At 47.5% G+C, this 144179-nt stretch overlaps 1 long non-coding RNA gene across 1 annotated transcript; it reads left to right on the top strand.

Annotated features, from left to right (window-relative positions):
- The first annotated feature begins 79739 nt into the window (after window positions 1-79739).
- Window positions 79740-128728, top strand: LOC146833812 (uncharacterized). Its single transcript, XR_014960620.1, has 5 exons — window positions 79740-79803; window positions 79890-79974; window positions 115647-115847; window positions 125988-126048; window positions 126822-128728. It is a non-coding gene; the product is annotated as an uncharacterized LOC146833812 (long non-coding RNA).
- The last annotated feature ends 15451 nt before the right edge of the window (window positions 128729-144179 follow it).

Here is a 144179-nt window from a genome sequence, read left to right as displayed (position 1 = left end):
CTTTAGAGTACTGCACTATAGACCACGACTGATTAGAAGATACAAATTGTCATTCTACTTAGTCACTTGAGATCGACTGTAGTCCGATCACGCTGCACAGGATCGTCGGCTAAGTAACTACCCCTGACACTCTGTCGTTATAAGTATCACGACGGACTGACTCCGTCCTCCCACCACCCCTGGCCGAAAATTGAGAGTATACAGTGAGTACACCTGTGTACCTTTTTACTTCACTTATGCGCACCACCCTCCATGCATGCATTGTATGCCTATGGCTGGCCTAATCGCTGGTTATGCCTCTCTTCCCCCTCCCCCTTTTTCTGTTGTTTCTCCCCTCTCCCACAAGTCTATCCTCATCCCAGTACCAGTTCCTATATCAATCACCCCCTACCGTTTCTAGCAACTAGTGCTAAACGGTAGTGCACTCACCTTACACGTTCTAATTGGTCCTGACGAAGTGCCATTGACCCCTTCTGGTGCAGCTGGGGCACGAAACATGTTGACCACACCCACACTTGACTAGCCCTCACGGAACATCACTCCTAAATAGGGCTTTTACATAATTTTAATAAGGCTGGAGCTACCTCAGCAATAAAATACTTAAATCAAGTAGGACGGCTCTATACCTTTTTTATATACCTCACTCCTTGTGCACTACCCTGCCCTCACACCCACACGCACCCATACGGCTTCTTCAAAAGATCCCCGATAAAGAGCCCCGGTTTCGGGAGCCCGTCAGGCATTGCAGCGCCGGCCTGACGAGGGGCAAATGCCCAAATGATGAAGCATGACATCCCTTGGGGTGTGTGAGGGCATTACGAAGAAAGACCTGTTCTTCCCTACTTCTCCCCTCTCCCTAATCAGCTACTCCTAGGAACTGCTCATTCTCTTCCCAGTACTCCATTGGTGCCTTCTGAGCAGGACCTCAAAAAACTTGGCTCCGTGTCCCTCCCTGAATAAAAAAAAAAAAAAAAAAAAAAACATGAACTAGTTGAGACACTATTATCGCTACTACAAATTAAAAAGGGCATACACACGCTTCACAACCTGATTCTTCAGCAACCCAAGTTCTCACACCCAGAACTAGCACCCAGAACATTCCTCCACAGCATACACCCGAAAATCACCCAACAACCACACATAAGCTCACTGAAACATGAGCTACCTAGATGGAGAACAGTGCCCTACACAGATGTTTCATCCCGGCCGATCCAGAGGATAAACACTCTGTCAGCCAAAGATTTAAGCACCCTGCTCCATTCCTACGAACTACTGGTTCCCCTACTTAATAGTGAACATACAGCTAACTCACAAAAACATTCCCTAATCCACTCCATCTCCCCTGATATCCATCGAGCCACAAGACACAACTCTAAAGGTATAGTTGTAAACAACCTCATGAGAGTCCCCCTCATACCTGAATCCAACACTACACACATCAAATCACAACTAAAATGCATACTTCTAAACTGCAGGTCGGCATCAAGACATGCAACGGATATAGCTGACCTCATCCTTACCAATGAACCAGACATACTAATTTTGACTGAAACATGGCTAAATGAATCGTCTACGCACATTCTAGACATACTGGTACCCCAAAACTATGGCATCACTAGACTAGACAGAATGGACAGGCCAGGTGGTGGTATCGCTTGCATACATCGAAGCAATATAACAGTGAACCGATGTCACTCACCATCATTATTATCTTCCTGCGAATACCTATACCTAGTGATACACTAGTAATTACAAGCCCACATGCTCACTACATACATTCTACCACCCTCCAGGAGATAACCTCACCTTCATCGAACACCTAATGGCTTTTCTAGGTACAAAGGATGACCTCTAGAATACTCAAATATTCCTGGGTGACTTCAATCTCCATTGGGATGATCTGATGACCCAGGGGTCAATAGCCTCTAAGCTTTCCTCACAGACCTTAACCTCACCCAAATCTGTACCAGTCCCACACATGATAAAGGCGCAATCCTCAATCTGGTTATCTCCAAAGCTGACTCTACTGTGCTAGAATCGATCCTCCCGTGCAACTGGTCTGACCACCACATCATTACATTCAACATCAATGAATCAACTAAAGTACCCGCTACACAACACACGAGAACGAAAATTTGGAAGCAAGATATGAAATATATCAGTTCCAACATACTCTCAAGCTCCATCCCTAACAGCTTGCTCCCCCTGAAGGATCATCCGATGTTCATAGCCTGACCAATCACTACTTCCACTCCATGAACACGTTTCCAGACAAAGTAGCTCTCCTTCAACTGAAAAGAATCACCAAAAAAGACTCAAAACCGTGGTATGATGGCAGGTTAAATGAAGACAGAAGATCCCTCAGATTAATCGAACGACGGTTGAGATCTATCCCATCCGCTGACCACCTCAAGGCTCTGGGAACCACGAGAAACGCCTATTTGAGAAAGGTCAGACGATCTAAAGCTGACTTCTTCAGCACTCAATTAAACCTAGCTAAGAACCAACCCAAAATACTATTCGAATTAATCAAAGCGCAAACTAAAGATGCACCCCCACTCCACCAGGATAATCCAGACATAAGACCCAATTGCGAGGATTTTGCCGCATTCTTTACTAGGAAGACGGAAAGCATAAAGACGGACATGCTCAACGACTTAATAACCCTCACGGACACTCAAACAGTCCTTCCAATTACCACACCACTAGCCCCAACCTCCAGTTCTTCAAAATTTGACCTCAAACACAACGCATCATGGTCCTCCTTCAACCTTTACAGTGAAGAATCCATACAAAAAATTCTGATGGCCTTGAATCCCTCCAACCACTTCACAGACCCTCTCCCCGCAAACTACCTAAAAGACTTAATACCATTTGTACTGCCCTGTGGACCAAGATCATAAACATATCCCTCAGTCAAGGAACCATCCCAGATATCCTTAAAGCAGGACAGGTATCCCCTATCTTAAAGAAGCCATCGGCTGACCCATCGGACTTAAACAACTATCGCCCACATCCAACATCCCCACTCTGGCCATACTCCTAGAAAAATTTGTTCATACACAGTTGGGCAACCATATAGTCCATTTCAACCTGCTCAACCAATACCAATCTGGCTTCCGGGCAGGTCACAGTACAGAATCAGCCATGACACTCATAATGGACGACGCACTAAAAATCCTTGACCAAAACGAAACTTGTTTACTAATCTTGCTTGACCTATCTTCGGCCTTTGACACAGTCAAACACGACAACTTGCTAGACCTCCTGAAACACAGAATGGGTTTTTCGGCTCTGTACTTACCTGGTTCACCTCCTTCCTCCAAAACAGATCACAAAGATTCAAGGTCAACAATTCCTTATCCAATCCCGTGCCAGTAACTCTAGGAGTACAGCAAGGATCATGCCTCTCACCCACTCTTTTCAATCTCTATATGGAACCACTCAGCGAACTCCTCAGCGCATCTTAGGTCCACTATCACATGTACGCAGATGATACGCAACTCTACATAAAGATCCATTCACTTGAGGACATCAAATCTGTCAATTCAACGCTGGAAAAAACTCAATCCTGGCTGGCAGAAAACCATCTGAAACTAAACACCCTCAAAACTGAATTCCTCCTAATCGCCCCCCCAACCATTCTTCCATCATTCACGTCTGGCTGAATCACCTAACAGCACTCAAAGGTCAACCACTCAAGCCTTAGTAATCCCAAGAGTAGAATATGGATGTGTCGCCCTTTGCGGTCTTCCCAGATCAACAACGGCCCCGCTAAGAACCACAATCAACACAGCGGCTAGACTAATCACAGGCTGCAAAAGAAACTCTCATTTCTCCCCGGACCTTAGAGTTCTCAATTGGCTACCATTCGAGGCGAGAATTAATCTAAAAATCGCACAAGGCCCTACATCACAATACCCCAAGTTATCTATCACAAAAACTGTCACTCTCATGTGGTAACAGATCCACCAGGAGCTCCAAGAATCTTCTTTTGAAACCGCAAAGATTCGCCAAGAAAAAAACATATAACTGATCCTTCTCAGGAATGGCCCCTAGGATCTGGAATGCCCTACCCCCAGAAACGAGACAGAGCCCCTCTACTGCCTTTTTCAAAAAAGAAGTGAAATCGATTCTCATGGCTAAGTTTACGTGAAATATTTTATTTCCATATTTTTAGTGACTGCTTTGTATTGGATCTCTCGCAACAAGACTTGAACTATATTCTCAGGGATATTATGTTTCTAAAAAGTTTGTATATAACCTTGTAATGTATATATATATTTTTTTTTGTCTAGTGGTAGCTACTTCTATGTATTAGACTCAATCATAGATTCTCTACTATATTTGTATCTGCTCCTGACATCTTGCTTGTAAAGCGCTCTGATACCCGCAAGGTTCTTGTTCGCGCTATATAAAACTCTCAAAATAAATAAATAAATAAATAAGGGAACAATTATGATGTCTTACAGACTGCTACCGGTAGGCCATCCGTGTGGGTCCGCCCGACATCCAGGGCAGCGGTCAAACTGCCTGGCAGTTGGAACGATGCCGGCGGGAGGAAAAGACCACCGCCTCTGACAGGACCAGAGATCCCGTTGGGGCAGCGGTTGGGCAGGTAATCCCTAATTATGATTATGACTTTTCATGGCAGTCCTATAGCCCTATAGGCCCACCCTGCAGCACACAGCAAGGACTCTTTCACCTCGAACACCTCAAATACAGTTTCGCCCGCTCATCTCATTGAACTCCTGCGACTGACTTAGTCAGCCCGAACCCCCTATGTAGCCATACACGGTATCCCAGTGTCTCCTCCCATGTTGACCTTGTTATACCGACTGCTATCACCCGTAACTTGATAAGTTGAAACATTGCATGGTTAGCATCAAAGAACGATGAGCCTTTCTGGCAAAATTATGTTAAGAACTTTAATGTGATTAGTTTGCAAGAGACATACATCTCCACGAGCTGTTTTTTTGGAAGGGTATAAAACGTTTTCTATCCCGATGTCGAATCCAGGTCAAGTCGGTCTAAGGGTGGTCTGGTTATATTTGTGCCCCTGAGATTAAAAGGAACTATCAAGGATCTTGCGATGGAGGTCCCCCACCTTACAATCAATTTTATTTTCCTGTGAGGGCATTTCTAAAATGTTGTTGTTTAATTGTTATAATGCTAAGCAATCCCCTCAAGACTTGCATAATTTGCCCATTTTGGAGTCCTTCCTAAATGATCTTGAGGGAACTAAATGAGCTTCAACGCATGTTATCCTGGCAGGGGACTTTAACTGTCATTTGTGTGAGATCCCCACTGCACTTTCCAATAGTAGCAAAGATGTTTGCTCATGAAGGGCCTCCGCATGTAACACACATCCCAAGGGAACCTTTCAAACTCTATCCTATACTTCCAAGATCTAACCTCCTTGTTGGAAAAATTGGTTCATTCTGTCTCGTCAAAAGTTAATCCAACCTTCACAGGCATCATGTGTGCCTCATATATTGTTTTTGTTTTTGTTTCATCCCCTATTTATCCTGTGATCTAAGAGGTTAGCATAGATTGTAGTCACTTTAGTGATCACAACCCCATATGCCTATTGTTTGGTTGGGGATTGTAGAGGGGGGAAATGCTCACAGGGTTGGTGGATCATGGGAACCAACAAGTCATGGTAGGAGGCTCAGGTGGAATCTGGTACCAACTGAGCATTTTAGTCAGAATCTGTTGTCTAGTTCTGTAAGTGAGTTTTCGATCTGTCTAAACAATGCTTCATATCCAAATGAGGTCCTAGAGGCCTTTGCTATGTTGGCGTTATCTCAAACACCTTACCGTCCAGATAGTCACTAAGCCCTTCCATGGTCCCAAATGGTTTAATAAAGGCTGTTCGCAATCTTCCAGAGATTCAAGAAGGGCACTTAAAGCCAACCTTAGAGACCCCACCCTTATTATGACCTGTCAGAAGAGATACAAGGTTGAAATAAAGAGGCAGAAGAATGGTTTAAGGGTTGCCGCCTGGGCCAATTTGTTGCATCCATGTTGTCTCAAGAATATATCAAAATTCCGGGGGATCATCAACCAACCAGGTTATGTTCCTGATGATGCCCCCTCACTTTCACACCACTGAGTAGTGGAGGATTGGGTCTCCTATTGTGAAGAGGTATATAATGGTGTAATGGGATCTGGAAGCCCTGGGGTTAAGCAGACACTGGATGGAACATTGAATCTTGGATTTTTTCTCCTGAGGAAGGTAATCGCCAAATTGACACAGAAATAAAGCACTGGAGCCGACCTCTACCTGAATGATACTGACTTGTGGACCCAGATTTTAACTCATACATCAAACACTGCTGTCAAGAGCCCCCCCCATCTCCTGTAATAATTCCATCTTTGTCACGATCTTTAAAAAAAGGTGACAGGGACAACCCTAAACGCCATTTAGAGAGATACGTTCCTTAGTGGGAACGCATGCATACATGTCAAAATCTCTGGGGGGCCAGAGACGACCTCTTAGGTCCCACTAAGAGGGTGGGGTCCAATTTAATTTCAGTGTCTAGAGATACTTCAAGAATGGAGCGAAAGAGTTCAGTCACAAATTAAATAATGTCTGACCCCTCCACCCCCGATGGAACATACCTAATACGCATATTACTGCGTTGTGATCTTTTCTCCAAATATTCCGCATGAGCCTGTAGGTCTAGATGTTGGTCTTGAAGGTGGAGGAATTCTTGTGGGAGTTGCTCAATTTCTTTCTTGACCCGATTCATGGTCTATGAGTGTCGAGACTCCATCTCCCAGGCTGCCCATGTCTCGTCTGACCTCCTTGAGGTCACTAGAAAGTTATTTTTTAATGGTTTGAAGGTCAGCTCCCAAGGAGGCAAACAACACTTCAAGAAAGGAGCGTGTGATCGGAGTATCAGGTCATCCAGAGGCCAGCATCTCATCCGCCCTTAAGGACGGAGCAGCATCCCCTGTCTGGGGTCCAGAAGATTTGATTAGCATGTCTTTTAACATACGTTCTCTCTTCTCCCGTCCCGGTGCCATAATAGTGGTTGCCTGTTATATCCCTGTATCACAGCGGAGTCCAACTCCTAAAATTCACCACTTGGAGTGTCATTAAGAGCAAACAGTAGGGTCAGAGGTAGGTCACAAAGACTAAGTAGCTGTGTGGGCGTGAGGCCCAGTGATGGAGGAGACTCTCCCTGACCTCCGCAGGTGATTGCCAGTGAGAGATCACGATTAGCATAAAGAACAAGGGTGATGTGCCTATGCTTATTTGTATCCCCCAAAGCAGAGGTGTTGCCAGAATACGTTCCAGAGTCGCTAAAACCACAGCTTCAGCCAGTAATGTTTCAACGGTCAAAAATGGGATGCAGTGGCTGCAGCGGGTCTACAAAACAGCCACTGTTATAATCCCCAGCCCTCCACCCTGTTAGCAATGTTCAAGAAGGCCAGTCAATGCAAGGGTGAGGAGATACTTATCTGAGATTAATGGAGGATCCAGATGGTGTGGAAAACATGTAATATTTTACTTGGAATAAGCTGCAGCCATTTTGGCTGTGATGTCCATTTAAGTTTCCTTCGTAATTCTTTTGTTTTTTCACTCTGCTTGTGCTATCTATTTTTGTTGACTTCCTGATTCAGCTAAAAGCAATGTACGTGCTGAGAGTTTGTAGCTGTCAGTACACCTGTTAACTGTCAATCATTTACTGCTGCCATAAGCACTCCTGCTCCCCCTCCCACTTTGCTGACCAAGTGGTTATTCATCTGCCCTTTTTTGCTGGAAACTATTTCCAAAACTTGCTCTTCCTATTTCTGTTCATGTGCTTACACTGCACAAAACCTGTACAAAAGGGCACTGGTTTGTGAAGCCAGTGTACTACCACCTCCAGCACTTGAGAGTGCTGTGTGGACATGGTCCCACTCATGAGTGATTAATAAACTTGTTATTTATTCCTACTCCAGTGCTGATCTCTACTTTGTTGTTTTTTGAACCCATGGACAAAAGGGTGACCCTGCACCAGTGTACCCCTAAAAAGGTATATTTCTACAATGGCAGCAAAAGTTGTGTAAGGCGTGCAGCCGGCGGTCCCCAGAGTGCAACTGTCATGGGGGCCTGAATATGCCCTGCACTCCAGTGTTTAAAGAGGGCCTCACCCTAGGGGCATGCTTCTCTTGTGCCTTCACGTTCAAGCGCTCCGGAGCTCCCGGTGCCAGCTCATCCAAGGAGAGGCGCCGTAGAGACAGCCAACGCCCAGCTCCTGAATACGTCTGGGGTCACCTCAGGGGGCCCGACCTCCTTCCGGCCCGAACACCACCTCCTCGGCTGGTCGCTGTGCTGTGGTCCCAGGAGAGCAAGCTTGATATGGGTGCGGTTGCTGGGCGTCGTCAAGGCTTTAGGTCAAAGCAATGCTCCAGCTGGGATAGGCATACTGCAATGATCCGAAACTTCTCAGGGCTCCCCCAGTAAGCAATCAATGGGAGGTCAGACTGTCCAGGCCCTAGTGCGTCTAAGCCGCCGTCTTGCAAGGACGGGGCTTCGATTCCCCCAAAGGTAGCTCTGCGTATCTCAGGCAGGTCGGTCTTTAGAAAAGCACCCCGCTGACGCCCAGGGGGGAACCAGATCCGCAGTTGTCTGAATTTGATTCTCAAACCCCGGCTACAAAGCTTCATATGAGAAGGCCCTGCGGTGGGGAATGGAGGGACCGAGAAGCTCATCTCATCCGCCCGCCATCTTGGACGCACACCACCAGGATTATTTTAAACATGAGGGTTGGCCGGGACATAGTCTATTTCTTGAGGAATCTTCATGCCCACACAACAGCGCCCGTTAGGTACACCAATGATGTGAGCTGTACACGCAGATTTAAAATCAACAGGGGGTTCGGACAAGGGTGTTCAGTTCAATACATTTTATTCAGCCGTTAAAAAAACCAGACATAAAAGTACAAATTAATAAAGAAAATAAAACAGAGCGCAAGAACAATCCATTGAATCCTCATAATGCACTAAACCGAATTTTTCTAGTACATGACGCTTATTCTCTAATTTCTAGCTTTCAGGATAAAAAAAACAAATACAATTCATGATCAGAAATATATCTAATACATAGCACTCCTCCAGTTCATAGCTTTCAAAATGAAAAGAGCACCGTTAAAACATACCTGATGGTCATTCAGTACAAGCAAGAACTTGAGGGCTTCTTTATGAGTTCTAATATTCTGTGCAACAAACAATGGTTTCAAATAGTAGCGCCTTAGCTGGGAGTTTTCAAAACAGCATAAAGTGGAATGTGCTTTGTTTACTAATACTCTCATATGGACAAGGGGTCTTGTATAAGGAGCAGGACCTCACGATAGGGAATGCAGATAAATAGTGTATAATTCCAACTCTTAGCTTCGATAAGACAAAATGGTGCGGAGTACTGGTAACATGAGTTAAATTGGGGTGTATTCTTGCGCCTTTCCTGTTCACTTTATACATTAACGATCTTAAACAGGCTCTATCGAACGCCAAGGCAGATTGCCCGCAAGTTGGAGGCTGGTCGCTCCCTGTTCTGCTATACACGGAAGATGCCGTGTTAATGGCAAAAAATGCAAGGGGAATCTAAACCCTTCTTAATAATTTTGAGGGATTTATGGACCAGCTAGATTTAAGTATTAACATTAGTAAGTCACGTGTGATGGTGGTAGCCCCAGATCCACACAAATTCAAACCTTTAAGGTGGGGGTGCAGGTTTTCCCGTATTTGGGTGTCATGTTCGGCTCAGGGATGCACTGGACCCCTCTGTTAAATTGGAAAAGGGCTGATTTAGTAAAGACCAATGCAACGCTCTGGTGCTTTGCAGCTAGACTGGGAAGGAAGCCAATCAGTGCCTCAGTGCAGGTTTAAATGGCAAAATGTGTTTTGGAGGCCTCCTCCAGGTGTGACATTTGGGGATACGCTGAGCAAGATGCTCTACAGGTTATAGAAAACAAGTTTTTGAGGTGACTCCTCAGTGTTCCACACTGTACCCCATCTTACATAATTTATGAAGAACTAGGGGCCAAGTACCTCACAGATACTATAGTGTTGTGCGCACTATTAGTTAAATACATGGATTAAGGATGGACCCCATTTTAAACAACGCAAATATGATGGATAGCTTGTCTCTTGATTGCGCTCATCGCATCTCGTGGTTGCGCTATATTAAGGGCACGTGTCAGAGTTTAGGTAGGGCATAACTCTTTAATATCCCAGAGGGCATTGTTAAGGCTGACCATACCTGCGCTAGGGAGATTTTTTTTAAATGAGTTATCTGGACAGAGAGCAGGTGGCTTTACAAAAGCCCTCAGGAGAGGATACTTGCTGTTGAAATCCACTCAATCCATGGAGCCGTACCTCACTACGTTTACTTCTAATCATGACCGGTTTCTGCTTACAAGTTCAAGGCTAAACATTCTGCCTCAGCTGCTTGCATTTCCCTGAGGTTGGCAGGTTGCTCACCTTCTAGCTCCCTTTGGATGCGACCAGGATTTCCTGCATGACACAATGCACTCTCTCATGTTTTGAAAAATTTTCAAAGTACCTAGAAAAGTTTATATTGTACCCCGTTTAAAAACTCATCAGTTTAACCTTGTTGTTTTTATAACTGCTTACTGCTGACTCAATTTTTAATATTGCTAGTTTTTTAGGTTTAAATCTTTTTATTAGTTTTAACACGAACAAATTGTCATGGACAGCATCAGCAGCTTCGCCTACAACCCTGCGGGCCGGCTCTTTACTGTGGCAGAGGAGCGGCTTACTCATACTCCTATCCAGCCCCGTGGGAAATCAGTGTTAACACAGCATGTCGCCTACAACCCCTCAGGGCCGGCCGCGTATCCTGCAAAAGAGGAGCACTGTGGGCTACGATTAGTGTATCGAATATTCTGTGCGATCAGACCCGCTAGGTTCCCCTCGTCAAGGCGCTCTAATGTGGCCGGCAGGGTCCTAGTCCCTGCAGCGGGCTCTGTGGCTAAGACTGGTCCAGCAGGACTGCTATCTGCCATGACATTCAGAAAATCAAAAGAACAAAATCCAATCCCGTCTCAACACCCCCCTCCCTCTCCCCGTCTCGCCCTCCACCACCCCCACTACCCCCCCCCCCTCCCCAGTCCAGTGCGTGCTTCCAGTAAGTCCCGCTCGGTTGCGGTGCCCCGCCTGGGGACCCCGTCCCGCCCCAACATCACGCCCCCTCAGGGGGCGTTGTTCTCATGTGTAGTAAGCCTCAGGAGGCGAAGGTACCTGGGCAGGTGAGCTCTCTGAATTCTATGACCAGAAGGGACCGGAATGGCTGCCAGAGGTCATTAAACGTCTCCGTGTCCCCTGTCACTGTCAATGAGAGCTTCTCCATGCCCAAGACATGCCATAGTCTGTGCAGCCAGCCCATGATCGTAGGGGGGGTGGGAGAGCGCCAGTGCAGTAAGATGTTCTGAATGGCAGATCCCAATGCTATGGCGATCTGTCTGCCTCTGCGGGATTTCAGGGGGTACATCAGGTTATTGGGGAGGCCCAGCACTATGTAAGCTGGGAGGCGCGGTAACTCAGTCTTAAAGTGGGAGTCAACCTCGTCGAGCACCTCCTTCCAGTAAGCCCCCAGTAAGGGGCATTCCCACAGGATATGCGTCAATGTACCCACCCGCCCACAGCCCCTCCAACAGGTGTCTTCCTTACTATTGTCCATGGCGTGTATACGTGCTGGGGTGTAATACCAATATGTGGAGACCTTGGTAAAGGTTTCCGTAAGTCCCGTATGATACGCCAAGTGCCTAGCTCTGTAAGCTATCTGTCCCCATTCCTCGTGGCTCAGGGTCCTTCCTAGCTCCCCCTCCCATCTTTCCCGCCCTGGGTTGTAAAAGTGCGAGGGGGGCACCTGGAGGAATTGGTACAGGTCACTGATGAGTTTGGTGTCGGATGTGCGCGTTAACAGCCAGCGTTCATAAGGGAGGAATCGTCTATCCGCTGTCTCGCGCACCTGTGGGTGCAGCGCCCAGTGGCGAATTTGCCAATACCGCATTCTCTCGGTTTGCGGCAATGCGTAGTCCCGTCGGAGGTCTGTAAAGGAGATAATCCCTTCTGCCTTGTACATATGGCACAGGGCTCTACATCCCGCCTCTCTCCAGCGGTTGAGTGCGCCTTTCTCCATCCCCGGTGCAAACTCCGGGTTGTCCGCCAGAGGTGTCAGCGGAGAGGGGAATGTGGTCAACCCATGCACGAGATTCGTAGCGTCCCAGACCTGGAGATGCACTCTAGTGATAAAGGAGGCATATAAGTTGGCAGGGCGGTGCGCCCTCCGAAGGAAAGGTATCTCCTGCAGAGGACGCCCCGCCACCGCCTGGTCTTGGAAAAGCCAGTGTTTATCCGACTCCCATCTGCTCCACTCCACCAGGTGTCGCAGCTGTGCCGCGTGAAAATATTTGCGGAGGTCTGGGATGCCGAGCCCCCCGCCTCCGGTGCCAGCAATGAGAGTGCTCTCCGCATTCTTGGCTTCTTGCCCTGCCAAATGAAGCGTCCCAGATCCGACTGCATCTGTCGGAGCCATCCTGCTGGTGGGCGTAGCGGGAGCGCCCTAAATACATAGAGGACCTGCGGTAAAATTGTCATCTTGACCGCCGCCACCCTTCTGAGCAGCGACAGGGTGCCGCGATCCCAGCGTGCCAACTCATCCCTGACTTTCCGGCCCAAAGCCGTGTAGTTGGCAGAGACGACTGTGGGCAACGTTGGAGCCAAAAGGACTCCCAGATAGGGCACCGGTTCCCGGGACCAGACTATAGGGACTCGGTGTTGCAAAAGGGCTCTGGTCGCCGGCGCCAAGGAGAGATCCAAGGCCACCGACTTGCCCATATTCATTTTAAATCCTGCCACCTCTGCAAAGGAGGTCAGTTCTTCAATGCACGCTGGTAGAGCCGAGAGCGGGTCGTCGATGGAGAGTATCACATCATCAGCACATAGGCTAACCGCATGGCTGAAGCCACCGAACTTCACTCCTTTCACCGCCAGGTTATCTCGGATCCGCTGGGCGAAGGGTTCCATATATAATGCAAAGAGTAATGGTGACAGCGGGCACCCCTGTCTCGTGCCTCTTTCAATGTCGAAGCTCTTCGAACTGTACCCATTAACTCTTACTGTGGCCGATGGGGACCTGTAGCAATTAAAAATCATGTGGCGAAATTTGTCCCCTACTCCCACCCTCGCTAACACCTGTTCTAGGTACGGCCAATGTACACGGTCAAACGCCTTTTCGGCGTCCACCAAAAGCAACATCCTCTCTCCCCGGATACGCGATGCTTTCTCAATGAGGTGAAGGATTCTTTTGGTGTTATCGACCGTTTGTCTCCCAGGGATGAATCCCGCCTGATCCGGGTCGATAAGCCCCGGCAAAAGGGGGGCGAGACGCGCTGCTAAGATCTCCGTGTATAGTTTGAGATCGATATTGAGGAGAGATATTGGGCGATAGGAGCCGCAGTGTGATCTGTCTTTACCCGGCTTGGGGATCACCGCAAGGGACGCTCGTAAGAGGTCTGGCGGGATGGCTCCCGGTGTCGCAAAGGTGTTAAACAAACGCGTGAGGATGGGCGCCAGCAGTGTACAGAACGTTTTATAGAAAAGTGGCGTAAAGCCGTCCGGTCCCGGGGATTTACCATGTTTAAGGCGGGCAATTGCGGATATCACTTCCTCCGTTTTAATGTCCCGCTCAAGAGCCTCCGTTTGGGAGGGCGTCAGGGACGGAAGGGAGACCGAGTCCAAATACCTCCGAGTTGCGAGAGCATCCGGGATGTCGCCAGCTTCGAAGCTCGCATAGTACCTGCGGAAACGCTCCGCAATGCCAGCGTCGTCCGTGAGCGTGGATCCTGAAGGGTCGGTGATCGCCTTCACCGTGTGTTTCTGGCGAGTGACCCTGAGCTCACTCGCTAGTAGTCTGCCACATTTATCTCCCCCTGTATAATAGGCATGTTTGAGGCGCAGTGCCGCGTATTCCGCGCGGTCCATATCTAAGGCTGTCAGGAGTTTTCTCGCTCCTTGAAGTTGCCGCCATATTCTAGGGGCCCCTGTCCGGCTATGCATGTGCTCCAATTCGCGGACCTTCTGCGTGAGCTCCTCCCGCTTCCTTCTCCTGTTGGCGTTGTCCGCCGAGGAAATCGCGATAAATTCCCCCCGGAGCACCGCTTTCAGCGCAGCCCACTGAGTCGCTCGTGTCGTGTCTGAGTTCTCGTTATGGGACAGGTACTCCCTGACCGCCGTCGTCACCTGTGTGACCACATCGCGTCTGCCGAGATCCGTGGGGGTCTGGAGGTCGGCGGGAAACTGAGGGTAGCTGACACCGGGGCATGATCCGAAACTGAGATCACTCCTATGTCCGCGGCCGTAGCCAGCTCACGCACCGGCCCTGAGACCAAGAGGTGGTCCAGTCTTGCGTACATCTTGTGTGCGTGCGAGTAGAACGAGTAGCTCCGTTCCATGGGGTGCATGTGACGCCAGAGGTCCCCGATATCCATCTCCGCCATCATAGCCCTACATCCCGCTGAGAACTCTCCCGTCTGCGGTGACCGGTGGGCGGATCTATCGGCCGCACGGTCAAAAACCATGTTAAGGTCGCCCCCTAAGATTACATGCCTGTCCTGTGCCGTCGCTGTCTCCTCCAGAGCTGAGCGGAGGAACCTTTCTTGCCGATCGTTCGGGCTATAAATGGACCCGATCGCCAACGTGAGACCAGCCACCCGGATTCTGTAGACCAGGAGCCTGCCCTTCAATTCCGCATGTTTATGGAGCACCTCCCCTCTAAAGTGCCGGGCTACGAGGATCGCCACCCCCGCGGTTTTAGTGTTGTTGGAGGAAAAAAATTGTGTAGGGAATGCGGAGGATCGTAGCCTAAAGCAGTCCCGGGGTAAGAGGTGGGTCTCCTGGAGCAGACAGATATCAGCTCCGGTGTTTTCTAGAAGGGACAGAACAGCACGCCGTTTTATCGGATTGATTAGGCCCTTGACATTAAGCGTGACAATTTTAAAAGGTGTCTGCGGCATGTCATCGATACCGCCGTGCCTCCTGAGAATGGACAGATTGTAGCATGTACGCCACTATGATAACGGCCTCCCCGGCCACGCACTGGACTGCCCCCCCCCATCCCTGGTTCCCCCCGCCCCCACCCCGTTCACCCCGAAGTCCCCCCTCCCCTCTCCCCTTCCCCCAAACGTCCCTCAATACTCCCTGATACCCCAACCGCCCCTTCCCCAACAACATGTCAGCAGCTCCACTCTCCTCACCCCCAAGTCCTGGAATATCAATGTCCAAGTCCGGCTCCCAGGGAAGCAGGTCTTCGGTATAGTATATCAGTGGACGTCAGGCCCCTACCCCTTCCTCACCCGCCTACCCCCCGCCCCATCCCCCAAACCTGCATTTCGAGAAAGGCTGTGTTGAACTCCCCCCGGAGCTGCCTCAGGCAGTCAATGCGACGTCACTGACACCTGTGTTTCCGGCCACCTCCATTACTGCTTCGTCCGTGCCGGCTCTGATGCCGGGCGAGTCCGGTCGTATGGACCGTCCACGGGGCCCGCGCCCCGACACTCTCCGCCATCCATCCTCCCGGGATCGACCCTGCCGCTGCTCGGCCATCTCGTCGTCTGGTGCGGCAATACCCGGGACTCCGCAAGTCTCCCGCAGGGAACGTAGTTGGTGCATAGTACCGTTCCAGCAGAAGATGAGCCTAAAAGGATGTCTCCAGGTATAGGGTGTGCCTTGTGCTCTTAGGAAATCCGTGGCTATCTTGAACGTTTTTCGCTTCTGCAGCGTGATGGCTGACAGGTCTTGGTAGAGGGCCACTTGATGGCTTCGGAAAGTCAGGGGCTGCCTCTTCCGCGCCTCTGTCATGATGCGTTCCTTGAGCGAGAAATCCGGGAGGAAAGCCAAAATGTCCGGGGGTGGCGCCGACGCTCTGCGTTGGGGTCCCACTCTGTGCGCTCTGTCAATCCGGATAGGGAACCCTTCCGCCTCTCCCAATACTTCTCGGAACAGGGCCTGCAGATAGCCCGCGACGTCCGTCCCTTCGGCTGTGGACGGCAGCCCCCGGAAGCTTATGTTGTTCCGCCGAGACCTGTTTTCAAGGTCCTCAGCGTGTGCTTGGAGATCAATCTGCTGGTCTCTGAGGCGCAACACTTCTTGTTGCAGACGTTCGAGCTCCTCGTCTCTTCTGTGGTTGGCGTCTTCCACCGCGACTACCCGGTCTCCCAGGCCCTCCACCTCCCGGCGCAGCTCCCGCACCTCACCAGCCACCTCATTCTTCAGGGTCTGGAAGTCCTCCCTGAGGGTGCTGAAGAGTGACTCCATAAAGGACCTGGTGATGGGGGGTTCTCCGCTTCCTGCTTCCTGTGCCCCTCCGGAGGACCCGGGAGACTGCTGCCCCCGATCTGCTCGTTGTTGGTGTCGTCCTAGTAGCTCGGGGAGGGTGCGTTCCCCCTTCTTCCCTCCTCTACTGCCGGCCATGTTCGCTGTGGCCCAGTGTCGCCCGGCCTCTCACCCCTCGGATCCGCTTCCCGCCGTCGCCGCCTCTGCGGCGTCCCTCAGTCTCCGCTCTGCCCAGACTCCGACTCCTGCGCTCGGTTCCGTCACCCCTCCGGGGTGAAAGGCTACTCTGGTTCTCGCTAGAGGCTGTGTCCGGCCTCGTCCCGGGTCTCCCACTGAGTCTCCCCGGGTCCCGCCCGCTGCTCTCCTTGCTGGGTTGTCGCGTCTTTGCAATGGCGTCGCCAGCAGCCTGAGGAACCCCCCCGCTGAGGGTCGCTCCCGGGGATCCGTCGGTGCCCCCCGTACCTGGGGTGAGTCCGCTGTCTCCCGGGTGGGCAAGGGCGTCCCCCACGGCCGTGTTGTCTCCGGCTCCTCAGCGGAGCCCTCAGCGCTGGTGCCTGCGCTGGCCGCGGCGGCTCCCGGCCGTTCTGGGCCCTCGGGGGAGGCCACCCACTCCGCCGCCTCCTGTAGCTGCCGGCGGAGGAGGGGAGCCACCGCCGGACCGGATACTACTCTCTGTTATCTCCAGGTGTCAGTCCATCCTCCGGTTCGACCCCCTGCAAGGGTCCGAGGTCGCCGCTACTCGCCTTCTCGCCCCACCACGGGCCTGGGCACTCGCGTGATTCCGCCGCCAGACGCAGCCTCTTCCAGCCCGGCTCGAAGCTCCACCCCCTCTCGGCTCCTCAGCTCCGGCCGTGTGCCGTCCGTCTCTGGGCTGCCGTGGGCGTTGGAAGTCTCTCACCGGCTCGCTCTTGGGGTCCCCTGCCCCCGCTGCTGATGTTCTCTTGAACCGGGGGGAGATCCAGCTAAAGAACTGAGGCTGGGGGTTCAACGGAGCGGGAGCCGGCAGGAAAGGCGTCCGCTCACCCCGCCATCTTGGCCACGCCCCCATATTGCTAGTTTTTTGAAGGTTGCATTGCGACTTAGGATTTCGATGGGTGATTTAACATACTGATGGAAATTAGGTAGGCTCGGGGAGCCATTTGGTCTGTCAGGTTATTTTTAATGTTTTATATATTTTTAATGATCAGGTATGTGTTTTTATATATACTGAATTGTTTTTGATTGTGATGCTTTGATGGGTTTTTCATGTTAACCGAATACAATGTATTTGATTTGATATGATGTTGTGTCACGTTTTTTAGATGTATTATTAATGTATGATTATGTTTTTGCTAAAATGTGTGATGTTATTTATGTTTTATTGATTAAGGGGGCGATTACGATGTCGGTTGGAAAGCCTCTGACCTCTAGTCATAAGCTTTCCAACCGTGGTCGGAGGCTTTCTAATGACACGGTCGGTTTGCAGTCCGACCGCCGAATTACGATGTCAAATGTCGGAGCGTGAACCGGTCAGTCATTCCGATGCATTTCTGTGAGAAAGTGGCTCTGTATATACTGTTCCCAAATAGGTACAGTGTGCACAGAGTCCAGAGTCCCAGGAGGTTTGGCAGAGGCTAAAGTTAGATATAACCTTACTCTCTAAAGTGGTAGCTTGGTCGAGCAGTAAGGCAGTATCAAAGGACAGTGTAAAGCATTTGTTGTACACACTCAGTCAGCAAATGGTCTCACACACTCAAGAACTGAACTCTAGGCCAATGGTTTTGTATCAAAATATATAGTTGTTTTATTTTAGAACCAACAATAGGTATCAAAATATACTTTCTCAGAATGAGATGCTTTAGATACATACTTTTCAATAGGCAATAGACTTGAATGCAATAGATACAGTTGTTGCAATAGGCAACACAATTTCAAACACAACTTTACATTGAGCTCAATGGGAATTTCTAGTTAAATGCAATTGATTACTTTTTGGATTACTTTTCTTACCACAGGGCTGGATCCTAGATTCAGTCCTGGGACATCTCCTGTAAACAGTTGAGTAAAAACGTTTTGGTTACAGTTGTAATTTTTAAGGAATATTATTGTATTTTAAAAGTTGACAGAAACTTTTTCACGTAGAATCACCAATGTTATCCTATGGAAGGAAATTCACTTAGCAGGTAAGTGGGCGGGGTTATTGTTACTTTTTCTAACTCAGTGTTGGATCCTGGATCCAGCACTGGGGCATCTCCCGTAAACAGTTGAAAGAATGTGTTTTTGTTATACAGGCCATTTTTAATGAATATTTGTAAGTTTGCAAAATCGACACAGAAGAATTTCTGGCAAAAACCAGGCAATGTTATCCTATGGAGGAAAATCAAGTTAGCGCTAAGTACGGTTGTAATTACTTTGCAGGGTCAGTGCTGGGCACCACGATCCAGCCCTGGGATCTCTCCTGATAGCAGATGAGTATTTTCATTTTCGTCACTCGGTTGATTTTAGGTGAATATTTTAAAGTTTAGAAACTCCACACAGAAGAATTTCCAGGTGAAACCAGTCAATGTTACCCTATGGAAGAAAAGTGAGTTATCGGCTTTTGGGTAAGTACTCGACTGGCAGAGTTAAGGTTCTGGGCATAGACTCAGGGGTCTCCCAGGGTCAGGTAAGTACAGTTGTTACACCCTCAGCGGCACAGGGGCAGCCGGGTGCAGAGTGACTTAGGCCCAATGTTATCCTATGGGAGGCAGGGGACCTTTGGTTGGTGGCTGCTGGCTAGCAGGCCACGCGGCTGTGAGAGCTGGGCTCCTGGTCACTTGCTCAGGGCAAATGGGGAAGTAGATTAGAGGAGAAGTTGCCCTGCCAGGGGCACTCTGGCGGCTGGGTGCAGGGTGCTTTTGAGCCGTCGGGCGCTCAATGGATTTCAATGGAGAAGCTCAAGAACGAACAAAGGCTGCAAGCTCGGGGACGAAGATTCTTCAGGTGCTGCCACCCCTTCGAGAGGTAAGTTGGGTAGTTGGAGGATAGGTAGGCACCCAGGAGTTGGGCACAGGGGGCCGCAGGGCGCCGAGTGCAGGGGTGACTATTGACGTCGGGAAATCTTACCCTCTGCTGGTTGCAGTTGGAGGGGTCCCTGGTTCTGAGGCTGCAGGCGTTGTCAGTAGCATCGAGGTGGGTCCTTGGGTGCTGGGTTCGGGGTCACAGTCGCCGCGGGGACGTCCTCGTGGTCTTTGTTCACTCCAGAACAGGCCAGGCTTGGCGGGTGCAGAGTGTGCAGAGTTTGCGGTTCCTGGCTGATGCCAGGGGTCAGTTACTTGCTTTGAGCAGTACCACTGCTCTCGTGGGAGTCCCAGGTAGTTAGAGTCACAAGGCAGTCAGGTTCTTCGGGGTTTTTGAGGTTGCTGAACACTGGAGATGCCAGGGATTAGCAGGAGCAGGTTCGAGGGTCGACAGCCCGGTAGGGCTGGGGCCAAATCAGTTGGCGTCTTCCACTTGTTAGCAGCTGCAAGGCAGGTCTTCTTGTTCCTTGTTCTTCTTTCTTGTTTCGGAATCTGGATCTGAGGAAGGAAGGTTCAGGGTGCCCCTAAATACTACATTTAGGGGCGTTACAGGTAGGTAAAGGGCAGGGACCAATGGGTCCCCTCCCTGCGGTGGGTACACCCCCTATCCTGTCACTCTCCTGTGGGGGGGCAGTAACCTAGTCCTGATTGGGCAGGGCTTCCCATCTTCAAGATGGCGAGAGCCCGGAGATGTTCTTCACCTCGCCTCCCCCACCTGAGGGGTGGGGTTGGCAGAGGCTGGCACACGCCCTTTCCTTCCTTGGGGTTTCCGGCCAGTCTTCCCACCAGAGTGGGGGTCAGAACCGGTAGGGCCCAGTTGCTGAGTACAGCAAGTGGCCTGGAGAAGCTCACAAAGGCGGCATGCCTTTGAAGCTTCCCCTGCCCATCCTGGGGGAGGAGACCTAGCACCTCGCCTAGGATGTGCATTGTTGCAGGCCCAGGAGAGCGGATGGCTCTCTACCCAGGGGTCCAGCAACATGTCTGCTGTGTGGCAGCCTAGGCAGCCCATCAGACAAGACGTGGATTATAGGTTAGGATCAGGGGGCATCTTTAAGATGCCCTCTGTCGTGCATTGTACATTACATCCCACACTGGCATCAGTGCGGGTTTAATGTGCTGAGAAGTTTGATACCAAACTTCTCAGTCTTCAGCGTAGCCATCATGGTGCTGTGGAGTTCGTGCTGACGATCTCCCAGCACCATATACTCTTAAATAGCAGCAAAGCACTTACAGTGCCCAGGAATGGACCTGGGTACTGTAGGGGCACAGGGCTCATTCACCTGTACCCACTCCACTGGCATAGGGCACCCAGCTAGAGGGGTGGCTGATGTATGCCAGGGCAGTGTGTGTTGTGGGCATGGCACACAGGGCTGTGTGCCATGTCGACTCTCTGTTTTGTTCTGCACCCAGACACTCAGCCTGCAAGGGCAGTGTGTGTGTGTCAGGGTACAGGGCCTCTAAGGGCGGCACAATAAGTGCTGCAGCCCTTAGGGGCCTTCTCTGGTTACAAGGCCTAGTGTACCATTTACCAGGAGCTGACATGTGGCCAGAGATGCCAATTGGGTTTAGGCTTCAACACAGTTTTAGGGAAGGAACATAGGCACTGGGTACCTGATTGGCAGGAGCCCAGGGCACACTCAGTCAAGGAACAATAGCAATTCAGCAAAAAGTGGGGGCATACCATGCAAGAAAGATGGCACTTTCTCACAGTTTCTGACCGGTTCTCGGAGTCTTCCGACCGGTCAGAACCGCACCGTAATCCCCAATGGACGGTATTTCCGCCGTCGGGATTATGATGTTGGTTTCCTACATCCTTTTCGTGCCAGCCTTTCCGATGTGGAAAGGCTGTCAGAAAGCGACTTCGGGGGGCCCCTAGCATTCCCTATGGTTGTTGGCCAAGGGGGTACCTAGGGTGCTCCCCTGTAAATCCATGCACTGTGCGGCAGGCTTCATGGGGGGACTGACACAGGGTGCAGGGTTTTACACACACACCCTTTCTTTATGGGAGCCTGTATTACGGCCGGTTTATGGCCATAACACAAGCTCCCATAGAGCTATGTGAGTATCCAACCGAACAGTGTTTGGTCGTATTGTAATCTGGCAGTCCGAACCGCTGACCGGAGGTCGGTCGGTCCAGAGACCGAGAAGGTGTCGGTTGGATGCAACTCCATCCGACATCATAATAAGCCCCTAAGTGTTATCTATGTTTTTTTGGGACTGTAATGTATTGTAGGGTGGTTGTTTAACATATCTTTTACAGGTTTGTGTTTACAAACAATTTAAATGGGAAGTTGTAGTTTACAATTTTTTTAAGGAAGTCTGTTTTGGTTTATTGAGTCCCTTGCTCATTGCACCATCAGGATTCAGGCAAGCCGGGCCGACGAAGGCTGTGATGCCAGAAACCGGTCCCCGGAAGCTTGTTTCCTTCCCAGTATAAGAATTGGCTTGGTAGTTTGGTTTGCCCTGTTCCCATCATGCACTGGGACAGGTACAGACTAATTTGCATGTAGCCAGGTTCTGAGCTGGGATGGTGCAGTGAGCTAAAAAACAGTGATGGATTAAAACCATGATCTCTTGACTTGGTAAGAGTATTCTGCATCATTCAGAAACTCTGTCCATCACCACCCCCTTTTTCCCAAATCGATTTTATCCACACTCAGTGTGGGAGGGTATGCTCAGACGTGAGTCCCTTGCTCATTGCACCATCAGGATTCAGGCAAGCCGGGCCGACGAAGGCTGTGATGCCAGAAACCGGTCCCCGGAAGCTTGTTTCCTTCCCAGTATAAGAATTGGCTTGTTAGTTTGGTTTGCCCTGTTCCCATCATGCACTGGGACAGGTACAGACTAATTTGCATGTAGCCAGGTTCTGAGCTGGGATGGTGCAGTGAGCTAAAAAACGGTGATGGATTAAAACCATGATCTCTTGACTTGGTAAGAGTATTCTGCATCATTCAGAAACTCTGTCCATCACCACCCCCTTTTACCCAAATCGATTTTATCCACACTCAGTGTGGGAGGGTATGCTCAGACGTGAGTCCATTGCTCATTGCACCATCAGGATTCAGGCAAGCCGGGCCGACGAAGGCTGTGATGCCAGAAACCGGTCCCCGGAAGCTTGTTTCCTTCCCAGTATAAGAATTGGCTTGGTAGTTTGGTTTGCCCTGTTCCCATCATGCACTGGGACAGGTACAGACTAATTTGCATGTAGCCAGGTTCTGAGCTGGGATGGTGCAGTGAGCTAAAAAACGGTGATGGATTAAAACCATGATCTCTTGACTTGGTAAGAGTATTCTGCATCATTCAGAAACTCTGTCCATCACCACCCCCTTTTTCCCAAATTGGTTTATTATAAATCCATTGTTTTTGCGTAGATTTTCTTAGTTTTGGGTTTTTTGGAGCGGTTCTTTTTCAAAAATATGTTTTCTTTTTTTTTATGCAATCAACAGACTTTGGATTGCTTCGAGGGATTTCGACTGAATTGTTAATATTTTTGCATTTGTTTGGGGCCTTTTTGCATTTGTTGTCTTCATTTTTTGTTGGCTAACTATTTTTGGCTATGTAGATTTGGCAAGAGATCTGCAGCTATAGAATAGTAAGCTTTATATAACTTTTTTGTTGTGGGTGGGAAATGTTATATTTCATTTTTTATGTTATGTTTATGTTTTTATATGTGGTATTGTTTGCATTATGTGTTGTATTTAGTTGATGTTATAGACTGAATTTGTTTTTAAGTTGGTAAATTATATATATTTTTTATTATTAATACTAATATTTTTATTATATCTGTGATTAATACATTTTTCTATTTTATATATTTTTTCACTGATGAAATAAAATATTTATATTATCATTAAAAATATATCTATGTTTGGTTTGTTGTGTTAGAGTATATTGTAGTTTTTTTAGGTTTTTGGTAGGTTAATATTTATCTTAGACGATAGATTTGACTATTACTTCTAAGTAGTCTACTACTTTGTTATTCATGAAAATTTGTACTTAACTTTGTAGCATGGTGTACATTTTTTTACTTTGTTAAGTTTAAGGCCAATTTCGGTAACAGATTGTTCTATTCTCAGTTCTTGGTAGCCTTTCTGTTTTTTGTAATGCTTAAATAAATTTGTATAATGTAGGTTGAGTTCTGCCTGGTGTGGATTGGGAGGCATTATGTAATCTTTTCACTGTGTTGTTTGTTTTGGCTTCTTGAGCCTTGGGTGCTGTCATGGACATTTTGCTTGGCGTCTGTGTCCTGACCTATAGATTCTGCCAACCCATGTATCTTTGAAATAGTCCATTAGGGGAACTAAGTTTGTCTTCATTTTCTTGGTAGAAAGGGTTTTCTATGAGTAAGTTATAGTGGTTGATTCCCTCTGTGACAGGGCCATAGGCTGGGGCGATCATTTTTTTTACTTCAAAGGTGAATTGGTTGTTAGTGGCATATTCTACACTTAGGCCCTCATTTATGGGGTTTTGGTGTAGGGCAGCGCAGCAAGCCAGCATGTTACCCTGCCATATGCCAAAGTGAAAGGGCAGGAATACATCGTCTTTATGCAATACATTGCATTCCTGTCCTTTCCCCCCAGCGCTGGAGCCATTTTGGCAGGCTAGGACCAACGCAGGCACCCTTGCACCGTGGTGCAAGGGTGCATGTGTTGTTGGCAGGATTGTTTTTGTGCAGAAAGGGGCATCTTCCTGCACAGAAACAATCCTAATAGGTACTTTCCTCTTTCTATGCATGCTGCAAAATGCAGCACACATAAAAAGAGGAAAAACATTACTGCCTCACCTCAGGAGGCATAAAATGTTGGCACTTCCCCATGTTTACATGCTCTTGTAATCCTGAGGAAGTATCAAAATCCATGGGTGTTACGTGGAAAAACCCACCGCAAAGCCCATGGAACGCCTCCCAAGTGCAGAGTAAGGCAACGCAGCGATTTGCGCTGCCTTGCCTTACCCTTTATCTATGAGGTCATTCAAAGCCACGCATAGTGTCTTTGCATGGCTAATAGATAAGAATTTGTGATTTGCGCCACCAGAGCTTTCCAAAAAGTGATGCTCTGACAGTGCAGAAGGCTCATAAAAAATCACCTTAATGTAGCTTTTTGGAGGTGTCGCCATACACTTTGATTAAAGTGATAGTAACAGCCTTGTATGGCTGTGTGGGGATATATTTCTAGTATTGTTTCAATCATAGCTTGTTCAAAGTCTATGATTATTTTCTGGGGTAGTAGTTATTAATTTGTTGTTTTATATAGTTTAGTTTATAGTAGCTACTGCTTTGTTTATTAGGGAGTAACTCATATATGAAAGGGACATTGGTATTTTGATATCTCAGTTAATGGTTTGGGACACACTTTGAAGGTCCCATCCATCATCCAGGTTTGATATTGGGTACGTGTCATTATGTTGTTTGCAGTGAAGGATATTAGCATTCGTTTTTCATTATTTTATTGTCATGCAAAAGAAGGGTTCCTCTTTAAGTGTAATTGTTAAATTGTCTGGTATGTCTATGTCCTGGTATCTTCTAGGAGCAGGTGGAGTGTCACTGGTATTTTTTTAGTGCATGTAATGAGACATTTTAAGGTGAGGATATATGGTTGTTGGCCAGTTATGTGTTCAGGTACTTTGGGTAGTATATCTTTCAGGATTTTGGTTGTGGGTTCCTGAGAACTAGTGCTTGCCTCTCTTATGTCTTGTAAAATTTCTTTCACTTCTATTTCTGTAACATTTGGGGGTGGTTGTGCTCTTTAATATTAATGACAACATTTTATTTTGTAGTTACCCTTCCATAGCATACATTAGAATACTATTTAGTACATTTCTAGTTTATAGTTTCTGTCAATGCACTTTCTTGGCTGTAGGTGTAGCTCATTTGACTTAATAATTGCATTCCTTTTCATGGAGTGATAAATGTGTCACCTTCTGTCATTATATCTGTAAGTAGTTTAATCATATAAACCTATATTATAGTTACATTTAGCGTGTTAGTTATTAATATATTTCAAAATGCAATTTTGTTGAGATGTTTTTACATAATTTTGCAGCTTTTCTTTTCAGCTCGTTTCAACGTGGAGCAGATGTTTTGTTTTCTGTTGAAAGAGGAAAAAAAGTTAGGTAAGTTAAATTGGTAATTGTTTGCTAGTCTGTCAAGGTTTAGGGAATTAGGTTTGTTTTTGGGCGCTATTTTGGTGACTTTATAATTTATTATTTTTGTATACTTACTTTATTTTATAGATTGGTGCTTTGTTAAAGTTGAGATTTTGCAGCAGCTTGTTGGTTTGGAAGCTGCTTTATTTTCTATAAGGTAGTCTGTGTAAAACAGTAACAGTTACAAAGTGTGTTACTTTTTACTTCTTAATTAACAATATTTTAGTTAGGTAATATTTAATTTTTAGTTTAAATATAAATAGTACTTATATCACAACAATCTGAAGGGCAACCAGACCAACTTTTAGTGAGGTAAAGGCAAAGTTGCCAAACATAGACAAGGTGACTGACGCTGGATCCGGAAACGGTTTACGCGGGCGATAAGAACTATAGCTACCTAATTACACTTATACGCGACAACTTTTAATTGCACAGCTCTTCACTGAAGATTCTCAGCGTCCACGATTGTGGGTCTTACCCGTGCAGAGGGAATCAAGCTGCATAGCTCTGGATTCATCTAAATGATACTGCACTAGGAATACTGATTAAATTGAAGAGCATGCTTGCTTAGATGCCCTGAAGAAGCCCGTATACGGGCAAAACGCGTTGGCTCTATCCACATTCTACAAAGAATATGAAATAAAGGATCAAATATCTAAGGATAGTTGCTTTCCTTGTTTGTCTATGTTTGACAACTTTGCCGGTACCTCACTAAAAGTTGGTCTAGTTGCCTCTTAGATCTTTGTGATTGATGTTAATTATGTTTGGTTCCAATTGGTGGTGAACTGTTTCTTGAGGTGGGCAACTGTACCTTTGTTGTATCACTTGACAACATTAGCAACATGTGATTGTGCGACAAACGGGTACCCTAGTCACCATTGTTTGTTTAATCTCATAAATATTACTTACTTGGATATGTAGTTGTAGAGATGTTTATTTTCTTCTATAATTGTTTGTAGCGAGAATCCGGCAGGTGTTTCCTCTTCTTGGAGTGTTTGTAGTTTTTGGATTAATTATTTGCTTTGATTAGTGTGCATTTTATATTGCTTGTTTAATTCAATGAGTTGTTTGATTGGTTAAAGTTGTTTATAGTTTTTTTTTGTTGGTTGGTATAGTATAATTAGAATTTTTTCAGTTAAACGTTTGTTTCATAAACACTAATTTGTTTTCTTTTAGAAGTATAATGCATATATATAATTGCATTTATTCAAATATGAATTTGTTTTGATATATTTTATATTGTTATTTGTATTCAGATGTTTGTAGTTACTATAATTTATATATATATTTGTAATATATTTTAATTTAATTATAAATGTTTTTGATAAGGTCACAATTTTTTAAAGTAATTGGTCAATGTAAAAATAGGGGTTTTGGTATTTTTTATTGGATTTGTTATTTTGACAATCATTTTGTAGTCAATATTGTGGTAATCGATATTTTTGACATGGTATATGTTTATTTATAGATAACAATATTTGTATTTCTGATATTTTTGTTATCAATATATGTAAAAATCTATATTTTTGTTAACAATATTTGTGTGCTCGATATTAGTGATTTTTATAGTTATGTATACAGAGATGATGTATTTGTTTTCGGTATTTAATTCCTGATATTTGTGGTTCTCGATATTCATTGGATCGATATTATGTAACTGATCCGTTTTTTTCTGTGTCGGGTGGACATGTGGACCAGAGCAGCTCCAACATAGGGGCTATTCAAAGATACGGTTAAGCTGAGAAAGAGGTCTAGCTTGTTTCTTTGAGCCAAAGCACAAGCCAAGCCTTCATGACATTCAGCATGTATATGATAAAGGAAATGCCCAGTAAAACATTACATTTTCATATTAAAAACAAATTATTTATTAAACGCCATTGAATGTCACTGAACGCCAATGTTAAACTACAAGTTAGATTTTTTTATATGGTACGTATCTTGTGATTGAGTTGCTACAAGGTGATTTCAGATTTCGTGCTAAATTTAAATGAGGCTCAATGAAGTTAAGTCTTTTGCACAAGATCACACAATGTGATACATTGGGGAAGCTGAGATTTGTATTCAACCGCAGGGTGGTTATCTGCATTTCTTTGCCTCAGGGCCATCAGACAATGCTTTGTGCTGGGCAGTGCCTGAGACAGAAAAATATGTTTTAAAAAAGCTTTCTGTTCTGGTAGCCTGCCTTCTTTTGACTATTGCACAAGTTCATTTGGTTGGAATTTAGGAGTGAGTGGTAATATGATCCCAGACCGGGAAGGGTTTGAAAGTACTAGCAGAACTGTATAGGGTGCCCAGCATTGCATAAGTCGGTGTGTATTTGTAAAGCGCTGTATTTTGTAATCGTGGAGCACTGTGTGTATTTGTAAGCTGTGTATTCTGTAATGGCAGAGCAATGTAGAGACCCATAGCCCTTGCTGGGTTCAAGTGCATTGGCTGAGTGGTATAGTTGGCCTAAGCCTTAATAGATCGGTTGAAGTGAAGTGAGGGAGTAGCATTTAGATTCCAACTTTAAGAGTTGTAAGGTGCACTGAGAGAGCAAGGTGGATGTGTTACGTTTAGTGCAAACTTACTCTGGCAGAGTAGTAGGGTGGTCTCTGTTCTAAAGCATATGAGGTGCATTTGTCGAGCTGTGTGCTTTTCCCTACATTTAATGGATTGAGATACATTTGCAGAGCAATAAAGTACTATCAGCACTATATGGGGTAAGACCCTTTATGAAAGCAGTGTGTAGTCCCTAAAATTGGATGAGCTCAGATGCATTGGTAATGCAATGTAATACTGTCATCCCGGATGTTTTATGGTTCTCTTTCAAACAAGTGCTGGGGCAGGATGGGTTCAGGTACACTCACTGCTATAACAGTGCAGTGGTTCATTCTAGCCTTGGCATCTACTTTTAAAGTAGTGCAATGATAAGTGCATGGGTTTGTTTGTGGGATGAGCACAGGATGGGGTGAAATGAGGTTCAATGACTAGGCACTGGCTTAGTTCGTAACATGAACAAATATAATAGTAATTCTATGCTGGGTTCCTTACTTTGTGACACACAGAATGCATTTTAAAACATTGAATGGGATTAAGGTATCAGCTACCAAAAACCCTGTGTACTCATGTTAGGTCCACCCACTACCAAAATGAAATACTTATAATGAGGATTAATGGACATGCTGGTGAGATCAGTGTGCGTTTTTGTCATAAATTACCAAAAAGAAATAAAGTGCATGCTGCAAATCACAGGCAGAGTGTAACTGTTGAACATATTTAACACTGCGAAATATAGGTCACAGTCACAAAAATGAGGAAGGTCATATGGTTTCTGTATTTCTTTTCAGACGATGTGTCTAAGCACCCTACTGCTCCTCATGCAGAGTTAAAGTTGCAATAATAACATATTAACATTGGTTTGCCTCAATATTGCCATCTTATAGTACCTAAGTATATCTCAGCAAAATTACTTAGTGGAAACCCTTTGTAACTGGTCAACACGAATTTCCACTGGTGAAAATAAAACAATTTGCCCAAGATCACATTGTGGTCAAGTGGAGAAACCAGAATTGGAATTTGGATCACCTTGAGACACTGTCAGGTTGTGCAGTGCACTATACAAATGTCCTAAACTTAGAAAATTGACAGATAGCCTCTACTGAGTGGCATTCCTAGAAGACGATGTGAGGGGCTTACCATCCTAGGTCCGTCAGGTAACAGCCAAAGGCAGGTGGGGACAGGAAGGGAGAGTGTGTATGTGAGTGTATAATCTGTGATTCCTATGAAACAGAAATGCTAATTAAACTAGCTCTTGACTCTGCACCCGGCACAGTCTATTGGCGTTGTGGCACTTTAAAGTAGTTTCTTTGCTTTGGAGTATAAGTTCATTGTATGAACTATGTAATAAAATGCCTCTGGTTCAACGTCACAGAACATGTGCTACAAGGAGATTTGAAAACATTGCGAAATATTTTTTTTGCTGCAAAAAACAGACTACAAGCCAGGCATGCATCAGGGAGTGGATTTTCTATTTTACAATTACACATAAGCATTTGCTTTCACAAACAGGTTGAAGCACAGGCTGCTCAGACGAATAAGCAACCTGTAGACACAGCAGTCAAGCACAGCATGTAGATAATTTATTTTGCCAGTCTTCCAATATCTCTGGTGGAGCGGCAGGATGTAGCAGGATATTCTCCTGCCCTTAGCCATATCGGCTTTCAACGAAGTGACCGTGTCTCTATAAATTTTTCTTTTATACGAGACCTTGTTAGTAATTGGCCCCCGCAAAAAGGCCTTGAACGCGTCCCATACAAAACCGGAGGAAGCAGAGCCAGTATTGTTATCAAAAAAATACTGTGTTTCGGTTCTTAAAAAAGAGATATCGTCTGGAACATTAAGGAATGAGCGGTCGAATGACCAAGTTCTGGCTGTGGTTTCCGACAGCCCAACAAATTCAAGGCATAGAGCAGCATGGTCAGAGAGATGAAAGGGGAGATAATAAACCTTTTGTACCAGTTTAACTAGTTCCTGACTGACCAATGCTAAGTCTATCCTCGACTGGTGTTGATATTTATAATTACGAAATGAGACGCCCTGTTTTAGACCAGACTTAAGTCTCCATATGTCCACATATCCAAACTCCTTCATTTTATCAAGTAAAAAAGACCTAGTTTTAGATGGAGATATAGGTCGGTTAGATGAAGATTTATCGAGAAGAGGGTCCAAGACCACATTGAAATCTCCAGCCAAGATAATCGGTTCTGGATAAAGAAGCAGATGGGAGAACACAGTACCTAGAACTGATGGGTCATCCTGGTTAGGCCCATAGTAACCTACTATGGTAACTCGGACCCCAGCTATAATTACCGAAACAATAAGCCACCTCCCACTAGAATAAGCAAGTTTGTCAACTAGCCTTGCTTTTAATGATTTTTAAAAAATAATTACAACCCCTCTAGTATTAGAGTTTTGTGTGGTAGATACGCAGAAATCAACCCATCTATTTTTTTTAACTAAAGAAAGAATCTCTTTTTCTGTAAGATGGGTTTCTTGTAATATAAATACTTGGCATCAAAATCTCGAAGATACTGCATAATCTTCCATTTTCTTGGACTAGAGCGCAAGCCATTAATGTTCCATGAAAGAACTCTAAACTTATCCATAGAGGCAAATTCCACTCCCCAACCAAGTGTTCGCCTCATGGCCACAAAAAGAAAAACCTCTACCTCTGCTGACAATACTACCTCTCCCCTGCAAAACTATGATTCTCCATACCCAAAAACGATAACAGTAGGCAAAAAAAGAGGACTTTTAAAAATGTTTTACTTGCACCCGCACCTTGTGCCCCCCCAAACCTCCCCCCACCCCATGGGAAACCCTTGCTTTATCTATCTGGGTGAACCAGTAGATAGCACTCTAACTGAGCTCCTGTCCTATCCTAACCTATCTTTGCTGATATATTTACACCCTCAAGGTGTGAGGAAAAAGAAGAAGAAGAGTAGAAAATAGGAAAAGCAAATGTATTATAAATCCTGCAGTGTACAAAAGAGATTTTTTTTTTTCCTATTCTTTCCCTTCCTTTTCCTTTTTTTTTTTTTTTTTTTAGCTTTCCCTATAACAATAAATGGACCCACTTTTACAAAAACCATACTCTGCTCTGCTCTTAACTTGAGCCCCCCTATCTTTATTCTTATCTCTACTCTTCCCCAGAGAAATTAGGAGTTCATCAGCCGCCTGCACAGATCGAATATTGTGCATAGTATTATTATGCATGACCTTCAGGGCGGCTGGGAATACTAGTTGAGCCACCGCACCAAGGCTCCTGAATGCCTCCAACCTCCTCCCAAACTCCCACTGCTTATCCAGAGTGGCCCTTGAGAGGTCTGATCTAACCTGAAAGTTGAACCCCTTCCCACTCAATGACTTCTGCTTTAGGGCCAAACTCAGGATAGATTCCTACAGAGTATAAGTGCGGCAGTTCCCCAATATTTTTCTTGGTTTTTCCCTTTGAGGGTTCCTCCTAAAGGGGTCTCTGTGGATACGCTGGATGACAAGAGATAGATCCTCGACCGACTGATCCAATCTCAGAGATTCTTTTAGCAATTGGGTGATATATTGCTTAATATCTGACCCCTCGCTACCTTCCGGAATATTGAGAATACGGAGGTTATTGCGGCGTGCATTATTCTCCAAAGACTCCATCCTCTCAGCCAACATCAGATCCTCCCTTTTAAGCTTACCAATATCTAATTTGGCATCATCCAAATGCAAAGACATGACTGTCATATTATCCTCCAATCTTTCCGTTCTTGTAGCGAGGCTGACTAGTTTACTATCTAGAGACTCGCAGAAATTCCGAATTACAGATTGGATAGATGTCGAGGCCTCAAAGCCTTTTTTGATGTCTGCTGATAAAGATGAAAACATCGACTGGAGGTATGAGGCTAGAGATGGATCGACCCCGCCAGCCGAGTACGTATCTGAGGCAGAAGCTGTGCCCCCTCGACCATCTTCCTGTGGTAAATCGATACTATGTGATGACCCTAATAACGAAGACACAGGACTATTCATCGTTGGTAAAAGCTTCATAGCCAAATGCTTTGGGGACGACAAGGAGGTCAAAGGCTCTGTAGAGCATGGAAGGTCTATTTGATTCTGTAGTAAGGTAGCTGTCGGGATGACACTCGTGAATCCATCGAATTTAACCCATCATTAGTATTTTGGAGCAAGATACTGGACGAGATATTGGACGAGAGGGCTGACGGTTGTCCCGAAGCACTGAGACTCACAGCAGGGGGAGTGGAACTTTGGGTGGGAAGGACGAAAAGAGTACCGATATTATCCTCAGCCTCAGCATCCTCCTCTATATTTGTATCTGTCTTTTCAACCAGGAACAGTGAGGTGCTTGTTTTAACCGGAACAGGCCCTGAAGGAATAGTCAGGTCTGTACCTGCAGTTAATACTGAAGACTCAAGATAGTTCTGTGATGCCCTCGTGAAAGAAGTACTTTCAAGTAGTTGCTGGTCAGGAAGACACAGGACTTGTGGAATAGCCTTAAAGTAGGACCGCAAGGACGGCGTTATCCTAGACTCTATACTCGTAGCTGTATTCTTAGCTGTATTCTTAGCTGCCTTGATATTTTTAACGGTCTTAGGGTTTTTTGCTGTTTTACTAGTAAAAGCGCGTTTCGCATTAACCTCACCCGAAAGATATGAGGAGACTCTTGTCTTAAAGAGGGTCCCTTGAGTACCTTGAGTTGTCTGAGAGGTCTGATTCAAATTTGATGACACCTCTGAACTCAATTGCATCAGACCCCCCTCAATCGATTCAACAGTCACTCCAGTAGTTTTAACCTTTCTATTTAAAGCACCTTTCCCCGCTCCCCTGACCCCCCGCTTCAGGTTTACAGGGGAAATACTAGCTTTAACGATGTCTTGCGGGGGAGGCAGCAACCCGAAAACAGGGCTAATGTCAGGGGCCTCTAAACAAACAGGCACAAATCCCACTGATTCCTCTGGGCCCCTCGACCTGCCCAAACCCCCTTGCAATGACTCTGCTATCTCAGAAATCTCCCCCGAGACTTTACACACCTCAATACATCTCTTGTGGGTTTAGCCCTCTCTTTCTCCTCCTCCACACCCCCCCCTATCCCTCCTACCAAGCTCAGAGGCGACATCTGTGTGGAATTCCTCCCTGCGAGGCCCCTGGAGAAGGCTACGGGCCCTCCTTCCTCGGCGGAGCTCCAGCGCAGCCAGACCCCACAGCTGCAAGCCGAGTGCGGCCTGCCCCGGGACTCGACAGTCAACCAGCAGCCCTGGCCTCTCCCCCGCAGCATCCGACTCGAGACCGGAGGGAGGAGCAAACGTAGCGGCAGCAACTCCGCGGGGATCAGCCCGCGGATCAACAGCTCCGGCGGCAACGATGATGGCGATGGGTCCTGGGCCAAAAGGACGCCTCCTGCACACGCACACCGAACACCAAGGTATTATCAAAAAGGCGGTGTCATCCACAGACCCGCAACACAGACACGCGTCCTCGCGTCAGTCCCGTTGCCAACGCTCATCCGCACGAACAGGAGCTCAGGCTAGAGTGCTGCGACAGCTCACCTAGCTGCCGCCATGTTTCGCTACATTAAAGGGGGAACTGGGCTCCATCTTGAATTTACGAGTTCTTCAGAGATGGGAGGCCAGTAAGATGGCCCATTTTGAATATGGAGAAAGTGCAGGAAAGCTTTTGGCTTGGAAAGCGAAAACGGATCGTATTAGAAATAATATAGATCAAATTTCGGTAGAAGGTACGGTCCATTCAGCGGATATAGAAATGAGAAATGCCTTTCGTGATTATTTTGAGAACATATATCACGAGGATAAGAGCATTGATGCACAACAAGTTGAGGACTGGCTGAATGGAGTATCTCTTCCCTCTCTTTCTTCTGTTCAGAAAATCGCCTTGGATAGACCTATTACAAAAGAAGAGGTAACTGGAGCTATCTTAGGTAGTAAGAAGGGTAAGGCATCAGGTCCTGATGGCCTCCCTTCGGAGGTTTATCAGGTTTTATTACCAGCAATAGTTCCCTTCTTAACGCAGTTGTTCAATCAGATTTTCTTGGAGGGGGTGTACCCTCCTGAATCCTGGAATGATGCCTCTATTACGTTGATATTAAAGCCTGGTAAACAGGCTGATAGTTGTGGGTCATACAGACCAATTTCCATCCTAAACTCAGATTATAAGCTTTTTACATCTGTCCTGGCCAAAAGACTGGGGGAGGTGGCACCCTGTATTTTACATCAGGACCAGCGAGGTTTTGTGAAGGGCCGCCAGCTCTTTGAGCTGACTTATGATCTGATGGGTGCTATCGACATGGCGACCGCGGATTCCTTGCCTTTGGCTGTCATCATGTTGGATGCCTTCGACAGGGCCTTCGACAGGGTGAATTGGACATTCCTGTCGGGGGTCTTGGTGAAGTTTAACATTGGGGAGGCTTTCTGTGGAGCGGTCGGTTTGCTGTATCGGAATCCTACAGCTTTCTTGTTGGTCAATGGGGAATTGTCAGATCCCTTTAATATAACCCGGGGTACCAGGCAGGGCTGCCCACTCTCCCCTCTCCTATTCGATTTATACATTGAGCCCTTTGCCCAACGATTGAGGGGTGATGTTGATATCAAGCCTTTTATCTATAGGGGATGGGAGAGGAAGGTAGCCCTGTATGCGGACGACATTCTCATCTTTTCCTCCGACCTGAGTACAGCACTACCTGCGGTCATTGCACAGGCCAATGACTATGGTGGGATGTCAGGATACCAGATTAATGCATCTAAAACAGAGATGATGACATGGAATGAGGCTGAGCCAGTGGCAGGGGTCCAGCCAAACTGTTCCATGCGGTATCTCGGACTTACCATCGTTAGGGACATAGATAAAATCGTACTGCTGAACCAGGATATGGTCATGAGAGGTTGTAGAAAGCTTATGAGGTCGTGGTCTTCGCTCTCCCTTTCCATCTTGGGTAGAGCTAATTTGGTAAAAATGTTTATTTTACCCAAAATTTCTTTTTTGTTTAACAATATCCCGTTGTATTTTGAACCTTCTACTCTACAAAAGTTGCAAGGCCTTATCAGTTCTTTTATTTGGAACAAGCATATACCTCGGATAGCATGCAAAAAGTTTAGGCGCCGTAGAGAAAAGGGGGGACTAGCAGCACCCGATTTATAACTATATGCTTGGGCTTTCCAACTTTCCCATGCTAGGATGCTGCTTAAGATGCCGATTAACGTGGGTATAGGAAGCATGTTTGCTACATTATTGAGAGGAGGGGGTGTAGACCAGCAGGGATTTTTGTTTAAATTTGGGGATCCTAAGTTTTTTGAAAAGATTAAGTTGAAGATTTTGTTGGGTTTTATAAAAACATGGGTCAAACTAAGAGGTGCAATAAAGGTGGGCTATTTTTCAGGTAGGTCACCATTATGGAACTCTCCCGGTTCCCCGGCTTGGCTTCTTGATAGTTTGGCAGCACCTTTGAGAGAGGCTGGTCTGGAAATTTGGGGAGATCTCTTTTTTGATGGAGTTTTGCTAACTTGGGACCACATACTAGCTAGAGTGGGGTCGGGTCTCTCTAAATTCAAATATTTACAGATGGCAAGCTGGGCCCGTACTCAGAGCTCTGCCAAGGGTAGATTTCAAATAGGTGGTGAGAGCAGTATAGTGACCCTGATGATAGACAGACCTCCTGCACCTAAAGAGATTTCGTTCTGGTATAACTTGTTACTAGATGAGGTTGACGGGGAGTTTGCCTTACCTGAGACATTGTGGAGTTCCTCTTTCCCCGGGAAAGACCTTGAGAACATTTGGTATTCCTCCTTTAAAATCTTGTGGGATACAGTGAAGCCATCGTGGTTGCGTAGGAATCACCTCTTTACGCTGAACAGGGCTTATTATTCTCCACAGTGGTTATCCAAATTCTCTACTGAATCCACTGTGGCATGCCCTAAATGCGGATTGTTAGAAGCCTCTGATCTACATATGTTCCATGAATGCCCATTGGTGTTACCTTATTGGGACGCTATCAGCTCTTTGTTGACAACATCTGTGGGGCATCAAATTGCAATCAACGCGTTGCTTGTAATTTTTGGAACATCATTGGAAGTTCAAGGTCCTGTTAAAAAACTCTTGTTTTATTGTATCCTACTTGCAAGAAGAGAGATCTGCAGGAAATGCCACCCACCTTGCTAGGCTGGCGTTCATCAGTACTGCGAACGTCAAAAATGGACCTAGTAAGACCTGGTAACCCTGAAAAACGAGATTTTTGGCACCTTTTGAATTGGTCCTAGGTAGTTTTTTTGGGTTTTTTTTTCCCCACCGTCCGATGATTAACGCTGCTTGGTCTGCTCCCCCTCCTAGATATAGACATACCCAGAGCACGGTTTCCATAATCAATCCTGGGTATCCAATAGCAGCAACATTGCCCCTATATGAATCAATATCTCGCAGTGTATCCTCTGGAGAGTTTTCGAATAACACTGAGTGCTGTCCTTGCCTGTGATAGCGCTACCAGTTTACCTGTGACAGTGTACTTCACCTTTCTCTTCTCTCCTAGAGTTTCTATGCGACTTTCCAAGGGCAAAATGAGGACAATTTAAAAAAAAAAAAAAAAGCACAGCATGGCCTTTGATTGGGCGGTCGATAAAGAGAGTTTGCGCGCTGAACAGGTTACGTCACTGTTCTAATTAAGAGAAATGTTAATATTCTCCAAATATTGTAAACAAGCCTTTAGATGTAAATTACCAACAGCAGCGTGGTAGTCTGGAGGGCAAGGGGGGTGGCATCTCACATAACGTACATGGGGTACCCCCTCCCCTTCTTCAGACACACTTCCTCCCTGAAGCCATACTTTTATAGGAAGTCAAGCTATAGCCAAATCTCATGATTCAACCTCTTTCCCTCCTGTGGAGGCCCACCGGCTTCCTTGCTATCAGTAAAATGCGGCTGCTTAGACAAACCTCATATTATGTTGAAATTAAAATATGTGGCAGTCCTGCGCTCGTCGGACTTAACTGAAAAAGTACCATCACCCGATGAGCGCATCTCCCGGCAGCGCCATATTGAAGTGGGTTATACTCCTGTGTAGGGATGAAGCAGACAAACAAACACCGTGTGTGGCTGGTGTTTGAATATGCGGCACTCGTAGTATCTGATTGAAACAGTGAAATCAACTGACGCTTTCGTCAACCGGCAGCGCAGTGTTAAGGTGAATTATTCTCCTGTGTAAAGGTGCAGCGGTCACGCGCTCGTCTTGTCTACTAAGAGAATTAAAGTTACTTGACATGCATGTACCCTGGCCCCCATATTGGCACAGGTAATATAACAGCCGCACTGCGCCCATTCCCGGAACTGTACCATACCTGTGTATCTGTATTACTACACACAGCCAACAGTCATTGTTTTTGTGGTGGTTGTTGGCTGCAGTTTTATTACTCATTACATACGTCATATTTGTACAATTCCCCTGGACACCTTCTCGGGTCGGGGTCATAAATCATTATCATACATTATCACAACTGGTTATCACTCAATGTCATTTGGACATCATAAATCATGGGTCATAAATCATTGGGTACCATAGATCATTCTGTCACAAATCTGTCATCATTTTGTTGTCATAAATCGCTCTGCCTGATCATCATAAATCAGCCGCCATAAATCATGGTCGTAAATCATCGGGGTGTCATAAATCATTCTGTCACAAATCTGTCATCATTTTGTTGTCATAAATCATTCTGCATGGGCATCATAAATCATCAGCCAGAAATCATCGGCTGGCCATAAATCACTGGTTTGTCTTTTGCTCACTTGCATATCCTAGGGTCGTAAATCACCCTGACAGCTTATCGATTGTTCTTTGTTGTTTTTGCGTGTGGGGGGGCAGCCTTTTCCCAGAGCCAGGCCACAACTCGCTACCTTGCTAGTCTCTCCTGCGCCCTGCCGTCTGGCGGGGGCTGGGCTGCAAGTGCCGTCTCCGTTTGCTACCCCGATTTTTTGTCAGGCGTACTCACCCAGCCGTGAGGCATCCCAGAGTGAGTGGCCCTCCTTCTACACACCGCCCTGTCGGTATGTTTCCATAACTAAACCAATACACCAATTGTTTCCGCCACACAGCCAGGAAGGCTTCCGTCTTCCTGCAGCTCCCCCTACCCTGTGTCGTCTCTTTGCGCCTCCGTTGCTCTTTGTGGGCCTGCCCATGCTGTTGTGCCACTCGAGCGCTAGGATACCCACCTCTAGCTGTGTCTCCAGGAGGCTGACGTCTGGTAAGATCTGACGGCAATCTTCCCCACAAACGCCATGGTGTGCTCTGCTCCGCCCTTGCCCTCATGTAGTGGCATGCTTGTGTCCTGTTCGGAGTCTTATGGCACTGTATCCTCTCGCCATGGGCCACACATGAAATCAAACAAAATTGGGAGATAGTCAGATACCACTTGTGGCGATGCGATACACATAACTACCATAAATACCATCCTCTCCCTCACTCGTTCTTTTGGCAGGCTCCCCCCGGTAAGCACCTCTGCGAAACCAGTACCCAGGTTGTCCCCCTGGACCGTGTTATTACCAGAAAGTTGCCTTTATCATGCTCAACTGGTTTACCGCTAACCCTTCCTTCTTCCAAACTTTTGTATTGGACCTTTTTATCTTAGGCTTCGTAAGCGCGCCCCACTCATATGCACTATTTTCCAAATATTATCCTTGTAACACTCTTGGGAGTGCATTTGTGCAACTTTTAATTTCCTGTGCACAACTTAATTGCGTTTTTTTATTGTAGAACTTTCTGTCACATTGGACCTTTTTCTTTACATACTACTCCCTCAATTCTACGTGCTTCTTATTTTAGGAGGATGGAACCGGAGTTGGCACTGCCGGGGGTGCAGGGAACATAACCTACGTGTTTGTAGAGTGCACTTATGCCCCGGGGGATGCTAGTACTGAATCGCAGCTGTTAATTGTTACCCAACTCCCTGGTCCTGATTTTTCATATTGCTGTATTTCCTTACTACGTTTACCACAAATCAGCAACACCGTGGACTGGTCGCCCTGGGACCTGATCCAGGCATCTGCCTTCTTGTTAGCTACAGGTCTTGGAAACTGGTCTGGGTTGTTTTAGTACATTTTAGTACTGTCATGTTAGACATTTTCGTTTACATACCACCCCGCTAAACTGAACATGTTACTTACTTTGGAAGGATGAGATCACGAGTTGGCGCAACCGGGGGTCGCAGGGAACATAACCCCCCAACTATTTGTAAAATGCATGTTCACCCCATCTAGGCACTGGCTAACAGGTGTTTCTTGTCACCCGACTCAATGGTACTGATTTATTTATGTATTTATTTATTTTTGAGGATCAGTCCGCATATTTACCTGCAAAAATGTCCAGCTCCCTGATGTAAAAGGTGAGCTGCCCAGGGGGAGCGTCGCCTTATATCCCCCTCCACCTTTCCCTCTTCCCTTTGTTCTTGGGGAGGGGGGAGGAGAGGTGCTCGGGCGCTTTTTGCAGCACAGCAATTTCCGGCAGCGCTGACCAGCTCAAACCGGATCCGTTCCTTGTGGGCTCGGGCGGCCGTTATGGCACCGGCCCTCGAGGCCCCCTTCGGGGGCGGCCTCTGCTAAATACGCCCGTGAAGAGAAATGTGAGGCCTGCGACTCCCATGGTGAAATTGAAAGGCAACTGCAACAACAGGGGAAGGAGGGAGTGGGAACGAAGATATAATAACATATGGGGCGGAAGCTGTGGAGCTTCAAGAGGAAGTGAAAACACGAGCGCTGTAGTGCCATTATCGGCAACTTCCCCCCACCCCTGGTCTGAGCATGCAAGAATGAATAAATACACAAGGCAACTTTTGTTCTGGGAAAATATTGCTGCAGGTTTATTCCATACAAGAGTATGCAATATGTGGGTTATCTTACGGGCGATCCAAGGACAGGCAGCTGTACCAACCTATGCTGCTCCCGCCCGCCTGGTGAGCCAGCACTGTTGGACACCCAGTCAGTGCTACCTTTGATGATCCTCTTCCAGATCATGTGACATGTTGGTCTCTCCTACTCACGCCCTTTTCAGGGCGGAGCATAGCATAGCAAGCTCCCGGTTGGTCAGACCCCCAACCGCCCGAAGGACTAACGGGGCGCCAACACGGTTTTCCAGGAACCTCCCATGAGGCTCCTGGGATTTGGCTCTGGCACCCCTAATGTGCCACGCAGAGGTACCCTTCTGTACCCCTTTGCTTTCAGATCACCCTGTAACTCCGCCACAGCTCTGGAGGTGGCCACCGTCCCCGCCAGAGCCCCCCACCAAACAACTATGGTCTTACCTGCAACCTCTCATCTGTAGCGCCTCTTGCAAATCTAAAAGGAAGAGGTCTATCCCTACTGGCGATAAGTGAACCCCATCAGCCTCAAAGTATCCTTTCACTTTTTCTTGAATCATCTCATGTCTGATGAAACCCAGACCCCTCTGGTCTGTGAACTTACACATTGAACTGTTAACCCGCTTCCGGGAATGCTCAACAGCCTCCTCAGACGTAGCCCCCTGCAAATCTAGAAGAAAGGTATCCATCACTACCGGGGATAAATGAACCCCATCTATCTCATGATGGCCCTTGATGATAGCCTGGATCAGCAGGAGTCTGATGAAACCAAAACCCCTTTGGCCTGTGACTTGTGCAATAACTATTCACCCTTCTGCAGGAAAGTTCCACTGCCTCACATGACTCCACCCGTGCCAGTTCTGGGCAGGACGATTTCAGACACTATAGCTCACATTGCCCCATCCATTTGCTGATCTCACCTAGCTGCCGCCCTTCTAGCAAAATGTGTGCCTGTACAGCTGTGTCTCCCATCTCTGGGACAGAATCCCACTTGTTAGGAGACCGCTCCTTCACCCGCCTGCCTATTTTGGGTATTAGGGCGAGAAAGATTATACTTAACATTTGCACAGTCCCTTTGCTTGCTAAATCATGACGCAGAGGAATGTTCATAACTAGGCGAATGTGACAATGAGCAAGGCTGTCCTCCAGCACTTGCCCTGCATCCCTTATTCCTTATGGGAATTTTGCCCGCTCAGCTCCCTCTGTGGTGAAACCCCTAGGCATACCCTCTTAGAGAATCTGTCTGATTTGCACAGTCCGCACTGTCTGCAATATGGTGCCTAACATTCAGGATTGACTATGTCCTACTTTACCCCGTCCTAGAATATTCCCAAATAGGGGGTGGGGGGGTACCCACTGCCCACCCGGAGCCTCCCCAGAGGTGGAACATTACCTGCTCTGTAAGATTTTGGTTTTGTTGAACACTGGGCGTGCCAAATGTTCTTTTGACATAGTACCTATTGTGCTTGACACCTTATTACCCCATTTATTGGGACGGCAGCACACTCAGCGGGGCTAATATAGCTGGCGGGGCATTTGAGCTTAACTGCAACAACATGCCCCTACCCTTGATTCTGGGGTGCACTTACTGCGCCCCATTCCAGACGATTGCACAGACCCTTTTGATTGCTAAACCCTGGTGAACCTTAATGGTGTCAAATCTGGTTTGAAACAATGTATGTATTGAGCCCACTATGGGCGACACATCACCCTATCGTGCAGTGACAACTTACGCAGTGCACCTCGCTTGCTTGACTACTGTTGTATCACACATTCACAGTACCAGCTATCCAACTCTAACCCTGGATGCTTAAACCTACTGAAGTGTCTGAATCCCAGGTTCCCAGCTTCATGTTTGGCTGCGGTACACCTTCAGTGGATCCACTGGGAGATACGACAAACCGCATTGGTCATGAGAGCCTTTAGAAGCACACCATTTTCACCTGGGCGTACCTCTAAATGAGACTGGCTCCACACAGCTGTAACGCCAGACACACACATATATTAAACCCATTTACTGTTTTTTTGCCACTTGACACCCTTCTGGTTGGTGATCCAGAACCTCCTACCCAGCTTAAGTTGACCGTCTAGTATTGTCGCCACCCCACCCGTGTCCCTTGACATACTTAGTCTCTGCTCTCAGATAGTGGTAAACATAGGAAGAGGCATGACAAATGCATGCCATGGACAAATGAGGAGAAAGAATAGCAGAGCAATGATAGAGCCAGCATATGGGAAGTTTATAGGCGGACTAAAGTCTCCAAAGTAGATACAGCATGTCTCCTCAAGACAGCGCATGAGCTGTGTACAGCCAAGACTTAAAAAATACGGATCTAGGAATGGGTTTGAATATGTTCATGCATTTTTAATTATAGATCCCCGTATCATGGGGACACCCATAAAGTACAAGAAGGCAATATAGCCTTGATGATAACACCATTAACCCAAGCACGTCTATAATAAAGGTGAGTACACATATCCTTGGAACAAGTTAAGCCAGAGTAATTGTAGGAAAGTGCCCCTTTTTGCATAGTTACCCCCACTTTTGCCTGACATCTGATGCAACCTGACTTGAAGTGCGTTGAGTCCCTGCCAATCAGGTTCCCAGGACCTGTGTTCTTCCCCAAAACTGTACCTTTGTACCCAGAATTGTCACATCCATGGCCACAGGTAAGCCCCTTGTAAAAGGTACCATGGGTATCAAGGGCACAGTGCCCATGGAAGGCCTCTAAGGGCTGCAGCACCTGCTGTGCCACCCTTAGGGGCCCTGTACCTTAACTTCCATACACTGCTACTGCAGGCTGCGTGTTTTGGTGCAGAGGAAAGTGAAGAGTCTACATGGCACACATCCCTGTGTGCCATGCCTCGAACCCACTGCCTGAGGCCTAGATAAGTCACCCCTCTAGCAGGGTGCACTAGCCCCCAGGTGAGGGCACAGTAGCATGAGCCCTGTGCACCGACAGTGTCTAAGCCCATTCTTAGACACTGTAAGTGTAGTAAAGCCATAAAGAGTATATGGTCTGGGAGTTGGTCATTACGAATGCCAAAACTCCATAATGACTTTACTAGAAACTGGGAAGTTTGGTAGCAAACTTCTCAGCACCAGTTAACACCCATATGATGTTTACTGACACACAACAGGCCACTATACAGATGTATCTGCCTACTGTTTGACCCTGTGTCTATCCACTTTTATCAGTAGAGTTGGCATCTCATGTGTGACTACTGAGGCCCCAATTACGAGTCTGGCAGTCTACAGACCACCAGACTCACAGGGCTTGGCGGTCTCCTGACCGCCCTATTATGTTATGGGCGGTGGGACTGCCACAACCCCGCCGCAACCGCCGATCCCTGGTGGTGTTGCCGTGGTCAGGAGACCATAGGAGTACTATGCAGGACCGTAGCAGTCCTGCCAAGCCCATTATAAGTTTCCTCTCCACCACGTTTATTATGGCGGTTCTACCGCCATGAAAACCGTGGTGGAGAGTAAACAAAGGCGGCCCTTTAAGGCCCCCGAGTGCCTCACATCCTGTGAATACAAACATGGGGGCACAACATGGGTATCCCTGTGTGCATGGACACCAGTTCCTGCACGGCATGGACTTTTCAGTCCATGCTGTGCAGGAACAGTTTTTGGCGTTCCCATTGCGGTGCCAATTTTCAGGGCACTGCTGTGGGAACATCAAAAACAAAGCTCGCCAGACAAGAGGAAGCTCCTGGTCAGGCAGGCAGTCTGACCACGGCTTTGGCGGTGAGGCAGCGGCGGGGCGGACCCGGGGCACATCGCCAAAGTCCTAATCGGGCCCTGAATGGTGGTGTGAAATGGAACGCTCTCCCACTCACTAACCTCTCATTGACAAAGATACTTCCTCTTTCCCCCTTAATGAGTACCATTGAGTTGGGTATCAATAAGCCATAGAAGTCAGTTAGAGGTAGCAGCTGCAACCCCTGGCTTGCACTGTGGGACCACTGGCACAGCCCTTTCAACCTCTGGCCTTAGAAAACCTAGGGGTAGCATATTAGATATAGAATAAAAACAGATTTTGTAGTTCTGTTTATGTTAGCACCGGGAAATTTTCACACTAATACAAATCCCCGGAAGCAACACAACTTTGCTGCTCAAGTCAAAAGGCAGTGTATGTATTGTCTCTTTCTCCTCAGAAGGGGTGGAGAAGCCGATGGGGACATAGGGTGGGAGAAGTCTGTTCTGAAATGTGTTTTATGAAAACAGGTCCTCTTGTGCTCATTAAAATAATTCTTTGAAACTGTTTATGAAAACAGGTCCTCTTGTGCTCATTAAAATAATTCTTTGAAACTGTTTCTGACCCCTGCTGGGTGAGAAACAGCGACAGGATCACTAGCAGAAAAACACTAAGGGCCTGATTACGAGTTTGGCGGCCCTGGAGCGGGCCGCCACTCCAGCGCCCCGCTCCAGGGCAGTCAAATTTGACTGTTGGCCGCCTGCCAGATCATGAGTAATCTCATTATCCAGCAGACGATCCCTTGGCGTTCCGACAATGGTGCCTATTAAAAAGGCACCACAATGGGAAATCCAAACCCTGTTCCTGCAAGGCATGCCGTGCAGGAAGGGGGTGTCTGCACACAGGGGGGCACAACATGTGCCCCGCCCTCCACAGGCACACCATGATCCTGAGGAAACAGGGGACCCTATAGGGCCCCCTTTGTTTCCTGTCCGCCACAGTTTTCATGGCGGCCTCACCGCCATGCAAGCTGTGGCAGTGAGAAAACTCTTCATATGCTAAACAGTGCCACAGCAGCACTGCCAGCATATTAGAGCCTCTCACCGCCGCGCTGTGCCACTGCCATGGGATCCATAATCCCTGGCGGTAACAGCGGGCCTGTGGCGGTCCCACTGCCGTACTTGTAATACGGCGGGTGGACCTCCACCATGGGTTTGGCTGTCCAATGGATCGCCACACTCATAATCAGGCCCTACGTAGGGATGCTTTTCATGTTTACCTGTATTTATCATGATATATATATCATAGTGTAAATCAAAATAAGAACGCAGCATTTTTTGGCCCAGTAAACATTTAACTTGTAAAGTCATGCACACAGAAGGCATGAGAACATTGCTTCCAAGTCCCTTTCTAAATCTGCTACTGCTTGGTTCTTCAAGTGGTGCAGGTGCATTAATTGCAAAATTGTAACCACCTAGGAAGACTGTGACAGTGGGCATGTGCTGCTATCTTCAAGCGGTCGTGTAACCCAGTATAATGAGGGACGGCCAAACAGACAAAAGGCTTTACTGTGTCTCTGTACAGCCCTGCCAGAGAGAGCTATATAAGGGATAACGTGGAAGAAGTCGTGCTCCAGTCTGCCGAGTGCCTTCTCAGTGTGCCCACAACTACTGATTAGTGAGAGAATGACCACTGCTTTCAACTGAAACCCAGGTAAATGAAGGGTCATGCTAGGAAGGGTCCATCTCAGGTCTATAAAACACTAGCAGTCGTTAGCCATCTGTGGCCTGGAACCTTTGTGGTTTAATCCTGTATGGACTCAATTACAGCTACACACTTGGAGCATGCCAGGGAGACTGCCTTTGTTTCTTTCTTGGGCTTCTAAATCTATGTAACTGATTTCACACTTTCTTGGTGAGGAACTCGGGCATTGCCACAGGGTTAGAGTGCATTACAGGAGTGAGTTGCACTGGTGGAGAAGGACGCTATACTAGAGGGGATCTTTAAGAAGAGAGAGATGCTTTAGAAATGGATACTTTAGAGAAAAGGGACAGGGCCAGCCTGGCCAGCCTGGCCTAGAAGGCAGTTTAGCAGTGCCAGATGGACTGGTCTGACAGGTCAGTGTGTGGGCTTGTAATTTTGATGTTTGTGGGCTGTTTTATGATCTGAAGGGTCGGTTTCTGTGTTGGTTTTAACCACTGCCTTCAACAACGACAAATGCATGCAGTCTCCCATATCTTACATACCACTTATAAAGCAAGTCTTTACAAGTTCAAAACTGCCCTGATTTGAAAATATGGGTCACTTTTTTAGCTATCTGATTCACTAATGGAGGCCATTTTTATTTTGGTGCCTAAGCCTATTTTCAGTCCCAGTCCTACGTTGAAGTGGGGTGGTTCAGGGGGAGTGAGGTGCTTCTGAGAAGAGGAGTACTTTAAAAGGAGGTGTGCTATATAGGGAAAGGGTGGTATACATGATAGATGTGTTCCACCAGAGTAGGTGCTTTACAGCAGAAAGGTTCTTTAGACGACAGCCGTCCTTTGCCAGAGAGAGATGGTCCAACAGGGTGGGATCTTTACTGGTTAGATGTGGTATGAAGAGGCCCTCTGCACTGAAGTAGGTAATGTCATAAAGGAAACATGTTTAAAAAAGTGGATTGTTTATCTGAAAGGCTTGCTTTGAAGGTGGCTAGCGCTTTAGCTGGGAGAATTGCACTGTAGGGAAAGATAGTGTTTTGAAGATATGCTTTAATGAGGAAGCATGGTTTAAATGACTGTGAGTTGCTCTAAATGAAATAAATAATGTAAAACATAAGTGTTAATATTTCACAGCACTACGAATGAACGCTTAACCCCAACAACCAAACACATACATTCAGTGTGTCGTAATCCACTTGTAACAATGCTAACAGACAGCAAACATGTTATTTGCTTACTTTTTCCTTCCCCTTCTTCTAAAGTGATCACATACATCCTCCATTCACCCCTTCACTATTTAGGGGCCGATTCCGATCCGGGTCGGAAAGCACTCTGACCGAGCCGGATCCGGAGTGTTTTCCGACCGAGCCGGAGTCCTGCAGTCCGGCCAACCGAGTACGATGCGGCCGTATGCTGTCGGACTCGGTTCGGTCGGACTCCCATAGAAGTCAATGGAAGCCGGTCGTACGACGCGTACATGGGCTCCCATTGACTGAATGGGTACGTCGCGGACAAGTGCGCCCCCTACAGTGAGTACGCGTCGGTGCCATCTGCACCGTACATGCCTGTATTGGGGAGACCCATGGGTCTCCCCCTGTGTCCGAGTCGTAGGGCTGCGGGTGACAGGGGGTCCGACGCGGACCCCCAAAGGCAACCACACAGACGATTTGCGAGCCGGACACTCCGGCTCGCACAGGCTGTCCAACGCGTGCATCGTACTGGCTCGGTCGTGAATCGCATCCATTGCACGCCACGGTTAGCTCACGACCGAGACGTACGGAGCGGTTTGGACCCGGAAATGAGTCGTCGGTGAATTTCATGTAGTTCGCATCGTACTTGCTCGCTCGTACAGCTGTACGAGTAGGGCGGATAACACGCGTACGGCGCGTAGTTTTTCCTGCCAGATCACGTTCGGTGCCCTTCCAACCTGGATAGGAATTGGCCCCTTAGTGTAGGGTCTTCAAACTTGATTCTCTATAGTGTGTTCTGTACTCTTCTACCCTTAAAATATTGACTGCATAATGTTCTGATTTGAAATCTGAGGACTGTCTGTAGAAAGGATGTGGGTGACTAGGCTCCTTATAGCAAATGCTGTCTTAAAAAAATATTTTTACCTTTCATTCAGAAGTTTGACCTTTTAATAAGGCAGCATAAAGGAACACCATTTCACACCCACTTTGCAGAGCCTATTGGAAAACCAAAGCCAGCATGCTTGTGCAGACTGCATGGTGGACAAATCCTGGGAACAGCCTATGTGAAGGCTTGAGCTGACCAAGTATCATTGGCAGAAAAAAAGACTGACCATGTGACACTGAGTAGTTAGTGTTTGCCACTTACAGACACCTTGCAGCTCATCCATTGGTCAGTGGTATATAGCAACCAAAACTGAATGCTTCACAATGCATCGCTCAGATTCATAGTTCCTCACCCACAGTGAGCACTATGCAAAAACCATTGATTTGTATGGGGGGACTAAAATTCAGTGCACACAACTGTCTCAGTAAACTGAGCAAAATATGTCCCCTTCCTCATTTCTTCCACCTCAGTTACCAATGGATATTTCTATGTGGTCACTATTGTTCATTCTGCCACCAACTACCTATATACAGAAGTGTTTCTCTCCATGTTTGGGCTAAAGCTTAGTACTCTTCCTAGGAGCTGGATTCAGACCACTGACCATGGTAGTGTTGCTCCTCGACTCACTAAACTGGCATTGGAAGCTCTCCTTTCAAAACATTTGTTGTAAAATGCAGTGTGTTGGCACTTTTTTCTCAATAATTTCTCTGGGTGGTGAATCTTGTCGATCCTTCTTCACTCTAACATTCCACAGAACAGGAGGGCTAGGTTTGATCCTAGTGCCCAGACCCATGGCCCCAGACTAACTACATTATTCATTCATTTGTGTCTGGTGGTCCACAATATTTGTCACATTTAAACATAAATACCAGGCACACACCTCAGAGCTTTTGCCAGGACAAACACCGCTATCAAGTGCACCCATGTCATTTGATACCTTCAGACAGTCATAGATGTTTACCCACAGCACTTTGCATTCTGCTGCTCCTAAGGTTAGTCTTACCACTGTGAGTGTGTACTTAAATTAACAGTATGCAAAATGATATTGGAGAAAAAGCCAGGACGGTGGCGGCCCCACATGATGTGGAGGTATGTGGCACTTGTGCACATTCAGACCTGAATCTGTTTTGTGGAGGCTTGCCATGTGGATCGCTTCCTGTGCTGAACCTTATTTGTGAGGTAGGTTGTGCTGCTTCCGCTACTGTACCAGTTTTGCTTGACGGAGGCATGCAGTGCTGCAACTTGTGCTGTACCTATTGTGTGAGGTAGGCTTTGCTGCTATCTGCACTGTAGCTGTATTGTGCAAGAGAGGCTTTTACTGCTGCTTGCAATGCTGTACCTGTTTTATGACGTAGGGCTGCTCTAATGTAACTGCTTTTGTGACGTAGGCTTGACCTCCTGCTTTTGCTGCTGTGCCTGTTTTGTGTAGGGTATCTGCTCTGCTGCTGTGCATATTGTACCTGTATTTGTTGAGTAAGATCTTGACTTCTGTTGGCCATGTTGCCATTAGAACTGCAGGTGCAGGAGGTGCTGCAGCACCCCCATAAAACCTAAATAGTGTAAAAGTATAAGGAACAATAAAGGGACAATCTATATATGTTAGCAATGTCACCTGGCAGCATTTGTTGTGTTTTCAAAGGGAGACTGACACATATCCCTGTGCCTTTAGTGATGTGGTGTTATTAACCAGCACTCCCACTCTGAAAATTGTTCCAGCACCACAACTTGTTGTCCCAGCACCACTGGTTTGCCCCTGCGTTTTGAGAGAGAGCCTGGCACTGATGCTTTCTAGGCTGTACCAGCTTATGTAAAAATGGCTTTCGCAGTTTCTACCCAAGCTGTATCTTTCCCACCTCAGGAAAGCTGGCACTGAAGGGCAATGTCTGGTATTGAGAAACATTCATTGGGTATGTTTGCACATCTGAAGCTGTAACCAGACATTTGATCGTTAATCCTGACCATCTGTGAATTCATTTGTGCATGTCTTCTAATCGTGCCTTTCAGTTTCGATTTGGGTTTAGGATAATTGTGGAGGATTTTACATCTGAACATTGCTATGTTATTGATTTACCCCAGCACCTCTTGGCAGCTCCTCGTGTAATGATCAAGTGTCAACTTAAGTACTCCTTTGTCTGTTTAAGTTTTCTTTTTTATTATTACATTTTCAAATGATCTAGCAGGTATTTAAAAGTTGTGTCCGTTATGTAACTTTCTGTGTTGCCTTCACAGACAAATGGCATGTAATGTCATCAGGGTCAAACAATGTGTGATGTCATACTCTGTGACGTCATCAGGGTCAGAGGGCATGTGACATCACTTCCTCTACCCCTGGCATCTTGCTGAATTGACATCTATGCAATAAGCATCTGTTATTTGTTAGCAAGATCCCTCACGGGGTGAAAGTGTGCACTGCAAAATATTTTCCTAACTAATACAATCATTATTACACTGTTCCATGAACAAATGGGTGACTGGGTTTTAGGTTTTACCAGAGAACAGACCATCCCTTTGACAAACGTTCTAACCTAATGCCAATCAACATCTACGAACCAGGTGAAGTGTGACTTTTCTGTAATATGGCAGCACTTGCTTTTTAATAAGTGTTTTACTAAACATAGAGTATTCACTGCTTCCTTTGTGAATCCATATAATAGGCTATTAAAGGTACAACCAGACCCCCATTGGAAGTGAATTTCCCCACATTCAACATTATTGTACTATTTAGGAAACAATGCCTCAGCAAAATGTGGTAATACCGCTTCGCTGCACTGGAGTTTCATGCCTGTATGCACCAGCAAATCACTGGAGTCAACTACACGACACAAATTACTGAAATACATAAGGGAATAACTGTATTCCTACATTTAATGCTTCATTTGCTGTAATACCATGATTACCGGCTGTCGTAACCCAGTTTCCAAACAGTGGTATTATCGCAATGAGTCTGATGTTCTCTAAATGAGAGCCTCAGGCTGTATCATATACAGTGAACGCCGGAAGTTCTAAGTCAAGACACTGTTTGTGCCACATTTTGGCAGCTGCAGCTCGTGCAGGTAAGAGTGGTGGGGTCGGGTGGGGGATTTCAACAGACGACGACGAGGGATTATTAAATAATTTCCCCTCATCGTCTGTCGAAATCCCTCGCTAACCCGGCTCCATCCCTCTTGCCTGCACGGACCACGGCTGCATTTTGGGATGGTTGGTCGCTTGAATTAGGCACTGTCCCGGTCCCCAAGACTGTGGTCAAGAACCTTGACATTTGTCTGGACCAGAAACTCACGATGAAAGAGCAAGTTACAACTACCGTGGATTCTTGCTTTCATATGTTAAGCCTCTTACGCAAGGTATTTCCCTTTCTCCCCCTTACCGTATGCGAAACACTCATCCAAGCACTGGCGATAAGCCGCCTGGACTACAGCAATGTCCTTCTGATTGCGGCATGCGAGGTAGTTCAAAACACCGCTACTCATTTTTTCATAAACTCACACCAGCCAGAACAGCTTCTTTCCCGCTATTACATCTGCTTTGACTCCCGATACTTAAGCGGGTTAGATTTAAGATATGTTGTATTGCGCATAAAGCACTAAACGGTAAAGGTCCTGGCTATCTAGCAGGAAAACACATTCCTTACCAGCCACACAGACCCCTCCGCTCAGGAGCAAAATCCCTGCTTCTTGTCCCTCGCTTCAAGAAATCTCGCATGGGTAGGAAGGCTTTTTTCCACCAAACCCCCTATTGATAGAATCAACTCCCAATTCATCTCCGGAAATGTCCAGAATATGTTTCATTTAGAAAGCTTCTGTAATAAGTGGAAATATGAATGATGAAATGTCCGTTCTGGTTGGTAACTTCAAGTATGTTTATTGAAGATTGAAGTTACAGGTATGAAAGTATATAAATAGCAAGCCCCACCAGGAGCAGCCTGTACGCTGCTCAGCCCATAGACCAACTGACTCAAACCATTCCAACATTCTAACTCCAACATTCCAACATACACACATCCTGGCTGAGCAGCATATTACAACATCTCCCTTCTTAACAATGAAAAGGGAGAAACTCTAAAAAGGTATAACAAAAAGTCACAGTAAAAGACTTAAGCGAAAACATGGCAAGATATGAAAATTGAAAGAAAACGCCAAGAGAAAATAGTAAGTGGGAAGAAACAATAAGGATCACAGGAGGCACGAAAGACGACTCAACCACCCATCTCCCTTTCTACCATGAAAACAACCGATACACACCCACAACCAAAACAATGAGAAAATAGTGAGTGGGAGGGAACAATAAGGATCACAGGAGGCACGAAAGACGACTCAACCACCCATCTCCCTTTCTCCCATGAAACAACAACCGATACACACCCACAACAAAACAATAAGTGACTCAAGTACAAAGATCATGAAAGCTGGCCGGGCCGACACGAAGGAAGTACAAGAGTACAATCAAGAACATGAAGAAGAAAACAAGGAGCAAAACGCACAACGTGACGCAATAAAACAATTTGCGAGTACAGATGTGGAATGACCACAATAAAAAGATGTGGGGACACCACATAACACAGCAGAACGTGTGCATAAGATGTGGATATACCACATAAATAGATATGGGGACACACCACATGAAATAGATGTGGGGACACACCACATAAACAGTCAAACAAATGAATAAGATGTGGAGGTACCACATTAAATAAAGTAAATGCAATCTCTAAAAATGTGCACGAAATGTGGTAGTACCACATGAAACAAGACAAAACATTTTTAAATATGTGCACGAGATGCAACAAGGCAATTTGTAAAAACGTGAACAAGATGTGGTAGTACCACATAAACAGGGTAAAAACAATTTGTAAAAATGTGCACTAGATGTGGTAGTACCACTCGAAATAAGGCAAAAGCAATTTATAAGAATGTGCACAAGATGTGGTAGTACCACATACAACAAAGTAAATGCAATATGAAAACAAATGTGCACGAGATGTGGTAGTACCACATACAACAAAGTAAATGCAATATGAAAAACAAATGTGCACGAGATGTGGTGGTACCACATGAAACAACAAAATATATCGAAATCCTTACTTTAAATAAGACTGTCAGTACTTATTATAAACATAACTGTAAAGATATCATGAAGTACTTATTTTAAATTTGACTGTCAACATATATCGTGAAGTACTTATGTAAAAAAAAACACATAAAGGTATCATGAATGACAAGTACACAGCACACTACTTTGATGGTGACATCTACGAAGGAGAAAACTGATGCCGATGCAGGCAAGGAAATAAACATTTTCTAGAAACTTCAGGCGGAGTGAGTTCCACGAAGAGAAGTTGAATTAATGGGAACATTTTCTAGAAACTTCAGGCGGAGTGAGTTCCACGAAGAGAAGTTGAATTAATGGATCGGAAGGAACTCTTGAAGACCTCCATTTTCAGTGTCTAAATCGCATGGATTTATACTTTCCTTGTTGAGATGCAGAGATGAAAGAATAACCGCTAGGTGGCACTGTTGATAAAGTGAAAGTACAGTACCTCGAGAAAAGAACCAGCATATCGAAGTAGTGTTGAATGTTCCGTTTTTAAAATGAAAATGAGACAGTACCTGTTGTAAATCCATGAAAGCGCTCCAATGACCTTAAGCAAAACCGATATGAAGTTATAAAACGTCAAAAAACCCATGGAAAGCTTGGCTGGCAAAGACGAGTGGCTGGCAATGATAATAGTGTGCTGGAAGCTGCTCGTGAACTGAAGGCACCAACGCTAAAATGGCGGCACGCCGACGTGAGGAATACCGGGTGGCTCAAGGAATCACCGTGCATCAAAGCGTGACTGAGTGCTAAGACGAGTGACAGGCACACGTCATAGAAGAAGATGAGGAGAGCTCCCAAGTGTGCCGGACACAGGTAAGGCTGCACGCGCTATGTTGATCTTGTCAGTGGGCGGCTCGTGCCCATTTAAAAATGAACAGCAACGGTTTAACTGCCATCATGGGAGCACACACTGGGCAAAACGAAAACACAAAATACTCACAATATGTGTTCCGTGAATGTCATTGTCATTCGAGCACATCAGCCTCTCTGAAATACTGTTGCTCCAATCATCACACACGCCAGCCTCGTACCTCATTTTGAATTCCATATTAGTCACGGATACTTTTCCGGTCAAATAGAGAATAAATTCTGTGCACAGTCCGCATTACATTAATCTTGACAAGCTGGTAACTAGGGAAGCTCTGTGTGCGAAGCGCGACAGAAACAACCCTCGTATCTCGTAGTTACAGGCACACAACGTTTCTACTAACATCCAGTAGATGGCAGCAAATATCAAACTACTGTTCCGTAGACAGCTGTTTAAATTGCCGATGTGCGAAATTGACGAAACAGATGGCTCTTGAGCTTGTCAAATGGCCTCTTGTCATGTGGCAGGCAGCAGGAACTGTCACTTTTAAACTGGGCCAACGATGTCGGAGGAATGGCTGCCAGTAGAAAGGAACACCAAGCAGGGACTTGCACTCTCGCGTTGTGGGCGACCGGTGGGAGGTCACTGGTGGGGCTCTCGGTGCAAGTAAGCTTAAGCTGCTTTTTTTTTTTGAGGATTTCCTTTATCTCGAAGTTTCTTGATCTTGAAGTTACTTGAGGGATGAAGAGCAAGGTCTTTCCAAACGTCGTCAATTGTGGGGAATAGAAATAACCCCACTCCTGGTACCAATTGTAATAAGTGGAAATATGAATGATGAAATGTCCGTTCTGGTTGGTAACTTCAAGTATGTTTATTGAAGATTGAAGTTACAGGTATGAAAGTATATAAATAGCAAGCCCCACCAGGAGCAGCCTGTACGCTGCTCAGCCCATTCCAACATTCTAACTCCAACATTCCAACATACACACATCCTGGCTGAGCAGCATATTACAGCTTCCTAAAACTGAGCTTTTCTAAATTGCCCGCATCTGATCTGCTCTGACTGTTTCTCCTCCTCAGCGCAGAGATACCCTTCTGGGGGTGATTCGGGCGCTTTACAAGTACATTTTTAAAAAATTGAAAAAATAAAAGTAGTTGACGAGCTGAAGCAGCGCTATTGTACCACCTTGGACAGTGGTAAATAATGCAGGACAAAAACACCGCGATTCAAAAAACAACAGAACACATGACAGCACAAAAGAATACCACACAACAAATGTGCTCAGTTGGTCTTGTTACACATGACCTCCTCCAGAGTCCTGTTTTCATATTATGGTGGTAAAAGGTGTTTGGAGCAAGCTCGGCCTTAATTTACCACCAAGGCCACAAAGTAGCGCCAGTGAAAAATGTGTTGTGCTCTGCAGCTAGTGCCAACACAGCTGCTCCAAGCCTCGCTGTGCAGAGGCTGTGGGCATGAAGAACCTTGACACTTGCGGTTGAAAAGCAAATACACTAGAAGGAATTCTGTTATCAGGAAGAATTTACAAAGTAGCTGTGCCCTGCTGGTTACAGAATCTGCGCACTTTGAAAACAAATATTCGACGCTTGTGACGGAGCGGTTCCGTCACGTGCGTCGGTTGCGCGGTGCGCATGACGGAACCGCTCCGTCATGGCCCCGCCCGCGCACGGAATCTTCAGCGCGGCGCGGAAATCCGCGCCGCGCTGAAGGGGTTAACTCAGAGGAGTGTTTCAGTTTTCACTACACAACGCTTTTGGGATTTGGATTATTCACAGAATGCATTGAGCCTTAAAAATATAAAGTGCGACACAAAAAATATGGCGTGTCTGTATTAATTGAGGAAGAAACAATAGGAGAAAGAGAAGATATTTGTGTCGCTGCCTAGAAAATGCTGACACTGTCACCACGTGGTTTCTCAACTCCTTAAGGGGAGATTCCAAGGGGGGACCCAGGGGGTGCAGGGCGCGAGCCAGGTCTCCCCCTGGGTGGCTTCGCACAATGGAGCGGCCACCCAGGTGCCAGGGTAGAGGGTTGATTAGGGGCGCGAGGCGCGCCGAAGGTAATAAGTAGAGGGAGGCAGGGGCGGGAAAATCACTGGGCCCTCGGGAGCGGGGAGGAGGGGCTGGTTTACTCTTTTTGTTGCATCGCGCTTCCCGTAGTTTTGCGCAGGCGTCATGGCGTCACAGGAGGCGGTGCGGGAGGCGTTACGGGTGCTGCACGAAGCTGGCAGGAGTGACCTGTTGCAGCCCGGCGTTGCTGGCCAGGCATGGGTGGGCTTGGACCTCGCACCCCGTAAGGCCAGGAGGGGCGTCGCTCGAGCGGTGGCGGCCTGTCTGTCCCCGGGGCCCGACGCGGTGGAGGAGGTCGCAATGTGTCCGGTGGGGGCGCCGGAACCGGCCCAGTTCGTGGACCATGAGGCGCAGGCAGGCCCGTCGGAGGAGGCGGCCGAAGAGGCGCAGGTATGTGCTCCTGCACGGCTGGTTGTGGGCCCCAGGCGGACAACAGTGGGAGGAAGGAGGGGGCGGTCCCTCTCGAAGGCCGGGCTGCGTGGGAGGAGAGCAGGTTGCAGGGCCGGTTGTCCGGCTGGGCGTGCCAGGAGTGAGGGGCGGGGGAAGAGTATGGAGGTTTTGCAGGTCCCTGGGCCGGTTCAGAGGCAAGCCACCACCCCAGTTACAGGGTCCGTTGATTTGTCTTGGCATAACAGCCCACAGCTGGTGCAATTGAACGGGCAGACGTTTCTGTTGAGCCCTGCGATGACACTGCCTGGTGTTTTTCCCCCGGAGGTGCCTAAAGACTGCCCCTTAAGGAGGAGTTCCGTGGTTGTGTCACCCAGGAGGGTGTCGGGGGCCATGGGCACAGGGGTGACGGGTCCAGTTCAAGTGAGTGAAGGCGCGTTGGGGCGGCAGAGTGCGCCGGAGGGGCCGGTTTTTGTGTCATCGACTGCCAGTTCTCCTGAGCTAATTGGCTCTTCCCCCTTGTTACCACTGGTGAATCTACTGGCCAGGCAGCTTTTCAGGGCACGAGCTCCACGTTAGGGCGCGCAGCACAGTTTTCCAACTTAGAGGGGTTTCCCGTTAGAGGGTTACAGGCGCCACGAGATGGACAGTGGATCTGGGTGCACGGGGCCGAGGCCTCGGGCGTTGGGAGGGGTGGCAGTTTGGAGGGTCAGGGGTTTACGTCGATTGGAAAGGAACGTATTGGTTTGAGCGGCTTCCAGGAAGATATGCCGGTTTTAGCCACACGGTTTGCGGCCGGCAAGCGCACACGGCGGATGGAGCACGCTGTGGCTCTGTCTGGGGGGCCTACTGAGGGGGGGCGATCTGGAGCGGATTGCCTTTCCCAGCGGGGGCACCCCTCCACTAGGGGGACTGTTCAGCAGCGTTTGGGGTTTGGGAGAGGGGGTTTTTTGGAGGGGATGGGGGACAATGGGGCACCTGTTGGTGATTTTGGTGTCTTGGGACAATGGGATTTGGACAGTGATGAATTGGAGGAAGGGGAATTGAGGGACGGGGATGGGGCTTGTGGGGCACACCAGGGGAAACCTGTGAGGGGGAAGAGGGGTTTTGTGGGGCAACCAAATGTGCTTAGTTTTTTGCAGACGTCTAGTGCGGACAATGCAACGGACCAGGCTCTGGAAGCTACCAGTCGCACGCAAGCAGCATGGCCCGTCAACACTCTTCGACCAGCTCCTTTGCCTTCAGGTACTACGGGGTGGTGGTCGGTTTGGCAACAAGGGGGTCAACCACCAAAAGCGACCAGGTCTATTGGTACTGGGGGAGATACTTTGGGGGACAAGACAGTGTCTGAGCAGCAAGGTTCCTCCTTGGGTGTGGGGAAGGGGGGGGGTTGCCCCCGTCCCTGGGTCTCAGCCTCTTCTGGATCAAGGTAAAGGGGCCCCGGAGGTAGTGGAGGAAGATAAAAATATCCACAAAAAATTGCCGTATATGGGGATTGCCATGCCGTTGGGCTCACATCTATCTGACAAGACAAAAAACAGGATTTGGAGACATGAGTTTGTGGATGTTTTTAAATTGTTGCACCGTGACATTCAGGCAAAGGAGGGCTCCAAGGAGGAGGAGTGGGAGCTGGCGAGGCGTCCCAGGGTGCCTAAGAATATTGAGAACTGGTCGTCTGCTTTCCTGATATATGCCAGTGTATATTGTGAAAAATACCCAGATAGGGCGGTAGCGATTTTCAAATACATGGATATTATTCGGAAGGCTCAGAGTTACTTTGGGGGTTTTGCGTGGCTGTCCTATGACGAGGAGTTTAGAGCCCGTCTGAGTGTGTCTCAGGACAGACCTTGGGGTGATGTGGATTCCGAACTGTGGCTTCAATGGATGGCGTCTTCTCAGCCGCCTGCTACTACGCACACGGCTAGTGGTTTACCTATATCCTATCGGCCCTTTCCCGCTCGTCCCGCCCAGCCTGGGGCGGGGTTTGGAGGCAGAGGTCAGACCCCTATTTTTGGAGCCTGTAGGAATTTCAACAGGGGTTTCTGCAATAGGCAGTTTTGCCGATATAAACATGAGTGTTCCCAGTGTGGTGGAAGGCATCCCCTCACGCAATGCTTCGCCGGCCAGAGGTTCAGTGACATGGGTAGGGGACAGAGGGGAAGGGGCAATGCTGTCCAGTTTGCAGGAAAGGGGTCCTACTCCGGTTAATGTGGAGGTTCTGGGGCAATGGTTGCAGGAGTATCCTGACGTTGAGGCCGCCAGTAGGCTTTTTTGGGGTTTCAAGGAAGGCTTCAAGATAGGTTACCAGGGGCCTAGACTGGGTAGGTGGTCTGATAATTTGAAGTCAGCTAAGGAGTTGCCACAGGTGGTTCAGCTGAAGTTGCAGGGTGAAGTAGAAGCCGGAAGAGTTGTTGGTCCTTTTTCCAGCTGTCCCATGCCCAATTTGATTGTATCTCCACTGGGGGTGGTCCCTAAAAAGAAAGCAGGGGAATTCCGTATGATACACCACCTGTCATGGCCTGAGGGCTCCTCCATTAATGATTTCATCTCGCCCGACGATGCCTGTGTGTCATACGCTTCTGTGGATGATGCCTTGCGTTTGGTTAGATCGGCAGGGAGGGAGGCGCAATTGGCCAAGAGTGATATCCAATCTGCTTTTAGGCTGTTACCCATTCATCCTTCTGATTTTGAACTTTTGGGAATGCAGCTGCAGGGAGCCTTTTATGTAGATCGAATGCTTCCTATGGGCTGCTCTATCTCTTGTGCCCTCTTTGAGCTTTTCAGCTCATTTCTGCAGTGGCGATTCACTCAGGTTACTGGACATGCCCTCATTTGTCATTATTTAGATGATTTTCTTTTCATTGGAGTTCAGGGTACAGGTCAGTGCCAGGGGGCTCTGCGGGCTTTTCAGACGTTGGCGCAGGAGCTGGGTGTGCCATTGGCCCCGGATAAGACAGAGGGTCCCAACACGACGATGGTTTTTCTGGGTATTGAAATAGACACCATTGCAATGGTAGCAAGGTTACCAGCGGAGAAAGTTCAAGAAATCACTGCATTTTTGTCCTCTGTGATTGACGAGCGCAAGTTGGAGCTCAGGAAGGTGCAGAAGCTGTTGGGTTATCTAAACTTTGCATGCAGGGTGGTCCGGGCTGGGAGGACATTTTGCAGGAGGTTGGGCATGGCTATGTCTGGGGCTTTTCTTCCTCACCACAGAGTGCGTATTTCAGCGGCTACGAGGGCTGATCTGGCTATATGGTTGACATTTCTAGCAGAGTTTAATGGGGTGTCTTTGTTTTTTGCGGACGAAGACATGATTTGGCAAGTGCAGATCTACTCGGATGCCTCTGGTGCGCATGGATTTGGTGTATTTTGGGAGGGCCGCTGGTGCGCTGAGAGTTGGCCACGGCATTGGATGTCGCAAGGGCGCAGTATTGCTTTTCTTGAGTTTTTTCCATTTTTGGTTGCTCTATATGTCTGGGGCGATGAGTTTCAGAATCGTTCAGTGCTTTTCCACGTTGACAATTTAACGGTGGTTCAGTTGATTAACCAGCAGAAAGCCAGGGATTTGAGAGTTTTACACTTGCTGCGCGCTTTTATGCTCAAATGTTTACAGCTCAATGTTGTGTTTAAGGCGCGTCATATCCCGGGTGTGCATAACAGTATAGCAGACTCTCTGTCTCGTTTACAGTGGGCGAGATTTCGCAGGCTGGCTCCTGGGGCGGAACACACCAAGACGCCAATCCCGCAGTGTGTCTGGGAGTGGGGGGATTGAGACTTGCCGCTTTTGTGGAAAACTCCATAGCGGCTTCTACACGACGGAGTTATCAGCAGGCGTGGAGAGAGTTCTTGAGCTATGGTAAACTGTGTGCTGAGAATAGGGGGAGTTGGACCGATGCTCAGTTGGTGCTAGGTTTTGTGTTACACTTGATTGACAAAGGCCTCTCGCATACTACTATTTCTGGCAAGTTGGCGGGGCTTTCTTTTTACGGGCAATTGTGGTGGGGGAGGGATTTGGTTCAGGGGGTTTTGGTGAAAAGGGTCCTCAAAGGCTTAAGCAGGGTGCAGGCGGGGACGAAACAGTTACGCAGGGCGATAACTTATGATTTGCTGCAAGGAATGCTGTGGCAGTTACCTTTGGTATGTTACGATGAGTCTGAGTGCAGGCTGTTTAGATTATGTTTCTTATGGTTGTTTTTTGGGGCTTTCCGAGCCTCTGAACTGCTTGGGCTGCGTCATAGGCCAGGTATCCGCAGTGATGAGGTATTTATTGAGGGGCACAGGTTGAGCCTGTGGTTGAGAATGTCAAAGACGGATCAGCTGGGCAGGGGTAAATGGGTTTTCTTAAACAGAAGTGAGGATGGTTTGTGCTGCCCGGTAGGGGAATGGGAAAGTTTCAAGACTTCTAGTGGTTTGGCCATGGGGCTTGTGTTTTGCCACGCCTCGGGGCAGCCTATGTTGGTGGCTCAGTTGCTGGCGGTCATGAGGAAGGTACTTCTTCTTTTAGGGGAAAACCCTTTATGTTTTGGGACACACTCTTTCCGGATCGGGGCGGCTACAGAGGCGGCCAGGTTGGGGTGGTCCTGGGCAGACATACGCCGTATTGGGAGGTGGAAGTCCAAATGTTGTGAGAAATATGTGCGGAAAGTCTCTGCATAGCTTCTCGTTTTTTCTTTGGTTAATCATTGTTTTTCTGTCTAGGTCTGGCTCCGGGGCCCGTAAGTTTGAAAAAATCGACATGGATAGTAGGACACTCCTTCGTTAAATGGGCTGCAGTCTATGCCGAACAGCAGATGTGTGGGCGTTCCCTTGGACTGTGCAGTGCCAACCACGAGGTGGTATGGAAAGGAAAAGGGGGAATGCGTTGGGGGGGTTTGTTTCCGGTGCTGGCCACGATGTGCTCTGGAAGGGGACCGCCACATTTGCTCATTCTTCATTTGGGTGAAAATGACCTCGTTGATTTGTCAGGGCTGTCATTAATAAAGTTGATGAAACATGATTTGGAAGTCCTCCGGGCTACCTGGGAGAGCACTCAGTTGATCTGGACGGAGTTCATTACAAGGTTGCACTGGAGAGGAGCACGGCATCATGCAGCAATGGAAAAAGCGAGACGAAAGGTTAATCGCACTATGAGACATTTTTGTGAGGGTCATGGGGTGCAGGTCCTAGCTCACCCCAACATTAAATGCACGGAAGGGTATATGTTTCGTGAGGATGGGGTACATTTATCTACAATGGGGCAAGCATATTACCTGCTGGAGTTGCGGGATTTGATTGCAAAAATTTGGAAGGAACAAATATGGTGCGCTTGAAAAGGGTTTGTGCACGACCACTAAGTTGCGGGGTGGGGCAGGAAAACTCTGTGGGTTTTCCTGGGTGGCGGGGTTTTTGCTGGGGGGGTGGGCAGCCTTGAGCGGGTTAGCCTATCCTCCAACGGGGGAGGGGGGGGAGCAGTCACGTGATCAGGAAATGAGAAGTAGGGGAAAATGCACACAGGGGTCGGGATTCTGTTTAGGGGTAGGGTTTTTACATTGGGGGTTAGGTTTGGGGTGATTTGAGGACAAACTGTGGAAAGTTATTGCATTGCAAAAATTATGATTTGGCACCTGTGTTAATAAAGTGGCCTTTTTTGCTAACAAGTAAGTGGTGGTTGGTGATTTATTGTGCGAGGGGGGACCCAGGGGGTGCAGGGCGCGAGCCAGGTCTCCCCCTGGGTGGCTTCGCACAATGGAGCGGCCACCCAGGTGCCAGGGTAGAGGGTTGATTAGGGGCGCGAGGCGCGCCGAAGGTAATAAGTAGAGGGAGGCAGGGGCGGGAAAATCACTGGGCCCTCGGGAGCGGGGAGGAGGGGCTGGTTTACTCTTTTTGTCCCACCCACCCACCCTCTGGTTTATTAGCATTGTTTTTCTTCACCAATTTTTCCTGGTGTTGGCATTACACCGACGTTCTTTTTCCTTTTGCCACGATAAGACAGGTTTTTCTTGTGTTTTGTTTTTACGGCTGTATAGTGTCCTGGGTAGGCGGGGTTTTTGCTGGGGGGGTGGGCAGCCTTGAGCGGGTTAGCCTATCCTCCAACGGGGGAGGGGGGGGAGCAGTCACGTGATCAGGAAATGAGAAGTAGGGGAAAATGCACACAGGGGTCGGGATTCTGTTTAGGGGTAGGGTTTTTACATTGGGGGTTAGGTTTGGGGTGATTTGAGGACAAACTGTGGAAAGTTATTGCATTGCAAAAATTATGATTTGGCACCTGTCTTAATAAAGTGGCCTTTTTTGCTAACAAGTAAGTGGTGGTTGGTGATTTATTGTGCGAGAGCGCCTGGTAAATGTTGATGTTGAATGTAGGAGTGAAAATATGACTGGAAAACAGGACGCAATTTAGGTTAAAAAAATGTGGAGAGCAAAAGTGATAAGACTGTTTACGCATGTTAAGGGGTAACCAGATCTCAACAGGACCCCACTTTTCCATTCGTGAACTTTGCTTTTAAATGTTAGTGCATTCTGGGAGTTGCATGCAGTCTTGGTTCGTTTTAACTGAGCCCACTGGACCAACAGACCTGATAACAATGATATGTACCAATGTAAAAGCGAAGTCCAGGAGTGGGAAAGTGGTGCGCTTGTTGACTTGGAGTCATCTGGCGTCCAACGGAGGCTATTCCTCATTCAAGATGTGAAAACCCATAATGGCCTGGTAAAGGTATCCTCCACAGGTATTTCAGTACATATTTACAGCCCAAACACGGCGAAACAAAATAAATAAGCATTGGCATAGCCAATAGGTCTCGCCTTTTGGACCATATAAGTCTTTAGCCATGCAGCACATTATCCCGGGTGCTGTGCCGCCAGGGATTGAAGAGCTGGCACTGGCAAACCTGCATATTTTAAGGCAACCCTTTGAAGTTTTTTTGTCTTGAAAAAGGGCATGAGTGGACATGTCCTGGCACTTCCTGGGTGTTGGGTCTGAGAGTTGCTGGTCTCCACTAGTTGGCACCAAGCCGGAAGAGCTATGCATTTTTAGTCATACAAAAACAATTTTAGGGAAACCGCTTATCTCTTTCAGCATTGGCATTTATGTAGCGCTCACTTATCTGTGAAGTGCCAGAGCACCACCTTATGCCACAACTGTTCAATACTGCATGCTCATTAAGGGAAAACGTTGCATTCTGAAGTGGTCAATACAGAAGAAAATGGATGTGCAGCCTTAACAAAGACAGCGAAGCAGTTGCAAGTTCACAATTTCGTGGGATGTTCTATTTTTATATAACACGAACGTTGGTTAATTTGTCATGGGTAATAGCATCACATTATTTTGATGATTTCTTAAGGGTATCTCATTTCTCAGGTGTCTTGTAAAGACTTGGCCATTATTTGGTGCATCTCAAGTTGCTGGGAGTGGAAATGGGGGATGGGAGGAGGATGCGCAGGGAGGACCCAACAGGCTGGCTGGCTGTCGGCAAGCCGAAGGGAGAGAGTTCTGCGACTGAACCGAGCTCCCCACTGAAATAAATGCACTCGCCTTCAAGTCCCTAATGTCACATTCAGAGCTTCAGACTTTGGAACTGGGGAACCGCTTTCGAGTCTCAGCGTCAGCGATCCCGGGGCCTAAGGGTTAATCAGGGGGGGCTCCTCCGCTAAGGCAGAGGAGCATCGCCCCACAGCTCCATGAGCAGATCGTTTTTCATTTTATTTTACCGTCGTTGCTCAGCTGGTTAGGGGCAGGGCTGGGCTGTCACAGAGAAGCAGGGGGAGGAGTGGTGAGCATTCTCCTAAGCGTCCTTTGGCATGTTCTCCACTGGGCTATAATGCACAGCCTGGGTGGAGAACATGTACAGACTCCTAGTCCCCATCTGAACACCGAACCACGACGCTCAGACCGATCACAATGCTGCTATCAGCAGCGTTCTGATTGGCTATGGGAGTCTGGGAGCCTGGGTGCTTCCTGTTCCTGCTTCCTGCCCCTGGAGTCCTGGAAGCGGGCAAAGGGGACAGAGAGGTGGCATCTGGCAGGCAGGTAAATGAGTAAAACAAAAATAAAAATCATTCCTCCTCCCGAGACCTGCCCCACTGCCGCCGTTAAGTAGCAGCCGCCACTGGGTGTTTGTCCAGAATCACCGAATGTTAAGCCAAGGAACCCAAAGAAAAGCCATGCCTCGTCTCGGTTAAAAAAAGTCAGAAAATGTATCGGTGGAAGTAAAACAAGCATTTACAATGCAATGGTCTGGGCATTGGTAAAGGTAGAGCTATTGGCATTGCTCATGACATTATTTTTGTGTATGTTTTTGTTTTTAAAACATGTAGAGAAACGGCATTGTTGTTTACAATGTCAATAGCTTAATCAGTGTGTGTGTAGGTGGCTCTGTGTGTGGGTGCAAATGCAATAGGTCTCGCATTTGAGAGTGATTAAGCTATTGACATTGTAAATAACAATGCCATTTCTTTAACCCCTTCCCCGCTCATGACGGAACCGCTCCGTCATGAGCTACGGTTGCCGTGTGCTCATGACGGAGCGGTTCCGTCATGCCACGACCGTTGGCGGCCGCTCCGCCCACGCGGCGCTGTTTCCCCACCTGTGCGGGGGGACAACGCAACTGGGCGGAGTCATGACGGAACCACTCCGTCATGAGCACAGCTCAACCGTGGCTCATGACGGAGTGGCTCTGTCATGAGCACAGCGCCACCGCGCTGCCCCCCCCCGCACCCCCTAGCGCTGCGGCGGAATTCCCGCCGCAACGAAGGGGTTAAATGTTTTAAAAACAAAAACATAAACAAAAATAATGTCATGAGCAATGCCAATTTTTCAGCGATTTCCAAGCACTGTACAGAACATGTCACTATTACAAAACGTTATGCTACAGAGTGTATCCAGCTCTGAAAGAAGGAAGGTTGTCAGCCCTGCCGAGAATTAGACGTGTGCACTGCAGATGAAGTCGATATCAGCAGCGCGTGTTTCTCGCTCGGCCACCCTGTGAATCTTGGCTGCAGTCCGACATGGTGAAGGGATAAATACCCATCCCTCCATCTTCCCACTAGTCTAGCGCCCTCCCTAGTCTGTACTTAGCACACACAACGCTCCGCAGGTTGGATTGTCCTGTATGGCGGGAGCGCCCACGCAGGCACACGCTGAAGGACCTTTACATAGACGAACGGTATTGGTTAATGCGCCCTCAGTGGCCTGCATTCTGAACTGTCGAGGTCTGGGTTGCTCAAAGGGCCGAAGAACGCATTCTCCAGGCTAGCAGCGTGTTTTTTTTAAATTTTATTTGGACCGGAAAGTCATAACGTTTTGTGAAGTGGGCGTTCCTAGATGCGACTTGAGCGTGCTTTTGCGTTGTGTTCTAAAGTCGTCCATAAAAATGCATAGTAAATGGTACAGAGCACGCACCCGTGGCTGCTTCTCTGAAACTGTATTATCCCCGCTCAGTTAAAGAGGGGCAGACACTGTGCTAAGCTTGGAGAAAGCATTTGTGTTATTTTGACATTCCGTCCTTTTTATGGCGCTGATTTGTCAGCGGTCGATGCAAAGGCAGGCCGGTGTTGACTCTGTGTGAAGGATGTTTGCCTGCGGGGCTGGAGGTGGAGACCGAGCGGGCGCTGGGGGCTGAAGCCCCTTGCAAGGCCTGGTGCTGTGGAATAAGGCACTGTCTCACTGCGCGACGCCGTCTCTTGTGCTGCGCAAGTGTGTTACAATTGGGTGCAGTCTCGTGCCCCCCTCCGCCCCGTTTGCCATGTGCATGGCTTGTTGCCGTTGGCAACTATCTGTGCAGCTTCTGATAAGGGTCCGCCTGCTTGCAGGGGGTATGTAATGAAAGGTCGGTGCGCCGTGGGAGTGTTCATTGGGAGGGTGGGAAGCAATCCCGTCACTACACTTTAATAAATAGTTCTCATCTCTTTTGGGGAGAGGTGGAGGGGCGCCGGAGGGGCCGGTTTCCACAGCTTCAAAGGAAGATATCCATGTATTAAACACTTCCAGGTGTCTGCCTTCAGCCAGGCCGCCCTCTTAGTGACAGTGTCGCACCCTGCCGCCAGGTCTCGGTGCGGGACCGACGGCAAGCCAGTGATGGGTATACCAAGACCAGAGACCCAGGAGCCTTTGATGTAAGGCGAGCTTCCTTGCATCACGTGCTCTCTTTTCAATTGGCCCTCACTCACCGTTGGACTTAACGTGATGGGAACATACTTGAACTAGAATTATGAAAACTGTCACACGGTGTTCAGATATAGAAAGTATCTAAGTTAACCCCATGGTCTGCCATGTATTTTCTCTGTTGTGCGACGTATTAATAGAAGAAACCCACTTATGTAAAGCACTCTGATACCGGTTTCCGCAGCTTCAAAGGAAGATATCCATGTATTAAACACTTCCAGGTGTCTGCCTTCAGCCAGGCCACCCTCTTAGTGACAGTGTCGCACCCTGCCGCCAGGTCTCGGTGCGGGACCGACGGCAAGCCAGTGATGGGTATACCAAGACCAGAGACCCAGGAGCCTTTGATGTAAGGCGAGCTTCCTTGCATCACGCGCTCTCTTTTCAATTGGCCCTCACTCACCGTTGGACTTAACGTGATGGGAACATACTTGAACTAGAATTATGAAAACTGTCACACGGTGTTCAGATATAGAAAGTATCTAAGTTAACCCCATGGTCTGCCATGTATTTTCTCTGTTGTGCGACGTATTAATAGAAGAAACCCACTTATGTAAAGCGCTCTGATACCTCCGGGTCAGCCAGCGCTATATAAAACTCAATAAACAAACACTATCGGTGATTTCAATACAAATCGGACTCGATGTAAACACAGCGCTATATAAAACTCAATAAACAAACACTATCGGTGATTTCAATACAAATCAGACTCGATGTAAACAAAAAACATGCAATACATGCTAGGAGCATTATTCTAACAAGGCAGAGCAAAAGGCACACCACCGCCTTTCTCCGAGGCAGAGCAGAAATGCCTCGGAGAAAGGCAGCGGCATTTTCGGATTCGGGGGCGTGTTTGTCTTTTCTCTCCTCCAGCCATTGACTGGAGGAGAGAATGAGACTTCTTGCAAAAAACACGCCCCCCGATCCGAAAAGGACGGGCCTAATCGGAGTGACTGACCTCTTCTCCAGTGGCTGGCCAGCATTCAAGAGGCAGCCAATGGAGAACAGGGGAGAAGAGGGGCGGGTTCAAGCCCCTCTTCTCCAAGTCATTAAATCTCGCGAGCGAGACTGCGCAAGCGCAGCCTTCGCTAGCCGAGACCTAAAAATGTAGGGCTGACCTTTTAGAGAGGGCCATTTTCCAACAAGGCCTTACCCACAACGATACACTCAAGTGGATTTGTGTAGGTAGGAATACATCACACAACATCAGGCTATGGTTTTATGTTCCAGATAATGCTTTGGATAGTGCTATGGTCTCCGCAGAGTTTTCAGCCAATATGTAAAAAACTTTCAACACCCTCAGTTGGATTTTTTGCTTATGGTGCCTGAGCCAATGTCACTGTTTTTCAAATCCGGCGGAATTCCTGCCGCGGCGAAGGGGTTAAAGAATAGAGAGAAGAACCGGACAAGGGTGCTTGCTGTCCCTGATGCTCTTTGCATTACCCGAGGAGCCACTAGCAAGCTGCATTCACGGAGAAGTGGCTGTGCATAGGAGGCAGCCTACATGTGTTGCCTTTTTAGGGCGATGATATTCCATGCATATTTAGGTAATGCCTTTTCTGCCCTAGACTCCATGATGGGTGAGCTGTAAGAGGTTGGCAGCATGTCTGTCCTATTGGCGAATAAAGATAAATCATGCTTCTTCCTTTTTCAAAATAGCGATGTCCAGACACCAAGGTGGAATTATAGAAAGCGCGCATTGCCCCTGTCTGCGCCGTGGCACATCTTTCACAAGGTACACAGGGCGCAGACCATAGGCAGTGAGTGTGCTCTATTCAATACCCTGCCCCCAGGGAAGCGGCTAACTTGTGCATTAGTGAAAGGCAGAGAGGCAAGGTGAAGCAGGGAGACTGCAGTGGCAGCTGGCATCTACCGAGGGGGAGCGGTCGGACCGGCTCACAACATTTAATTGAAAAGACTTACCTTACGACGTCTTTGGCTCCGGAGCTCTCCTTTCTCCGACGCCCTAATGAACTGGATGCCGGAACTCCCTTAACCAATCCTGGAGCTGCTCTCATGCTGTGAGAGCAGCGCCAGGACTCGTTGGAGTGTGCCTCGCTCAGCACTCCAGAGCGCTCTGGAGGCCTGCACTTACTCATACCCGGCAACCTTAAGACAGCTGGGTTAGAGGTTTCAAATTCCGCATGTCTAGCTGGCCGTCCAAGACAGCCGGCCAAAGGGACAGGCGCACTTTAAAAGTGCATAGCCAGCCCACCCTCCTCCCTGCTGCTGTCACTCAGCAGGGGCCCGCCCCCGAAGCTCCGTTAGGGACGGGGATGAAACATAAAATGGTTATAAATTACCCTTTTATTTTGTATCTTGGGTGCTTTTGGGGGGAATTTAAGTGGGGGTCGCATCCTCTGCTGCAACGGAGGAGCCGCCCCTGGGACACAGAGCTTCCCATGCAGGTAGGTGCATTGAGTGAAATTACCTGCCTGAAGGGTGGTATCTGGAGGGTTCATGGGACCTCATTTATCCCCTTCACAGGGCTGCCCTGAGGAGGGTGTATGAGGGCATACCGACTGTGTGCAACTACTTTGTGGCACACCGTCAGTGCAACTCCTGATGGCCTCTGCACCCTCGACCATAATACGGAGCGGCACAGAGGCAAAGTATTTCCTTCATTTGCATTCCTCCTTAGGTAGCACCAGTGCTATATGTACACTGGTGCTATCTGTATTACAGAAGAGGGCACACAAGCATCTGTGGTCAATTCTGTAATAACAGGGTGCCAGGGGCAGAAAGAGGGTGCACATGCCTGGAGCTTCCATAGGTTACTTTATGTAGTGCATTACCAACCACTGCCTTAAAAGGGGAAATCACAACCTTTAGATTGGAGGGAGGTTCCAGGTTTTCCAGCTGTTGCAGGAGAGAGTAACATATCTAAAGCAACAGCTGCAGTTCCTGACTGTATATCCTTCTTGTACTGGCTCCTCTGTCGGTAATGGGCAGGATAACCCTTTCCAAAAAGAGTGTGCTGACTCAACTCTGCTGTAGTATTTGGCTAATATACGAGTGGTTATATCAGTGTGGATGTTTATAGATCTCTAATCCTTGATGATATGGGGCATCAGCAGACGTAGAATTTTGCGGAATTACAGCCACCAATAAATGAGGGGGATCCTAATATTCTGAACTTTGAAGCTTATCAGCTGACTGCTCAGCTGCATTGGGTTTGCTGACTGGTTGAACCCTGGCACGTCCAATGAAACACATTGTGACTTGGGAATATATTGGGATGTGTAACATTAGCCAAACCTATTTTATTTTTGTTTATATCTTTTTATTGGCATTTTCTTATATTCATACAACATGAACAGTGTAGTGACACCATGTTCTGTGACAGCATATAGGCAATGCAGTTCAGAGTATAAACCATTGTACTAGTAAGATAGTTGACGAATGCAAAGCTGCTAATAGGTACTGAAGGAGTAACATCACAATAATCGTACTGGCATTAAGAAGACATTGCAATATGTTGCACGCTTACAATTAGGGCATGGTGCATTACGTACTTAAACTGTGGGCGTAGGGTACAACAAAATGAGGACAAAGTAATCAAATGAGGGATTAGGTAGTCGCCTGAGACCTGTTGCCAAGTGTGCTGGAAAGGGAGAGTCCTGCTAGAGCCCAGTGGTGACCGCTCTGTGATTTAGGATCCTAAACTCTGTGAGTGGGACCTGCTCTTCATAAACTTTCGCCAAACCTATATTTTGGGAGACATGCTTCAGTAGCATAGGTCTGAACCAATGTATGTGTTGAATTTACCAATGCTTTGTCTTCTCAAACTCCTATTAATAGCTAAATTAGATAATGTTTAAATATAGAGACAAGCTGGGCTGAAATGCATAGTGGACTTCTATGAAAATAATTGGCTCCAGGATTTTGATGTTGTGCGATTACAACATGATAAACCAGCAAGCCTTTTCTGTTGCTAGTGGCAAGACCTTACAAGGCAGTGACTTCACTATGTTGTAACATTTGAAGGGAGTTCTGACTGATGAAGAAGGGAAGACCTCTATCAGACACCAAGGTGGGGCATCTAGAGCCACACGGTTTATCTTGATCCAGTATAACCATCTGCATGTGTACATGATACTTCATGAAATATCAAACAACTGTCTTGGATGTGGACTTGCAGCTGCTGAGTCCATCCACAGGATTTTTGAATGTCGCTCCTTTAGACATTACTGGGAAACACTGATACATGGAACAGTGACCCTCACAGGCATCTATATTAACAATACTCCAGAGAGAAACATATTAGGGCTAATGACCAGATCTAAAAAGAGAAGCTGAGCACTGGTGTGGTGTTTTTACTTGGAAAGAGACAGATAGCCACGACCTGTCGATCTCCATTACCACCAAAAATCATGACCCAAAGTCAATTGATGAATCAATTCACAAAATGGACAGAAAATTAAGCTCTCTGGGGTCAACATAAATCAAAGGTGGATGTGCAGAGATTTCTTAGAAGGATGTCGTGCTACCTCAGCTCACATCCTAATGGGATATAACCTCCTCAGCCCCCTCCCACCCCCCCCAGGGAGCAGAGGTGTTGCGGGAAGACATGCTCTTATCTTAAACTACTCAGTAGCATGTCAGAATATCATTGAGTTAGGGAATCCTAACTTTACTACTACTAAATGCATTTTGTGAATACCGAAAGTCGTAAAGTTAGGATTTTGTCTCAGATTACTTTTGTGACTCAGGCCCTCTATTTCTGATTTTTACCCCGTTAGCAATAAGTATATATCTTGCTGAGCCACCAGGTGCGTGCAGAGACTGGCTTGATTAAAATGCAATCGAATGTGTTTCCAATGTCATCATGCAAAGTAACTGTAATGAGCCCATTAAACTGATTAATAGAGACATTACGCCATTGTTGTTAATACACTGATGATTTGTATAATAAATAATTTGTACTAAGCACTTCGCGTGCAGTGGATTTAAAAAAAAGAAAAAGAAACTTGCAGATGTGAAACAAGCAACAGAACACAGCTATCTGGAAGCAGTGAGGCCAGGCAGGTTCAATCAGAAATATAGCTTTCTGAGAAAGGGTAAGTGTTATATGGGGGTTCCGGCTCTGCGCTGCATGCAATTTTGAACCAAGTCCCTAACTGTGCCTGGAGCAGGTGGCACGTCCTGATTATCATTATCTTCTCGCAGCCCTATTCATAATACAGGTTTTTTACTCAGTTCTGGAAAACTGTAATACGGCAGGATGAAGGAGTTATAACCATATTACGGCTATACGGCGGTACGTAGTGACATATATGCAGACAGCCAATAAGAGGTCACCATTTTTTTCACACTGATGGGGGACCTTTTTTTTTGCTGCCAAAATGGTACATTTTGCGTTCATCGTGCTCCTCGACTGATTTTGCGATTATTTTGCGAATCGTGAAATGTTAGAGGGTCTGTTTAGTAAACAGGGTAGCACCCGTACGGTGCGCCCAATTACTTGCATTCCCTAAGTATAACTAACCCATTCATGAACTGGAGTAGCATTAGGTACTTTTTGTAGGAAAGTGCCTCTTTTTGCATGGTTGCCTCCACTTTTTGCATAATGTTGATGTACTTTGACTGAGTGTGCCCTGGGTTCCAGCCAGCCATGTACCCAAGGCTTATGTTCTGTCCCTAAACTGTACTGTTGCAAAACCCAACTGGCAACTCTCTGGCCACATATAATTCCCTTGTAAAAGGTACTAAAGGTACCAAGGGCACTGTGACCAGGGAAGACCTCTAAGGGCTGCAGCACTCACTGTGTCACCCTTAGAGGCCTTGTACCTTTACACATACACACTGCCATTGCAGGCTGCGTGTTTTGGTGCAAGACAAAGCGAAAAGTCGACATGGCACACATCCCTTTGTGCCATGCCTCCAACCCACTGCCCTCGCGTAGGTAAGCCACCCCTCTAGCTGGGTGCATTATATCAGTGGTGAGGGTACAGGTACATGAGCCCTGTACCAGTATCTAAGTCAATTCTGAGACATTGTAAGTGCAGTAATGCCATAGAGAGTTATGACCTCCACAGCACCATAATGGCTTTACTGAAAAATGGGAAGTTTGATGCCAGTGTGGGATTTAATGAAAATTCACTTAGAGGGCATCCTAGAGATGCCCCATGAAAAACAACCTAATTCTAGTGTCCTGGCTGAGTGGGTGCTCACCAGCTGCCACCACCAGACACGTTTCTAAACCCCTGGGTCGAGAGACTGCCACTCTCAGGGTCCTATAACAAAGCACATCCTGAGACAAGGAGCCAAGCCTCCTCCCAAAGGATGGGCAGGGTCCACAAAGGGGAAGCTTCAAAGGCCTGCTGCCTTTGTGAGCTTACCAAAATTTGGCTCCCACAGGTTCTGACCACCACTTTGGGCTGGAGAATTGACTGGAAAACCAAGTTAGGATGAGAGGTGTGCCCACCTTTGCCAACTGCACCCCTCAGGTGGGGGAGGCGAGGTGAAGCACAACTCTCAGTCCCCACCATCTTGCAGATGGGGAGACCTAGCCAACCAGAGTGAGGCTTCTGCCCCCCACCCACTGGAGGGTGGCCTACTAGGGGGTGTACCCACCCCCAGGAAGGGACCATTTGATACCGACCCATACCTAACTGTAAGGCCCCAAAATTTAGTATTCAGGGGCAACCCTGAACCTTGCCCCCTCAGACAAGAAGAAACCAGAAGACGAAGTATTGAACAGCCGTTCTGCCAAAAAAGAGGAGAACACCAACTGACTTGGCCCCAGCCCTATCAGCCTGTCCCAACCTCGAACCTGCTCCAGCGAAATCCCAGTGTGTCCTGAAGCCAGCTGCCCCAAAGAACCTGAAGGACCTGCCCTGCCTTCCCAAACCAGACTTTGTCTCCTGTGAGCACCGGATTTGCTTACCAACAGACTCTGGCTCCCGCCAAATCTGTGAGTATGCCCCACTCAGCACCCGATGCCCACAGCCCAAGTTCGAGTGGCTCAACACCACGAGGAGGTCTACCCTGCGATCCTGAACTGGGATCTGGTGATCCCTGACCTGCCTCAAGTCTCCGATCGACGTCTGTAGCCCCGTTCTGGAGGATCGCCCCGACCGCAACCTGAGCAGGTAAGAAAAACCCAACGCCTAAAGACACCCGTGCACATGACGTCCCACGGCCTTGGGTGGCCCAATCGATAGTGTCCCAGCATCCCCAGGCATCCCAACTTACCTCTCCAACTAGTGGTCTCCTACAGAAGATCTTCGTCCCCGTGCCTGCAGTGTTTGTTGCAGCCGGAGAATCGCCATTGAAATCAACAGGGCACCCGACGCCAAAACAGCAACTCGCACCCACCCGCCCCTGTACAGCTGCGGGTGCACTGTGTGTGCTAACTCAGATTCACCTTTGCCCTGAGCCTTACACCATGAGCTTTGCTCCCACAACCGTGTGGGCTGCTCCTGAGCAGCCACCAACTGGAGGCCCCCTATCCCTCATTGGATAACATTGAGCCTCAGCTGTCTGCACCTGGCTACCCTAGTGCCTCTGATGGTGCTTTGAGGGTGTATCCTCGACCCTGGTGGAACCCTAGTTCTAACCCAAGAAACCCAACTCCCACAACTAAGTACTTACTCGTAAACTGATAACTTCATTTCCTCCCATGAGATTGCATTAAACTGCAAGTTGGTTTGTATAAAAACCCTAAGAAACTGCATATGTGTAAAAATTGAATTACTTACCTTTTGTCTAGGAAATGTCTCAGTGTGATATCTAGGCATATCACGTTGATTAGCAAAAGTAACTTAAAAAGTAATCCAAGAAGTAACATGCACAGTAAACTATAAAGCAATTGAAATGTAATTTTGAACTGTTGACTTACCTGTAAATCAATCAATTGCAAATGAATCTGCATTCCAATTGTATTGAACTGCATTATACCTGCAAAAGTATTATTTCACTTACCTGCACCAGGCCTGGCTTGGTTTTAGGAATAAAATACCTAAATAATATTTCTTATGCAAACAAATTGGTCTGAGTTCAGTCTTTGAGTGTGTGACATCATTTCTTGCCTGAGTGTGTACAATAAATGCTCAACACTACCCTCTGATAAAGCCTTACTGCTTGCCCACACTATCACAAATAGAGAGTAAGGTATTATCTACTTTTACCTCTTCTTACCTTTAGGGTTCCACTGGAGTCTGTGCACACTATACCTTACCTTGGTATAGTATATACAGAGCCAGCTTCCTACACTTTTGCTCTGATTTGTTAAAAAAATTACACTTCAACCATAGTCTTCTCAATACTAATGCTTAGTCCTTAATTTTGTGTAAACAATTTGCTTAAGTGGTCCCCACATCCCCTCTCAGCACCCGTCTTTAGCTGTATTAAGGTTCCCCGCACACATAGGCAACGAGTTGTGTAGTACTGAGATGAGGACTATTGAAGTGTACTTTTTTTTTTAACAAATAAGGGCAAAAGTTCCTAAGGCTACTGCAGTACATGATAATAAGTTAATTGTACTTAGCACATGCAAGTAATTGGGCACACCATAGTGGTGCCACCATGTTTACTAAACTCTTCCTCTTTTTCCTGTTTCCTTCAAAGTCTTGGGCTAAAGGAAGCCAAAGACTCTTTCTGAAAAAACAATTCGGTTGAAGACACTTAAGTAAGTGACTTAAATGTCCAAAACAGATCAACAGTATGGGACCAGTTGAACTTAGAAAAGGTCCTGACGAAGGCCCAGAACCCTTTTGGGCATTAGAGGCTGAAACATGTTGACCAATCTTGGTGATGTTGTGTATAGTTAAGACTAACCCTGGGTGGAGTTCATTAAGTTGCGTTACGCGAAACTCCGCGAAGTGAAAAAAAACATCCGCCGAACTACGCAGAGCTCCGCAAGCGGCAGAGTGCGATAAAAAAATACCGTTCACAGTGATTATCAGTGCCGGATGCTTGTCCGCAATGTGCAATCATCGCGAACGGCACAGTGCAAGCGGGCGCTGATTCACTTCCTGCTGCTTGAGTAGATTTTTACTCGAGCGGCAGCTTTCTCAACGCGAACGGACAGTTTCTCAACACGAGTGGTCACAAGCATATGCAACCACTCGCAATGAGAAACCTAACCCCCCCCTCTTGCGTAGAGAAATCTCGCCGGGAGGTTTATTTTCCACGCTCGCACTCGCCAGGATGTGGATTTTCCTCTCTCACCAACATGAGTTTTTCGGAACTCCGCGAGCTCCGCGTAATGATGAGTGCGGAAAACTCTGCAACCAGAGCGGAGTTCACTGCCCAAGCTTAGTTAGCACGCCCAAACACATCACCACTTCATTTTTAACCTTATCCCTGTATACTCCACCCATATTAAAGCTACTTTTCAGGATACAGAAGGTAATTTTAGACACCACCAGATGGATCCCACCAGTACTTTCTCTCGAAAGGAGACGGTAATCACTTACGAAAGCAAGTACCTAGATGTGAAACCCAATGATGACGCCACCCAACGATACACCACAGTGGTGATTACTTACACCACCAATGGCAGAGATTGGTTGAGGGTTTTGCTCAACACTGAGAATACCTAGACCCCAAGAGACCAGTAGCACTCACTCCCCTTTGATTATGGACGTTATAAGTGTGGAAGTAGAGTGCACCCTACAAAAAGTCTCTACCTCCCCCCTGATTTGTATGTTTGAAGAAACTAACCAGAAACGTGGAATAACTATAACACACTACAAAGATAACCCAAATGACATGTATCACAATGGCTTAATACATCTGAAGTTATGCAAGCAAGAATCCCTGAGTTTAAATAACAGCCATATCTGCAGAATGAGGTTAAAAAAGTTATATCTGGAGGGCAGCGTGATGGAGTGTCAGGGCCAAATTAATTACTTACACCACCAACTGCAGAGATTGGTTTCTTCAAACACCAGTACTTCAGGATTTTTAATTTGTCCGTTTCATTTGTTGTAATTGTTTTCTCCGGTTCTTCGGAAAGTGCTTAACTGACAAACATTTCCTCCTGGTACACAAGCCATGCTTCTTCAGGCACGTTTGAGTCGTTTATTACGTTAACTGGTCTATCAAGCACATTGATAGTCTCCGAGAAGGTCCTGGAGTTGACCTGCTTTGAGCTGTGTATTAACTTTGCCCAAAATGCATCTTTCTAGCTTGGTGTGGAACTTTTTGTGTTGTGTTTTCACTGTTTGAAGTGTTGCACACATACTTACACATTGCCTCCTAAGTTAAGCCTGACTGCTGTATGCCAAGCTACCAGAGGGAGAGCACAGGTTAATTTAGGGTGTGTATCTGACTTACCCTGATTAGGATTGTGGTCCTGTGATAAAGTTTGCATGTGTGAGAGGGTTCTCTGTTACAATTGTGTGTGCAAATGTAATTAAATTATCTTTCTACCTGTGACTAATACATTGTAACAAGATAGATGTGCACCTCAACTTGATCATATATAATGAGGGAAGGTCAAACAGCTGAAGTATGTCATAAGATAATAAATATGCATCAATGGTCACCCTCTCACACATGCAAACTTTATCATAACACCACAATCCTAGTCAGGGTAAGTCAGAAACCCACCTTAAATTAGGATCACTCACAGAATATAGAATGCCAAAATATCGACCTGCCAAAATATTGTGGACAAAATATAGCATGACAAAATATCGAATTCCTATCTACAAACAGGTAAGTACAAAAATATCGAATCCAAAATATCGTTGTAAATAATATAGTTTCTTAAAATATCTAATTTTTTAAATGTCTTAAAAGTAATGTAAAATTAATGAAATAATAAATATAATTAACTAAAACATACTTAAAAATACTTAAATAACCTTAAAATGAATAAATAAATAATGTAAGTTATAAAAAAATAATCATATATTTTTATTTTTTAATACATATATATATATATATATATATATATATATATATATATATATATATATATATATATATATATATATATATATATATATATATATATATATTAACTTAATATTAATAAAATTATTCAATATTTTTAGCGTAGGATAGCGGGAGGGTAAAATTTACTATTACCACTCCAGAGAGTGCAACAGTAAGGAAAGTGTTGGATAGCGTAGGGGTAAAAATTACTATTCCCACTCCAGTGAGTGCAACAGTAGGGAAAGCATTGGATACCATAGGGGTAAAAATTACTATTCCCACTCCAGTGAGTGTAACAGTAGGGAAAGCGTTGGATAGCGTAGAGGCAAAAATTACTATTCCCACTCCAGTGAGTGCAACAGTAAGGAAAGTAATGATTTAATATTTGAATTTTTTTTAAAATATCAATACCAATAAAAAATTAATTAAAATGAATTTCCAATTCCAAAATATTTAATAATTAATTAATTATAAATACCAATAAATATTATTTATTACACATTAATTACCTATTAATAATTAATTAACAACCAATTAATTTTCAATACCAAAAATGTAACAAGTAATAAAAAAATTACCAATTAATCATTAGTTAACAATACATTAATTATCAATACACAAAAATAATTTCAGTAATTACTTAATTACAATTAAATTACTTCCCACCCTATTCCCCTATAAACCCGCAACCCGCTCCAAATAATAAATTAATACAATTAACATAATTATCAATTTATCAATTAATAAAAATTAATTACCAATTAATAATTAATTAACAATACATTATCAAAACAAATAAATTAAAGTACATATTTACTTAATTACAATTAAAATACTTCCCACCCTATTCCCCTATAAACCCACAACCCGCTACAGAACTAAAACGCAAAATTAAATTAAAAATAATTAATAATTCCTAAAAATTTATATTTAATTTACTATAATTAAATTACTTTCCACCCTATTCCCCTATAAACCCACAACCCGCTACGGAATTAAATTACGCAAAAATTAAATAACATAAAATTCATTACTTTAAAAAAATTTTTTTTTTTTAAGTCCTCATCTCACCATTAGCATCTGCAAAACAAACATAAAGTCCATTCCGACCTAGGCACCCCGGGCTACTGGTACTGCATTAGCTTTGGGCCAAGCCAGGCCAGCTTTTTGTACGAGGCTTGGTGTAATCATTGGACTAAGAAAACATTAGACCAACCTCATTTCGATACCCCAAGATAGAAATGGTGACCAGATATTTTGTTTGTTATCATTCAAATGTCTCTGGTCTAAGCGAGCCATACCAAATGCAGCACCCAACCAGTTCTCATACAACGGGGGCCTAGAGTCTTTCCAGAGTTTACAGATCTCCCTCCGGCTCTTCCAGATGTGCTTTGGTACTCTTTCGCCTTTCAGTTTAAAAATATACGCTCTTTGCTCAATAGTACGGTTAAAACCAACTGGGGGAAGATTTTGAGCGTGATGGCCAGCTCCGGGGGGGGGGGGGGGGGTTGGATTTCTCTATAAGTTCGGGGCACCAAGGTTCTTTAAGAAGTTTCGTCTAAAATGTTTAAGAACAGCATTAAATGTATGGTATAGAGTAAGAGTAAGATGGGGGATCAGTTATTATTCTGATTTTGCTCCCATCTGGGATTCTCCCGGGTTACCGCTATGCCTCTAAGGTAGTCTTGCATCACCTATTAAGAAGGCAGGAATTACGATTTGGTCTGACCTTATGTCATCTGACGGAGTTCTCCCCTGGGAGGTTTTAAGATCAAAAATAGGCAGTTCCTTCTCTAAATTCATTCAAATACCTGCAATTGTGCTTATGGTTCATAGCCGAGAAGGAACTTATAAGTGGCAACTGGGAAATTGAATACCGTCTTCAAAATACAAAGCCTATAAATAAAGGAGGTCGGACACTGGTACAGGAGTCTGCTGGATGCTGATGATGTAGATATCCCTCCATCTCACTTCATTTGGAACTCATCCGTTTTGGGCAATATAGCCATTAATCTGTATGTCTTATCCCTTCAAATCTTATACAAGTATGTCAAGCCAGCCTCTCTTAAAAAAAATCATTTTTTTGTTATCAATAGACTCTACTATACCCCCAAGAAAATAGCGAGATTTGCCCCTTGCTCCTCCCCGAAGTGCCCAAGATGTGAGTTTGCTGAGGCGGACAATATACATATATTCTTTGAATGTGCCTCCTTAAGAGGATTTTGGAACAACGTGGAGCGTGCCCTAGAAGTCATTTTTAGAATTAAGCTTAAACTGAACCTAGAATTAGTCTTTTTAGGCATGGACAATGAATTCACAAATTATCTTTCGAGTGCACAAATGGGTTTATTCTTGTGTCTGATTTTAAAAATTCAATATTATTAAAAATTCGATATATTTTAATGCCTATATTATGTACTTCGATATTTTGACAGTCGATATTACTTACCTGCATTTCGATATTTTCAACCACTTTATTATGTCCATTCGATATTCTGTCCATTCTATATATTTTTTTCGATATTTTGTCTACTTACCCCTAAACTAACCTCTGCTCACCCCCTGGTTGCTTGGCGAAGAGCAGTTCAGGCTTAACTTGAGAGGCAATGTGTAAAGTATTTCTGCAACAACTAAAACAGCAAAACTGTGAAAACACCACACAAAAGAAAAGACCTCTTTGATGTTTATGCCTCGAATATTATGGAATCAGAATTACGGTAGCAATCTACATTTACCCATAATCGGGTGGCTAGAATGATCAGAATTATGACGGCTATGATAGTACTTTACTACGTGTTGATCGTGTATTTGTTAGCGGCTTTAGTTTTCAAATTATTAATCTTACGAGGTGCGGTTTGTATACTTCAACTCCTCTTAAAAATGTCGCCCGTAGAGGTATCTCTGGGGTTAGTTACCTCTTTGATGTTTATACCTCGCATAAACGGAAGCAGAATCATGGCGGCGGCACACGTTTACCTGTAATCGGGTGGCGGGAGCTGTGAGAGGTATGTCGGTACGAAAGTTTTTTTAACGCTTTGACCTTTGGATTTGTTAGCGGTTTCAGTGTGTAATGCTTCAACTTTATTTGTAGGTCTCCGTACTTCAGGGATTCTTGGCGGAATATAATTTGTTTGGAACTCGAATTTTGATACTGCTTGGGATTAGCCATCCAAGGGGTAAGAATATGGATTGAAAATAAATTTGTTGGCAATATTGACGGAACTTGGTCAGACCATAGAGTTAACTAATTAAAACCCATTTTTTTAGGTTGTGGTGATTACAGGCCTGATATCCCTTTGGTTGGTTAGAAACGTATGTTGGAATTGATAACGGAAATTGGAGTGGCTGATTTAAATGGACATTTAATCAAGGTTAGAAGAGGTATTCACGAACTAGTGGCATTATCACCGCAACAGTTTAGTGTAATAATATTATTACAATGCTGATATGACTACATTACATTTTAGGGTCATATACCAGCATTTATATTTATTTGTTGATACTGAAAGAAGAAATACAAGATACTGTGAGGTAAGATTCAACGGGACTCGGTTGTTTTCTTAAACGTCAAACGTATGGATTAGCCTATGCCTCATGTGTTACGCAGTTAATAATTGTTCATGATTTGTATTATTACAGGCATTTTGACTATATCAAGAAGAAAGGTACAGACTCAATCACATTTTGGTTAGATGCACTGAGCATGATATTCACTAGGGTTGGTGAGATAATTAATATCAGGCAACAAGCTAAAATGTCACTAATTCAAATTGGGTTAATTTGTGAATGAGAATTTGTAATATATTAAGGAAATTGTTCCTAGTTATTATTTTAGTTAAATAAATTATATAAATTATTTTGGAATAAATGTTAATACATGCATATTCACGAAGCACATGTATACTGATGGCCCGTTTCATTAAGCACAACTGATTCCTCTGCACTAGATTGCAATTTGGGCTTACATATGTTTTATATCGGTTATATAAAAAAATTATTATTATATATTCCAACTCTGACATTTGTATTGCTTCCAGCCCTGAGGAAGTTGTATGGGTTAATCCCTTTAAACGACGAAACGCGTTGGGAGTGAAAGTCTTTTTTTAGAATAAAAGAACACAAATCTACATTGAATATTCTTTCATTTTTTTTTTTTAAACTGTTTTTATTGCAGAAACACAGGAGAACCGTCGTACATGCAGAGCGGTCCTGCACCGCTAGCGCTAGTGCAGGTCCTTGCTAGGCCAAAAGGCTTCGATACACAGCTTATTAGCCCACATCCCTGAGGCCGGGCAGCGGTAACATGTGGGACAATTTACACAACCTGCGCCACCCCAATAGTGTTGTTTGTGTCCTCAGAGGATGTCCACATTCCGCTTTGAAGTTTTCTTGACGCCCCCTGTCCCTCCACCCCGTCCTAACCCCACCCCAAGCCCTATTCCCCACCTCCCACCATCCCCTCCCAACAGTGCTTCCGACTACGACCGGACCCGGCCCGAGGATGCTGTTCTGGGTATGTATCAGAAGTACATGACTGTCTACTGTATGTGTGTGGCCGGCTCTGCTCGGGGGCTATCCCCCCTGTCCACTTCTTCCCCAACCGCACTGTCGCGCAGGGCCTGCACTAACACCTCCCACGCCGCAGCCGCCTCTTGCGCCCTCTCATCCTCCCTGCGGCTCGCCAGCTGGTACCTGAGTGTGCTTTCACACGCCGCCCATTTCTGCAGCTCCTTGAGCCATCTCTTATGCGTAGGCCCCACCTTCGATTTCCAGAGTCTCGTCACTTCCCTTTTCGCCAAAAGGAGACCCATATCTATGAAACTGCTTGTGGTCTTATTCTTGGGCGTGTGTGGGAACCAGTGCAGAACGCAGACCGCTTTGCTAAATTGCAAATCCCTGATTGAATATTCTTTCATTTTGATTTATTGTTACATCAACAAGAGTAATTGATTGAATCAATCCAGGATTGAGCCTTTGGGGATTTGGGTGTTATTCCCCGTGGTTGATAGCACCGCAGGAAATTGTTAGTAATATCAATATAATTTGTGGAATCTTGTTGGAGCGCTAGATCGCCTTTTACACCCATTTAGTACATCACCACACAAAAGTAATCTACACCAGGTTAGAAGAATAGAGCTTGATTTAATAAACAAATTAAGACCAAAACAAGTTATGAATTTTTAAAGAATACCTGCAAATATAACACTTAAAAGCATGAAGCGTCAAATGGGGACTTCTGGTTGCGCTTCACTGGGGTAAATCCAAAAGTTCAGGCCGACCGCAATGGAGCGACCATCAGATGCAGGGACCAACCCTGTACTGCTGAAAAAGTACCTTAGGATGGAGGATGCGTAAATGTCGATGTCCCGATGCGAGGCGCAGAAGAGGCGATGTATCGGCATTGAGCACTTCAGATGCAGGCGATGCGTCGATTCCAATCTGCACAGTTGTAGCTGAATAGTCGGCGAACCCTTTACAATGAAGGCAATGCATTGTCGGTGAACCACGCATCCAACGATGAGATGTCATTTTCCTCAGCAGCAGTCCTTTGGCGTAGAGGAGAGATGCGTTGTTTCAAACCGATGCAACGATGGCGATGCTTGATTTTGCAGAAAACACATTTCCAATGCACCACTTGGCAGGGCTCCCAGTTAGCAGAGTTCAGGCAAGGAGGGCAGCAGGTAGCTGGGCAGGCACAGGGGAGAGGATGTGGTCCGTCGGCTTAAACTGCCGACTTTGGTGCCGGAAACCAGGGTTCGAGCCTCGAGGTCGCGTCCACATCCTGTGATTCTGGGCAAATCACTTAATCTCCCCGTGCCTGAATGTGTAATGTAAATACGGTGCTCATGTAAAGCGCTCCAATACCTTCGGGTCGAGTTCGCGTTCTATAAATATGCATAGTGGCAGTCCTTTCAGCAGCACAAAAGTCCTTCTCTGCTCTCTTTAGGGCAAGAGTTTATTAAGACTAGTACGGCCAGTGTAAGGAGCTGGCTCTTTATGTGATATATCAACAATCTGATATATAGGTGTCGATTCCGATCCTGTAAAACCCGGGTACGAATGGCCGTACGGAGCGTTTTCTCCGTCCGACTCGTACCCGGGAAAAACACCTTACAAACTCGCAAGTACGATACGCACAGAACTACCATTTCCGTACGAGTCGTAAAAAACACCGACCGGCCCAAAAATACATACAAATTTGATTCTGGACGGCGCATACGCGATGTCCGGACGAAGTCAGGCAGCGTTCTACGGACCAGCAAGTACGATTCGTGCCGACGTCACTCCGCACGCAGCATTTTTTACGGGAGCCAAAAACTGCCGGGAAATCGAGGACGACACGAACAAGGAGCCTCGGTACGCGACAGACAGCGATGGACCCCAACCTACGCGTCATCCCGGCCCTCATAGCCTACCACCTCGTGTACAGAAACCGACGCAGACGCCGCAGAAGGTCAGAACAACCCCCAGGGGCAAAGGGGGTGTGTGTGTGTGTGTGCAAGGGGAAGGAAACACAACCCACACCCCACAAATTACCAAAACATCCTGCACATTAATTACCTCCATGGTCCGGTCACTTCGGGGGGCGTGTCCACCAATCCCACGTCCCGCCACAACGGAAGTCAACGTGGACGCGTACCCGTCACCACCACAATGGTGGTACGGGACGTCCCCACGCCCCTCAGAGCGTGGGTACGGGCCGTACCACGCCTACCCCTACGTCACACCAACAATGGAGGTACGGCCCGTACCCACGTCCCAAAGGCATGGATACGGGCCGCACCCCGAAAGTTGGGGTGACGTAGGGGTACGGGCCGTACCCAGGCCATCAGCGCATGGGTACGGCACATACCACGCCTACCCCAACGTCACACCAACAATGGCGGTACGGCCTGTACCCACGTCCCAAAGGCATGGGTACGGGCCTCACCCCCAAAGTTGGGGTGCCGTAGGGGTACGGGCCGTACCCAGGGCATCAGCGCGTGGGTATGGCTCGTACCACGACAGTGGACAGATACATAGGGGTGTGTGCCTATCACTCCCAGCAGTGCCCAGACATATGAGGGGTGTGTGCCCATCACTCCCAGCAGTGCCCAGACATATGATGGGTGTGTGCCTATCACTCCCAGCAGTGCCCAGACATATGAGGGGTGGATGCCCAGGACTCCCAGCAGTGCCCAGACAAATGAGGGGTGGGTGTAGAGGACCTCCAGCAGTGGACAGAGACATGGGGGTGTGTACATCACCCTCCGATGAGCAAAACTCCATGGGTGCATGAAGGCATCCACAAAGTGCGACAATGTGGAGAGTGCCATGACAACACATCACTGACAGCAGTGTCCCACTCCCATGAGGATGGATGTCCTTCCCCCACTGCATGACACACCACATGTGGGTGTGATGACAAATTACACATGCATACCCACCCCTGGCGGAGGCAGCACAACACACACACTGAGATCATGCAACAAGACTGTATCCTCATGTCCAACACCACTAAACTAAGAGAGCCTAAGGGAACACACACTGTCACCCACATTCCAGGACTGATAGGAATGTACAGGTGCCGGGGCAGCCAACAAGTTCTTGCCTTCCATGGAAGGAAAAGGGTGGAGTACACACAGATACAATGCCCACAATTGTCAGTCAGGTGCCCAAACACCCTGCAGAACACGTAACACATGTGTGTGAGGCAGTGAGTACACACATGCATAGTGCGTAAAAGGGAAAATGTCCACATGTAGTCATGTCAATATACTCCATACACAAGTACAGTGTCCAGCAAGGATGCCACAAACGATGCAGGTGGAGACATTGCAGAGCATGCATGGCCAAAGTCGAAGGGATGTGTCACACCCCAAGGAAATGTTGACACAGCTCAGCACAACAATTGGGAAACACCCTGCAGGGAAGATGTCAGGTGCCACAGAGGAAGGAACACACCTTGGGACAATGTCACCATGCAGTAAGAGCTAACATGACCTACGAATATATGCAGACACCTTGTGACGGCATGCAGATACCAGGGTCCACCCCATGAGCAGCACACTACAACATTTCCCAGACACCCAACACATTATCACCACCCCAACTCAGGGAGCAGCAGCACCAACAGCAATACCAGAAAAGCAATAGTGTGCAAACGAAAAACAAAAAACCACATTCAGCATTTCGAAGAAAATTAGCTACAGTACACTATACACCAAGCCCATAGGCCACGCCAGATGCGAAGTCCTGGGGGGGGACACGTTGGGACGCGTCTCCCCTAGCTTGCCTGCACAGTTCACTGTACCATATCATCCACAGAAGGGGGGGAATCATGTGGGGGGAAGAACCAGGCACCGCAGGGACAGGAGGGGCACGGGTAGGTGTTGTGGGTGCAAGGACGGACGAATCCACCACAGGGGGTGGGGCAGCACCAAAGGAGGAGGTCAGTATGGCACTGCACACGGCCGCAAGCTCTACCAGTGTCTCCCCTGCACCCGAAGGAACCACAGGCCCCAACGAGGGGGGGGGTCGGAGGGATGGGTCACAGCGCAACTGGGGGAGCGTGTGGACGGGGGGGGGACTCAACTACCCTGCCCGGGGAATCCCCCAAACGCTTGCGGGGTGGTGTCACACTGGGGCTGAGGGACAGACTGGCATGAAGGACTCACTGTCCGACTGTTGGGCAGGAGAGCCAAGGGGAGTGGTTTTGGAGGTAGTGGGTCGTGAGAACTGCGGACTCCTACTGTGACAGCGTGGCTGCTGTTTGCCCCCCGACCCAGTGGCTGTGCCTTCTCCCCCCTGTGTGCGCGTGACAGGAGGTGTGCGCTTGGCCTTCCCTGGTGGTGTGCTGCCTGTGTCTGGTGGGGTGCGTGCATGGGGACGTCTGGGTGTGTATGGGACAGGCATGGGAGTGGGAAGTGCGGATGGTGCCGGGGTAGGGGGGGGACGGAGCGCTGCAGGAGACCCACTGCTGCCGTCAGTGACGAGTCCATGGACCTCAGCAACATCCGTTGGTCAGACATCGCTGATGACATGCCCTCCATGTACGACACCATCCGTGTCAGCAGTCTGGTGTGGCCATGGAGGACACGCAGCAGCGATGACTGACCAACCTGCAACTGGCGCTGAATGTCCACAGACTCTGCATTGACGGCAGCAGGGGAGACAGGGGCAGGGAGTGCGGTTCCTGGCACGGAGGGGACATGTTTGGTGTACCACAAACTCCCCTCAGAACCCAGAACCCCTTAACCGACTAGCTCAGTGTCCCATTCGTTAGCCGAGGTTGAGCTCGGCGGTCCCAATGTATAGACAACCCAGAACAAGCGACTGACAATATTCTCAGCAATGGTGGGAATCAGACATACCTGTTCGTCATCATTCTCAGATCAGTCCACAACAGAATAGACAAAGACACGGTAAAGTTGAAAGAGTTTATTCAATGAACCTCGCGTCCGAAGATGCAGTACTGTGGCTAACATAAGCAGACAAATGGTTAAGTTCAGAAGCACCAGCATTGTTGCAATATCATAGACAATGAAAGGAGCAATCATAAGAAAATGACAGTGGAAACAGCAACCTTCCTGTCGCCAGTAAACCAATAGTAGTATCATTCGACTAAAAGAAGGTCCCTAGGCTTGAATGGGGAACCCTCCACTGTACAGATCAGCTCAGTGGAATCACATCACAGGATCATCTAGTCTCGTCTTCTGCGAAAGTTCTCCATCACAATGAAACTAAAATGTGCTGCACTGCAATATGGCAAGCACTCGTCTATCAGGTATCTGCAGCTGCGTGCATGTAATGGCTAAATAGTGGGACGATCAACCTGCACACAACAACATGCACCGTCTAGTCACCCAGACTGTTTGTGTACACAATGTACAGTACAAGCTCGCTGCTCACTGTGAAGGATGTCAAACAACAGACAGTTCTCATGTGAAGCAAACTTGAGTAGGCATTTTTCAATTAATAACACACAACTACAGTGTCATGTGCAAAAGCAGCAAAATTGGCAAGATGGCTTACTAACAACTAACGCGGTGGTGCTAACTTAGCATTGTACATAGGGAGATAGGAATCATCACTATACCCCCCCTTGTTCGTACCACTAACCACTAGGGGCGCAAATTCCAGAACGCAGAGTTCAAGTTTGATAGAACGGGACCAAGGGCATGAACTGGAAGTCCATAGAAGGGAAGCGAAAAAGTCAGGAAGAGAAATTTCAATAATGAACGATGTTGCAGGGAAATTAACCATGTAAAGGGGCAAAAAATACAACATCAATGGATGCACCGTGAAATGAGCAGGGCTAAAGTCAATCTATCAAGGTATAAGCACAATAAGTTGCAACAGCTTCCAAGAGGAAATCATTTGAACGTTCCGCAAAATTATCTGCCATCCAGTTCAGCAGGGGGAAAGAACACACGTGTTCCTCAACAATCGGGGCATCCAGCACCATTTGTGGACAACAGGTGGGGACATCAAGATAACTTCTGGATAAGAATTCAGTTGCAGACGTTCCGATGTCCCAATTCCCTAGGACTCCATGTGCTGCAGCACAGGCCATAATCCTGACGCCAGAACAGTCCAACTCATGAGCCACTAAGGGGCTCATCAGTCGATCATAATCCGTGTCAGGAGACACCGAGTTGGACAGGCACAAATCCAGAGCCCATTCGAATGGACAATCTAGGCAATGAAAGACAGGTTGCACGCAGGTAAAGAAGGGAAACCGGAAGGACAATCCATAGGCACTGCTTAAGGTCGCCAGCGGCAGAGTGCCGTAGAATTCAAGCATCTGTTTCCGAAGATGGAGCAGCCGGTGCATGCTGTCTTGTAACACAAGTTGTGAAGCCACAGCATAGTACGCAGATCAATAATAGCACCCCAGCTATGAGGGCGAGAAGCAACGGGAGACCTCCGAAGACGCTAGAAAAAATCGAATGATGAAATGCGGGGATCACACCAAACAGAGTTTGGAAGGAGGTCACGAGGCCGGAGCCCACAATTTAGAAAAAAACATCCAGGCCACTTGTTGACGAGGCATGAAAGATAATCTGAATCCGAGTACCAAAATGTAGTGGGAGATCAGTGTTCAAAAGCGCTTGCACCTCTGTGCGCGTGTCAGCTACGTGAAGGACAAATGTTTCTCAGGATGAAGTCAACACGACTTGTTTTTGAGACAATAGAGCCCTTATTCTGCTCATCTTGTTGAACTCTGCTTTCAAGGTTGGAATGGAAGGCCAGATGGATACATCGAGCCGGCCATGCGGGGGTGGGAAAAGGACGTAATTACAGAAAACCACTCGTAGTGATACAGTCACGATGTGAGGAATTCCCGGAAGCATCCCACAGCAAGCTTCATCATTGAATAGCACATAATTATCGTTAGCAAGCAGCGTACAAGACGGGGTCATAATTGGCACACAAATCCCTATCAGAATACAAGCTAAATCATGAGCGTGCATATGACAAGCACCATGCAATTGAATGTGCCTACACACCACAGAATGATCCGGAGTGGAAGTGCACCCTTCACCTTTTAAACACACCCCCTTGCCGTCTCTCACGCACCTGTTGTCGCCTAGCACAGACACAAGGGACCCGAGCAAGTGGGAGGGCGGTGATGGGAATGGAGGGTGCGGCGAGAGATGGAGTGCTGCTTTCAGCTCTGGGAGCAGTCTCCGTCCCCTCTGGGAGCTCTGCCTCGGACCCGTCAGCGTCATAGTCGGTGTTGGGACTGGACAGGTCCTCCGCCTGACTCCCCTCGGCCTCCGTGCCACTTGCTGCGCCAGACTCCCCAGCACTGGTGGCCCCGGTGCTGGATCCCTCCCCCATGTCCGTGCCAGTGTCTCCCTCGGTTTCCCCCGACGATGCTGTGGGCAAGGTGAAGACACAGGAAATGATCAGACACCTGTATACATATGACACATGAGTCCAAACTACATAGGACACAGCGCATAGCATGAACAGCAACATGAGTAACATCTACAATACTACGCACATATGTAGGCCCTGCACCACACAGTTGGTTTACCCACCATGCCACTCGGAAACAATGGGGAGCATGACACAACAGCAAATTACTTGATATCAATTTTTACAGAGGAGCTACTCTCTGGGGACAGTCGAGAAATGCATCACTGGCATGGCACAGTCACCTACACCCGCAACTGTCCCCTGATGCCAGGGACACGGATAATGACACCTGACATGTAACTACCAGCGTTGCACGATGTGACTATGTCATGTGTGTGTCATGTGTTCCCATAAGCTTGCTGTAGTTGTTCCGTGACATGCATCTGCAGTTGCTGCATCCAACATGTGTCTGCGTGTTGATGGGCATGGCACACTATTACGCACACCAGGCCACATGTGGAATCAGACGTAACGGGTGTATGTATGCATCGCACATGGACTTGCGAGACAAGGACATGTCTGCGTAGTCTCAATGTATGCCTAACCGAGCCTGATTGCCGTAAAGGACATGTGACCTGTGCCTCTAGTGTTCCGCAACCTGTCTGTATGATAAAACATGCTTCTTCTGCACATATGTGGATGTCTGTCACTCCTGTAATGCGTCTGCCTGTTCACTTACACTGGCCCACAGCTACTTTCATGGCATGTCATGTTGACCTTGAGCACCCACGTTTGTAGCTGACTCTTGGTAGGGGTATCACCTGGCTGGCATACGTGTCCTGGATGCATTGCATAGAACAGACTCTGTATGTAGCATATGTGTATTAGCTGTTGAACATGTGCTCAGTTCATTGACATTGGTGTAGTGCTGTACTCAATCTTCGTTATTCCTTCCAAATTTATGCAGGGCACCGCCTCTCACCCGACCAATGCCAGACTTGGCTGCCATGAGGAAACGTGACTGTATACGCCGCTACCGCTTCTCCCAACCGTTGATTGACAACTTAACCGCAAGGCTGGCACCACACCTCCAACCGCTACACAGGTATCCTACTGCACTGACACCCAAGATGAAGGTGATGGCAGCCCTACATTTCTTTGCTACGGGTACGTTTCAATTGACCATAGCTGATGTAGGTGGCATGTCCCAGACCATGTTCAGCCGTGTCCTGCATGATGTGTTAGAGGCCATGTTGGTACACCTGGATGAATTTATACATTTTCCAACTCGTGAGCAGTTGACAGGTGTCAAGGGTGAGTTCTATGCCCTGGGAGGGATGCCCCATGTCATTGGGGCCATTGATGGGACACATGTGGCTTTGGTACCACCACAGGCACAGGAGGTAGCCTTCTGTAAACGCAAACATTACCACTCCATTAATGCCCTTGTGGTATGTCTTGCTAACATGCAGATATCCCATGTCTGTGCCTGTTTTCCAGGATCAGCACACAATGCCTAAGTCATGAGGCGTAGCAGGGTGCCTGAAATGATGCTGCAGCTGCGCAACGAACGTGCATGTCTTGTTGGTGGGTATACTCTGTTAGTCCTGTATTTAGCGGTATCTTAATATCTTACTGCTTCTCCTGACCCACTTCTGTCCATGATGTTTCCATGTAGGGGACGCTGGCTATCCCAACATGCCATGGCTGATGACGCCTCTCCGCAACCCCAGAACAGCCGCTGAACACCGGTACAACAACACCCATGGGCAGACGAGGCACGTGATTGAGAGGACGTTTGGACTCCTGAAGAGCAGATTCCGGTGCCTCCACAAGACCGGCGGCGCACTCCCATATGCCCCGGTGAAGGTCTGCAAAATCTTCCTTGTGTGCTGCATGCTGCACAACATGGCAGTGGAGAAGGCCGTGCCACTCATCCTGGATACGGATGAGCAAGATCATCCACCCGTGGAGGATGAAGGGCTTGGGCACGGGGCAAGTGAGGATGAGGATGAGGATGAGGACATCCGGAGTCAGCTTATCCGCAACTTCTTCTCATGATGGTGAGTCCCTGTGTCTGAGTGTGCACGCTTAGAGCCTTGTGTGGCATGTGTTGCAATGTGTGTGTCGAGCTGACTGTGTGCTAAGTGACTTGGAGGTGTGTTCTGATGTGTCATTCAAGTGATGATGTCATTCCACAAATTTTTTCGGGAACACAAAAATCATTAATAGCTTGGTGACAACATCATTCCTGTAGAGTACATGTACATGTCTGCGGATTAGTAGCTCTTCGCTGACTTGTTGTGTGTCTGTCCTCCCCAGGTTCCTGCGGCTGTCGTCTGCTCATGTCATCATTGCCCTCCTGCTATTCCTCATGAGTATTGCAACGTGTGCTGGATCAGAGTTACATGCACAGACATGGTGAGAAGTCATTTTGGGTAAGGAGTGCAGCAAGGCGTTTTGTGGGTGGTACGTGTTTGTGATATGTGGGGACTGTTCCTGTGCATGTTGTGTTCCCATGCATACATGTCGACTCACCATGGGCCACATGACATGTTGCATGGCTCCCATGAATTGATATTCACCCTTCCTGACAGTCATCTGTCATGGATTGTGGATTCTGATGAAGGCATCAATGTGTGTATAACGTCCCTCAGGAACATACGGGATGCTAATGGTGGACATAGTGTGGGACATCCCCATATGAGGCTCAATGGGGAATTGTAGACTCTCCGTCTGCAGCAAGGGGTGTGAGGCTCAACCCCTTCACTTGTGTGCCAGCTCAGTCGGATTTACCACATCTGTGTGTTGAAGGGGGTGTCCAGTGTAGGTCACACATGGTCAGCCGAATGACCTGTGATTCTGTTCCAATTGATGCAATTCCATTAGTGTGAGGCTGAGTAATAAAGGTGTTCGTCACACTCCAAGGTGCCTCATCTCTGTCAATGCAGGTCTCTTGCCACTTGGCATGCGGCATCTCTGGCATACTTGCTGTAGATAATGCATAGGAGTCCATGTGTAGTTTAGCGACATGCATGCAGTTGCTCATGGATTAGGCTCCCTATTGGGCATGAAGTAGATGGTCGTGTATATTTTTTAGCAAGGTCGACCACACAATGGGCCATCAACTGCTGCTGAGGGTGTGTCTCCTGTGCGCAGGTCGCCCTTCAGTTTCCTGATCCGGTGTAATGGCTCTTTGGTGATTGTGCATGCATTGTCTCTGGGTGTGCCATGTGACACTGGACACTCCTTACTTTATACACGCGCCTGTTGCAGTTGTCCTTCTGACATCCTAGTCTTTGTGTGCAAAATGGGGCATTTTGCAGGGAGATGGCGCCTGTTGCTGCGGGCCCTGCACAATATGGTGTGCATCATGTTTGGCTCGCTCACATATGCCATGCTAGTCCACAGCATCTGGACCTCATGCTGCAACGCCCTCTGCATTATGCACATGACCCACAGAAAGATCCACTCCAAGTTACGACAGACCATCCCCCAGGTCCATGACAACATCCGTCTCATATACTGCCCTGCCCTCTACGGAGCAAGTACATCCAAACTCCAAGGAAACTGGTCCACTTCCAGGGGGCATCTGCACACCTCAGCTTCTACACCCTGCCCCCAGCCACCTCACCGTCCACCATAGATAGCTGCAATGGATCACTGTCTGCTGCAGGATGACCTCCACACTCCCCACCCACACTCAGGAGGCAGTCCACAAACCCGACCCCACACCAACCTTGTACATCTGTCATCCTAGAACCCGTTGGTCCATCTCCGTGCATCCAACCTTGCCCTGGCCACCGTTCTTAACATCCACTGTACTCCAGCATACAGGACATTGTTCTCCCACCTGGCCACACATACCTGGGACTCCCTCCCCGGGTACCTCCACATGGGCCAGGTCCTCTACGCCTTGATGATGATCTCCCAAATAGGTCTGTCCGCACAGTTTAGCAAGCACCCCCTCAGCAGCCAGAGGCCATCACAGGTGAGTGTTGTGCTCCATGCCTACATTGAATGATACCTTGTGACCCATGTGTGTCCTGTACCAGACTCTGATCCCAGGGTATGGATGGCTGGAGTTAGTTCAACACTCAGGCATAGTTAGACTTTTCCACACACATATGTTGTTGAATAATGCAAAATGACAGCAACATCTCATGTGCAGAACAATATGATTTTATTTTTGGTGGGGTGAGTCTTTTGGTAGATGTGCTAAGGTGCTCTACCGGGGAATAGAATCCAAAGTTCACAGGGGGAGATGGCATCCTTGTCAGTTGGAGTCATCAGAGTCCAGACCACAGTGTTGGTCATCATTGGTCAGACTGTGACCAGCAAGTCCATGTGGCAGAGAATGTCATTGGATGAGGTGCTGCTGTTGCGCCAGAGGGCCAGGTGCCAGGCCAGGTGACCTGGGAGATGGGGATGGTCCGCTGACTCTCACGGTCTTTTCCGTGGACGACCCACCTTCCTCCGGGGACCCTCAGATGCAGGCCTTGACGATGCTGGGGACACTCCGTCAGACGAATCCTCCTCCTCCTCCCTCCCTGTGTCTGGTGCTGGTCTACGCCTGGTGGTACAGGGAGGGTTTGCCAGGCTTTGGGCGATCTGACGGAGTGATTGGCTCACGTCCCTGTGCACCGCCAGGAGCTCAGCCAGTCTTGCCTCCATCCGTCCTTGGTGTTGTTGATGACTGGCATGATGCTCGACCTGCAGGTTCTTTATTTCATCGAGGGTCCCCTGCATCCCGGAAAGTCTGGACACGACCTGGTCCATGCCTCTGGTGTCACGCCGGTATGAGTCCAGGATGTTGCGTATGTGTGACATACCGGGGTCCTGAGCTGGCTGGTCAGGTTCGCGCCTCCGCCTGCCTCCACTCCCACCACCCCTGCCCACACCAGCCTGGCCTGCCGTTGTGGGCACATCGGGTCTATGGGACCCCTGAGGGATGGCATTTGCAGGGTTGTCTGCCTCCTCCTGGGTGCCCGCAGAACCTTGTCCCTCCTGGTCAGACTGGCTGTGTTGTTCAGTGCGAGCAGGGCTCCTGGGTGTCTCCTGGGATGTGGCAGGAATGGGGGTGGGGGTTGGCACAGATGTACCTGACGCAGGTGCTGCAGGAGCTTGGACACCAGAGGGGCCAGGTTGGTCGGGGTCATCCACGGAGTGGTGGGAGTCGTCGCTGCCGGTGGGATCGTCTTCACGCGGTGCCTGGGACTGTGATTCTCCCCCCCCAGTGTTGGGGGGAGATCATCGACATTGCCCTGTGTGTGAGAGTGAGACAATGTTAATGCTGTTTCATGCCACATCCATGTTTCATACATATTCAAGTTGACACAGTTCCCCCAGGTAGTTGGATGTCCCTAGCATTCCTCTCAGTGTCCACTTGGGGATGGGTATGTTGCGGGCGACAGATGGGGATGTTCTCCTGAGTGTGTGACCTGTAGATAGTTGGCTCTGATGCTTACTTGGCTCTGGATTGGTCTTGTGGTGTCACATGTCCATTGTGGGAGTGTGTGAATCCGTTGCCTGCCCCGGGGGTGTGTGCTTGTGTTAGGGGGGGTGACCGGGTGTGCTGTTGTGTGTAGTGTGAGTTGTCATTGGGTCTCCCTGGTGATGTGTGTGTCCCCTCATGGTGCATGCTGGCATGACAGTGAGTGTGAGTTCCTGTGCTAGATGCCTGTGCTTGTGGAGTTGGTGTTTGAGTGTACAGTGGTCCCAGGATGGCCTTGTGCTGCATACAGCAGGGCCCAGGGTCAGCTACCTTGTCAGTAGTTAGCCAGTCCCTGTGCATTGTGCATGGGTATGTACCTATGCCATATGGGCTGAGGGCATTGTTGTCTGCGTCTCATTTTCACAATGTGTTGTGTGGGGCCCACCCTCCCAGCCTCCCGGACATCCAGTCTTGTGTTTGTGGTTGTTGTAGCCTTGGACATGGGCTTGCCTTGATTTGTGAAGGGTGCATGGTGACGTTAGTGGCATGGGCGTGGTTTTTGAGTGTGGTTGTGTGCGGTGAGTGCTTGGGGGTAGGTGCGTGCATTTGTTGTGGTTGGGGTGTGGATGCCATTCCCCCCATGTTACGTGAGTTGTTTGTGTACTCACCAGGCTCTGCGACTCCTTCGACTCCGTGTACTCCCACCGGCGGTAGCATGGCCATCACCTTCTCCTCCCAGGGATGGTAGTGTACGGGTCTGCGGGGCGGCCCACCTCCAGTGATGTTAGTCTGGGCATATTCTTCATTAATTTTCCTCTTGACCACCCTGCGCAGATCGTACCACATGGCTTGGCATTCAGGCCTGGTCCTTCGGATGGGCGCAACAGCATTCACCTTATCGACAATCCTCTGCCACATGGCAGATTTTTCAGCTATGCTGGTCTGTCTGACCAATGTTCCAAACAGCTGTGGCTCGACTCTGATGACTTCGTTGACAAGGAGGTCCAGTTCTGCCGTTGTGAACTTTGGATTCTTGTCTGTGGGCATGGTGTGGGGTGTGGTTGTGGGTGTGGATGGTTGTGGGTGTGTGGGTGTGAATGTGAGTGTGTGTGTGTAAATGTGAAGAGGGGGATGTTTGTGGAGGTGGTTGTGTGAAGGTGTGTGAGTGAAGGTGTAGCGAAGGTATGAGTAATGTGGGGTTGTTTGTGTGTGGGCTCTGTCAGCAGTAGGTCTGTTGCAAAGGCTCATGGTTTGTGTGTCTGGGCCCTTTTCATTGGTCAGTTTTTGGGTGTGGCTGTGTTTGAATTTTGGTGGGTGTGTTATAAGAGGTGGTTGTGTTTGGGGCCTCTGTTGGCCTGTTTGGATGTGGCAGGTCAGTCATTGAAATGTATTTTGTCGTGTAGACGTGTTTTGTGTTGTTGTGCGAGTCGATTTGACCCTCCTTGTGCTGTTTTACAGTGTCCTGGTTCTGTATGAGTCTTTTTCACGTAGGTACGTTCCGTACATATGCGATGCTGGGTGAGGGTGCTGGGGTACAGTGTTGGTGTGCGGCGCGTACATGCGGTGGGGGTACGGTGCGTACATGCGGTGGGGGGGCTGGGGGTACAGTGCGTACATGCGGTGCTGGGGTACGGTGCGTACATGCGTGGGGGGGCTGGGGGTACAGTGCGTACATGCGGTGCTGGGGTACGGTGCGTACATGCGGTGGGGGGGCTGGGGGTACAGTGCGTACACGTGCGGCCCTGGGGAACGGCGCGTACATGCGGTGGTACGGCGCGTACATGAGGGGGAGCTGCGTGTACATGGGGGGCCACGGCGCGTACAGTTGCGGGCCTGGGGTGCAGTGCGGACAGGGTGGTGTACGGTGCTGCCATATTTGGGGGTGGGGGGGCTGTACGGCTCGTACACAGGCATGAGTTTACCCATGTACATGTGTGCTACTGCGTTGGCTCCGTACGGGCCTTTTTACGTGCGATTGTGTATTCGGACGGACGGTCAGGATGGTACTTGCGCGCTCGGACTTGTGTTTTACGATTTGTACGTGAAACTGTCCGGCTCACTTTCGTACAGTTTTCCCGACGATATTCGGACGTGGACACTTTCCGACGCACTCTCGTAGACTTTTCCCGACGCTATTCGTAGTTATTTTTCACGGACGAATCGTACTTGGCGGTTTGTACGGTACTTGTACGACTCGTACGTAAAAAAATACGGATACGGGTCATACACAATTTTTTTTTACCGGATCGGAATCGGCACCATAGTGTAAAAGAGTCCGGGGGTTCCTTATAAGTGAACAGGGCTTGCTCTAGTGATTCCAAGGTGCTCTATTATGGGTAGTGTGGTTGAGCAGCCTTCGGCCTCACTGGGAGGAGTGGGTTACTGACCATTGAGGCCACTACGCACCCTATATAACCCTGGACAAAGGGGGGCAGCTTCTTCTCCTGTGAGGGGAGCCAGACGTCCAGCAGAGTGGCAATCCTTTCAGCAGCTCAGAAGTCCTTCTTCCTGGCAGAATGTCCTAAGATCCCGAAATGCACTGAGTTGGTGGTATTAGGGATCCAGTCTTTATACCAAGTTGTGCCTGTGAAGTGACTGAGACTTCAAAGAGAGACCTTTGAAGTGAAAAAAGTCCCTTCCCTTCTTGTCCTGGCTCCAGACTCACTACAGGGGGATATGCACCTCGTTGCACCTACCCCCGATGTGCATTCAGAGACAGGCAGAAGGCACAGAATTGTTCAAGCTAGAAAATGCCAACTTTCTAAAACATGACCACAAAAGGGTCTGCCACAGTGCTCTAAAACAAGGGGCAGTAAAAGATATATGAACAACAGAGGCTCCAGGGAATTAACTTTTTGATATTTAAAAGGACAAGCAATGAGTCACAAAAAGTTTTTGTTTTCATAGATTGCAACAAATATTAAAGGAAGATAAAGAATTCATAGGAGTGCCCACAATACATTTTCAAAAATTATCATTAGAAAATGAAGGTTTTTTTAACAAAAACATATAACAATCCAATACATAACCAATTAGTGCTCAACACATTACACAAACAAACACATTTTGAACATTACATAGTGTATAACAAAAAGACAGAAAATTGGTGCTTACACTACATTGCACTACTCTGTCTTTCATTTAAAGATGTTAATAGCCCTGATAGGTCATTCCCACTTCTATACATATGGTTTTAGTGCAGCCAGTGCCAATCATGAATCTCTCTTCTCCCTTTCCATCTATCAGTCATGTCAGCCCTGCCTCTTTCTCTGCTCTCTTTCAGAGCAAGAGTTTATTAAGACTAGTAAGGCCAGTGTAGGAAGCTGGCTCTTTATGTGATATATCAATAATCTGATATACCCTGTAAACAGTCCAGGGGTTTCCTTATAAGTGGACATGGTTTGCTCTAGTGATCCCAAGATGTCTATTAGGGGTAGTGTGGTCAAGCAGCCTTCGGCTTCACAGAGAGGAGTGCAAGACATCTGCAAATACACACAATGATCAATAAATGACACACACAACTCAAGAAGGCGATTTACACCAATTTATAAAAATAGCAAGTATCTTTATATATGTCAAAGAGAAATCATTCAGGTAACTACGTTTTTAAATATAAATTCTTTTCAGTTCAAAAGGCGGACACAGTGCACTTTCTGAGTTTAGCAATGTTATCCTATGGAAGGAAGAATAAGTATTGCAAACAGGTATAGTACAGCGACTTACAGGACCAATTTTCAGGAGTTAAGGTGAGTGGTGGGCAAGTTCCAAGGCAGCACCAACAGAACAGATCCAGCGTCACAAGGGCAGCCGTGTGCAGAGTACAAAACAGCGTCGGGAGCCAATGTTATTCTACGGAGATCGGTCACTGAAAAAAGAGGCTGCAGGTTCTGGCTGAAAGGCCAGTTGGGCTGATCCAACAGGCTGTGTGATGCTCAAAGACGAGGTGACACCTTTTTGTCCTCTTCTCCACGCGGAGGTGTCCTTAGTCATCAGGGTTTTTCTTACCAGAGCAGTCGCAGTATAAAGGGGGCCTTGGTGCAGAGGCTACAGGTGACATCAGAGAGTCCATGAAGGGCAAAACTACGATGGACTCGGGCTTTGGAGGGCTGGGGGACCTTGTTGGTCCAATTTGACTCAAGCTTGGAGCAACGGGTGCAGTGGTGTCTTCAGATGTCGGGTTTAGGCGTTTCGGAGGCCTCAGAGTCCTTTCTTTTGGAGTTGCTGCAAGATGCAGGGAACAGGTCCGCGGCCCCCTGGGAGGTCTTAGTTCTTTATTAAAGGCAAGCAGTCCTCTCAAGTTTCTCGACAGCTGCAGGACGAGTAGACTTGGACGCGGTTTTGGATGAGGGATGCAGACAGGATGGCATTGTTGGCGCCAGGTCAGTTGCCTCTTTTCTCCTCTTTTGCTCCCCTAAATACTGAATTTAGGGGCATTAGGAGAGTGTAGGGTAAAGCCAATGGGCTACTGACCCTTGAGGCCACCACGCACCCTATATGAGCACTTCCTGTGGGAAGTGGGCACAACCCTGTCCCAGAATTCCTAAGTATGCCATCATGGCTACTTCTGAAAAAATCGTGTCCACCTCAGTGTGGTCTTAGGAGTGGGACTGGCCTGGAAGGTGGCACGCCTACCTCACTAGCTAGTTTTCCCACCTGCCCGGGTGCCATGGGGGTCCTGGACAAAAGGGGGCGGCTTCTTCTCCTGTGAGGGGAGCCACACTTGCATTCTAAAGATAGCAGCTCTTTGAAGCTAACAGGCCTGGGGAGGCTAATCAGCAGGTCATCCTATGGGAGGGGGTGTTACACTCTCTTCCTTGACAAGCTTTTGCTCTGGATTTCTTGAAAGCAGAGGCTCTCATCCTAGGAGGTCAGAGCAGTGTCTCGGGTGGCAGGCTGGCAGAAATCAGTTAGGGAGCTCACCAGAGTCTAGTAGGATCACAGGAGGCACCTCTAAGGTGCCCTCTGGGTGCATGTATTGGTAAATCCATCACTGGAATCAGTGTGGGTTTACCAACACGAGATGTTTCATACCAAACATCCCTATTTTCAGTCAAAACATCATGTAGCTAGGGAACATGTAATACTCCAGTGTCCAGTATATGTTTTAAAATGGTTTCCCTGTCCACATGCAGTGGCAGTAACATAACTGACCAGCAAAGGGGCATATCTGCTCATGTAGCTATACCCTCACATGTAATGCTCAGCACCCTGCCTTAGGGCTGACAGGCCTGCCGTAGGGGTGACTTATAAAAATGACATGCAGTGTTAGGGGACATTGCATACAGAAATGTGTGGCACGTCGTGTTTTCAATATTGTCTGCACCAAGACAATGCAGCCTGAAATGACAGCCTTGCATGTGCTTGGTGAGGGGTCTCTTAGAGTAGCACAATTCATGCTGCTGCTCTTAGGGACCCTCTTTAGTACCTCAGGCCCTGGGTACCAGGAGTGCCATTTACTAGGGACTTAAAGAGGGTGCTAAAGGTTTTGCCAATTGGGGAAACAATTGTACAGTTTTGCAAAAGAGCTCTGGCGACCTGGTTAGCAGGAACCCAGTTCACTTCTAGTTGAAATCACATCAGTTACCAGGCAAAAAGTGTTGGTGCCCATATCAAAAAGGGCTACTTTCCTACATAACCACTGCCCCCGCCAAACGAAAGAGGATGAAACTAACCTTTCCCAAGAGAGTCTTCATCTTCTAAGTTGAAGAACCTGGAAAGGTCAGCTGCATTGTCATGGCTAGCCCCAGGTCTGTGTCCCACTGTGAAGTCCATTTCCTGTAGGGAAATGGACCACCTTAACAGTATGGGGGATTAACCTTTCATGTGCCTTATCCATCTGAAAGGCCTGTGGTGAATTTGAACAAGGGAGTGAGAGGCCAAACAGGTATGTCCTCAGCTTCTTCAGGAACCAAACCACAGCAAAGGCTTCCCTCTCAATGACACTCCAACGCTGCTGTCTGGGGAGTAACCTCCTGCTAATGAAAGCAACAAGTTGGTCATGGACATCATTGGTATGGTATAGGACCTCTCATATCCCATGTTCAGAACCATTTGTCTGCACTATGAACTGCTTTGTATAATCTGGAGCTTTAAGAAAGGGTGCTAAGCACATTGCTTCCTTCAGAGTGTCAAAAACGCCATTTGACAGCTCACTGTCCAGTTCACTTTCTTTGGCATCTTTTGGGAAATCAGTTCTGTGAGGGGTGCCACAATAGTACCATATCCCCTCACAAACCTCCTGTAATACCCTGTTAAGCCAAAGAATGCCAAAGAATGCCCTGACATGGGAGGTTGGACTACTCAGTCCAGAATTGCCTGGATCTTATGCTGTAAGAGTTGCACTTGGTCTCCACCTATAAGGTGGCCCAAGTATACAACAGAGCCCTGCCCTATCGGGCACCTGTTTGCCTTGATAGTGAGGACTGCACTTCTCAGAGTATCAAGGACCTTGACAAGGTCAATAAGGTGATCCTGCCAGGTGGAACTATAGACAGCAATATCATCAAGATAATATGTACTGAACTGAAATGCCCATCTGGGGTAGAGAATGCAGATTTATATTCTAGCTTCTGGGGTCAGACCAAGTTGCCAGCACCTTGATGTCAAAACAAACGTACTGCGGAATTTGGCTACCCCTTGCCTGTCAATTAATTTGTCTGCCCTTGGGATAGGGTGTGCATCTGTCTTTGTGACAGAATTGAGACCTCTATAGTACACACAAAACCTCAATTCTCTCTTTTTATCCGGGATGAGGTTTGGGGACTAAGACCACTGGCCTGGCTCAGGGAATTTCAGAGGGCTCAGTTGCCCCTAACTCCAGCATCTTGCTGACCTCAGCTCTGATGCTTTACCTCACTTTGTCAGACTGTCTATACAGTTTACTTTTGACAGGTCGACTGTCATCAGTGCCCACATCATTGACACCAGTTAGTCTGACCAGAGGTAAGGGAAAAGAGCTAAGCATACTGCTCCAGGACGTGCCTGCAGTCAGCCTGCTGTTGAGCCGAGAGGATGTCTGAAAAGATAACTACATTTACTGACCCATCTTTGGGACAGTTGGAGAGGAAGTCATGGAGAGGCTCTCTCTGTTCTTCCTGATCCTCATCAGTGACCATCAGCATGGTCACATCAGCCCTGTCATAGCAGGGTTTAAGGTGGTTTACATGGATTACCCTTTTGGGATTCCTGCAACTGCCTAGGCGATATCCCTAGGGTGGGTCCACTCTATTTGTCCTAGAGGTCCCTAGCAGCCCAAGGCTCCAACACCCACACCGTCTCCCCTTGTTGGAACTGTAACAGTGCAGCCTATGTTCATACCAGAGCTTCTAGAGCTCTTGGCTGACCTCAAAGTTTTTGGATGCTTTTTCCAGTGTTGGAATGGGTAAAGACAATGTTACTGAATACCATGATATGTGCAGGCCGACAACAGCAATACCAATAAATGCAATGTCAACGTATGCCACAACCTGTACCCATATAACAATGGCAATGCCCATAAATGCAATGTCTATGTATGCCTTAATCTATGCACGAATAACAATGCTGTTACTAGTAAAAGCAATATCGATGTATGCCATGATTTAGGAATGCATAACTGTGTCAATATTAGTAAAGACAATATTTATGTACACTATGACGACTGTACGCACAATGTTGAGACTATTGCTAAAAATGACACCAGTGACTGCCATATTATTTGATCCAGCAAACTCGCATCATTGCTGTCGGATTTACCCAAGGTGACCTCCCCATCAACCCCAAGTCAAAGAAACATGGTCAGGCAGGCCTTTCGACCCATGCCTATTGAATGATAGGTCACAGGTGGAGTCTCTCTTAACCCAAAGACAAACGTGTGCGCAGGAAAAACCTTGATCGATTCCACAGGCAGATAGTTGCACCACAAACAGGTCCAAGGCAGTTGGCCCCAATAAATCACGGTTGGTCACAGGCTACCGTTCTCCAAAAATACAGCAAAGCTAGATACCACATGTAGATAGAAACACTCAGCCAATCACGACATGACATGTACACCACCACTCCTCAGGTGAGACACCTGGACACATACACCCTGGCCCACACAAGCTCTCCCTGAGGTCGAGAGCCACCTGTGTCCTTATCTGATGCCTGAGCTTCTTAATTTATGACTGAGATGCTTTTCAGGAATACTGAAATTACTTTATTGTACATCAGAGATGTTTGTAATACCAGCCCAAACTTTGTACACCGAGAGACTTTTCTCAGACGCATTCTGTTGAGACTCTCCTAGCCACTGTGTTTAATTAAACAAACTTGTCCCTGTTTTGCAAAATGCCCCTTTGTTAAATTCTTTAAGGTAAAGTCATATCCAAGCACCATTTTGGTGAGCTAGGCAGGAGAGATTGGTTTATCGAGCCTGGCTGCTGCTGATGGACAAGGACCCCTGCCCGAACAGATTCACCTACACAAACACTATCGGGGAACAGACACCAAAATTGATTAGAAGTTCTGGTGAACCTGCGGGGTGGAGGTCAGTCCGGAGGCTGGCGTCACAAGGGTAAGAGACCACATCTGATCCTTAGTCCCAGCATGTGGCGTATGATAAACTAAGACAAGCTTGTAGATCATTTTTTTCCTGGTGAGCAGAGTAGAGAAAGGTGAAGGTGGCTACAGTTTTTTTTAACTTGAACACTTGGGTGTGACACAACAGTACACCCCTGACCCTTGGTGTGTTATATAGGGTTATGTTTTAGTTTGAACAGTTGGGCGTCACACAACAAACACCCCTGATCCTTGGTGTGTTATATAGGGTTACTTTATAGCTTGAACAGTTGGGCGTGACACAACAGTACACCGCCGATCCTTGGTGTGTTATATAGCATCACCACCTCAATCTTATTTTTTAATCAAATTGGTTATCTTAGAGACTACCGGGGTATTCTTAATACTGGGGGGATTTAAAAGAAGTGAAAAGGTGGACTTTTGTACCTGGACGGCTGGGCGTCAGGCAGTCTCACTACCCCTGGGTGTGACATAGGTTGTAATTCAGAACGTCAGGGAAATATCAGACTTTAGTGAAATAAGGCATAGCTAGTGTCTGGCCACAGAGGGCCGATAGTTGTCAAGGTATTCCTTTTTCTGCATTAAGGGGCGGCTACCTTTGTCTGTTGAGCTGATTGGGAAAGACTATCAGGCTCACTTAGCTCTACTCAATACACCGAGCATCCCCTCTCCTCAGGCCGAAGGCGCTAGGAGGGTGCTAAAGTTTATTTTGGACAAAGTAATCATTTTTTTTGTCAACCTCTTTCTCTTTTAGATTATTTCCATTTTATGCACTTATTGATGTTGTGGTGCTGTCATATTTTGCAGTGTACTTCAGTTTTTAATGTTATGTAATGTAAGTAAGTCTCTGCTTCATGAAATAATAACCATTTTTTTCTAGATTCGAGTTTTAACGTTTGCTAATTTATTGCTACAAATCATCTCATACTGCTCTGAACTAATAATCATATTCTGTTTCAGGTTGTTACTATTTCATTATATTCATCTTTTATTTACTCCTTTTTCAAATGCATTGATTTTTTATCTAGCTTGTAAGCAGTAGATTGTTTTTGGTACCAGCCCATGTGCATTGTTCCCCAAAATCAGAGTATCATTTGTAACTATTTAAAGAATCTCATGACAATTCAAATTTGCTAAATACTTAAAACATGTTACCCAATCCATCATGGAGACACCACTAACCCACATGCAAGCAAGGCTCCCCACCCAGGCTAGGAAACTAGGGAAACACTTCCGCGAGTGGCATATTCATACCAAAGCCCACGCATTTCCCGGGCCGGAGGGGGGAACGTTCGACACCAACACCATAGAACGAAGACTCACATACAGACCAGGTATACAGGACATAATAAGGCTAAGCAGAGGCACTACTAGAACTGTGGGCTATCATCGAGGTGACCCCAGCCTAAAAGACTGTCCTCAAGTCTGTAAGTAAGGCATCTGTACCTCCCACACAATACACCGGAAGGGATGTGCTCTCTCTGATGCCGGCCATCCCAGTTGCCGCCGCACTGGGTTACACCAATCCACTGGCTGAGGAGACTGCTGGACCTACCTCTGAGCAGCAAGTCACTGGGTGGGAAGAAGATCACAGGTCCCACCAGCCCAGGTGCAGTCAGCCCCGGTCCAGTCCGGAGCCAAGCCTCTTTGGGGCTTGAGCCCTCACCCATCGGCTGTGACCCATCAGGTCCAAGCCAAACAGGGAGCACGCACTCCTGAATGTCCCACCGGGCGTCATAAGGTCAGAGGGCGGTTTGTGGCCCTACTGGAAGGTTACTCAACCAGTGGAAGTTAAGAAAGGAGCACCAGTCCGGCAAAGTCCAACTCCTAAGCGGGAGTCACGGCCTATATTCCACCCAGGCAGGCCTATGGCACAGAAGAAGCATCAGGGAGTGAGGTTGAGGCCAAGACATTGCCTAAAACAGCACGTAGCTCTGAGAGAAGGCGGCGGCCCAGGTGGCAGTTAGAGGAAAGGCGAGAGTTAAGGATGGAGAGAGAGAGAGAGAGAACTCTCCCCTGGGAAGCCCAGCAGGAAGGGGAAACAACTTCCCCTCCCCCGGAGGGAGTAAGAGCTAGGCATCGGGCCCCACATAGAGATGAGCTGGGAGGAAGGTCCCTCACCGAGTCACACACATCACCTGGCCATCAGCGTAGGAGAGGGCTTGACCAGGAAATTAGTAGTCAGGAAAGCCTGACAGGGACATAGTTGAGACACAGAAGGAGCTGCATGGCACCCTTATGCATGCACAAGGAGAGCAACAATGGGGATGTCCGTCGCTTCCCCCGAACACGCTGGTGAGACAGATCCACCACTATAGAAATAGTATCCAGAGAAGAGGGTGAGGCCCTCGTGCAACCTTTCTGTCATCTACTAGCCTGCTATACCGAATTGAAGGGCCACCAGTATGATCATTTTTGGCCGGTGGAGGGATCTTTCGAACCCGAAGATATGGCCATTGCAGAGGACTGTTTTCAGCATGGAGGGGGACATCCAAAATAGAACCACCCCTACATGCAGAAGTGCTTAAGGCAATGGGAGCGATACGCCGGGAGAAACCAACAGAGCTGCCCCGAGCCAGGATTTGCCCGCTACTGCCTTCGGCACAGATGGACAAAGAGGAATAAACTGCCCCCATTGATGGACGGGGCAGAGAAATGGATCTCATGCTTTGAAAAGAATACCGCAGATATAAATTTAGCTTTAGGTGACATCAAAAGTCTGCTCAGCAGCCTGTTTGAAGAGCAGATTGACACTGTGTTTGCCGGAGCCTTCATCCCTGCAGTCACGCTTATGAACACTGACTGGGCTGCCTTTCACTTATTCAGACACCATACCTGTATGGCGATCAGGCAGATATTCCCTGACCGCCCAGACGTAGGAGGACTGAGGCAGAGAGCATGAAGCCTGGGGAGACTGTGGCTGAACTCTTAGACTGAATGAGAGAAAGATGGGGGCAGGAGACAGGTCAGCCCTGACCGACAGGGGTCCACAGGTCACATTCATTCACAACATCCTCAAGAGAGAACTATCCACTGAGTTCCAGACTGGAATAGATAGTGTAGTAGGGCTGAACACCAAATCTTGGCAGGAAATACAGGCCCACAATACTACACTACTACTGGAAGAGACAGGAGAAGGAGAGGGAGAAGCAAGAGCAGGCGTAGAGAGACACCGCCAAACTGGTCCAACAGCAGCAACTGAAGAAGAACGCCATAGAGGGGGCAGCGCTAGTCACGAACGTACTGATGGTACCCGTCTCTAAAGGGAGCTCCACTTACGGACCCCAAAGCGTATCAGCCAAGTCCTAGTGGGCGAGGTCAGGGAAGCTGGGTCCAAACCCCCCTCGTAGAGTGCCACTATTGTCTCAGAATGGGCCACATGGCTAACCAGTGCCGTCTAAAAATGTACCACAATCAGAATGGGATAGTACCAGGACAGCACCTACAGGGCATCCACCCCCAAAACCAATCTCTGAACGTACATGCATCACACAATCAGCTTCAAGGAAATCTGGATTAAGGCTGTAGCGTGCGCTGTGCTGAAAGGACATATCCTATGTATTATACTTATCTGATTTCTTTCATTGCCTGTCAAAACCTGCTGTTGTGCTAAATTGGTGCTTTGATTCTAAAAGACAAAAGACAGAAGACAGTGAGAAATATTAATTTGCCTATTTTTAACTCTTAAGAAATAAGAAGAAAGAAATACTACAAGGCTCTATACAATTTTTGTATCTATGTTTTTTACCTTCTTTTTTTATTAGCGTACATATATAGACGCAAGAAGCCATTGTATATGTGAGAAGCTTAATAATGGAAATTCAATTTTTTAGGCAGTTTTAGTCTGCCAGTGGGCCTTTCCTGGTTTCCAGCAACACATCAGTTAGGTAGCCATATGCCACACATAGAAACACACATAGAAACAGTTCTGTTACTTTTGTTACTTGTCTTTATCTAACACTAAGCTCTTCCTTTCTTTTACATAGGTTGTGTAGTCAGTCAGTGAATTCTTTATTTGTGTGGTTAATAAAAAACAATACAAAAAAAACCAATATATAAGACAAAATAAGAAATACAAAATGAATAAATATATGTACACGATATATTCATGAAACTTCCTTTGCTGTTTTAGCTTAAAACAATAAAATAATGACAGTGGGCCCGATTCACAGAACTAATCTGAGACAAAATACTAAACTTACTACTTTTGGTATTCACAGAAGGCATTTAGTAGTAATAAAGTTAGGATTTTGTCTTAAGTCTGTGTTAAGTCTGTCTTAAGTTTGTCTTAAGTCTGTCTTAAGTCTGTCTTAAGTCGGTCTCAAGTCTGTCCTAAGTTTGTCTTAAGTCAAATTTAAGACAAAATCCTAACTTTACTACTACGTAAGTTTAGGATTTTGTCTCAGATTAGTTCTGTTAATCATGCCCAGTCTTTTTTTTTTTTTTAGCACGCCAAGTTAGTCTTTCAGTGCTAGTCAAACTAGCCCCTCACCCGGATTATTGCACCAGACAGCCTATAGAGACCTATCCATAAGTGCTGTGCGGGTGTGATAGATGAATTTAGCAAAGTTGGCCATGTGCTTCACAGTGTCCAATGAATATAGCTGTTGGACTGCATCATTTGCTGTGCGCGTGCCCAGTTGAAGGAGAATGGGCTTAAGGTGGATTCGGCAAACTAGCTGCAAGGCGGGACAGCATCGTAGGATATGAGCCAGCGACTCTCGTTTGTAGTTGCAGAGGCGACACTGCGTGATGACCGGTCTTACTTCCACCGTTGGGTACAGTTCTTTTAGGAGGAGAGGATGTAGTCTGACTGCAAGAATCTTGTGCAGAGCTAGTCTCCCCACTGGCTTTCAAGATGGTTCGAATTGCAAGCTTTTCTGGGGCGGTAGAATCGACCAGGGGTTCCGTAAAATTTGTTGTGACTTTGCCAGATTGCCCCCCAAGTGTTGTGGTTCTATCTGATGGATTTGCATTCAAATCATTGTGTACAGGGTTTTTACGTGGGCTGTCCAAGTGCTTGCGTCAAGTGGGTTCTCTCTATTAGGGGTCCCATGAGTTATCGTGTTTAGATATTGCCAAAATTATTGGGATTTGCTAGGTGCCAGCAGCTCAAAAATCTTCAGCCATTTTGCCAAACCAGTAATAAGTGGCTCTTGGCTGCTAGCTTTAGTTCCTTTCTGGCGGACTCGGACCCGGTTACTAGATAGGCCCTGAGTTTGGAGTTTAATTTTTTGGAGCATTTCTTGATTGCTGGTTGGTGTCCCAGTGAGTATGCGGGATTTGCATTGGTTCTGTGTGTAATGCTCCCCCGAAGCAGAGATGCTAAACCATAGGCAAGTGTGCCCCATTCCCCTATAAGGCCCTTGTCGTTGAGGCCGGTCTGCCAGCCTTTCCACGTTGATTTCCATGAAGCAAACTTATGACTTGGGCGCAGCACCCATTTGATTCTTCTAAGGAGTCTGTGCAGTTCTTCCCCTTTGTTGCACCGATGCAGCAAACAGTGTGGTGGGTTTTCGCTGTGATGGATAACTGTAAAGTTAGGGCGGCATGGTCACTTTCATTCCGGGGTTGGACTGCATAATTTGACATATGTTTTTGTAGCCTATCACTTAATAAGATATAGTCTATTGTGGTCTGGTTGTTGTAAGTGGGTGCTATGAATGCTCCTGAGTTGACTTTTATGGTTAGAGAGTGTGTCGTTGCCAGGTTTTATGCCCGCATAAGGGCGTTGAATCTTCCGGTGCCCCCGTTGGGGTGGCTTTCAGGTGCGTTCAGCCCTTTATCGTGCATGTTAAAGTCCCCAAGGATAATGGAGTACGTGCCTGCAAACTGCAATAGCAGAGTTTCGATCTCGTTTATTAACCGAATAAGTTTGTCTTTCGGACCTGGCACATGGGGATTAAAATAAACATTGATTAAGAGTATTGATATTGGGCCGTCTGTCGTGTTCAAGCCTTTCAGAGTGCCAGCCAAAAACATGTCTGAGGGGGTTCTTTATCACTGTGAAATGTACTTTCACCGCATGTTTGATGTATGTCGAGATACCCCCTGAGGGTCTCCCGAAAATATTGCGTTTTATTGCGGATTTGAAGTATTCCGCGTAGCCCCCTATTGGTATAGATGAAGTTGCCCATGTTTCTTGGGCGCAGATTATATCTGCTCCTGCAAGGAATGTAGTTGCAGATGGACTTTGCAGAACTTTGTTAATCCCTGCAACGTTCCAAGTCATGATGTTGATCATTTGGTTGTTATCTGAGGGACTTCTATGCTGGACAAGGACGTTGTTTGAGGCGTAACTAACCTTTTTCGGCGTCGACTGATTGCCTGATAAGGGCCTGATATTAGGAGCAAGGGTTTACGGCCAGTAGGAGCCAGGACCAATCTTTAATAATGTTTCCCTTAGTTGAACGGGAGCGGTTGCCTCCTTCTACGTGTGTGATGATTTGAATTGAACTATTGCTCCACAAATTCGTTTTTGGGCTGCCTATGGAGCCGTGTAAAATGGATCCAGTAGCTAGTAGAGTTGAGTGTTTACTGTTCATCCATTTCTGACCGTTCAAATCTTGTACTCCCTGTCGTGCACATGGCGCATTATTTTTCAGGATCTCTGGGTATTAGTGGCGGGCGGGGGCTTGATTTATAAGCCCCAATTGTCCAGTTGCATTATGTATCCTCTCAGGGCGTCCGCCATGATCAGGTTGGAGAAAGTTATCTCAGTTGTTTCATTTGTTTCACTTGGCCCTGGGCCAGAGAAAGCCACAGTCTCAATATTAGTAGTTTTTATATTTTACAAACCAGGAATGTTTTCGCAAAGCTTCAGAAGGTTTGCTCTATTGAGGATGTCCCAATTCCCCTGCGAGGTATATTTGGGATATAGCAATACTTTCAGATTTTCTCGGTCTGTGGCATGGTCCTTGAAGGGATGGATGTGTTTAAAAATCGCCTTTGCAGCATCTAAGGGCTCTGTAGAATTCCGAGTTGAATACTCACAGGAGACAGATCCTTCCCCGGTCCAGTTTGTGTTTGGGGCCCAATTTTGCAAATCAATCCTGAGGGTAAGGATGCGAACGGGGAGGGATGGAGGGTCATTGGTGCTAGCTTGAGTAGTTTTCATCTCCCTTTGATTGTTAGCTGTGTTTGCAAATAGGGGCTCCTTATGGGCTATTGGCTGTGCAAAGACAGATTTAGTTGTGTTATCCGGTTTGGGTGTTCCTTGTTAGGTGCTGCTGGTGCTGGCATTATCTTCTTTAATTGCTAGGGACCGTACTGTGTTAAGGTCTGGGTGTTCCTTCTGTTCTTGGCGTGGCTCTTCAGTCTGTGGGCCTTGTGTGTTGACAAAGTGGCCGCTGGAAACTGGGACTGTTGTGTTCAGGCTTTTAATCAGCTTCTCCGTTAAGTTTCCTGGGAGACGCTGAGCGGGTATGTCATTAGTAATTATGCCGTACATTTGTATGCCTCTATTTTGATCAGTGCCAGTTATTTTTTGTGGGGGGCCAAAGTCATCCTGGTTCACCATGCTGTGTTCTCTATGTTCCTGTTTTTCTGACACAATCCAATGCTTGATGGTCCCTTTAGGATAGCTTTTACCATTTTTTGTTTTGTTTAACTTTTTTAATTTTTTCTTGTTTTTCCTGGACAAGTGTTGACATTCTAAAATTGGGGGTTTTAAATCATCTGACTTTCCAGAGCCGTTATCAGAACTGGAACAGAATTGAGATTTGGACTGCGAATTGAATTCAAGGGTCAAGTCATTGTCGCTAGATGGGCTTTTGAAGCTGTTACTATCGTGCCAGGAGGTTTCCTGTATTTTTTCTGGTCTAACCTGATTGTCCTGTAGCTTTAGCTGTGAGGCAGATGTTGGCTGCAAGTCTTCTGTTCTTATTCTGTTTATTTGAGCTCTGATGACTCATATATGACTTTTTGCATATTTGTTTGTGAGGCCTTCCTGCTTGGGCTCTGAGTTGAATTGTGATGGGGATGGCGTGGTATGTTGTTCGTCTGCCTATTGACCTCACACTTAGGGTCCGTGACTAAAGTGCTCATCATTTCTGAGAGCTTTTCCAAGTTCTGCAGTATTGGGCTGCATCTGCAGCCATCTTGTTTTACCTTTACGTCTGTATTTGCCTGGGCTCTGCGAATCAGGGAGTTTAAAAGTTCCAATTTCAAATCCAATCCAGAGATCAGACTGGCAACTGTTTGCAGTATGTTTATTTGTGTGTCCAATTTATCTGCGTGCATTATGGTCGCATTTGCCATTGAGATCAGAGCTTCGTTGATCAGTGCAAGATGATTTTCTATTTTTTGTGGCATCGAGGCAGTTTCCATTTCCGTTTTTGGGAAGCCGGAGGACCATGGTTCGTTTGCACAAAGTAGGCTTTGGTTTGATGAATCAGAACAGCCTTTAAATGGGAAGCTATCAATAATGGGCTCAGTGGGCTCAATGGGCATGAAAGAAGAAGCCAAAGGGTCCAGCTGGGGCTTCAGAGGAGTGCAATTGCCCATAATGTATCTTGTTAAGGGAGGAAACTCCTCACTTGCCTCTAAAAAGGTAGCAGGGTGAGCTTCTATGGGTCTGCTGCCTGAATTTGTGGGCACTGGTGTGCCGTTTGCTCAGTTTTTAGGGCAAAGCGGGCCTTGATCGATTATGATTTCTTGTGCTTGAACACTATTGCCCTTGACTATGATAATTTCCGGAGAAAGTGGTGCGGCCACTGGGGATCTTTGATTCAAAGTCTCGTATATGTTGGCGCATGCTGATGTGTTAGCGATGGTTTCGATGCCAGTTACAAAGCAGGGTGTGTCAGCTGTTTTTCCAGGATTGCAAGGGTGTCCTGATTTGCATTTTTTGCTTGTTTGTTGGAAATAAACTCTAATGTCGCTATTACCATTAGGACTGTTGCTATTGGTAGTGCCAATTGCGGTGAGTTCACTCAAATTTGGGGTTGAATTTAAATTCATATTCCTAATCTTCACACTTGAAGTTGGGGACGGGTTAGTTGGCTGCTCACCCAATTTTTGCCCCTCCCGGGGGGTCGAACCAGATCTTACACTTCCTTTACCTGGAGGGTACAACATCTTAGATTTTTGACGTCTTGCTGGTTTATGTGGACGATAGTTAACTTGGGACTGGGCCAGACCCGTATTTCTAGTCTGCATGATTAGTCAGTACTCTGAGCACCTGAGCCAGGGGTCTAGGGTCTGAGGTCCCGGGGGTCTGGTGGTTCCAGGTATCCCTGCCTTATCCGGCAGTACTGATGGTCCTGGTGGTCCTGGTAGCCGGATGGTGGCCTGAAGATAGAAACTGGTATTAGCCCGTTGGTTAGGTCGGGTGAGTCTTTATGAATCTAACCAGCTGATACCCTGATCATTGGGCGAAGAAGGCTGGAAGCTTTTTGGGGTCAAGCGGAACGGAGCCTGGGTGGAGAGCAAGGTGCACTGGCGGGCTGCTCCCAACCTGTTTGGGTCGCTTCCGCAGTCTTGCTGGGCTCTACACTCTGCGGCCGCGAGTAGGAAGGCCGCGCTCTGTACGCACCTCTCTTCCACTACCCACGCTACCGCTGATTGTGCTTCTCAGCACCGCCTGCGCTACCAGCCACGGCCAGCCACGGCAGGGCGTGGGTAAGAGTGGGAGCACCTTGCTCCACGTACCTCGTGTCTTGTACCTGGTGGCTTTTCTAAGCGCTTGGAACTCGCTCTGCCCGTTTTACCGCTCTACCCACTGCAGGCTCTGGGTTCTGACACCGAGCTCCAATCCGGTGCTGTACTCTGTAACTGTGGGAAAATAGAAAGGGGGCCCTGTACAGAGCAATCGGCGGGGCGAGCGGCTGGAGCTGGAGCTGCTGCGGGTGCCTCTGGAGCATTTTTCCTGGTGTTTTGCTCGGCATCTCCCGCTCCAGCTCCGTTTCCACTTCTGTGCTTGACTCTGGTCTCGTCTCGTCCGATCAGAGTGGAAACCTGGGCTGGACTTGCAGAGGATCCCACAGCTCCTCAGTCAGTGGTACAAATGATCAAGATCTGAAGAATACATGCACAGGTACATAGGTTGTGTACTAAACCTGCGCTTACAGTCACTTACCTATACACGGAAGAGGGGATTTATCCAGGTATATTTGTGTAGAGTTATTGGTGTGTATACAGCTGTATAGTTTCCATACATAGATTCACAGAAGTACTGACTCTCTCATTTTCTTTCATGTGTTCAGGAGGCGTAGAGAGACTATTCGGGTACCACACCTATCCTGCTTTGACTTTGTGGGACATATTGTTTTTCTCTTCCCATCCCCTATTCCTCCATTCTGCCTCGATTAGCTTTCGCACTTGTTGGGTAGTCTTGGTGGTGGGTTTAAGTTGAGAACTTGCTTCACGCAATGCCTGTTGCTCCTGTGAAAATTTGGGTGAGATTTGGCACCAACCCCAATGAGAGAAATGCCATTGGGCACTAGTAAACATCACCCAGTGTGAAAATAAACCCTGCTGCACTTCTTCACCGAGCCTAGCGACGTCCAATCCGAAGTAGACAGGATATGCAGAAGGGGCACCATAGGGGAGGTCACTATTTGGCCATGGGACTTCGTAGACTAAAGGTACCAAGACCACCAACCCAGTGCACTAATACTTCTGGGGAACATCGTTTACATTGCATGCCATTACAATGCAGTAGTTACAACAACCACGTTGCTACATCACAAACCATTACAACGCAAGTCGTTACAATGACTTGCTGTAGGGGGCAGAAGGTGTTGGATTTAAAACCCAACACCTTCCCTACTGTTGCACAGATTGGAGTTGGAATGGTAAATTATGCTATTCCAACATCCAGCGCCTCCTACAGCTAGTCGTAACGACATGTGTTGTAATGGTATGCGATGTAATGACCACGTTGTAATGGCATGTGATGTATCGCATGTGTTGTACCATGGCCTATTCATGCGGATGCTCCCAACTCCGTCTGCAGTCCCAGGGTGGCCCTTAACATCTTTGGGGCCACCTTCTTTAATGACAAGTGGACCCCAGACATGGAATTCCAGTGCAGGGTCCCTCATCTCAATCACACGGGCAGAAATAAGCCCCAGGGAAGGGGGTCCAATGCTCGCATAGGCACCCCATGCCAGGAAATCTAGGTTACCGGGATGAATAGGTACACATGGTTGGAGGGGAAGGGCCAACCCCTAAGTGTAGGGAAACTCTCACTGTACTCTTTATATTTCAGAGGCAAAGGAACTATACCTCTGGGCAATAATGAGAATTGCGGCATGTTACTGTACGTACCGGACCTGAAATGGGGCACCTCCACGTTGATGGATTTCTACTAGCAATGTGGCGACCTTGCCACACCCAGCTCATCCCCAGAGGGTGGTGCCTCTGCACCCTCATGACCATACACACCCTAACCCCGGTTGTCCCTGGAGAAGATCTCTGAGTTGTCTGAACATCCGTTAGAGAAGAAAATAACTCTGTTGCATTATGCTCAAAGGAGAAAAACTGCTGATTATGTTGGCTGGGCTCAGTACAAGGACATTCCAGAAGAATTTAGACTGTTCACAGAGACTCATGTAAATGCCGGATAGACAATACCCTTCTTTACCATGTGAACTAAGGCAAACACCAACTAGTTGCAAATAACCAGGTGGGAGTTGCTGAAGTTAATACTGAGCTCGGCCTAAATTAAGTACTGATAGCCATCCTCCTTACGGTGTTGCAAAATCGATACATGTTGGACTTGATGATTGCGAAGAAGGGTGGGGTGTGTGCCAAGATTGGTGCTTCCTGTTGTACTTCTTTCCCCAGAAATTACATAGACCATGGGACATTAGCTCATGCCATCCAAGAACTGCATTGTCTGCAAGCTGAGAAGAAGAAGAAGGGAGGTGCCCTGGAGCAGTACTGGTTGCATAGTATCTTTTCGTGGATCCCCCAATGTGTGTCCAATCTATTCACGTCACTGATGCCGGTTTTCATTATTGCACTTCTGTTATGTGGCTTCCTACAAGTGGGGGTTTCCTGCTCTAAAAACGCAGTCCTCAAATTAGGTAGTATGCACATAGCTAGGGAAAACGTAACAGTCACTACAGACACACACACACTTTTGAATAATATAACTGTCATCAAATATGAGCAGGATAGAATAGTTGAAGAATCAACTAGAGGAGAGGGTATTAGAATAGGTAAATACAATGTCAATGAGTACCATGATATGTGCAGGCCCGTCAATGGCAATACCAATAAATACGATCTAAATGTATGCCACAACCTTTGCCCATATGACAATGTCAATATCCTTAAACTCAATGTCAATGTATGTCATAATCTATGTTTGCACACCAGCGACGATACCGGCAGTAGCAATGTCAATGTATGCCATAAACTTTGCACGAATGACAATGTTTTTACCAGTAAAAGCAACATTGATGTACACCATGATTTAGGAATGCAGACCTATGTCAACATCAGTAAAGACAATATCAATGTACGCTATGACAAATGTATGCACAATGTTGAGACTGTTGATAAAAATACCGGTGACTGCCATATTATTTTTAGGAGTTCCAGTGAACTCACATCATTGCTGTCGATCTACCCAATGTGACCTCCCCATCTACCCTGAGCCGGAGGTACATGGTCAGGCAGGTCCTGCGACCCACACCCACCCCAAAGATAGATACCACATGTATATAGAAACACTCAGGCAATCAGGACACGACAGGCACACCACATGTAGTGATCGTGCACTCCTCATGCTGGACATCTGGACGTATGCACACTGGGCCACACTAGCTCTCCCAGAGATCAAGAGCCATAGGTGTCCTTATCTGAACCCCGAGCTTGTTAATTAATGACTGAAATGCTTTTCAGGAATGCTGATATTACTTTATTGTGCCTTACAAGATGTATATAATACCAGCCAAACCTTTGTAAACCGAGAGACTTTCCTCAGACGCATTCTGTCGAGACTCTCCCGGCCACTATGTTTATTTGAACAAACTTGTCCCTGTTATGCCAAATGCCCCTTTTTTTCATTTCTTTAAGGCAAATTCATATCCGAGCAACATTTTGGTGAGCTAGGCAGGAGAGATTGGTTTATCGAGCTTGACTGCTGCCGAAGGACAAGGTCTCCTGCCCTAACGGATTCATCTGCACAAACATGATCGGTGAAGAGACACCATAATTGATTAGAAGTTCTGGTGAACTTTCGGGGTGGAGGTCAGTACAGAGGCTGGCGTCACAAGGGTAAGAGACCACATCTGATCCTTAGTCCCATCCTGTGGCGTATGGTAAACTAGGACAAGTGTGTAGATACTTTTTTCCCCAGTCAATAAAGGGGAAGGTAGCTACAGTGTTTTTAGCTTGAACAGAGGGGTGTGACACAACAGTACACCCCTGACCCTTGGTGTGTTATATAGGGTTAAGTTTTAGCTTGAACAGTTGGGCGTGACACAACAATACACCCCTGACCCTTGGTGTGTTATATAAGGTTACTTTTTAGCTTAAACAGTTGGGCGTGACACAACAGTACACCCCCGATCCTTGGTGTGTTATATAGCATCACCACCTCAATCTTATTTTATAATCAAATTGGTTATCTTTGAGACTTCCGGGGGTTTTCTTAATACTGGGGGGATTTAAAAGAAGTGAAAAGGAGGACTTTTGCACTTGGACGGCTGGGCGTCAGGCAGTCGGTACGCACTACCCCTGGGTGTGACATAGGGTGTAATTCAGAACGTTAGGGAAATGTCAGACTTTGGTGAAATAAGGCATAGCTTGTGTCTGGCCACAGAGGGCTGACAGTTGTCAAGCTATTCCTTTTTCTACATTAAGAGGGCAGATACCTTTGTCCATTGAGCTGATAGTGAAAGACTATCGGCCTCACTTAGCTCTGCTTAATACACAGAGCATCCCCTCTCCTCGGGCCGTAGGTGCTAGGACGGGGCTAAAGTTTATTTTGGACAAAATAATCATTTGTTTTGTCCACCTCTTTCTCTCTTTTAGATTTTTTCCACTTTATGCATGTATTGATGTTGTGGTGCTGTCATGTTTTGCAATGTACTTCAGGTTTAAATGTTATGTCATGTTAGTAAGTCTCTGCTTCATCAAATAATAACCATTTTTTTCCAGATTCAATTTTAACGTTTGCTAATTTATTGCTACAAATCAACTCATACCGCTCTGAACTAATAATCATGTTCTGTTTCAGGTTGTTACTATTTCATTGCATTCGTCTTTTATTTACTCCTTTTTCAAATGCATTGATTGTTTATAGAGTTCGTAAGCAGTAGATTGTTTTGGGTACCACCCCATGTACACTGTTTTCCAAAATTAAAGTAGAATTTGTAACTATTTAACCCCTTGTATGCCCATGACGAGCTGGACTCGTCATGGAGCACAGTCGCGCTTTGCCCATGACGAGGCCAGCTCGTCATGAGGCATTCCCTAGGGAATCCCTAGCGATTCCCTTTCTGCCAAAATAGCCTTGGGAGCTGGGGAAGAGTTTCCCCAGCTCCCGAGGCCCCCCCCCCCCCCTTTCACTGTAATGACGATCGCGCGCACGTCGCGCCGACGTCATTACAGTGAAAGTGAAACTGAAATGAGTCAAGAGGCTCATTTCAGTTTCACTTTCTACGTGCTCAGGGGGCTATCTCAGCCCCCTGAGCACGTAGAAAGACGGGAGAGGTATTGTTGGAAAGGGGAGAATCTCCCCTTTCCAATGGTACCCCTCCCCAGTGGATCCCTGCTTGGGGATCGCCACAGGAGGGCGATCCCCAAGCAGGGATTCACCCACTAGACACCAGGGAGGGGGGAGTGGCCCCTTGGGCAAGGGCCTTTGCTCCCCCCAGTTTATTTTGGGCATTGTTTAGTCTTTTTGCCCCCCCCCGGGGGCAAAAAGCCCACTAGACACCAGGAAAATTTATAAAAAACAACAATAGGGGTGGGGGCTGCCCAAAACGGGCAGGCCCATGCCCCCACCCCCAATAATCACAGTCTTTCTGCCCCCCCGGGGGACAGATGGGGCATTGGCCCCTAATCTGCCCCTTCCGGGGGGGCAGAAAGCCCACTAGACACCAGGGATTTCTTTTCTGTTTTTTTAGGGTGGGGGCTGCCCGAAACGGGCACACCAATGCCCCCAACCACCCACCACCATTGCAGCCTTTCTGCCCCCCCTGGGGGGCAGATGGGGCATTGGCCCCCAATCTTCCCCCCCGGGGGGGCAAAAAGACCACTAGACACCAGGGAATTGTAAAAAAAAAAAAATAGGGGTGGGGGCTGCCCAAAACGTGCGGGCCCATGTCCCCACCCCACCCCCCAATTATCACAGTCTTTCTGCCCCCTCCAGGGGGCATATGGGGCATTGGTGCCGAATCTGCCCCCCCGGGAGGGGCAAAAAGACCACTAGACACCAGGGAATTGTAAAAAAAAGAAAATAGGGGTGGGGGCTGCCCAAAACGGGCAGGCCCATGCCCCCACCCCACCCCCCAGTTATTACAGTCTTTCCGCCCCCCCCGGGGGGCAGATGGGGCATTGGCCCCTAATCTACCCCTTCAGGGGGGGCAGAAAGCCCACTAAACACCAGGGATTTTTTTTGCGCAATTGTTTTTAGGGTGTGGGCTGCCCGAAACGGGCACGCCAATGCCCCCACTCTCCCCCCCACAAAAATGACAGTCTTTCTTCCCCCCAGGAGGCAGATGGGAGCTGTAGCCCCTGATCTGGCCCCCCCTGGGGGCGCAGAATGCCCACTAGAAACCATGGATTTTTTTGTTTTATTAGTGTAGGGATAGGGGCTCCCCAAAATGGGCATGACAATACCCCACCCCACCCCCAGAGAAATTCCAGTCTTTCTGCCCCCCCCCGGAGGGCAGATGGTGGCAGTGGCCCCTGATCCACCCCCTGGGGGGGGCAGAAAGCCCAGTAGGCGCCAGCGAGTACGCAGGCTTTGTTTATGCGTGGGGGCTGCCCAAAATGGTCATACCAATGCCCCCACCCCCACAAAAAATAGCCACAGTCTTTCTGCCCCTTTAGGGGCATATCAGGATGAAACCCCCTTCCCCGATTCCCCCCCAGGGCGGCAGAAAGCCCACTGGGCTCCGATTTTTTTTAGCAATGTGCATACCTGTGGATTTTGGGCCCTAGCGCAGTTGGCACGTAGGCAAACCTAGCAAACCTGTATATTCTTTAAAACTAGACACCGAGGGGACTCCTGGATGGGGTGACTTCACTGGCTCTCACCAGGATCTGTTACCCAGAATCCATTGCAAACCTAAAAATGTGTTCAAAATAACACATTTTCCTCACATTTCTTTGTCTGAAAGTTCTGGAATCTGCGTGGGTCCACAAAATTCCACCCACCCTGCGTTCCCCAAAGTCTTCAGAGAAAAATGGTACCTCACTTGCGTGGGTAGGCCTAGTGCCCGCGTCAGGCAAGGGCCCAAAACCTATTGAGGAGACATCAAAATTACCTATCACAAAACAACCTGGTTTTGCAAAGGGGGTCCTATGAGTTTTTGGCCCCGGGCTTGGCGGCCACCTAGGGAAACCTACCAAACCCACACATTTCTGAAAACTAGACACCCGGGGGATTCCAGGGAGGTATGGCTTGCGTGGATCCCCCAATGTTTCCTTACCCAGAATGCCCTGCAAATCTCAAATTTAGCTGAAAAAATCACCTTTTTCACACATTTTTGTGTGGGAAAGTTGTGGCATCACTGGGCTGACACAAATTTCCTACCACCCAGCGTTCCCCCGGGTCTCCCGATAAAAACGGTGCCTCACTCGTGTGGGAGGCCCAAGTACCCGCGACAGGCAAGGGCCCAAAACGTATTGAGGCGACATGAAAATTGCCTACCTCAAAACGACCTGGTTTTGCAAGGGGGTCACCTGGGTTTTTGGCCCGGTGCTCGGCGGCCACCTAGGGGAACCTACCAAACCCACACATTTCTGAAAACTAGACACCCGGGGATTCCAGGGAGGTATGGCTTGCGTGGATCCCTCAACGTTTCCTTACCAGAATGCCCTGCAAACCTCAAATTTAGCTGAAAAAATCACCTTTTTCACACATTTTTGTGTGGGAAAGTTGAGGCATCACCGGGCTGACACAAATTTCCTACCACCCAGCGTTCCCCCGGGTCCTCCGATCAAATGGTGCCTCACTCGTGTGGGAGGCCCAAGTACCCGCGACAGGCAAGGGCCCAAAACGTATTGAGGCGACATGAAAATTGCCTACATCAAAACGACCTGGTTTTGCAAGGGGGGTCACCTGGGTTTTTGGCCGGTGCTCGGCGGCCACCTAGGGGAACCTACCAAACCCACATTTTTCTGAAAGCTAGACACCCGGGGGATTCCAGGGAGGTATGGCTTGCGTGGATCCCCCAACGTTTCCTTACCCAGAATGCCCTGCAAACCTCAAATTTAGCTGAAAAAATCACCTTTTTCACACATTTTTGTGTGGGAAAGTTGTGGCATCACCGGGCTGACACAAATTTCCTACCACCCAGCGTTCCCCCGGGTCTCCCGATAAAAACGGTGCCTCACTTGTGTGGGAGGCCCAAGTACCCGCAACAGGCAAGGGCCCAAAACGTATTGAGGCGACATGAAAATTGCCTACCTCAAAACGACCTGGTTTTGCAAGAGGGGTCACCTGGGTTTTTGGCCCGGTGCTCGGCGGCCACCTAGGGTAAATTTTCAATGCGATATTGAGTTGTGACCACGTTGCGTTTTGCGCCGTTTCCTGTCGCGGGCACTATGCCTACCCACACAAGTGAGGTACCATTTTTATCGGGAGACTTAGGGTAATTCAGATTTGTAAAGGAACTGTTATTATCTATTGACTTTCGATGCATTTCTGCCTTCCAAATGAAAGATATTGTGTAAAAAAGAAGTCATTCTAAAAAATGACTGATAATTCTCATGCTAGTATGAGTATTCCCAATTTCAGAAATGTGCAAATATCTACTGTTTCTAAACTCTATATTTTGTTCCCATTTCAGAAATACATAAGTGTCTTTCATACCGATTTTTCCATGTACACATTTTTACAGAATGATTACTATATACCCGGTACATAATAAAAAACCATTGCAAATTGCTGCTCAGTTTTTGGCTATGGGTTTGTCGGGTTCTTGGTGAACCTACAAGTCCTATATATCCCCACAACCAGTAATGTCCAGCGGATGTAATGGTATATTGCTTTCAAAGAGCTGTCATAATTCGAAGAAGTTACAGGTGAAAACGTTGACACAAAAGGCTGTTTTCAATTTATCCTACATTTAACTGTTAGTTTCTATAAAAAACCATGATGGATCTACACAAATGACCCCTTGCTGAATTCAGAATTTTGTCTTCTTCTCGAAAATGTATAGCTTTCCAGGATCCATTATTGCTTTTGTACCCATTTCTGCCATTAACTGGAAGGGGGTCAAAAGCACAAAAAATAGCAAAATTAGGCTATGTCCCAGAAAAATGCCAAAACTGTGTAAAAAAAGTTGGGTTTCTGACAAAAGTCTGGTATCCCCGAAAAGCTGGGAAAATGGTGATTTCAACCCCACAAACCCTTTTTTAATAACATTTGCAGGGAAAAACCCAGATGCTTTCATTTGCAGCCCGTTTTTCCAATTTTTCCGAAAAAAAACAAAATTTTGCTGTATTTTGGCTCATTTCTGTGACCCCTCTAGGAGGATCCACAAACGCTGAGTACCTTTAGAATCCCCATGATGTTGGAAGAAAAGGACGCAAATTTGGCGTGGATACCTTATGTGGTCAAAAAGTTACAGGGGCCTCAGCACGCACTACCCCAAATAGCCAAAAAAGGGCGTGGCACAGGAGGGGAAAAGGCCTGGCAGCGAAGCGGTTAAAGAACCTCGTGTCGATCCAAATTTGCTAAATCTTTAAAACATGTTACTCAATCCATCATGGAGTCTCCACTAAGCCACATGCAAGCAAGACTCCCTGCCCAGGCTAGGAAACTAGAGAAACACTGCAGTGAGTGCACGTTCATACCAAAGCCCAGGCATTTCCCTGGCCTGAGGGGGGAACGTTCAACACCAACACCATAGAACAATGACTCCCATACAGACCAGGTATATGGGACATAAGAAGGCTAAGCAGAGGCCCAACTAAAACTGTGGGCTATCTTCGAGGTGACTCCAGCCTATAAGACTGTCCCCGAGTCTGTAAGTTAGGCATCTGCACCTCACACACAATACACTGGAAGGGATGTGCTCTCGCTGATGCCGGCCATCCCAGTTGCCACTGCGCTGGGTTACATTAATCCACTGGTTGAGGAGAGTGTTGGAGCTACCCATGGGCAGCAAGCCACCAGGCGGGGAAGAGGATCATAGGCCCCTCCAGCCTGGGTGCAGTCAGCCCCGGCTCAGTCCAGTGCCAAGCCTCTTTGGGGCTTGAGCCCTCACCCATCAGGTCCAAGCCAACAGGGAGCATGCACTCTTGAATGCCCCACCAGGCACTATACGGTCAGAGGGAGGTTTGTGGCCCTACTGGAAGGTGATTCAACCAGTGGAAGTGAAGAAAGGAGCACCAGTCCTGCAAAGACCGACTCCTAAGGGGGAGCCACAGGCTATATTCCACCCAGGCAGGTCTATGGCACAGAGGAAGCATCAGGGAGTGAGGTTGAGGACAAGACATTGCCTATAACAACACGTAGCTCTGAGAGAAGGAGGCAGCCGAGAGTCAAGGGTGGAGAGAGAGAGAGCTCTCGCCTGGGAAGCCCAGCAGGAAGGGGAAACAACTCCCCTTCCCCCGGAGGGAGCAGGAGCAGGAGCTAGGTCTCTGTCCCCACATAGAGATGAGCTGAGAGGAATGTTCCACACCAAGTCACGCATATCACCTCGCCATCAGCATAAGAGAGGGGCTGACCAGTTAATAAGTAGTCAGGAGAGCCTGATAGGGACACAGTTGAGACACAGAAGGAGCAGCATGGCACCCTTATGCGTGCACAAGGAGAGCAACGACGAGGATGTCCGTTGCTCCCCCGAATGCGCTGGTGAGACAGAAGAACCACTAAAGAAATAGTATCCAGAGAAGAGGGCGAGGCCTTCGCCTGGCCTTTCTGTCATCTACTAGCCTCCTAGACCGAAAGGAAGGGCCACCAGTATGATCATTTTTGGCCAGTTGAGGGATCTTTTGAATCCGAAGATATGGCCAATGCAGAGGACTGCTTTCGGCATGGAGGGGGACATCCAAAACACAACTACCCCTACATGCAGGAGTGCTTGAGGCAATGGGAGCATTACATTGGGAGTAACCAACAGAGCTGCCCTGAGCCAGGATTTGCCCTCTACTGCAGAAAGGTGCAGCAGAAACCATCTACGTGCCTTTGGCACAGATGGACAAAGAAGGGCTCAGGAATAAACTGCCCCCATTGATGGATGGGCAGAGAAATGGATCTCATGCTTTGAAAAGAACACCACAGATATAAATTTAGCTTTAGGTGACATCAAAAGTCTGCTCAGCAGCCTGTTTGAAGAGCAGATTGACACTTTGTTTTCCCGAGCCTGCATCCCCGCAGTCACGCTTATGAACACCGAGCATGACTGGGCTGCATTTAACTTATTCAGCCACCATACCTGAATGGCCATCAGGGAGATAAACCCTGACCACCCACATATAGGCAGACTGATTGCACAGAGCATGAAGCTGGGTAGACGATGACTGAACTCTTAGACAGAAGGAGAGAACGGTGGGGGCAGGAGACAGGTCAGCCCTGGACCGACACGGGTCTCCAGGTCGCATTCTTTTACAGCATCCTCAAGAGAGAACTAACCACTGAGATCCAGACCGGAATAGATAGTGTAGTAGGGCTGAACACCAAATCTTGGGAGGAAATACAGGCCCACAATACTACACTACTACTGTAAGAGACAGGAGAAAGACAGCGAGAAGCAGGAGCAGGTCCAGAGAGACACCGCCAAACTGGTCCAACATAAGCTGAAGAAGAACGCCATACAGGGTGCCACGCTATCCGCGAATGTCCTGATGGCACCCGTCTCAAAGCTCCACTTATGGACCCCAGAGGGTATCCACCAAGTCCTAGCGGCTGAGGTCAGGGAGACTGGGTCCAAACCGGCCCCATAGAGTGCCACTATTGTCCCAGAATGGGCCACATGGCTAACCAGTGCTGTCTATCAATGTACCACAATCAGAATGGAATAGTACCAGGACAGCACCCACAAGGCATCCACCCTCAAAACCTAGCTCTGAGCGTATATGCATCACACAATCAGCTTCAAGGAAATCAGACTGAGCACAGAGCAATCACTGCAACAGACAGGGAGTTCCATCCTGTATGGACTGGACCCACAGCTACGGCAAGGTAGGGTCACTGTCTGGGATGGCAGTGCCCTAGCATAATCAGTGTACAAACACCATAAGTCCAAGAAATCTCCCAAAATGACCTATCCCCTCATACCACTCCCAATCACATTTCCTTATCAGTCACCACCACCAACCTTCAGGATGGCCCATGCTATGTAGACCAGCAGTCTACACTAGAAGTAGCCATATGGGTACCCGCAGGGGGCCCAGGGTCCCCACTGTTTTTGGTCCCCCAGGGTAAGGTTGGCTGACACCACCCCCAGGGGGAGGACATTATTGCCATCACCATCAGGCTGAGCACATAAAGTCCCAGCGAGAACTCTGACTCTTGCCGAGAAAACACAGCAAACAAGCACAGTTCAAGCCATTTCCCTACAAGTTCCAGCAGGAGTCCACACATGAGAAAGATTTGCTCACAGTTAGACCATTGAGTGCATCAGTAAAATGTAAATGCAGCTTTTTCCAGACAACTGCCTAACTAATTGTATTTATTGAACTAACCTACATTACCACAGCTCTTATCCTACTGGTCCATGATTGAGCTAAAAGTGCACCAACACGGCTGCGGCCCGCCATCCCTTCGACCAAAGTTTTCAAAAGACTTTCTTTCACAAGGACAGTCGCTCAAGTAATACAGGATACATTGACTTTTCCAACAACCTCTTGAAAGACATTGTTTTGGAGAGGTGTGGTGAAGTGGCCAGGACAGCTGACTTCGGAGCACAGGGTTCATGGCTCGATCCCCGGCTCTGGCGGCAGCTCAGCTCAGCACCATGTGACTCTGGGCAAAAGCTCACTTAATTTCCACGACAGCCCCCAGCGCCTTGAGACCCGTACGGGTGAGTAGTTTGTGCTTTACAAATACAGATTTACAAATACGGATTTGCATACTGCACCAAGACACATCTGGGCTCCAAGACAACAGACACCTCACCCAAAGACGACCCTACAACCTCTCTAATTTTTGTTGTTGTACATGCTCTATTTAGCCTGGGTGCTCTCGAGCCCCTTGGAGCTAGACGTATGACTAATATCATAAATTCTGCTTCTACATTCCTGCAATGCATGTGCAGAGACCTCTCACACCTCACATACACCTACACGGAACCAAATGCTAGTATTCCTCATGCACTACACAACACCTGGTATCAACACAAGACTGCCGTAGGAACACAAACTATGAACAGTTCATGTTATATATGTTCATTGATACCCCATGCCGAATGGACAGACAGGCTTTACCTATCCCAGGAGCTAGCCCCTGAAAAAGCAAAATGCCTCGTCCATATGTACCTATGCAGGATCATGGCAAAGATCCAACTTTCGTACCTGCCGCTCTCCATGTTTTGGATGCAGCAAAGGCGGAGCGCGGCAGGCTTAAAAGCCCTCCTCCCCAGCTGGATCGCTGCTTAGCGTTCCAGCCTTTTTGTGTCTGCAACTCTTGCAGTGACTTCACTTACCTTCCTGATCCGGGTCACATTGGTGCCGAATTTCGGCATGTTCAGCAGTCCTGTTGGCCGCCAGTTTTCTTCTCGGTTTCCACAGCTTTCTTCACGTCCTGCAATCCTGATTCAGCTTGTTTACCTGCAATAAAGAAAAACCCAACAGAAGAACATTTAAAGAATCTATGACTTCTGGATTAAGGATGTAAAATGCGCTGTGCAGATAGGACACATCCTATGCATTATACTTATCTGATTTCTTCCGCTGCCTGCCAGAACCGCTGTTGTGCTAACTTGGTGATTTGATTCTAAAAGACAAAAGAGAAATATTAATTTGCCTATTTCTGACTCTTAAGAAGTAAGGAATATTACAAGGCTCTATATAATTTTTGTATTTATATTTTTTACCTTCACAAGAAGATATTGTATATGTGAGAACTCTAATAATGGAAATTCTGTTTTTTATGCAGTTTTAGTCTGCCAGTTGGCCTTTCCTGGTTTCCAACAACATATCAGTTAGGTAGTCATATGCCACACATAGAAACAGTTCTGTTACTTTCGTTACTTGTCTTTATCTAAAACTAAGCTCTTCCTTTCTTTTACATAGGTTGTGTACTAAACCTGCGCTTACAGTACTTACCTATACACGGAAGATGGGATTTATGCAGGTATATTTGTAGAGTTATTGGTGTGTACACAGCTGTATATTTCCATACAAAGATTCACAGAAGTACTGACTCTCATTCTCTTGCTTATGTGTACCACACCTATCCTGCTTTGACTATGTGTAACATATTGTTTTTCGCTTCACATCCCCTATTCCCCCATTCTGCCTCGATTAGCTTTGGCACTTGTTGGGCAGTCTTGATGGTGGGTTTAAGTTGGGAACTTGCTTCACGCTATCTCTGTTGCTCCTGCGAAAATTCGGGTGAGTTTTGGCACCAACCCCATAGAGTGAAATGCCATAGGGCACTAGAAAACATCACTTGGTGTGAAACAAACCCCACTGCACTGTATCTCTTCACCGAGCCTAGCAACATCCAATCCGAAGTAGACAGGATGCGCAGAAGGGGCACCATAGGGGAGGACACTGTTTGGCCATGGGACTTCATAGAAAAGAGGTTCCTGGAGGTAGCAAGAACACCGCACCAGTGCACTAATATGTCTGCTCCCACCTCCGTCTGCAGTCCCAGGGTGGCCCTTAACATCTTTTGGACCACCTTCTTTAATGACAAGTGGACCCCAGACATGGAATTTCAGTGCAGGGTCGCTCATTTCAATCACACGGGCACAAATGAGCCCAGGGAAGCGGGTCCAATGCTTGCATAGGCATCCTGTGCCAGGAAATCTAGGTTATCGGGATGAATAGGTACAGATGGTTGGAGGGGAAGGGGCAACCCCTGATTGTAGGGAAACTCACACTGTACTCTTTATGTTTCAGAGGCAAAGGAACTGTACCGCTGGGCAATAATGATAACTGCGGCATGTTACTGTACGTACCAGACCTGCAATGGGGCACCTCCACGTTGATGGATTTCTACTAGCAATGTGGCGACCATGCCATCACCCAGCTCATCCCCAGATGGTGGTGCTATGCACCCTCATGATCATACACACCCTAACCCTGGTCGTCCCTGGAGAAGATCTGTATGAGTTGTCTCAACATCCGTTACAGAAGAAAACAACTCTGTTGCATTATGCTCAAAGGAGAAGAACAGCTGAATAATTTGGCTGGGCTCAGTACAAGGACATTCCAGAAGAATTTAGACTGTTCACAGAGACTAAAATAAATGGTGGATGGTCAATACCCTTCTTTACCATGTGAACTAAGGCAAACGCCAACTAGTTGCAAATAACCAGATGGGAGTTGCTCAAGATGATAAATAATACTGAGCTCGGCATAAACACTATCAATAAAGAACTGATAGCCATCCACCTTATGGGGATGCAACATCAATACATGTTGAACTTGATGACCGCGATGGAGGGTGGGGTGTGTGCCAAGATTGGTGCTTCCTTTTGTACTTTTTGTCCCGGAAATTACATAGACAATTTGCTCAAGCCTTCCAAGAACTGTATCATCTGCAAGCTGAGAAGAAGAAGGAGGGAGGTGTCTGGAGAGGGACTGGTTGCATGGTTTCTTTTCGTGGATCCCCCAATGGGTTTCCAAACTATTCACGTCACTGATGCCGGTTTTCATTATTGTACTTCTGTTATGTGGCTTCCTACAAGTGGGGGTTTCTTGCTGTAAAAACTCAGTCCTCAATTTAGGTAGTATGCACATAGCTAGGGAAAAAGTAACAGACACACACACACGTTCGAATAACATAACTGTCATCACATATGAGAAGGATAGAGTAGTTGGAGACTCAACTAGAGGGGAGAGTGTTGGAATAGGTAAATACGATATCAATGAGTACCATGATATGTGCAGGCCCGTCAACGGCAATACCAATAAATGCGATCTCAGCGTATGCCACAACTTGGGCCCAGTGACAATGTCAATGCCCATAAACGCAATGTCAATGTATGTCATAATCTATGCTTGCACAACAACGACGATACCAGCAGTAGCAATGTCAATGTATGCCATAATATATGCACAAATGACAATGTTGTTGCCAGTAAAAGCAATATTGATGTACGCCATGATTTAGGAATACATAACTATGTCAACATCAGTAAAGACAATATCAATTTACGCTATGACAACTTTATGCACAATGTTGAGACTGTTGATAAATATGATACCAGTGACTGCCATATTATCTTTAGGAGTTCCAGTGAACTCGCATCATTGCTGTAGATTTACCCAATGTGACCTCCCCATAAACCCTGAGCCAGAGGTACGTGGTCAGGCAGTTCCTGCGACCCACCCCAGAGCTAGATACCACATGTACATAGAAACACTCAGCCAATAAGGACACGACAGGCACTCCTCATGCTGGCTATCTGGACACATACACAATGGGCCACACAAGCTCTCCCAGAGGTCGAGAGCCATTGGTGTTCTTATCTGATGCCCGAGCTTGTTAATTAATGATGGAGATGATTTTCAGGAATGCTGAAATTACTTTATTGTACCTCACGAGATGTCTATAATACCAGCCAAACCTCGGTACACCAAGAGACTTTCCTTAGACGCATTCTGTCGAGACTCTACCGCCCTCTGCGTTTAATTATACCAACTTTTCTTTTTTTGCCAAACTCCTCTTGTCTTTTAAATTCTTTAAGGTAACTTCATATTCGAACAACCCAATGTACTCATCCATCCTGGAACGAAGACCAAACACATAATCCACAATGTCCTGTTTAGACTCTTTGAGAGGCCTCTCCCAGCCTTCCTTCACTAGACACAACGACCCCTTACAGGAAACCCCCACTCCCTTCTGTGGCAATTCCCTTGTAGGCAAAAATCAGGCATAGTAGTAAGACATCTTGTCTCCTTCTGAGTTTTTCAGGGAGTCCACCAATCATACCTTTCATTTTCTTGTTGAATCTCTCAACAAGACCATTTGTTTGTGGGTGATATGGGGTAGTGGACTTATAGGTCACTCCATATTCTGCCCACATGCATTTTAGGTAGCCAGACATGAAGTTTGTACCTCTGTCTGACACCACCACCTTTGGAAAACCCACTCCGGTAAAGATAACAATGAGGGCTCTAGCTACTGCAGGAGAAGTAGTAGTCCTTAGGGGAAATGCCTCTGGATACCTGGTAGCATGATCCACTGCTACCAATATAAAACGATTTCCTGATGCAGTTGGAGGGTCAAGGGGGCAACAATATCAATCTCTACCCTTTCAAAGGGAACCCCAACCATTGAAAGTGGAATTAAGGTGGCCCTTGGGTAATCACCTGTCTTGCCACTGGCTTGGCGGGTGGCACAGGTATTGGAAAACTCCTATAATTTCTGGGACATACTTGGCCAATAGAAGTGAGTGACTAACCTACTCCAAGTTTTTGCCTGGCTAAGATGCCCAGCTAGGGGGTATCATTGGTTAATGTGATAAGAAACTCTCTATACTGCTGAGGCGCTACCACTCTCCTAATGACACCAGGGTTGTGGTCTTTAGCCTCATTGTAAAGGAGTCCCTCCTCCCAATAGGTCATGTGGGAACCACTGACATCCCCCTTTTCCTGATCAGCAGCTTGCTGTCTCATACTTTTAGGAGTGTGACAGGTCCTCTGCCCCTGGAACTGATCTTCTCTAGAGGGTCCTACCTGTACAAAGTGCTCTGTGGTGTAAAGCCCAAGCTCTTGGGGCTCAGTTCCCTCTGGGGATGACAAGTCTTCTCCCTGAGGAGAAGGGACCCAACCTGATATCTGTGTAGAAGCTGGTTTCCCAGTCTTCTTGCCTTTTCTCTTGGAAGGTTAGGCCATTATCCCAGGATCCAACTCTACTTTTTCACCCGGGCTCTACCCTGCTTTCTTGTTTTTACAAACACCCTTTCAGATAACTGCATGGGTCTTTCTTTCGACCTTAGCCTATGCTGAGGGCTCTAGATCATTGCCTAGCAGCCATTGTACAGGAATAGCTAAGTCACCCCCATTCTTTTGTCCAGTAACTCCTCCCATTCTAAGGATACCATTGCCATGGGATGTACCTTAGCCTGATTATCAGCATTGAGGACTGTATATATCTCACCAGTCAAGTATTGTTCTGAGGACACCAGTTGCTAAGTCACCATGGTGACACTCGCACCAGTGTCTCTCAGTGCTTCAGCTCTAACCCCATTAATATATGGGTGTTGTCTGTATTTCTCCAGGTTACTGGGCCAGACAGCCAGGGCCGCTACATCCACCCCACCCTCTAAGACTAGAGATGCCTCAGTGAGCTCTCTGACATGGTCAGGGCTCACCTGGGATCCCATCTGGAGACTTACCACTGCATTTACTGCAGGTGCACTAGAGGCATTCTCTAGTTCGGTTTCCAAAAGCTTTAGAGTCATAACACCAAGCCTTCTTGGGATCCTAGTTCTTACCCTGGTACCCACCCTTAGACTCGGTAGAGTTTTGGGGCCCACCCTCCTGAACAGGTTTTTGGGGGCCTTTGTACTCTCTTTGCCAATGTCTTTGTTTTTCTTGCGATCTTTACCTCGGGGGGCTTAGCAACCCCTTCCTTTTGGTCACCCCCATTAGTTGTAGTTTTGTTCACCCTTGTTTTGACCCAGTGGTCTGCCTTCTTCCACAACTCTTGAGGAGAAGGTGGACTGAGGTCTACCACGTACTGATGTAACTTGTGAACACAATTACTTAACAGACGCTCTTTCATAATAAAATTGTAAAGCCCATCAAAATCGGGCACATTGTTACCTTTTAACCAGCCACCTAGTTTTTTCACTGAAAAGTCTACAAAATTTACCTAGGTCAGACGTAGGGTTTTTTGAGTCACCCTAAACCTTATCCTGTATTCCTCAGTGGTGAGTACGAGGCCCTCAATCAGGGTGTCTTTCATAAGATCATAATACTCAGCAGCTGCCTCATTCAGTGTCTGGAGCCTATCCCTACACTTTACGGAGAACAGCACCCAAAGAAGAGACTATCCCTACACTTTCTGGAGAACAGCACCCAAAGAAGAGAGGCCAATACTTCTTGTTCAGCTGTCTCATTTTACAGGCCCTGTCAGAGGTGGTAAACCATTTGGTGATCACCCTCTGAGTATTTTGGGATAATCCCTTTAGGGATTTTAGGGTTGAAAGCTTCTTCCTTATTTATAGTTTTGCTGGCACCAGACATAGGTCCTAGGCCTATCTCAATTCTTTCCTTTTCTATAGCCAAGAGTTGAGCCTCTAATACTATCCTCTTGGCTAGTTTCGGAAGATCTCCATCTCCAGTATCTATCTCTTCTGAGGTGCTATGAGTAGTACTTCCAGTGGCGATGCTATCTGTAGGGGCAGGGGTGCAGTCAGTGTCAACAGCATCCACCCCTGGGTTCTCATCTTCTTCCCCATTGAGGGAACCTTTACTTGCCAAGGTCTTGTCATTTTCTTCCAGCTACTGCTGCAGATGGGCATTTGTGGGTCTTGGTCCCATGGCAAGTTTCCATGCCTTACAGAGCTTCTTAAGTTGGGGCAAACTAGGGTGCTGATAGGGTGCCAGGTTGAGCTCCTGGGAACTCCCTGTGTCAGACATAGTTTTAAAGTAGTTGGGAACTTTTTAAAGAATTTACAAAATGCTAAGTACTTTTCCAAAGGCCTAACTTACTTCACTACTTTTTAAATCCTAAACAGTTTTGCAGATGGACTTAACCAAGGCCCTACCGTGAGTTTAAAACAATTTTTAAAAAAAACAAAATTGGCAAAAATATTTTTTAAATAATGACAATTTTGGGTTCCTTAGTGGAATCACTTATTAACCATGTGGTGTAGCAGATGTCAAGTCTTGCATTCCACCACTGCACCACCAATGTAGGAATCTGGCTCTTTATGTGATATATCAATAATCTGATATACTGTGTAAAGAGTCCAGGGACTACCTTATAAGTGGACATGGGCTTGCTCTAGCAATCCCAAGGTGCTCTATTAGGGGTAATGTGGTCGAGTAGCCTTAGGCTTCACCGAGAGGAGTGCAAGACATCTGCAAATACACACAATGGTCAATAAATGGTACACACGACTCAAGCAGGAGATCCACAACAATTTATAAAAATAGCAAGTGTCTTTATAATATGTTTAGGCATCAGAGAGAAATCGTTCAGGTAAGTAAGATTTTAAATATAGATTACTTTCAGGTCAAAAAGTGAACACAGTGTAATTTTTGAGTTCGGCAATGTTATCCTATGGAAGGATGAACAAGTTTTACAAACAGGTATATCCAGCAACTCACAGGACCAATCTTTAGGAGTTAAGGTGAGTGGTGGGAAGGTCTAAGGCAGCACTAACAGTACAACCCCAGTGGCACGAGGGCAGCCGAGTGCAGGGTGCAAAACATCGTCGGGAGCACAATGTTAATCTGTCAGTCACTGCAAAAAGAGGCTACAGGTTCTGGCTGGAAGGCCAGTTGGGCTGAACCAACAGGGGGCTCAGGCCTTGCGATGCTCAGAGACAAAGGGACCTCTGGTCCTTTTCTCCATGGCCCATGGGCGACTGGTGCAGTTGTGGTAGAAGGGATCTGTGTGCAGATGCTACAGGCGACGTCAGAGGGTCCACGATGGGCAAAACCATGATGAACTCAAGCTCTGAAGGACAGGGGGACCTTGTTGGCACATTTGGCCCACTTCAACTCGGGTTTGGAACGAACGGTGAAGTGGTGGCTTCAGGTGTCGGGTTTTGGTAGTTCCGGAGGCCTTAGAGTCCTCTCTTTTGGAGTTGCTGCAAGATGCAGGGAACAGGTCCGCTGTCCCACAAGAGGTTGTGGTTCTTTATCAAAGGCAAGCACTCCACCAACGTTTCTAGATTAACAGCTGAAGGACGAGTCGGCTTTGGCACAGTTTTCGACGTTTACCAGATCAGATGCTTTTTCTCTCCTCTTCTGCTTTTGCTGCTCTTTGCTGTCTTCTCTCTCTTCATAGGTCATCAGGATCTGCTCCTCTGCTGCCAGGGATTCCCCTAAATACTGCATTTAGGGGTGTTAGGGGAGTGTAGGGTAGTAGTCAATGGGCTACTGACCCTTGGGGTCACTATGCCCCCTATATGACCACTTCCTGTGGGAAATGGGTATAACCCTGTCCCAGAATTCCTAAGTATGCCATCCCAAAGATGGCTACTTCTCAAAAATGGTGTCCCCCTCAGTGTATCCCACCTTAGGGGTCGTACTAGCCTGGAAGGTGGCACGCCTAGCTACTTTTCCCGCCTGTCCAGGTGCCAAGGGTGTCCAGGACAAAGGAAAGTGGCTTCCTCTCCTGTAAGGGAAGCTAAACTCGCATTCCAAAGGCAGAAGCTCTCTTAAGCTTGTTGGCCTGGGGAAGCTAATCAGCAGGTCATCTTCTGGGAGGAGGTGTTACACCCTCTTCCTGGACATGCTTTTGTTCTGAGACTCCTGAGTGCAGAGGCTGTCGCCCTAGGAGGTCAGAACAGTGTCTCAGTTGGCAGGCCGGTAGAGACCAGTCAGGGAGCACACCAGAGCCTGGCACGTTTTCAGGGGGCTCCTCTAAGGTGCCCTCTGGGAGCATGTATTGGTAAATCCATCACTAGAATCAGCGTGGGTTTATCAATACGAGAAGTTTGATACCAAACATCCCTATTTTCAGTGAGCCCATCATGTAGCTGGGGCACCCGTTTTCACTATTGTCCAGCGCACATTTTAAAATGGCTTCCCTGCCCACTTGCACTGGTAGTAATAGAACTGACCAGCACCGGGGCATATCGGTGCCGCTCGCCATTAACACTTGAGGATTGTGCTGGTTGTGCTACCTGGAGTATTTGGGGACCTCAATCTTGCTGCCCAAGGACTTTACCTGCACTGCGGGAGTTGCTGTGTGTGCCCTATTCGCCGGCGGGACTGCGAGGACCAGTGTGCACAGCGCGGAAATCACCGCAGCACCTGGGGCCTCTTCCCGCCAGCTCCTCCCAGAACTTGCTCCACTTCCATTTAAGACTCGCGGCCCCCGCTTCGCGGGAGCCGCTCGCCTTTAACACTTGAGGATTGTGCTGGTTGTGCTACCTGGAGTATTTGGGGACCTCAATCTTGCTGCCCAAGGACTTTACCTGCACTGCGGGAGTTGCTGTGTGTGCCCTATTCGCCGGCGGGACTGCGAGGACCAGTGTGCACAGCGCGGAAATCACCGCAGCACCTGGGGCCTCTTCCCCCCAGCTCCTCCCAGAACTTGCTCCACTTCCATTTAAGACTCGCGGCCCCCGCTTCGCGGGAGCCGCTCGCCATTAACACTTGAGGATTGTGCTGGTTGTGCTACCTGGAGTATTTGGGGACCTCAATCTTGCTGCCCAAGGACTTTACCTGCACTGCGGGAGTTGCTGTGTGTGCCCTATTCACCAGCGGGACTGCGAGGACCAGTGTGCACAGCGCGGAAATCACCGCACCACCTGGGGCCTCTTCCCGCCAGCTCCTCCCAGAACTTGCTCCACTTCCATTTAAGACTCGCGGCCCCCGCTTCGCGGGAGCCGCTCGCCATTAACACTTGAGGATTGTGCTGGTTGTGCTACCTGGAGTATTTGGGGACCTCAATCTTGCTGCCCAAGGACTTTACCTGCACTGCGGGAGTTGCTGTGTGTGCCCTATTCGCCGGCGGGACTGCGAGGACCAGTGTGCACAGCGCGGAAATCACCGCACCACCTGGGGCCTCTTCCCGCCAGCTCCTCCTCCGAGCCCACCCCCTATTTAACATACCTCATCCTCACGCGCTAGCGGGACGCGCGCGGGGTGAAGCTCGGGGCGAAGACCGGGCAAAGAGCGGGCCATTTGAGGCCGTTCGAGCAAGGGCGAGGTAGGGCCTGGGCCCCCTTGGGTTGCTTGTAGTCGTCCCATATTTAGGAGTTGCGTGTGAGATCATGACAACCAGAGAAACAAGGAGCAAGAGCGTGTTGGCAACCGGAAGGACTATCGGTCCGCTGGACACGTACTTTGCCAAAGCTGGGTCCCTTCTCGTCGATGAGATCTCCATTCTTGAACGACGCATTTCCCAAGAAATTGACTGGGTGAGGAGATCTTCATTGGGTCCTCTTGCCCACGCTACTACTCCTGTAAAGTCACCTAACTGTATATCATCAACTGTAGGGGGGGGAAATGGTATGCATGTTACATCAACTTTACCTGACACTAACTGCTCTGTTAGCTCTTCAATTGACTGTGATAACTCAGGCAATGCAGAGCTTAGCATATTACCACTTCCATCTTGTAAGGCACCCACATCTCAGACCACTGTTGAAGGAGTTGTCTCCAATACGAATTCAAGAACTAACAGGGATTCGATGCACTTATTCCAGGGGGTGAAGGAGGGAGCTATCCCAAAAAAGCAAAAAAGGGCTTACACGACAGGGGGAAAAAAACCGCAAAGTTTCTAAATCCAATTCCAGGTCCAGGGGAATCCAACAGGATCCAGCTAGCAAAGGGTCAAATTTATCTTGTAGATCCGGAGCCCTGCACCACCAAACCCCGGCCAAAATTCTTCCTAGTCAACACAGTCCCGCAGGAGTGGAGGATCTTATCCTTTCAGGCCTCCGCACCCTATTGAGCGAACTGCTTACTCCCCTGGAAGATCGTCTTGCTAATATGGAAATTTGTTTAATGGATTTACGTAAGGGGCTCTTAGGTTTAGCTTCAGGTACAAAAACCGGCATGCATGGACTAGCTGGGAATTCTGTTGGGACTTCCAATCCAGATATAAACCCTGTTACTCTGTCTTCCCCATCCTCTATAGCCATTCAATCAGAAAATATTATTCCAGTCCCCTTGTTAAAAGCTGTTCCTGTAATACCTTGCAGTCAACCACCTTCGATAGCAAATACCAGTAGGTTGAATCTAGCCGGCCTGGCTCCTACAATTGGCCAGGAGAAATTAACAAACGATGGAATTAACTCTCCAACTAGGCAAGCTAGCACTCAAAACTGGTGTAAAGTGGTAAATCTGCCCCCTGAGGCGGCAGCATACTCTGTCGTCTTGAAGGGAGCCCCCATGCTCCGTGGAAACACGGTGGAATCTTGTAACTCCCTACACAACAAGGTCATCAGCTGGTTAAATATTCACAGGCCACTTCCACCTAGTCTTACTGGAGAAATCCTTATGGTAAGAAGGGTTCCATGGGTCGGTTCTACCGACAAGAAAAGTGCTGGGGATTGCATTATTGTAAATTTCAGAAATCCCAATATTGTACCTTACATTTGCAACTGGACTGGGTATATAGGAACTACATCTATCGAAGTGGTCCATCTGTCATACTTTTATCCCAACACTAGTAAATTATTTATGAACAATGATGACGGTTGGACCCGGGTTGGATCTGTTGTTCATGGATCTAGATTCAGATCCACTTGTAATGCTCCCACCAACTATGGCAACTACATACACCCCAATAGATATAGTTGTCTTGACCAGGTAGATTGACTCTACCAGGGACAGGGGTCCGCGAATGGCAAAACTGATAACACTACTCAAGAACCCTGTGCCCTTCGATGGGAGAATTTGACATTTATTAACCCCCATGGTCAACCAACTGATTCACTTAAGTGTGTACCAGGCCTCATCAATAATAACATATTAACGCTAGCCCCACCCGCTTTTAAAGCTGGCTCTATTGTCCCATCGATTTTGGAAATACCCTTGCATGTGTCATTGGCCCCAAGGATGGATGCTGTACCAGAGAAAACTGGTGGGCACGGAGTAGAACTGCCTGATGATGTTCTAAAGGTTCTCTCTTGGAATGTTGCTGGCATTGCCAACAAATTAGATACAAGTGAATGGGATTCCTTAATAGGTAATAGTGATATTTGCCTATTTCAAGAGACTTGGGCGAGGGAGCCACTGTGCAGAGTGGGTTATGCAGTGTTCGAAATAAATGCGATCTGGTCTGGTAGAGGGAGGCCATCTGGAGGATTGGCCATTTGGGTAGGTAGTCACATTGGATGTAACGCGGAGAGTCTACCGACTCTCTCGCAGGACATACAATGTGTCCTACTTGTAGGAAGGTGGATATCTGACTATGGTTACCCCCAACTTTTTGCCTAGTGTCTAGCTGGTTTTTCGACTTAGTTGGCCTGAGATCCTGCCATTCAGGGTCTCAGGCTGTCTGCTCTCTCTTTAAAATGGACTCCATGTACCCTAGGTACATAACCAATTGGTAAGGATCACCTTAATGGACCCTGTACAGTGTACCCTAGGTACCCAGGGCATAGGTGTACCCTAGGCCTCCCAGGGGCTGCAGCATGTATTATGCCACCCCTGGTCTGGCCTTCCAATCAGACACAACTGGCTGATCACTCAGCTGGGGCAAGGTCGTGTAATCACCCCTTGCTTAGATATAGTATGCCTATATCTACCCTTATATATAGACACATGTGTACCTATCAGTCACTCCTATGGCAGGCCTTAACAATCCTGGAGGCAGAGTGCTTGGTAACATGTGAGATGGTGCTCTAGCATGAGCTGAGCCTGTCTGCAGCTTTCGGAACCATGCCCTTATAGCTGTTCTATGATATAGCCTACCATATACTCTTAAAGTGCCTTATAATCTTAAACGGTTATGGTAACTATGGTTTGGCTTTATCAAAACATGTCGTGTAAGGTGTCTAACACTTTGGAATAATACCCCCATACCATTTCTGGTGATGAGGATATTATTCCTCCCTTCTAGAGGGAGAGACATGTTAAAATCCTACTTTGCTGTTAAACTCTAACCAAAGCCTCAGCATCACAAAATGGATGCTGCTGCCACAGACACGAGTCTGACCCCCTGCTGCTGGGAGTGATCCTGGCAAGGGAGGCTTGGACAATAGGTTTCCTGCTTGGGGAGGTGCTAGCACCCCCCCAGACAGACTTTAGTGTATTGGGGCAGGGTGGGCTGAAAGGAATGAGACATGCCTGGGGCACACAAGGTGTTCCTTGCATAGTCCAGTTCAAACCGGCGCTGGGGCACTCCAGCCCCAGCTCTGGCGCGAAACTGGACAAAGGGAAGTGGGTGTAACCACCCCCTCCCAGGTCCCACCCATAAGGCGTGACCTAGCAGGTATCCCAGCCCCCCAGATTAGTATAAGAGTGGGAGTTGGGCCTCAAGACTTTAGATTATCCTGAACCTGCAACTTGAACAGAAACTCTGGACCTTCGACATTCGACGAAAGAAGAAGACTGAAGAATCTCCCTTGTAGCCAAGGAGTGGCTACCCTGTGCAAACAGGCACCATCAAGAGACTACCCTTTGCTTTGCCCACGTTCTACGAGGAACCGACTGCAGAGCCCAACCAGAGCCTTGACTTCCAGACTTCTCCGACCCTGATCCACATCCACAGCAAAGCTGAGATCCGTGGAGGCGACGAGCGACGTGGGACCGGCTACCTGGGAAAAGTGGCTAGTAACTTAAAGCGCAGCTTCTGAGGCACCCTCGAAGTTGTGCACCGGGGATTGAGAAGCCCCAACCCCAAGCACCATCTGCACCGAAGATCAGCCCCCACACTCCACGAGTCCTGCGTGGGGCCCTTCTGCATTTTCCTGCTTGCCGCGTCTGTCCGGTTGCTTGCCCGCTGGCTGGTGGCCTTTGTGACGACGCTCCCTGAAATCTTCTGCGCTGGTTTGGCTCCTCCAGACTGGCTCCCGCTTCTCTGCAAAGAAGAAGCACCCCAGACCTTCCTGGTCTGCACCAGAAGCAAGTCCTCCGTTCTTCGTGGGTTCCGCTTGCCAAGGCTTGGTGAGTCCTAGTCCAACTTCGACGCCGCCGACAGCAAGAGCCTTCGTGGGACAGCTCGCCTCCTGGTCCTGGTCGTCCCCGACGCTTCCTGGTCCTCCTGGCTGCAGCGACAAGCTTCACCTTCACCTGCAATCTTCACGACATCGCCTGGTTCCTTCCTGGTTCCACGTGGTCACTGGCTAGTGACCTTGACTCTGTCCCTTCTGCTTGCAGGTCTCCTCTCTTCTTGATCCCAGCCTTGGGATCCACCGGACACTCTTCACTGACTGCCTGTCAGCATCTTTCTTCAGGCATCCATAGGAGTCGACGACGAAAACCGACGCATCTTCACCCCTATGCACCCACAGCCTGTGGGCTAGGTAACTTGGGTACTCCGGTGCTCATCAGGATAGTGACTATCCTAGTGTCTAGTTTTCCAGTCTCAACTTCCTAGCTACTCCGGAAGTGTCCTAAATCTATCGTTTTCTAAACTGTACTATTGCTAGTGACTTTTACGCATTACGCGTGAGTGTTTCCACTCTGCACACAAATCCCGTGGGCCTCCCACTTCCTAACTAACGCTAGTGTAGTGTAGCCCCAGCGATTCCCTAGGCCTAGGCCTATTCTATTTCCGTGACAGTGGTCCTTATACCACTTACTTAGTATATGGTTTGTGTGGCCCCTAGGGCCTAACTGTATTACTTACCTGTGTGACTTAATGTATGCTTAAATAAGACTGTGTTGTACTTACCTCTAATCTCATAAAGAGTGCTGAGGGTTTGACTAGAATAAATACACTTTATTTTATATATATATCTGTTGTGGTGTCCTTTCATTTGGTATTCAAGGGATTATATATGGTATCACAGCTGGCTTCACATGCCATTCAGAGTTTAGCCTAAGACTGCTCTTGTCCATGCTACCACTAGGATAGCTGGTCTATAAGGTTGACTTTACAACCAATCACCATAAGGGTATTTGGACTGATATAAGGTGTACACTAGAACTAGTGACATCATACATCAGGCCAACTTCTCACATTGGTGAGCAGCGGTTGGGATCTGAGCTTGCTGTTGTAATACCATTGTAATCTTGAGATACTAAATTGAAAGATCACACAGATATTGTCTAGGTACATATAACATAGATTATAATACTTAAGTCCTACTGGACTTAGTGGTTGTAGGTTGAAGGGAGTAACACACCCTGACTACAACTACTAGAGAGGTTTAGTAGATACAACTAGTGTAGGTAGGTGCACACACCACACCCTCACTAGAATCATGTCCCTGAATGGAGATCACACTGATGCTCCCTCAGGAGAGGAGAATCTTAGACAGGTTTCCTCTAGATATGATGCATTCACTTTCCAGGAGATGAGACAACTGTGTACCTCCAGGAGATTAAAACAGGGTTCCAACCCTACCCTTAGACAGCTAGTGGAGCTTCTGGAGGCCTATGATGCTGAAAGAGCTGCCAAGTATGGTGCCATAGCTGTAGATAAGGGTCTACCCACCACAGAGGAGTCAGATGGGACTTCAGATGAAGAGGTAGACAGCCAGGGCCAAGTAGGAAGACTTAGCCAGGCTAACCTAAGCTTACATGGGAGTTTGCATGGGGTCCCCCCATACAGACCCCCAAGTGGGCTTAACCAGAGAAGCAGGAGGGACAGATCCCCTTCAAGGGAATCCATCCACTCCCATGTCTCTAGCATCTCTAGTGCTTCCTCTCACAGGGGATTGACTTCCCCTGAGAGAAAGGAGCATGAAGCCAGAATGAGGGAAGCTAATCTGAGGATTCAGAGGGAAGAACTTGCCCTTGCCAAGGAGAAGCTTGCTCTGGCTAGAGAGCAAAAATTGTGTGGGTCAGAACCCACTGGTGGCAGCAACATTCCTAGAGATAGGGATAGGTCTTATGACCATAGAAACCTAAGCAAGATAGTCCCCCCATATCAGAATGGGGATGACATCCACAAGTGGATGACTGCTTTGGAGAGGGCCTGCAAAGTACAGCAGGTACCCCAGAGTCAGTGGGCAGCTATCTTGTGGCTCTCCTTTTCTGACAAAGGTAGAGACAAGCTCCTCACAGTCAGTGATGAGGATGCTAACAATTACAAAGTCCTGAAGAGTGCTCTGATAGATAGGTTTGGCTTAACCACTGAGCAATATAGGTTGTTGTTCAGAGACACCCAGAAGACACAGACACAGGACTGGTCTGATTTTGTGGATTGTGCCACTAAGGCTTTGGAAGGTTGGTTAACTGGCAGCAAGGTGCAGGAATATACAGGATTGTACAACTTGATTATGAGGGAGCAGATCCTTAGTAATTGTCAGAACCAGCTTCTCCATCAACACCTGGTAGACTCAGATTTGACCTCTCCCCAAGAATTGGGAAAGAGGGCAGATAAATGGGTCAGGACCAGGATTAGGCCTAAAAATCAGGGTGGTGACCAAAAGAAAGATACCACCAAGCCTCAAGAGAAGGGTGGGGATAAAGCAAAAGAGAAATCTTCCTCAGGGCCCCAAAACTCCACACAGGGTGGTGGGTCCCAAGCTCCCTCCTCTACCACAGTTAAAAAGCCTTACTGCCATGAGTGTAAAACTCCTGGGCATTGGAAAACTGACAGCAGTTGCCCAAGGGCTAAAAACAAAACTGTTCCCCCAACTACTCCTGTCACACCACCTATTACTGTCAGCAGTAATCCCCCAGGTGGTGGGAGTGCCCCCCAAAATTTGGTTGGGGTTTCTTGGGGAACACAGGGGGATCCTGGCTTAGCCAATTCCCCTACAGCAGCTACTCTTGTCTGTGATGGTGGCATGGGGTTTGCCAACTTCACTGCCTGTCCCAACACATTGGGTAGGTACAGACAGGAGCCCTACATCAATGGTAGAAAAGCTGAGGCCTACAGAGACACTGGAGCTAGCATCACTATGGTGGCCCATAGGCTAGTTCCCTCTGAGCAGCTTTTGCCTGGTTTCTCATACCAGGTAACTAACATTGATGGCAAACAGAACAGTCATCCCATGGCAGAGGTATGTCTCAGCTGGGGAGGGCTCACTGGCCCTAAAAGGGTGGCAGTGTCTCCAACCTTGCCTGTGGACTGCTTACTGGGGAATGACCTAGAACTCTCAGCTTGGGCTGAAGTTGAACAAGACACCCATTCTAAAATGGTAGGCCTTTCACAAAAGGGTAGTGGGGTTGTGCCAGCCACAACCCCTGTCCAAGTAGATTTCCTCCCTGAAAAGGTTGGAAGGGCAGTGGTAGCCACAGCCCAGGCAAAGACAGACTTCCCTCTAGAGACTGGCAGAGCTGTGACAGTCACAGCTCAAACCCAAACTGAGTGCCTCCCTGAAAAGGTTGGCAAGGCTGTAATGGTCTCAGCCCATACTCGGACTGACATAGGTGTAGTGAAGCCTGAAACTATGGATCACTCCACACAAACAGAGAGTAGTGGGGAGGAAGAAAAGTCTCCCTCTCCCCAGACATTAGGAAAAGGTCAGCCTCCTCAGGGATCTGACCTCACCGCTTGTGAAGGAACTGCCCCAGAGGTAGCCAGGCCTGGCCTGGCAGAGCCTCTGATGTCAGTGGCCCCTTCCAAGGTGGGACCCAGTCTGGTGCAGGTAGCCTGCCTCTCTCTACCCTGCCTCAGTCAGCCCAGGGCTGCAGAGGTCAGGGAGGCCAGTGGACCCCAAGAGGGCCCCTGTCCACAAGAACCCCCCCATCAAAAGAATGAGGATTGCCTGGCTAGTAGCCCTAGCCAGGTGATGGGTAAAAACATTCCTGAGGGATCCCCTTTACAGGTAGTTAGGGACCTCCCCCAGAGGGATTCTGTTGGGCACAGGCAAACCTGGGACCTTAGGGCCCCAAACCTGACCTGTCCCTCCAGTAAGCCCACAAAAGGGACCCAGCCTCCAGCTTTAGGTAGCCAGAGGCTGACCCTGAGAGCACAGTGCAACTCAGTGAAAGAAAGAAAGGCATCCATGGTGGAGGATGATTGGAGGAAGCTGAGGCCTCACTTTGAGGACACTCACTTCAGTACTCCATCTCAACACCAGCCTTTTACTTTGCAAAGACACCCCAAAGGTAGAGATTCCCTATGGTGGAGACCCTATGATACCTTTAGGATGAGGGATTGCTTAGTGGACCATGAGACAGGGGGTAACCATGCCAGTGCTGGTTCTTCCTTATATGGCCACTTAGGCAATAGAGGCTTACCTTGTCAAGGCCAGCCTTATCTCCTTTCGTTTGGGGGGGGGGTTGTGTAGGAAGGTGGATATCTGACTATGGTTACCCCCAACTTTTTGCCTAGTGTCTAGCTGGTTTTTCGACTTAGTTGGCCTGAGATCCTGCCATTCAGGGTCTCAGGCTGTCTGCTCTCTCTTTAAAATGGACTCCATGTACCCTAGGTACATAACCAATTGGTAAGGATCACCTTATTGGACCCTGTACAGTGTACCCTAGGTACCCAGGGCATAGGTGTACCCTAGGCCTCCCAGGGGCTGCAGCATGTATTATGCCACCCCTGGTCTGGCCTTCCAATCAGACACAACTGGCTGATCACTCAGCTGGGGCAAGGTCGTGTAATCACCCCTTCCTTAGATATAGTATGCCTATATCTACCCATATATATAGACACATGTGTACCTATCAGTCACTCCTGTGGCAGGTCTTAACAATCCTGGAGGCAGAGTGCTTGGTAACATGTGAGATGGTGCTCTAGCATGAGCTGAGCCTTTCTGCAGCTTTCGGAACCATGCCCTTATAGCTGTTCTATGATATAGCCTACCATATACTCTTAAAGTGCCATATAATCTTAAACGGTTATGGTAACTATGGTTTGGCTTTATCAAAACATGTCGTGTAAGGTGTCTAACACTTTGGAATAATACCCCCATACCATTTCTGGTGATGAGGATATTATTCCTCCCTTCTAGAGGGAGAGACATGTTAAAATCCTACTTTGCTGTTTAACTCTAACCAAAGCCTCAGCATCACAAAATGGATGCTGCTGCCACAGACACGAGTCTGACCCCCTGCTGCTGGGAGTGATCCTGGCAAGGGAGGCTTGGACAATAGGTTTCCTGCTTGGGGAGGTGCTAGCACCCCCCCAGACAGACTTTAGTGTATTGGGGCAGGGTGGGCTGAAAGGAATGAGACATGCCTGGGGCACACAAGGTGTTCCTTGCATAGTCCAGTTCAAACCGGCGCTGGGGCACTCCAGCCCCAGCTCTGGCGCGAAACTGGACAAAGGGAAGTGGGTGTAACCACCCCCTCCCAGGTCCCACCCATAAGGCGTGACCTAGCAGGTATCCCAGCCCCCCAGATTAGTATAAGAGTGGGAGTTGGGCCTCAAGACTTTAGATTATCCTGAACCTGCAACTTGAACAGAAACTCTGGACCTTCGACATTCGACGAAAGAAGAAGACTGAAGAATCTCCCTTGTAGCCAAGGAGTGGCTACCCTGTGCAAACAGGCACCATCAAGAGACTACCCTTTGCTTTGCCCACGTTCTACGAGGAACCGACT

The sequence above is a fragment of the Triturus cristatus genome, chromosome 4_2 (genome assembly GCF_964204655.1).
Source record: "Triturus cristatus chromosome 4_2, aTriCri1.1, whole genome shotgun sequence".
NCBI lineage: Eukaryota > Metazoa > Chordata > Amphibia > Caudata > Salamandridae > Triturus > Triturus cristatus.
This window is presented reverse-complemented; position numbering and strand designations above follow the sequence as displayed.